Raw genomic sequence first — 129,559 nt, 5'->3', positions numbered from 1 at the left:
AAGACGCTAAATCCACAGCAATGACTTTAAACCTAATTTGTGCAGATAAGGCTCCAAAGCAAGTTGATAACTCAGTGAATACAAGCATTTCCCTTTCTATCATTCTCTCGTCATCCTCGTCTGCTCAGAGAGAAGATTAACTGAAGTCATGCCCTGGTCAGAGCCTTCCCCGGAGGGTGGCAATACCAGGTCAGTCACATCTCAGCTCATCAGTGCAGGACTCAGGGTCTGTACAGTGCAACACTATAGCACAACCCAGGGTTCGGGGGTCAATTATATTTAAATTCCAGACAACTAAAAAAGTTAACCAAACTAAAAACAATTCTAATTGAAAAGCATGGGAAAAAGTTTGAATTTTAGTGTACTTCCTGAATTGACTTGAACCCAACCCTGAGACAACCTATTAGGAACTAGAGCTCCCAGTCTCACCTCATCAGTGGACAGGCCAAAGTCATTGGCCAGGACCTGCCTGTAGCGAAACCTGCAGGGGATGTCGTCTATGATGTCCTCATAGTCCAGCTTATAGTACTCGTCCAGGTACTGCTCAAAGGACTTCTCCTCTGAAACACAAAGGATGGATGCATGAAAGAGCATTCAGTCTCAATATCTATAGTACATCAAACAGAATCGAAAAGATTATGGAAAATAACCTAAGATTCATGGTGCTGAACCTCCTGAGACTTACGGGGGTCAAACACAGGCTTGTTTTGGGTAATGACCTCAGCAAAATGAGACCTCTTTCTCTTCTTTCCCATCAGCGGGGCATCCACCTTCATCTTCTCCTTTTTCTTCTGCTTCTTGGAGGTGCTTGGCTGACTGGGATCATAGTCTGCATCCATCTGGTCAAGTAAGAGTTCAGATGAGTGAGTCACATACAATCTCAAAGGCCTGACTATCTCCATCAACAACACTTTTTATTTCTGACTAGCCTCCAATAAATGTGTTTCTGAAGGTCTGCAGGCAATGCTGAAGTGATGATCATATTAGAGGAACTCACAATAAAGTCTGGATCTTCACAGTTTGGCTGGTCATACTCTTCTCCTTCATGCTCTTCTTCCTCCCCTTCTTCACCACCATATTCATTTTCTCCACCCTCTCCTGTCCATGTGTCCCAGTTCCAGTGTTCTGCAGGACAGAGAAAGCTACCTTATTATATAATGCCACCGATTCTAAAGTATTAAATTCTACTTTAGATAATAAAATCAGCAACGAGTGACTACCACCTTCTAGCTCTTCAACTTCAAACTGGGGCTTCTCCCCCTCTTCCTCTCCATAATATTCATCACCAAAGAATTTCTGGAAGAAGAAAAGAATACAGGGAGAGACAATAAGAGGAGTGTATTTTTCTATTTGCAATCCGTCTCTCTTCTTGAGGTGTGTGAGTGGTCACCTGCATGAGCTGGTCATGCTGCTGGGGGTCAAAGTCTCCCTCCAGGTCCACCTGACTGAAGGCCAGCTGCTCGTTGCCTGTCAGCTCCTGCAGCCGCCGCAGCTTCTGCATGATCTCATTACGCTTCAGGTTCTTCAGCTGCTTCAGCTGCTCGTGCTTCTGCTCCTTCTCCTGCAGGGGCCAGAAGAGTGACAGGTCAGTTTGTTGAGAGGGTGAGAGAAATAAGGAAGTGATGGTATGATGTATCAGATTAACTAAAAGAGAGTGTCTACTGACCTTTTTCTTCCTATCCTTCACTTCCTCCCTTTTGAGCTTCCTGCGCTCGTCTTTGGAGCGGACAGAGGTGGCAATGGTACGGGGGTAAGTCTTGATCTGTAAGGAACAATAAGATACTATATGAGACCAAGGTACATACACTACACCATACAAACAGACATGTGCATGTAGAGACAGACGGGAAAGTCCACCTTCTGTGCATCAGGCTCCTCAAAGCGGAAGTTGTAGTGTCTTTCAAAGTCCTCCTGGCGCTCCAAGAACGACTCCCCATCCTCTTCTGAGTCCTCCACATCATCATTCACCACTTCGTCATAGCTGGGGATCCTGCACACAGCCATGGCAGATTAGTACACAGTCAGAGCGGTGCTGAGCACTGCTCTACGATTACAATTGAAAGCATACATGGACAAAACAAAAAAAACTGAAAAATGTATAAACACATGAAATAACTTGTGTAAATAACTGTTACCTGTCCACGTCATCTTTCTCCATGTAGCCCTTATTCAGGACAAAATCCCTAAGGAAACACTCCTTCTCATCCAGCTCGGGGTCGTTCCAATAGTCCCTCAGGTATTTCTGTCTCAACACACAGCACATATTTCAGTCACAGCAGGTCATTACATAGCTCTCTCTTGCCGTCTATTCCAACAGTCTTCCATCACTCACCATGTCCTGCACCTCTTCTGGGCCCCCCAGCTCTGCCTGGCCTTTCAGCCAGTCCACATAATCCTCTTCCTCTTTATCCTGTTGTGTAGAAAGATAACAGTTTAGAAAAATAGAATGTTTATCTCCGCAGTGCTTTATACTGTAAGATAAGACAAAGTCAGGTACTGGTTCCCACAGACCTTCTCTTCCTGTGTTTTGGTCCTCCTCTTCAGCAACTGAAAGTCCTCCTCACTGCACTCCTCATCACTGTCCTGTACGAACTTACGGAAGCTGGAGGAAGCATGATACAGTGTTTATGTTCCAAAAACAGTTATAAAAGACGAAAAACAAGGGTGTATTTACACAAATAAAAAACTGTTCTTTAGGACAAAGGACACAGTGATTATGAGAGAATTTAACCCATACCTCTCTTTCAATTCTCTCTGCTCCTGGATGTAACTTGGAGATGCAGCTCTCTGTCAAAGAAAGCAAAGGCAAACAAATAACTTCTCGTGACATACCTCCATGTAAATGTGTCATAACATACAATGTATAATAACATGCCTCTCTCCTCTTTGCAGCCTCTTCATCATCACTCTCCTCCTCATCATCCTCATATTTACTGGGAATGAGACAAATTGTTATTGTCAAACCATTTGCCGAAAATGAGATATAAAGATATGCACAGTAGGACATCTGCAGCTCACTCACCCTCCCCTTTCCAAGATAACTTTTCGCTCATAGTCTTTCAGATACATTGGCTTCTCTGTTTTATTTGAAGTTGAAGGCTGGGCATCGTCCCCAATGGATGCATCTGATTAAGAATGAACATTTGGGTGGTGAAAGACACCTCTTAAACAAACAAACACATAATCAAAGTGTCATACTGTAATCAGTTGCAGCAACAAGACACGCTGACTGATGACATACCTTCCACTGTGTAGAATGTTGCATCCATCTGATAGATCTTAGGATCTTTCTTCTTCAGCAGAGACAATGTTCTGTAGAAGTCCCTTTCAACTTTGGGGTCAAGTTCCTAAGAAGACACACATCAGTCTGCATTGAAATTAAAAATATACAGGTCAAGGACACAAAGGTAGGGCCAAAAACAATGACAAACCATAAACCCGAACACCATGGCAGTGTTTGTATTGCGAACTTGAAACGATATAGCTAGCCAAATTAGATACAGTAATAGCACTTACCACCTCGCTATCATCATCTGACTCTGAACCAGACTCACTCTCGTCAGCTTGGTCGCCATATTTGTCTTTCACTGAAATAAATCAATGATGAACATGACAAGCTATCCAATGTGGTGCACGCATTCCGCCAGGAAAACAAGTCAGAACTAAATTGCTATCTAGCTGGGCATGCTAGCTACCTAGTTATAATAACCAAAAATGTAACGATGACCAAGTTAACTTATATATACTTACACGTTCAGAAGTTAAGTATATATACGTCAAATAAGTTACAGAATAAGATTAATTTCAAATGGAATCAAAAGTTAGCAAGCAAGTTGAAAAGGATAACTTTAGCTAACATGAGCTAAAGGGCTGGCTTGCTAGCCATCTAGCTAGCTAACACGCTTGGGAAGTCACACTTACGCCTTTGTAACTCTTCTTTTTGTCTATATTTGTCATATTTCTCTGCAAACTTTGAATTAATCTTGAAATCCGATTTGCCTGACATGGTTACATGTGAACTGGATACTATTTATCGGGAAAAGAATTCAGTGAAATCTGGTCATGATGCGAACATCCACAGCAGCATGTATAGAACTACCACGTGGTGTCCCGAGGAGAGAGTCAGAGTTCCAAACTACGATCAACCAATCATAGGTTTAGAAAATATGTACGTTTTATCAACAAATATATTTGTTGCCAATATAAAAATGCTTTTTTTGTATATATAAAAAAATCACAAAATACATATTGATTTGCAAATATTTCTTAGAAATATTCATATTAAGGGTCCTAGTTTGAGAGCATTGATGGCCTTTGCCTTTTGCGTTAGTAAGAATATTCGTATCATTTATGTTGAGTAATAATCTCCAACCTAGTAGCAATGTGTTTGTCAGATACAATGCGAATATACTCTGTAGCTATCTAATGTTTTTGTGTTGTCTGTGTGTAGTATGGTGCAGTAGCCCATCACAATGTTTTTTGAATGAGACTCAGTAGCACAGCTGGAGGCGCTCTAGTACAAATTGTCAATATGTATAGGCCCTTATGTACCATGCTGGTCCATCCCTATGTTTTTTTTAAGATCATAAGGTGACCAGACAGTGAAAGTACAGGAGATAATGTCTACTGGGAGAATAGTTTACACAAGACTTATGAATGTATTTTAAAAACAGTAATTGAATTCATTATTCCAATTATCTGACTCAGAAAGAATAAGTCAAAGACACCATTTTACTCACCCTGTTTTCAATTGCAATTATTGAGACAACTATTCTTTTTTATACTTCATCAATATAATGTTCTGTTTTTGTCTAGTTGGACGATTTAGGACTATGCCCAAATTCTCTCAGTATATTCTGTTTGTCACCTCAACATTCCTGTGGGTCTGACCTCCCTGAATTGGGCTTTACTCGGATCCTTTCAAACAACAACCTTGTATATGGTCTTACATGGCATCAATTATTATTCATGTTCTCTTTGCTGTTTGCTCTTTGTACTCAGCTACTCTGAGTCAGTCTTCATCTCCCAGGGCCCCACAATAAAACATCAGTTACGTTTACATTGCAATTCTTTGCCAATCTATGTAGCTTATCACCACTGTCAAACGAGTCTGTCAAATAATAACACATCCCACCTAAAGCAAATAATAGTGCCTGAGATAAAGAGACTGTTTCTGGAATAATTCATGACTTTAAGTAGCTTCATTCACCTTGTTCCCTGTGTCATGTTTTGAATAGTCGACCAGGTATTGGAGGGCTCTAGGGAGTAAGGCTGCAGTGGAATTCAGATAGGAAGAAGGTGTTTATTTGAGGTCGGAGGTGATAGCCAAGGGACAGCAATATAACTGGGTCGTTTCACGAAATGAGTGCCTTTTGTTGTTTTAAGTAGAAATTGTGCACCTATGTTTAATTTTTAAAGCTTGTTATATTTATTGAAGTGCTCTTTAATATAGACTACATAGATAATTAAATAAATCAGTTTTTTATGTAAATGAAGACAACATTCTGTATTTTGACATGTTCCTCAGTGCACCCTCTGTGACCTTCACCATCATTGTAAAGCCCCAGTTATTTTGCTGCTTTGACAATGTCCTTTCTGAAGATCAATATATATTTAATGTGATTAGTGATTCATTTTAAGGTAAGAAAAACCCGAATTGTCCCTCATTTTAAGGTCAACACTATTACATGAACTGAACTCTCGTTTTAATATGGTGAAACTATTACTTAACATCTAATGATCAAATCATAGCGTTCAAGAAAGTGAGTTGGTTCTACTCTTTTTGGCCATTTTCTGGTGTTTTGGAAAACTGAGTGGTTCGAGCATAACATGTCAACCCTGTTACCCATGGATAAACAAGCTAGAAATGTTTTAACAATTTCATTTTTTTGCATTTAATTGCACCTCCGTGTGGCACAGAACAAGCTTCCTTTTCCCCTGTCACAAGGGGATGTATGGCTAATTTAGGATTACATCTTCAACCCTGTTACTTTGGGAGTCAGTGCCACTTACTGTAGTAATTTAGTTTTTGAACCTATTGAGTTGGGAAAACTCGTTTTTTATTAAATTGAACATGTGCTCTTTATCGCAGAATGTTAAAATGAAGTGAAATCAAACAGTTTTTCTTAACCAAGTTACACATTTCAAAAGGCACCAAATTGGTGTAATTTATGTATCCTTTTATAATAGCCAACCCCGTGGCTCAGGAGTTTTTCTCACCTGACCTGGTATAAATTGGAGTTAAAAATTAGATGAAGATTGTCTTCATCTGAAGAAAATAGATCAAGAAGGGATGAAGTGTTTAACTGGAAGCAAAACTACAAATCAATGCTTTCTGATGTGTAGAATGACACTGTATCATGCCATCATTACGCGAGAGGGCTCACCTAAAAATGTGAGTCGTGATATATAGGTAAACAATGGACAAAACATCAACAGGTTCCAGAAGGAAGCAGTGTCCTTCCCTGGCCTATTTCCACCCTCCGCCCACTGCTTCCCCTTCTGGGAAAAGTGAATACGTCCAACCTCTGCATAGAATATTGGCAGATATTCAATATACACAAAACAAACATCAGGATGGCCTCACCATTTATCTCTTCTGTAATGTTTACTTAAAATGAGAGAGTATGGTTAATATGTTTCCATATAGATAGGTTGTATTTCATGTTAACTCCACTGATGATGTAAACTGTTTATTACACCAATCTTTATGAATACCAGTATAAAGAATACTGCCCATATTGATAGTTTGTTACAGTTTTACACTCTGCTGTACCTCTAATAAACTCCAGCTCCAGTTCAGCTGTACTGAACTCATGTTGTTATGTTAATGATTAAGGACAACCCCAGGTTCTTTGCTTCAAAAACGCATCATGCCAACAAAAACAACCAGTCTAGGACACTGTGTTAGGAAATGAAGTCATGTTCCGGGGAGAAGTTATTAGTTTGGATGAATGTCACAAGTAAAGTAATCAAACAAAAGGAGGCTAAATATACTGCTGAATAAGTGTCCTAGTTACTGACAGCAAGTTAACATTATTCAGCCAGTGATCCAAACCCAACATCTACTTTATCTTTAAGTGTGTGCAGTATTGTCCTACTGTAACTTGATAACCTAGTGTCCAAGGTCAGTTACCACCCATGACAATAAGGGTGGGGACTCTCCTAATTTTCCATCTTTCACAATGGCAGCCAGAGTCACAACCTGAATGGAATGGAGATGTATGTGTGTTTGTATGTTTTTTATGTATTTACTGTATATTCATAAGTACAGACGTGACTGTGTGTGTGTGTGTGTGTGTGTGTGTGTGTGTGTGTGTGTGTGTGTGTGTGTGTGTGTGTGTGTGTGTGTGTGTGTGTGTGTGTGTGTGTGTGTGTGTGTGTGTGTGTGTGTGTGTGTGTGCGCGCGCGCGTGCGTGCGTGCGTGTGTGTGTTTTCTTGGTATGTTATCATTTATCCTCCCTTCACAGCCTTGAACTTTGTCTACAGTAGGGAGCCCGCAGCCAGGACACATAGACAGTTTGACCTGAGCGATATAGCCTGAGACCTCATTTCTTTCTTGGATGCTGTTCCTGTTATTCTTGGACACTGTTTTTTAAGGTTGCCACCACAATCTGCAAAATTGTTTCAGTTGGAGATTTGTGCTGTAAAAAAGTGTTCTCTTGAAGTGTTCTTGTGCAGTAGCTTTGACAGAAACTGGTGTCATTATGACTTTGTAGACCAGAAAGCTCGTGGCAATATGACATGAAGATGAGATATTTCAGTCTACATATAGAAAGAAAGTACCCATACACACTCCCTCCCAGCTTGAACAAAAAGTAGGCCTACGTCCCGTCAATAAATAATCAGATCTGTGCGGAAACAGAGTGCTCCTTTTTCTTTCTTTAAGACAAAAACAAGCTCACACTAAAGGTCAGTCGTCTGAGTCCATATAATTAAACACAATAAATCAACATAGTCCGGGAATATAAAACACCTGTGTGATTTGTGTATTTACAATCATACAATTTCATAAATAAATACATCATACCTCCCATGCTTCTGTCAGGAATTACAGAACGTTTGTGTTATTCAACAGGCTGTCATCCTGCTAATGTAATAGCCATTGGTAGTGCCCGTATTATCTATAAGGATAAAGAAATGTCATTCCGGAAAAATGTCATTCTCAAATTAGTGCTAAAAATCTGATGGAATTATAAAGTATAATAGATCTATGTGAAAGGTGATTATTTTGAAAACCATGAAAGCATCTCAATATTAATTAATAATGGAAAACCAAAGGCAGTAAACACAATTAACACAGTTAACTTGTAACCTGTATTTTGTGTATGTATGACACATTTACAACACAAAAAGGCTTATCAGACCAAAACTTCAGGCTTCAAGTAAAGTACCAATCAGAGTGTAATGATTCTAAAATAAATATAAACATTTATTTATGTACATCAAGTGTTTAACGGTGTACAAATTCTACACTGGGACATCATGACCAATTTTTTTAATGAATATTTACAAATACATTATGAACATAATATTTACATATTCATGATCTGCACTGTTGATGTTAGTTAACACAAATTTATTGATTTATTCCATATGGCTATTGAATTAAACAATATGTTTAGTCCCAACCCCACATAAAAAAAACACAACAGAAACATAAACAAAAACTTTCACTGACTCAACAAAAATGTCTTTGTTAGGCTTAGGCCATATATAATTGTCTGTCTAATGCCTGTAACACTGTGACATCCTCAAGGTCAAACATATTTAATTGTAAACAGTTAGACACATTAATTTCCCTCTGATCGCAGAGAAAGAGGTGTCAAACATTGTGGCCTAAAGCCACCTCAACACTATCATGAGTATTTGAATAGATCATCTGGTTAAAAGATTATCAGCATGATATATAATGCACTTGGATGGCTTCTATTCCAGTACGTAGAACTGTCATAGTCAGTTTTTACAAATAAATCTCTCTCTCCAGTAAACAATGCTGTGAAAACCATTAAAAGGCATCTTGTGTTTCTGAACCTGAATGAAGACATGATTTGCTACACTCTTAGAAAAAAGGGTTTTAAAATGGTTCAGCTGTCCCCATAGTAGAACCCTTTTTGGTTCCTGGTAGAACCCTTTTGAATTCCATGTATAATCCTCTGTGGAAAGGGTTCTACATGGAACCCAATAGGGTCCTATCTGGAACCAAAAAGGGTTCTTCAAATGGTTCTGCTATGGGGACAGCCCAATAACCCTTTTAGGTTCTAAATAGCACCCTTTTTTTCTAAAAGTGTAGTCTGTGTACTACTGTCGCATGACACATGAACAATGAACATGGTTTAAGGCTTTCTGTCATAGAAGAATTACACAATTATATACTGCTTTCACACAGTTGGGCTGAAAGAAAGGGAAGATTGAGAAGGAGTGGATGACAGAAAGTAAAACAATGGAGAAAATGAGAAAGATACATATCAGACAGACTGTCCTAAATCTACTGTCTTGGCTTGCAATTAAACACCATATTAGGGAAACTGAATGTTCCCCCAGCAATAGTGTTAGAAATACAGTATATGTGTCAGTGGGTTTAACCGTCCATTTGGATAACAACTAGTGAGGCAATGTGGACGATTGGTATAAAAAGCTATGATTTGACTTTGTCCCTGTCTGGTGATGATACAGAGGTAAAATTGGCTCATTTATAGAATTCAAGACGACATTCACTATCAAAGGGTTTCATTTCAACAAGTGGCTCAGGTGTTATCAGATATCAGATTTTGATATTAAAACAATTCAGGAACAAAGAAATGAACCTAGACATAGTAAAAGATATGATCCGCTCATTATTTCTCAACATTTTGTCAGTCTCAGAAATAAGTCAAATAAATACCTACGTTATTTACAATACCTCATTTCTGAATTCTACATAACAAGAAAGAGAGATTTTTCTCAATTCTAAGTGGTGTTAAATAAAGTTGCTGTCACCTCTTATATCAAGGGCACTTCTTCACAAACACAAAACACTCAAATATTACAATTACATTACTGTTCTTTCATAATGTGGTTCAACGTCTGAACTGTCTTGCATTTGTTAAACATTTCACAGTTCAGACAAATCATCTCTGAGAGAAATACTATGGTGTAGAATTGGCCAGTAAAACTCAAGCTTGGTGGAGATGAGTTGATGGTCTCTTATGGCTCTGGATTGTGCACAAATGGGCAAGAAAGACACATGAATGAGAAATCTTCCTCCTTTTCCTGCTTTTCTTTCTTTCTTTGTCTTTGACCACACAGTGGTTTGGTCAGCGGTATGACACTTTCTCTGCCTTCTCATGTCTTTGAGGTTGTGAGGTAAAAAAAAACAAGATAGCTTATATAAAATGTCTCTCTTACTCCTCTGCTCTCTCCTCTTAAAGCGTTTGTGTTGGCAGGGAACGGCAGCACTACGGTCAAGCCTCATCATCAAGACTCACAATCTGTCTCTGAGGGGAAGGAAACAAAGAGGAATACATTAGGTCACTGAATTATAGCTACTGTACAACATACCATAGGCTACATATGCTAATACAAAAACACAAACAAGTGACATTGAGATTGAGTGTGTATGACAGATTGGCCTCTTACCGGTGGGTAGGAGTAGCCGTCTGGACTGTGGCTCCTGCATATGTGCACCTGGTCTTCAGTGGTCTTCTGGTAGACTGGGTTTTCAAAGTGAATGGTGTTGGTGTTCTTCAGTCTATAGTTCCTCCACAGCAGCACAGCAACAAAGGCCACCAGACACACAATGGCTGAGAGAGAGAGAGGCATACAGGTCAGAGGGGTTGTGTTGATGCTAAAGTGGGGTTTTAATGTCATTGGTGTATAATAATCATGCTAACTGTGTGTCTAAGTCAGTGATGTTAAAGCATCTTACCTATAGGCAGCGCGATGTATAAAGCTGCAGGGGTTGAAGAGGCTGTGGGTATAGCAGCAAATTCATGGCGGATGTCTGAAGGGCAAAACAAGAACAATTTAGATCAATGATACACCATGTCAAAGTGTGATGTTCCAGGAAAGTTTCATCTTTCAAAATATTCAGTGCTGATAACTCCTGCATTTAATGAGAGCACACATTTAAGTCGTGCTTACCCTGAGTGGTGACGTGAGGCACTGTGGTCGTCTGGGCCTTAGGGATCCTGGGTGTATCTGGCTGGACAGGCTGGGGGTTGCGTGGCACAGGCTTGGTAATGCGGGGAGGCGCAGGCGTAACTGTGGTAGCGATGATGGGGGCCTTAGTGGTGGCGCGAGCTGGAGGTGCAGGGGAGGTGTGGGCGGGTGCCGGTGGGGGGTTGGGTGAGGGAACAATGGCCTTGACTGGAGCTGCAGATGTTGGTGCAGCTAGTCAATATACAGATGACACTTAGGTTAGATATTATACAGGAAGCAAGGGATCATATATTTCCCCTGTGTTATGCTATATAGAGAGGCTGAGGGTGCAGCTAGATATATATACCTGGTACACATTTCCTCATGTCTTTGGCCAGCAGCATGTTGTCAGGGCATGCACAGGTGTACTTGGGGGAATGTAGGCCCACCTGGGGGGCTGCCAGACACATGAACTCACAGCCTCCGTTGGCCACCTTGCACCAGTCCCTGCCTGGAGTGGAGCAGAGGGGAGGAGGGGATTAAGTCTGGGTACTGGTTTGTCTCAATAGAAAGCACATTGCTATTGCTATGCTACTGCAGCATTGTAACTTAATTGTAATAGTCTGAGGCTCCAGACACAAAAATAGCACTTTGAATAAAATGCATCCCTGAGGTGCAACCGTCACGCCAAAACATATTGGTTCCTAACTCTATGGCTACTCTTGCATAAACAAACTACTGATCTAACTAACTATGGGAAGATTAAAAATCTGAGAGACCTGATACATACCAGTTGGCTGTTTGAGGTTGTGGTACAACACAATGTCCTCTGGGGATACCAGGTGCTCTGCCACAGGCTTGATGTCCCTGCCTGTCATACGGTTGGCACTCAGAATGGCATTGTTGCTGACATCTGTCCAAAACACTCTTTCCTACACACAGAATACACAGTACTCCATTTAAACATTTCTCATCTCTGCATAAACATATGAAATATATATGGTTATTTTCAGACTTCTTTTCATAGTGCCTCATTTAAAAGTCAAAGTGTAATTTTGGCACTCACCTCAAACACAGTGATGCCTAGGGGATGGGCTAGCCTGTGTTCGTCTATAATGAGTGTCCTTCGGCCGCCACCCTGGACGTCGATACTGGAGAGGGTGTGCAGCTTGGAGTCCACCCAGTACAGCCGCTGGTTCAGCAGGTCTGACCAGGGGATAGGACAAGAGAAACTAGTCAGACCAGAGTGACCATGCAGAAACACACACAATTATGCATGGTCACCCTCACACACAAAGGTAGGAAGTTATGAAAGTGCTCACCAAGGGTGATTCCGTTGGGCCACACAATGTTGTCTGTGACCAGAGCAGCACGGTCTCCTCCGTTCAGACCTCCCTTCTCAATCTTGGCTGGAGTTCCCCAATCAGTCCAGTACATGAAACTAGGCAGTAGAACACATTTATTGAAGCATGTCATCATTCAACAGATATCCTGTGTAGGCTCAATGTTTCTGTCATTGTGCTCAATCTTGAAGCCAATGTGTGATACCTACTTGCTGTGGGGGTCGACCACAATAGCGCGGGGCTTGGCCAGGTCATTCTGGAAGAGAGTCTTGCGGCGCCTCCCGTTGGCGGTTGACACAGAGATGCTGCTGCGGATACTGTCGGTCCAGTAGATGTTGCCGTGGACCCAGTCAAAGGCGATGCCCTCCGGAGCTTCGATGTCACTGTCAATCAGAACTTTGTGCTGTGCTGTGTCTGCAGCCAAGTTCATTGAGGTGCTGGATTGTGGGAGAAGGGTGGAAAATAGAGAGAAAATATATTTATTATACTATCATCATCATTCGAATCAACATCATCAAGATATCACTAGGAGCAATAGGAATACAACAGGGCTCTATGGATAAAGGTAACATGGAAGCTTTGCTCACCTGTAGATCTTCTTCTGGGAGAGGTCAGACCAGTAAATCTCCTTGGCAACCATGTCCATGTCCAGAGCCACTGCATTCTTCAGGTGGGGGATGACACGCGTGTACTCACTCTTGTCCAGTGTCATCTTCCTCACCTCATGGCGATTGGTGAAGAACAGATAGGCTACAGTGCCTGTGTGATCAGACGAGAGAGTATCGTTCCACTAACTGCAATACATGACCCATGACATTTAAAAAATAAACTTGATCAAAACATGAGCAAAGTAAGCATTCAGTCTTTCTTAGGACCAATACTTACCGATGGCCTTGCAGGCTTTGGTCGCTGGGTCGACCTGGTAGCCATCCTCACACTCGCACTTGTAGCTGCCCATATGATTGACACAGATCTGACTGCAGATGTCTGGGTTGGCACACTCATCGATATCTGTGGGAAGAGGTACAGGACAGATATGACGTCTGTGTAACTGGCACAGTGTTGGAGAAGGTAAACGGTGGCATAGGGTCAAACAAAGGGGGTTTGACAGTAACAGCACTGTGTCATCATGGCTCCACAGGGAAGTGGTCCAGTCAGGACAGAGACCTTCTCACCCCACTAGCACCAGCTTACACTGCCATACAGGGTTGAACTAAGGCAAAGGTATCAATGGGCACATCGCCTGGCTCTAGGCCTAAAGGATGTACAGTCTGAAGTCCACATTGGCACGGACATCAGATCCAATATGGCTGCTGATTGAGCCAACTTTTTGAGCTCTGTGGACACACATGCAGCTGCAGTGGTAAGGAGTTTTACCTTCACAGCGTTTCTTGTCCGTCAGGTAGTAGCCGGTGGGGCATTGGCACTCATAGCCGAACTTCAGGTCATTGCAGATGTGTGAGCAGCCGCCATTGTTGTACAGGCACTCGTTGGAATCTGCAGGGAGGGTTAGAGGAGAGAAAAGTGACAGTTCAACACAAGTCCACAGCTCCTTCTTTCTTTCAGCAACCACAACTAGATAGCATTCCCATTGTTTCCATCCAACTCATTTTACGTGAGAAGCTAACCATAGGCAAAACAATATTCCCCCTAAGTACATGTTCCATCTTCATACTTACCACACTCTCTGAGAGGCTCATCTGACCAGTCCCTGCAGTCACGCTGCTTGTCACACACTTTCTCCATGCTGATGCACTCCCCACTACGGCACTTAAACCTGGTGGGACCCTTGCAATGGCTCACTGTGGAGGAGAGGAAAGTGTGACTATAACACAAAGGTAGTATTACCATCCCAGTAGGTCACAGTAGTAGAAGCAGAGGTAGTAGCTTTATGTGGGGCAAGAGCCTACCATTGACACAGCCCATTTCATCACTCAAGTCTCTGCAGTCGTACTGGCGGTTACATTGGCGACCGCCGTGGATACAGGTGCCATCACCGCATTGGAACTCATCGGGGCGGCAGGTGAGACGGCCTATGGAGAGAAGGAGAGATTGAGAGGTCAGTCAAAAAATCCATATGCAACTTACATATTAAAGACAGAAAATATTAAAGTGAATATAGCTAACAGAAGCAATAAAAGGGTAATAAGAGAGAGGGAATGTACTCACTACAGTTGGTCTCGTCAGAGCGATCCAGGCAGTCGAATCCTCCATCACATTTCCAGCTGCTGTGGATACACTCCCCGCTGCCACATTGGAACTCCCGAAGGGAGCAGTGCTTGGGGGCACCCTCAGGGGCTCTTGTCCCACAGTTCTGGGGCCACTCGTCGGAGCCATCCGAGCAGTCAGCGTCTCCGTCGCAGGCCCACAGGCGCGGCACACACACAGAGTTGTTGCACTGGAAGGAGGTGGAGCTACAGGTGGTGGGTGGGCAGGAAGCCTCGTCGCTCCCGTCATCACAGTCCAACTCCTCATCACACACAAAAGAGGCCGACACACACTGGCCGTTACTGCAGTGGAATTTGTTATCTGTGCAGTGCTTGGGCGCTGTGGGAGGAACAGAGACGTGTGTGTTAGAGGGGAGCCTCATTTGTCAGGCTTATATCAGTTGGGAAAGAATGGGACTGAGAAGGAAAAGAGAGAGTAGATGAGAGAAGGGGAAATGTTGGGAGGTAAGTTGGGGTGAAAGGTACCATAGAGAGTGGAGAAGACAGGACCACTCACCACAGCTCTCCTCATCAGCTCCATTCTCACAGTCTGCTTTGCCGTCACAGAGCCAGGTACCGGGAACACACTGGTTCAGACGTCCACCACAGCTGAACTCTGTGGTTCTGCATGTTCTGGCCGCTACAGGTGCAACCGAAAAGAGAGAATAACCATCAGTGACTGAAACTGAAAAAGATGTTGAACTAGAAGTGTGGTTCAATCCTCTATTGTATTCCTATTAGCTACGGTGGTATGTGTTACTCACAGCAGGTTCCGGGGAGCTCGTCAGTTCCATCTCCACAATCATCTGTGTCGTCACACACCCATCTCAGCGTAATGCACTTCCCGTTCCCACACAGAAACTGCCCGATCCCACATACTGTCTCTGTGTCTATAAGGGAAAAACACACGTACCCACACGGTCAGTCCATGACTATTCATTCTGGTGAACAACAAAATATCAAAATCAAAATGGGCTTTAAGGAGCATTTAACTGAATAACATTTACAACCCCGGATACATTGTATAATGGGACAATAAATCTCTCATGAACGAAACCAATTGCTGTTTTATTTATTTCTGGGAAGCACACAAACCAGATGCTTTCCCGAGAGGACACTGTATATAGCTGCACACTGATCTGGTACTGGTACTCCTGGCAAAGTACACAAACCAGATGCTTTCCCGAGAGGACACTGTATATAGCTGCACACTGATCTGGTACTGGTACTCCTGGCAAAGTACACAAACCAGATGCTTTCCCAAGAGGACACTGTATATAGATGCACACTAATCTGGTACTGGTACTCCTGGCAAAGTACACAAACCAGATGCTTTCCCGAGAGGACACTGTATATAGCTGCACACTGATCTGGTACTGGTACTCCTGGCAAAGTACACAAACCAGATGCTTTCCCAAGAGGACACTGTATATAGATGCACACTGATCTGGTACTGGTACTCCTGGCAAAGTACACAAATCAGACACTTTCCCGAGAGGGGTTGCGTGGCAAGCCAAGCCCATGGCACTGCAAAGCCTTAGCAGGATAGGACAACCAGTGGTATTTCTCTGCTTTATCATCTACGTACTGTCAGGTCAGTCAAGAACACAACACATTATTTCAACACCTGTATCCTGACATCATAATAAACCACAGGAAAAGGAAAAGGTGTCTGTTTTCTGTAACTCTGTGGATGTTATCTGAGGCAAATACTTGAGCAGACCATAAATCAGAATATATAGAGTTAAAACAAAAGTGCTAGAGCAGGTTGCATCTTCTGGGTCTCATTTCCCAGCTTGCAGTCATATGTGACAGTGAATGGGGGAGGGGATGGCTGTTCGGTGGGCTATGGCAGGGATGCTGGTAACACATCAACAAAGAGGCAGGGGGATGGGTGGGAGAGGCCCATTATGACCCTCTCCCTCAACATACACACATATACATGTACAGACACGTGCAAATTCCAACCTGCCTATAGAGGAGGGATGTGGAGAATCTACAACTCAAACACACTGATACATGCACACACACACACACACTAATTTTACACATGCCATTGGTAGTGGAGAATGTACATTTTTGTCAGTAATTGGGTGGTGGTGACTGAAGACAAATGAGAAGAGATCGTAGACATACAGTACTGGCTGATGTTATGTTCTCCTTAACATCTTCATTATCCTCCATGCAGTTCTGAATGCTCTTCATCCATCAAAGACCTTCTAGACCTCCTACAGCTCTCCACCCAACCCCCTATCTAAATCACCCTAGTTAGTGAACTGGAGGAACCAATTAAGACACTGTACTGTACATCAGTGCCACTGGCCACAGAGATGACTCACAGCAGTGTCCAGATGCCACTGGGAATTCCTTATCCTGCACTTAGGCCTCAAAACACTGGATGGACACCTGTTTCTGATAGGAGCCAAAGGGAGGAGCTTGACCAAAGGGAGGAGCTTGAATCACACCACTGGTAGCTGATTGGGTCAAGCGGAAGGTTTGCATGATAATAACAATAGAGACAATAGTGGGCTAGGTACTCTTTTCACTGACCACTGAGGATGGATTTTCAAAACAGGACAGTTCCTGGGTGAGGTGAATCTTTAGTTTCTCACCAACGGTTTCAGTTGCAGGAACAATAATACCTACTGAATTGCACTACCATGTTATTTCAAGAATGTAAATAAGGGAATTTGGAAAGATTTAACAATTTATGCTAATTTAAGAGAAGGCTCATGGTTTGGCCTACATTTTCTTTACTGAGATATTTTGGTCATAAACTGTGACAGTGCAGTTCTGTTGCTTTTCGTTCCGTTCTTCAACAGATGTCAACAGAAGATCTGGGAAAGTGGATGGAAATTAAATGGGGAAATCTAGTACAGATATGACTCTGTGAACAAACAGTATGAACATGAGAAGTCAATGTCCTCATTCACCATGTCTCCACAGCTGAACAGGTTACTGCCATTCCAGTTCTGGACCCAGCTGTCCCCATATAAGAGTGTACTATGGGAGGCTGTATTGGTGGGACCCTCTTCCATGTGCACTCCCTTTCTTTAAAGGTTTTATCATTAGTGACTTTAATCTTATCTTACCTGGTTGTCTTATCTATAGAGTTCCCTTGTCAGTGAACAAGACTAGCCACAAAATAAGAGCAAAACAACAAGTGAATGAATACCCACACAACTGAGAGAGAACATAAAATAATACCCAGATGTGATCACATTTCACACTGCCATACCTTGGAAAACAGTTTGTGTTCTAGTAACTCACACAATATGACCCTCTAGGGCCAGGTGAGTATATAGACTCTAATTAAAAGCTATCAACGTCTCTCTCTCTCTTTATCATGTCCACCTGTCCTCATTCTCAGAGAGAAATGATGGTCAGATGCAGGCGAATGCCCTGCCTTCAATAACATTTGGTTAGGCTTAAAGTTCAGTCCATCAAAGGCTCGGACTGACAAGGTTTACTGATTAACCTTGGGGAGAAATGTAACGTGGTATACTTGTTTGTCTGTCCTCTGATGTGTGGTGTGTTTATTGATCTTCTGTTCTCTATCAGGACAAGCTGGAGGAGAGGAAACAGCTCTGCCCACTGTTTGATGAGCTGTTGAAGCTGGCGAATAAAGTAAAAATATCTTCATATGACACTTAGAAGGCATGGACATGGTTCACAGATAGCATGATAAAGTGATTTGCACAGGCTTACAGTTAATCAGTACCACTTTCTAAATAGGTGATGGAACAGATCTTTTTTGAGATGGGGCATGTCATTCTGCAACTACTTTTATTTATTGCCCAGCACTCTCCATTTAGGCCCTCAGAAAATGTCATGGCAAAAACTGTATTCTTTCTGATTATTTGCAAATAGTTTGAATCAAGTTCCCAGTGTGAGTCTCCCATTCGATGTCACATTCTTGATATATCTGCACGTTACAGATTGCGCAATATGAGGGATGTCCGTTCCTCCTGATAAGACAATAGACAATGTGAGAATGAGCACAGACTGTTTCAGACTGCTGATGCTCTCACAACAACACAACTCTGTTGTGTCAATGGATAGGAGTGTGAGAGCCAGTTCCAACACGTTCCTGGCACTTTTTCCCAAACATTTCCATACTGGTCCCAACACTAACACTGGAAGTTATTGCATAAATGGTGTTGGCAGATGGTGTTGAACCAATACGTTGGAATGTTGCCTCAAGATAAATACTTAAAAGTCATGCTTTGTGGAGGTGGGCAAGAGGGATTCCTTTAATTCTCAGGGTGGCCCACCACAATGATGTCATAGGGCCATCAATACATCATGAAAGAGTCAAAAACACGTGTGAACACCAGAGAATCTAGATTGCAATGTGACTGGTTATTGCATCAATTGAGAACACATTTAGTCTATTGCAGCCTTGCTATGTAGCCTAATTATACAATAACTCACTTGTAATCTGCTGTACCTGAATTTGGAAGATTTTTGCACTTTAAAGCCTCTGTTTTGGTAAAAAGCTGAGGGACAGGCCTGAAGAAATGTAACCTCTCTCAAATTCATAGACACAGACAGACTATAGATGCAAGGACTGACCATCCAGGATATCAACATTATAATTTGAACCATGTTTTGAGACTATGCAGGGTTTGTTTACATTTAGCCTATATTGTTTACAAACATTGGAGGGAAATCACGCATATTGGTGTACAACAGCTGGACTAAGCTCATTGGGTATGTATAAGTGGCACAGCGGTCTAAGGCACTGCATCTGGGTGCTAGAGGCATCACTACAGTCCCTGGTTTGATTCCAGACTGCATCACAGCTGGCCATGATTGGGAGTCCCTAAATTGGACGAGCATCGTCCGGGTTTGGCCAGGGTCGGCCGTCATTGTAAATAAGAATATGTTCTTAACTTACTAGATAGATACCCATAAACTTCTAATCATTGCGCTAATACTAGTTAGCATTGGCTCGCTAAACTACCTCAAACTTCCTTCATACTGGCCAATGGTATCCACGAGTTCATCTGACTCCGACTCCGTACTATCCCTTTAATTTATAAATACTAAAATTGATGTAGCAATGAAGGATTATAGCTTTAAAATAACAATAGCCTACGAACAAAATAATTGTCTTACACAAAAAAGTATTGCACAATGCGAAAATGTAAACTGCTGCTCTTCTCAACATGCACTACAACGCAAACATAATTTAGCTTCGCAAACAAGCTTTCGGAAACGTCTTGTTGCACATTCTCAAATCTGATTGGCCACGGAATCTCATGGCCAACAACAAATCAGAGGCAGTGAACGTAGTTAAATCATACAAATGCCGGTAAAAATAGATGATGTAAATGTATCTAAAGGTACATGTGAGTGCAATAACAAAATAAATAATTGCGTTCTGATAATAATAAGAAACTATTTGTGTTGCACATTATCGCAGCTTCTTCAAGATGCAACACAAATTTGACCTACATTCTACAAATAACTAGCCCCCTCCACCGTCGAGATGCATCAGGCGATGTCCAAGAGTGGGCGAAAAAACATTTCAAATCGATTGATAACTGCCATTTACGACCGAAATAATATTTAACAAGAAGGTAGGCTATGTTTAAAAATATACTTACTTTGCGACTATGCATTAATGGAACAAATAACAAATAAGCCAAATGAATTGTGAATTATTCCCGAGGTTTACGATACACTAGAGTAGACCTATGTTAGAATAAAGATACTTACTTGTTTGGACAACACAGCAAGCCAGGAACACCAACAGCACGCACAGCAACCGTCCCATAGTCTGCAGCCAAATTGTTCAAATGATTTACACTTTACTCTGACTGTCAATGAGGTACACTGACACAGCTATAACAATGTATATGATATGGTTATTCATTTACCAAGTTAAAACGATTGTTTTATTTTAAAGTCACTGCTTCCGAGCTATTCAGTTCCTCTGCTCTTATGTTCTGGATTAAGATGCGTTTGGGACGAGAGGTTAGGCAAGGATGCTCCTGACAGTGTAATCATGTTTGGCAACATCAGAGCAATTTCAATGTGGTCCAGGAGTGGGCTGGAACGGGAGGAGCCCACTAAGCATAGGGCGGGGTTTGGAGTGGTGTGATCTCTGGAATACAGAGAGCCTCACTATCGAAAGGCGTGTCTCCAGACGCTCTATTTTACTACTGTTTAACCCTTTGTGTGTGCGTGTGTGTATGTGTGTCTTGAGTTAATTCTTAAAGCTCCATGCACGAACCGAACACACACACACACACACACACACACACACACACACACACACACACACACACACACACACACACACACACACACACACACACACACACACACACACACACACACACACACTAGAGGGGGGCCTAGACATACCAATATTTGTCTATAAGCTCATTCTGACAGGCGCTTCTAATTATTCAAAAGCAGGATCTCCCTGGTCAAAACAATAGATAAATATTGTTTGAAGTTTTGGTCAAAACATATTTGCTTGTTTTTCCGTGGAGTTGGTAATAGTGGTAACTATAAAGGTGATTCTTAATAGTGAAAGTTTTACTGTGATATGTAGAACCTATCTTGTGACATTTTGATAAAACTGTACAATTTTCATGACTCAGCTCAATCCAGACACAAACAGAAAATGACATAGGGACAACATCGAGGAACCCCAACAGCCTATGAAATACAACAGCACTGAGTTTGGGGAGAGAAGAAAAATAAATAGGATGTTTGTGAACCAAACAATAAGCACAGAACATGTGATCAGATCTATCATGATGGCCTTGAGGACTAATTCTCTTCGAGTTTGTACTTGCTCTATCTATTTTTAATATTGATCTATCCAATGTCCATCAGTGTACAATGAAGCATCATCTCTTATACAAAACACAAAAATGCCACAGCTAAACGACTGTGCTTTTCCCTCATGGTCAGAGCAGCAACGTGTGACAACACAAATAATAGCTAAACAAGAAGTCAAACTGCTCTAGTTCTCATGGGTCTGCGGCACCAACCAGTATTAGTATGACATCCTGCCATGCCTCTGTCAACCAGTAACTGACTACAGCTCCCTATCCTATTTCGGACCAAATAGAACAAGCTAAAAACTGTAATCTAATAGTGGCTTCACATCAGAGTTGAGGATCTAGCTACACGCTGTAGCTGGAAATAAGATGGCAGGAGAAGCCAAGGCTTTGATGATGACAGCAAATTATATAGCTAATACCCTCTCCTTCTGAAGCAATGGTGTTTTTATTTAGTAACAGGGAGTGGTAACACAGATGTAATCAAGATTATGTCAGACATATGGATCATACTACACTACATCAAGATGAAAGAGTAACAATTCAATTTCATGTTACAATACCTTACAAAATAATCATTGCTAATTGGTTTTTACTCCAGGATTGAGATGTATTTCCTTCACATGGATTCGGAGAAAGCTAACCTAATATTTGAGACCATTAATAGGAGTTGACAGTCACCCAACTCTCTGCCCTCTGGTGAGAGTGGGTCCTCTCAGTGACCGGCCCTTGAATAGCCCGCCATGGGGCATGAAAGCTTCTGAAACTGTGCAAAGGAGAACCACAGAAGTGCCTAATGAGACTGTCACTAATTGTGCTGCCCTCGCTGCTCCTGCTATTGGAATGCTGATTGAGCAGATATGTCTCATTGCAGGGAAAAGCATTCTTCAGATATCATCTATTCAGTTTCCTATAAACACAGTCCTTAAAGAGCAGGAACAAAGCCATTAATTCAGAGTGGAGGTAAGGTGAGCATACTGTATCACTCCATCCTATTTTCACCTGAAACCAGAAAGTGCACCATCCCCACCGCCAACGAACCCATCTCTCCGCCCCCTACAGCATCTCACCATTTGCAGTCCCTCCCACTGCAGCCTATGTAAACAACGAGGACAACAGTGGTGTAAAGTACTAAAGAAGAAATACTTTAAAGAACTTCTTAAATCCTTTTTGGGGGTATCTGTACTTTACTATTTATGTTTTTGACAACTTTTACTTCACTACATTCCTGAAGAAAATTATGTACTTTTTACTCCATACATTTTCCCTTACACACAAAATGTATTTGTTACATTTTGAATGTTTGGCAGGGAAATGGTCAAATTCACATACGTATTGTATCAAGAGAACATCCTATGATCTGGCGGACATTCCAAACAAAAATCTAAGTTAATGAATAGGACTAAATAAAATCAAACTGTAAACGCACTTTAAATAAAGTTTGATTTGATTTAGTCCTATTCTTTACCTTCAATTTTTGGTTAAGATGGAGATGTGAATCCAACATATCAATTATTCATTTGCAGACAAACTGGAAATAAAGACAAACTAAACCAGTGGCACAGATGGAGCTATACAAGAAAAATATATTTCTCCTTCAAATTTTGATATTTGAATGTTGATAACATCGCAAATGCTATATAAGCCTAAATAGCATCAATGCATCAAATTTTGTATTTAACTAGGCAAGTCAGTTGAGAACAAATTCTTATTTATAATGACGGCCTACACCAGTCACACCAATTGTGTGCCGTCCTATGGGACTCCCAATCACAGCCGGGCTGTGATACAGCCTGGATTCAAACCAGGGTGTCTGTTGTGATGTCTTTAGCACTGAGATGCAGTGCCTTAGACAGCTGCGCTACTCAGGAGAATATGAGTGATAAAGTATGGTCACATTTCATTTGCTCGGTTAAACCTACCTTTTGGAATGATTTTGTTAGCAATAGTGAATCTAGGCTGAATAAAAACATAAATGCAACATGTGAAGTGTTGGTCCCATGTTTCATGAGCTGAAATAAAAGATCCCAGATATTTTCCATTCACACAAAAAAGCGTATTTCTCTCAAATTTTGTGCACAAATTTGTTTACATCCCTGTTAGTGATCATTTCTCCTTTGCCAAGATAATCCATCCACCTGACAGTTGTAGCATACCAAGAAGCTGATTGAACAACATGATCATTACACAGGTCCACATTGTGCTGGGGACAATAAAAGGCCACTCTAAAATGTTGCATAGCCATTGAAGAGGAGTGGGACAACATTACACAGGCCATAATCAACAGCCTGATCAACTCAATGCCAATGAAATGTGTCGCGCTGCATGAGGCAAATGGTGGTCACACCAGATACTGACTGGTTTTCTGATCCACACGCCTACTTTATTTTAAGGTATCTGTGACCAACAGATGCAGATCTGTATTTCCAGTCATGTGAAATCCATAGATTAGGGCCTCATTTATTTAATTAAATTGACTGATTTACTTATATGAACTGTAACGCAGTAAAATATTTGAAATTGTTGCCATGTTGCGTTTTTATTTCTGTTCAGTGTATTTCATTTTTCAGGTGAAGATCCCTCAACAATCATTCCTATGATAGCACATTGGTAGTAGTCAGTTTTTGTTTGGAATGAAGCAGGGCTGGGCTTGGTTAAAACCCTGGATGGGAGACCAAAGGGTAACTGTAGACGGAAGGGGTTCTGTCCAGCCTGTTTTTTTTCTTCTGATAGTGGCTATAACTTTGAAAATCTGACATTGTTTTAAAGGTATTCTACATATTTCATACACATTTCATCTATGTTGGAATTTGGTTACCATGATAACATAATCCTGTACTTGAAATTTCACCCTCAAAACAACAGTTTACATTGATGACTTTTTTCAAATCCAATGTATTTTCCATGCAGATTCCACATCACAACACGTTGACAAATTACATTTGAACAACGTTGATTCAACCAGTTTGTGTCCAGTGGGTTGGCTGGGAATGAGAGTCGTTTCTCCCTCACAAGAGAGGAGACATGAGAGTCAGATCAGGTTCCTCCAATTGCAGTAGAGCCTGTTGGCCCAGTAATCCATCCTGACAGACCTGGAAAGCATATGCTGCGTAGACATCGGGTGCCTTGCACTAGATGTATTATAAAGTTAAAATGAGGAAAGCACAAGATTCTTGGCGTGTAGCCTAGTTTGATGTTTCACATGGAGGCCTTCACCTAGCAAACATCAGCCTGTAGACTACAGGGCAATCCATCACCAACCAACTGGAAGGACTGCCATTATTTATTTCCCAAGACTTAACTGTCAAACTCCAGAAAACACATGGCTTTATTATCTCAATACAAAAGCATAGTTTTATTTCTAATGGGAGGGAAGCATATCACTTTTAGAATTGTTTTACAGCGTTTTGGCTTTGGACAATTGGATAAGGCAGAGATAAGTCATACTTTGGGTGGATACTGAATATACACTGCTCAAAAAAATAAAGGGAACACTTAAACAACACAATGTAACTCCAAGTCAATCACACTTCTGTGAAATCAAACTGTCCACTTAGGAAGCAACACTGATTGACAATAAATTTCACATGCTGTTGTGCAAATGGAATAGACAACAAGTGGAAATTATAGGCATTTAGCAAGACACACCCAATAAAGGAGTGGTTCTACAGGTGGTGACCAGACCACTTCTCAATTCCTATGCTTCCTGGTTGATGTTTTGGCCACTTTTGAATGCTGGCGGTGCTTTCACTCTAGTGGTAGCATGAGACGGAGTCTACAACCCACACAAGTGGCACAGGTAGTGCAGCTCATCCAGGATGGGACATCAATGCGAGCTGTGGCAAGAAGGTTTGCTGTGTCTGTCAGCGTAGTGTCCAGAGCATGGAGGCGCTACCAGGACACAGGCCAGTACATCAGGAGACGTGGAGGAGGCCGTAGGAGGGCAACAACCCAGCAGCAGGACCGCTACCTCCGCCTTTGTGCAAGGAGGAGCAGGAGGAGCACTGATAGAGCCCTGCAAAATGACCTCCAGCAGGCCACAAATGTGCATGTGTCTGCTCAAATGGTCAGAAACAGACTCCATGAGGGTGGTATGAGGGCCCGACATCAACAGGTGGGGGTTGTGCTTACAGCCCAACACCGTGCAGGACATTTTTCATTTGCCAGAGAACACCAAGATTGGCAAATTCGCCACTGGCGCACTGTGCTCTTCACAGATGAAAGCAGATTCACACTGAGCACATGTGACAGACGTGACAGTCTGGAGATGCCGTGGAGAACGTTCTGCTGCCTGTAACATCCTCCAGCATGACCGGTTTAACGGTGGGTCAGTCATGGTGTGGGGTGGCATTTCTTTGGGGGGCCGCACAGCCCTCCATGTGCTCCCCAGAGGTAGCCTGACTGCCATTAGGTACCGAGATGAGATCCTCAGACCCTTTGTGAGACCATATGCTGGTGCGGTTGGCCCTGGGTTCCTGCTAATGCAAGACAATGCTAGACCTCATGTGGCTGGAGTGTGTCAGCAGTTCCTGCAAGAGGAAGGCATTGATGCTATGGACTGGCCCGCCCGTTCCCCAGACCTGAATCCAATTGAGCACATCTGGGACATCCTGTCTCGCTCCATCCACCAACGTCACGTTGCACCACAGACTGTCTAGGAGTTGGCGGATGCTTTAGTCCAGGTCTGGGAGGAGATCCCTCAGGAGACCATCCGCCACCTCATCAGGAGCATGCCCAGGCGTTGTAGGGATGTCATACAGGCACATGGAGGCCATACACACCACTGAGCCTCATTTTGACTTGTTTTAAGGACATTACATCAAAGTTGGATCAGCCTGTAGTGTGGTTTTCCACTAATTTTGAGTGTGACTCCAAATCCAGACCTCCATGGGTTGATAAATTTGATTTCCATTGATCATTTTTGTGTGATTTTGTTGTCAGCACATTCAACTATGTAAAGAAAAAAGGATTTAATAATATTTCATTCATTCAGATCTAGGATGTGTTATTTTAGTGTTTCCTTTATTTTTTTGAGCAGTGTATATTAAAATAACTACATTGTCCTCAAATGAGAGATTGTGTCCGACACTCAAGGTCACTTCTGTTGGAACCTTGCTATCCAGCTTCCTCTCGTATGCCACGAATCTTGGAGATATGACAATGTGAGACAACTTGCGCAGATACATGTTGAAACATATAACCACTGGTTGCAACCCCTCCGCCTTGCCCTCCACTCAACCCCTCAAGACAGCTCACATCAATGACACACCCCTTGTTCATAACAGACCTGTATCCTCTGCCTGCCTACAGAGCAGTGGTGGTGCGCCAGCTGTAAATCTTGTACACTGATCTGTTCTCCTGGTTTCAACACTCACATTCTTGTCCATCATCCATATCTCCTCAGATTTCACCTCATCTTCACCACTCCCGACCATCATCCTTCCTAGCAAATAAGCTTTCTTATTGGAATGTATTTTTGATAAATGACAAAGTAAAAAAAATAAAAAAATAAACTGGACATGTTAACCCTTAGGATAATAAGGCTAGTCAGAGGTTGATCTCAGCGCAGTCAGAATCCCTGGCATCATGTTTGTGGTGACAGTAGCTCTTCAGAGTCACTTGAAGCGAGTCGACAAACCATTTGAGGAGAGAACAGACTCTACAGCAGATCCATTCAAAAACGTTCCACTGAAAAACGACTTTCCACACACACACAAAAAAAGTATTTTCCAGCCCATGGCTGGAACTAAGCAGTGTGAGGGGGAGGGGAAAAAACAGCAGGGTCAATGAGTGACCTGAGGAAGAAGAAACTGGTGTGTATCTGAGATCAGAGGCATGGAAGCCGTGGCAGGTTCTCACACATGCCCAGAGTAATACTGTTTGAAATACAACTGTGTGAGTGCTACAGGCCTTTAAAAAGCACTCTGGCCTAAAATACTTAAACTGAATTATATAAATTATCATACCAAACTAGCATTCATTTAGTGGTCAGCATGTTTACAGTTCAGACTCTTAAACCTAAACATCAACAAAACACCTAAACCTTCAAACCATGGCTTTTCATCCAGAGTACTGGTATCTGGTTAAGGTGAGAGGGCCATCTAGTGAACATACAAGATAACTACAATTTGTCAAAGATGCCTTAATAGTTCATTCTATTCAGCACATTTAGGATACAGCAATCAATCATGTGTAGTGCATAACCTGAATAAAGACAACAGCAGAGAGAAAAGTTTAATTACGAGACGCCTTTATTGTACTTTTTGGAATCCAGTGACACAGACGTGAGACAGAGTCCCGCCCTTCCCTTCTCACTTGTAGCCGGAGGAAGGCCTAAGGGGGAACGTACCGTTTATCTCACTTGTATTCTTAAATTAAACAGAAATATAATAGAACGACACACCCAGGTGCATTTCCACAGACCAAACGACATGCATTCAAGGGACTTAGAAACCACAGCGACTCCGGTCACACAGCTCCATCTCAAAGGAAACAAAACGACAAAACAAACTCACTTAAAAAAGTCAGCACTCTCTCCCTGTGGTCCACAATCTGCTAATCTAACCCTGTCCACCTTAAATCACTTTCAGGAGAAAACAACAAGGCAAAAAGACATACAGTCCAGCTATTCATACCAGGATTGCTTAAATATGTAAGTGTTGTTTTTTTTGCTATCATTTTTTAATTTTTTTAATTGATGGTGTATTTTAATTATGGAATACATTTGTCTCACTAAAAATCAGCTCATCTAGCTAAAACTAGGCCCCTCTCCACTGGCTTGTCTCCCTGTTATAGAATCTAGGTAAAATATATAAGTTCCAGTCGAGGGTCTCAGTGGGCCGTTGGTCCTCACAGAACAGAAGTGGTTCAGTTCAGTTCTCTTCACTGCCGCTGGCTGAACCCGCCTGAAACAGAAGCCCGAAGAAAAAACACTTAATCCTTCAACCCAATAAAACATAGCTTATTGATCACCAGCCTAGTCGACTGTAGACGTTTAAGAAAACATTACTGAAAACAAAAAACGTAAGTGTTAAAGACAATTCAAATAAAATACTGCTGATTTGAGTTACACAAGTTAATCAGTGTTGCTAGACAGCCTTCAGTGCAAAGAGCTTAGAAGAGGTCAACTTCAGTCAGGACAGTAGACAGCTTCGAATGGAAGCTTAAATTGACAGTTAAGTAGTGCCTCGATGTATTGTGCATGTGTCTTACTTCCTCCTGTTCCTCCTCGCTGTCGTCGTCGCTCACTACAGGTTTGGCCCGGGAGCCACGGCCCCTCCGGCGCTGGCCCTTCCCTCTGCCCTCCTTCTCCTTCCTCCCCAGCTTAATCTTCACCTTCACTGAACGAGCTGAAAGAGGCATGGACACAAATCCATGAGCTTACAATTCTTCAAAAGTTCAACAAATGATTAAATAGTTTAAAGGGGCAATCCCTGATTGCAACATCTATTTTTGGACTTTCAAATTAATGATTTACACCCATTGATTCTTGAAGAATATAAGTTCTAAATGCCTCATGAGCTGAGTTAAATTGGCACATTCCACCAGAATCAAAAATATAAACTTGTTTTACTCCTTTGTAAACAATGTAATTGTAAACAAACACTGTACAGCCTCAAAACATGGTTAAAACTATAATTATGCATTCATAGCTCAGTCTATGAATTTGAGAGTGGTTTCAACAGCCCCACCAGTCAGCTATTTACCAGACACTGGTGGGAGGAGGGTGGAACGCGTTGTTGTTTGAGCGGCAGATTGCCCTTTTAACAATGGACTATGACACTAAGTGCATATGCTTTTAAACTGGAAGAACTTGCCCCGATTGGTGTTTTTAAATCACTGATTAAGGATTTTGAGGCTGATTCCCTGCCCGGTCAATGTTTTTAATTTGCAGTTTTATACTTGTGTGAATTCAATGGTTTTTACTGGATGTCTGTGTAATTTTTTTGTAATGACTTGGTGCTGCCTATCTTGGCCAGGGCGCTCTTGAAAAAGAGATTTTAATCTCAATGAGCCCTTCCTGGTTAAATAAAAAAACACATGTAAATACTGTAACACTCACATTCAGACTCAGAGCCTTCGTCCACCTCCTCCTCTTCTTCCTCCTCACTGTCCTCTCCCTCACTCTCCTCCTCCTTCTCCTTTTCAATCTTCTGCCTGACACTGGTGAAGACTGACTGCAGTACGATGGAGTCCTCATAGATCTGGGTGGTGAGAGATGCCACAGAGAAATATAGAAGATGTCACCAGCAGGGTAACAGGCTACTGTGACATTTCTTCAGAGTATGAGAGATTCCATTCAATTCACCATAAAGGTTGTGACAAGTCTCCTCGGATCTGTAATACATTGGGCTGAAACAGGCCCTCCATATCCAGGCACCCCCACAGCGTTGTCTTATCATGCCCAACAACGGTCAGCCCCCCCTCACTCGCTCCCTGTCGCCAGACACTCACCAGAGAGCCCTCCAGGTTGAAGGTCTGAGCGTTACTACACAGCAGCATCACATCCTTCTCCAGGTCATTCAGGCTGCGGTACTTATGGCTGCGGATCCTCTCCTGGAGAGGAACAGAGGAGAGGACATCAGAATAGTCATCAGACCAGTAGAGAACAACACAGGACTGAGAAGATCAGAACTCGACAGCTAGATGTGACTTGTCAGTCCCCTAACCTCCCATAAGGACTGTTTTACTGAATGTGATTCCCTAGCCGATTCCTGCGATGTCTAATATTAAAGAAGTCTCGAAGTATTGCTCGCCTGAGGTAGATCACCTTATGATAAGCTGTAGACCACACTATCCTCATTATTCGGAGCCGTCTATTTGCCACCACAGACAGATGCCGGCACTTAAGACCGCAATCAACCCTACTCTATAATGCCAGAAGAAAACTTAAAATCAGGTTTACCACATTTTTTCCAGCATGTCACATGTGCAACTAGAAAAAAAAAAATCTAGACCGCCTTTACTACACACACAGAGATTCATACAAAGCTCTCCCCCGCCCTCCATTTGGCAAATTCTACCATAATTCAATCCTCCCAATTCCTGCTTACAAGTGAAAACTAAAGCAGGAAGTACCAGTGACTCACGCTACAGGACTATTTCGCTAGCACAGAGTGGAATATGTTCCCGAGATTCATCCAATGGCATTGAGGAGTATACAACCTCATTCGTCGGCTTCATGAATAAGTGCATCGACGACGTCGTCCCCACAGTGACCAGAAGCCATGGATTACAGGCAACATCCGCATCGAGCTAAAGGCTAGAGCTGCCGCTTTCAAGGAGCGGGACACTAATCCGGACGCTTATAAGAAATCCTGCTATGCCCTCAGACGAACCATCAAACAAGCAAAGCGTCAATACAGGATTAAGATTGAATCCTACTACACCGGCTCTGAGGCTCGTCGGATGTGGCAGGGCTTGAAAACTATTATGGACTATAAAGGGAAATCTAGACGCGAGATGCCCAGTGACACGAGCCTACTAGACGAGCTAAATGCCTTTCATGTTTGCTTCGAGGCAAGCAATACTGAAGCATGCACGAGAGCACCAGCTGTTCTGGATGACTGTGTGATAACACTCTCGGTAGCTGATGTGAGTAAGACCTTTAAACAGGTCAACATTCACAAGCCACGGGGCCAGACGGATTACCAGGATCTGTCAAGTGTCTTCACTGACATTTTCAACATCTCCCTAACCGAGCCCGTAATACCTACGTTTCAAGCAGACCACCATAGTCCCTGTGCCCAAGGAAGCGAAGGTAACCTGCCTAAATGATTACCGCCCCGTAGCACTCACGTCGGTAGACATGAAGTGCTACCAAGCTGAACAAAGGGAACACCTATGTGAGAATGCTGTTCATTGACTACAGTTCAGTGTTCAACACCATAGAGCCCATGAAGCTCATCACTAAGCTAAGGACCCAGGGATTAAACACCTCCCTCTGCAACTGGATCCTGGACTTCCTGACGGGCCGCCTCCAGGTAGTAAGAGTAGGCAACAATACATCTGCCAGGCTGATCCTCAACACTGGGGCCCCTCCGGGGTGTGTACTTCATCCCCTCCTGTCCTCCCTGTTCACCTACGACTCCGACACCATCATTAAGTTTCCTGACGACAACAGTGGTTGGCCTGATCACCGACAACGATGAGACAGCCAACAGGGAGGTCAGAGAACTGGCAGTGTGGTGCCAGGACAACAACCTCCCCCTCAACGTGAGCAAGACAAAGGAGCTGATCGTGGACTACAGGAAAAGGCGGGCTGAACAGCCCCTCATTAACAACGACGGGGCTGTGGTGGAGCGAGTCGAGAGTTTCATGGTCCTTGGTGTCCACGTCATCAATGAACTATCATGGTCCAAACATACCAAGACAGTCGTGAAGAGACCACGACAAAACCTTGTCCCCCTCAGGAGACTGAAAAGGTTTGGCATGGGTCCCCAGATCCTCAAAAAGTAATACAGCTGCACCGTCGAGAGCATCCTGACGGGTTGTATCCCCGCCTGGTATGGCAACTGCTCGGCATCTGACTTTAAGGCGCTACAAAGGGTAGTACGTACGGCCCAGTACATCAGTGGACCAAGCTTCCTGCCATACAGGACCTATAATAGGTGGTGTCAGAGGAAAGCCCATACAATTGTCAGAGACAACAGTCACCCAAGTCATAGACTGTTTTCTCTGCTACCACATGGCAAGCGGTACCAGAGCGACAAGTTTAGGACAAAAAGGCTCCTTAACAGCTTCTACCCCAAGCCATAAGACTGCTAAACAATTCATCTAATGGCCACTGGACTATATACATCCATTTGTTTTGTACACTGCTGCTACTCACTGTTTATTATCTATGCATAGTCACTTCACCCGTACATACATGTATAAATTACCTCAACAACTAACATGTACCCCTGCATACTGACTCGGTACCCCCTGTATATAGCCTTGATTTGTCATATTTTATTCTTTTTTACTTTAGTTTAATTGGTAAATATTTTTTTAACTCTTCTTGAACTGCACTGTTGGTTAGTAAGGGCTTGTAAAGTAAGCATTTCACGGTTGTATTAGGCGCATGTGACAAAGTTTGATTTGATTTAGTCTTATAACCGATATTAAAGGGTTAGTGCCGTACCTTAATCTTCCTGAAGTCGACAGGCTTGCGGATGAGCTCGTAGTACTCAGGCAGCTCCTTGCGAGAGGGCAGCTGGATGAAGACTTCACTCAGCTGGCGCCCATTGCTGCTGTGAAATAGGAGAACAGGGAAACTCCGGGATTAGTCCACCTCAACATGCTCTGCTCTGACCATCACATGACAAATTATGTTGCGTTTGTTGTCATGTGCTGACCTTCACTGAGTTATCTAGAAGAAAAAGAAACGCACACCTATTTAGAGGAGGTGCTGGCTAGCGGAGTAGAAAACTTGAAAATCGAACGAGAGCCGCACACTCTAGGAGCTCAGATGCAAAAATGTAATTACCAACGTTTCGACAGCCAAGCTGTCTTCATCAGGGTATAATCAGGACCTTCACTGAGTTGTCATCCAGACAGGAGCTCACCAACTCACCCGTCCTTGTACTTGATGACAGTGTCCACCACCTTCTTCATCTTCTTGGTGAGGGATGGGGGGTTAGGGGACAGTTTTTCAGCCGGAGGGCGCCCGCGTTTCTTGGCCTTCTTGACCTCCTCGTCCTTGTCACGGCTGCGACCACCGCCACTGGAGCTGGGTGTGGCCGGGCCGGGCATGTCGTCGCGGTCTCGCTTGCGCTTCCGGGTCGTCTTCTTGTGACGCACCTCCTCCTCGAGGTCCTCCAGATTACCGTCCTCTATGGCCTGTTGGAGGGGGAACCACACATCAGCATTGCGGGTCACAGACCATAGATCTCAGTTATAGGATTTTCAATTATTAGCTAAAAGCTTTTTCAACTACAACAGCTGGATAGTCGACCTTGAGCCACTGCTTCTCTGTGAGTGAGTCGCTGTAGTCCACCTCCTTGCGCTGGCGAGAGCCGCGACCAAACATCTTCTCCTCCTCCTCCTCACAGGTGAGCCTCTCCACCTCGGCATCATCCTTTAGGATCCAGGTGGGCAGCTCGTCATCCTCCATCAGACGGGGCTTTCTCTTGGGGTTGCGGGCGTCCTCGCGGCGCCGGTCCAGGTCCATACGCTGGAGGGGAGAGGGGGAGGTACATTGTTAGAAAAGAGGAGGGAAAAACAGGTGAAGAATGGTATATTTCCATCTTAAGTCTATGCATGGATGTCATTTTATCAGACTTGAGGTTGTGTCAAAGCCTCCAACAGGGCAGTCTTCAGTCTAGAGGTTGACCGTGAAGCCTCCAGTTGCCTCAAGAAAGACTCAGACTACATTACTGTAAATCCTGAAGAACTATGGGACTGACCATGAACTGGTCAAACTCCTCCTCGCTCCTGGCAATCATCTGGTTGACGGTCTCATCATCAGGCACCTCATCCTCCTCCTGTAGACAATAGAAAGGGTGAACACAGGGCTGTTAGTGGTGCCTCAGTCTCTGAACTAGAATTCTTGAATGCTTATCAGTTTTGTTAGTATCATATAAAGTGCATTATAACATGTAGCACGTGATGTATTGGAGTAAATATCCTACAATAGGTGTGATGCATATGTCTACCAGGAAACCACTGCTCCTACTAACTGTATAGATAGAACAGACTTCCAGCTAGGACGGCTACTATGTTATTGAAAAAGAGCTTCATTAAATAAATAAAAAGTAAACATTTTAAGAAAACGCAGGAAGAGGAGAAGAGGGTAAACCAAACCTAAAAAAAGGAACAGCCCCTAAATCCAGAAGGTAGAGAGGAGGAGAGAAAAGTAAAGAAAGGTTAAATGGTAGGGAGGCGTGTGGGTGGTTGGGTAGTGTGGTGGACGGTCATGATCACACCCACCAACGCCCCCCCAGCGCGCCAGCCCCCCGGGGCCCCGACCTCGTCCTGTTCCTCATGCTCCAGGATGGCCTGCAGGAAGGCACGTCGCTCGTGACTCGACGACTTCTGGTCAAACATGCCGGCCTGGATGACCTTCTGGTCCACGTTCAGCTTGTACTTGGCCGCCGCCAGGATCTTCTCCTCTACACTTTGAACGGTGCAGAGACGTAACACACGCACCTCGTTCCGCTGCCCGATACGGTGGGCTCTGTCCTGGGCCTGCAGATCCTGTACAGGGGAGGGAGAGAGAAAGAGAGGGGTGAGTGATCAGAGTTAGGGGGAGGGCAGGACATGGGAGTTGGCTGTTACCTCACAAAATCACCTCAATAGCCACTAATCCTAGCTGTTTTCTAAATATATATCAATAACTCCAGTGAGATTCCTAGAGCATAATACTGCAGTAGAGGGTAATGAGCTGAACCTGATGTGGGTTCCAGTCGGAGTCAAAGATGACCACAGTGTCAGCAGACTGAAGGTTGAGGCCCAGCCCGCCGGCCCTGGTGCTGAGCAGGAACACAAAGTACTGAGAGGCGGGGTCATTGAAGGTCTTCAAAAGCATCCCACGATCCTCAGCCTTAGTGGTTCCTATGGAGACAAAGACCAATGGTGATAGTTACCAGTTTCCACAGGAAACAACAGCCGGAGGGATATGCAAATAACATGAGCTCAGCTTGTGATCGTACATCAGGCTAGCCCACACCACAATGTTGAGCTATTGTGTTCTAGTAAACTGCATACTGTAAGTACAAAACAAATCCTACACATAGTACTGTTTTTCTCATAGTACAAAATACTTCTGGAATTTGACTTGAATTAATTTTCCGAGCACAAGCCACCAGACTAAATAACTCTCCTATCCCGCCTCTCACCGTCCAGACGCAGGTACTTAAAGTTGCGCCAGCCAAAATAGTCCTCCATGATGGTCATGGTGGAAGTCATCTGACAGAAGAGCAGGACCTTGTGGTCGGTGACCATCAGCTTGGGCAGGATACGGTCTAGCAGCTCAAACTTCCCAGCGGCGCGGTACAGGTCAGGTCTGGAGGAGGCAGGGGACGAGAACAGAGGGGTGGATGAGGGAACGCGCCACACATAGTAAGATCAACCACAGCACCATGGAGCATCAACATGCAACGTCAGCAGATGCTTTGCTTACCCAGACACTACGCCTCCAGTGAATCCCAAATGCTCAGAGAAGGACTCCTGTGAACAGACGAGTCACAACTACTCGGTTAAAATGAGAAGCTTTAACCACAATCTTACACCTCAGTCAACATCTCTTCTCAATTCATGGAAGAGTTGAGGTGGGCCCTTGTACTGTACCTCGATCTGCTGGAACATGTAGGGATGGTTACAGATCTTCCTCAGCTGCATGATGGTGTTCATCAGGGTCTTGGTGCCTCCTTTACCCTGAAACACAACACTCCGCACTTAGTTATCCTGTAGTACCCATCTACACAGCCCAATATAACTGACCCCCAGTCCGTTGTTAGGGGGTGTATGGAGAGCAGTGAGGGGGTTCTCTACTCCTCCTTACCTTCTTGTCTTTCTCAGAGCCGTCGGTGAGCAGCACACCCTTAGCCTGCATGTGTCTGTACAGCACTCTCTGCAGGGCCGACATGTCACACTTGATCACATACTCCACCTGGGTAACACACACACACAGAGAACAGGTTAAACCATTGCATTGATTGGACTGATATGAGTTTAAAGTACTAAAAGAATCAATTCATTCATAATTCAAGTCATAAGGTGAATTCACCAATTTGTAAGTCGCTCTGGATAAGAGCGTCTGCCAAATGACTTAAATGTAAATGTAAAAATGTAAATTCATCTTTAGTGTCTATGGAGACTGAAAGCCAAGTGATTGACAGGAGTCAGACCTTCTCAGGCAGCTGGGACTCCACTTCCTTTTTCAGTCTGCGCAGCAGGAAGGGGCGGAGCACTTTGTGCAAACGACGGATAATCAGGATGGTCTCTTCCTCGTTCAGATCCACCTAGGGTTGAGAGAGAGGGGGGGGTAAGAGTCCAACCATGATGACCCCAATGTCTCCAAAACACCCCTCTCCACAGCCCTCTCCAGAGCCTTGACCAACTCACCTTCTCTCCGGTCATGGCGAAGGGGGCGTTGAACCACTGCTCAAAGGTAGTGCAGGACTTGAAGATGGTCGGCAGCAGGAAGTTGAGCAGGGCCCAGAGCTCCGGCAGCTTGTTCTGCAGCGGGGTGCCGGTCAGCAGCAGACGCCGCGGGGCCAGGTAGTGGGTGTTCAGAACCACAGTCAGCTTACAGTGGTGGTTTTTCATACGGTGGCCCTCGTCCACTATCATGTACTTCCATCGCAGCTGAGAGGGAAAGAGTACAGTGGCGTGAGAAGATGAAATGGAAGTTTCCATAGGTTCACCTGTCTGACTAGGGCCATTTCTAAGGCGGTGGCAGGGTGATTTGAAGAGGTGGGTCCCTACCTTAGCCAGCACTTGCTTGTCTTTGATGATGTACTCGTAGGTGGTGAGCAGTACGTTGAACTTGCCGCTGCGTAGGATGGGGAGGAACGCCCGGCGAGCTTGTGGGGAACCCTGGACAGAGACATAGTAGAACACACATCAACTTTACATCCACAGAACACTATAATCAAAGGATATTCACATGTACATGCGGACCACCTACTATGCAAGCGTTGAAAGGGGCTACTCACTTTGTAAGAGACTTTCACCACCGTTGGAGCCCACTTATCAAACTCATACACCCAGTTGGACAGAGTTCTGAAAACAAAGATGGGAGATAAAGTGTATGTTTATCAATTTCTCTGTCCACCTCAAGTCGCACTGACACAACACAAGGCACTGACGCAACACAAGGCACTGACACAACACAAAAATATCTATGACCGTGGAAAATACCCATAACAGCCCTTTCGGGCTTGTATCCGTATAATTACGGGTGAGAATCTCGATTGAAACAACAGAAATACTGCATCAGCTCCGGTCCATAAAGGAGCTGAGAACCAACTAGAGGAAAGGAGAGGGACTCACGAGAGGGGCACGATGATGAGGAAGGGGCCGTTGATACGCTTGTGCTCCATGAGGTAGGTGATGAGGCCGATGGTCTGGATGGTCTTGCCCAGACCCATCTCATCAGCCAGGATCCCATTCAGGTTGTTGTTGTACAGAGACACCAGCCACTCCAAGCCCTTGATCTTAGAGGAGAGAGGGACACAAACCACTCATTATACATGGTCATCAGGTACGCATGGCTTTGGTCATGTGTCATCTCTTCTTTTTTGAGACGTTACTTCTTGTAAGCATTGTGAAAGGTAATGAAACACTACAGCATGCATTGTGTATGGGAAATCATGTTACTGTGACGTGGGTAGACTGTGTACCTGGTAATGCTTGAGCTGCCCGTTGACCAGCAGCGTGGACTGTTTGTCCACCGTCTCAGTGACGGCGTGGGCCACAGCATAGTAAGACTGCAGGCCTCGGGCGAACGCCGCCTCGGCACTGTTATACTCGTCATCCACATCCTGCTTGGCTCCTTCGATGATGTAGCGAACGTCGACCTCGGACACGTCCTCTGTGTCGGGGTCGGGGATCTTCTTCTTCTCCTCGGTGGGAGCCTGGGAGGGCTGGGGCTCCACCTCTTCCTCCTGAGGGGTGCGGAGCAAGAGGATGGACTCAGATACAGACGCCATACAGCCTGGCTCAAACTGTCTCAGCCAAGGTCAAGTCAAAAGACGTTATCGAATCGGAATAAAATATGCTTTATGGAAACTAGAACACGGCTTGTCCCATGAACTGGTCAGGATTAAAATTCATCTGGAAAAGATCTCTGTTTCAGTAAAGATATTTACAGCACAATATGTTTTGATTTACATTAATATAAGCTTCATTGTACACAATGCAGAGAAAGGGTTACATTAGTTGGACTTGGCCATGACCTAGTTTCTGAAAGCCCAAGGAAAGAGTGGTACGCCTCTGAACAGACCCCACACCAAGGTCTCATCCACGGCGATCTGCTTACATTTATTTAAAGGCGTCCTGAGGTTTACGATATACATATATTAAAGGGGAAAGTGGGGGTTAAGGAGAGCATTGTGGTCTCCAAGGTACATACCTCCTCTTCCTCTGAGCCACTGTCCTCGCTGTCTGAACGAGGGGCCACTTCATACCTGCAGGAGAAAAGTTGAAATGATTAGTTGTGATGCCTGATGAAATTGTTTTGAGATGACAGTGTTTATGTACTTATGGCTAAGCAACCGTGTGAAGAGCATTTAGATTTGTACAATGTTCATCCTTTCCCAAGGAAAATGATATTCCATATTCCTCAGGCTCTCGTGTCACCATTATTCCCACAGTCTGGGTAAACAAGAGTTTACTGACCCAGGGTTCATCTCCAGCCAGGTGTCCAGCTGGCCAGCCCGGGGCGCCTCCAGCCCCGTCAGGATCTTCCCACTATCTACATGGATCACCTTCACAGGCAGGTCACTCATCTGACTGGTCTCATCCAGAGGCTGAGAGTGGAAGAGGGAGTGAGTGAGAAATTGACTGGAAACTGTGTGATATATTACCTGCCAATATGATCATTTCATGGTAAATTAAACAAGTATTCCTGTGGCCTTGTGAAAAACAGGGAGCCTGGAAACAATTCTACCTTCTAGTTTCTTATCAACACATCATGGGGCAAATGGCCTATTACCAGACATGAAAAGGGCCTATTACCAGACATGAAAAGGGCCTATTACCAGACATGAAAAGGGCCTATTAGTTAAAATGTTGAGTGATGGGGCTTACATTCATTCATTATATTGTTCTCACAAACTGATGGTAGAGAAGATGACTTTGTCAAAAAGCTTGGTGGGAAATTGTCTGGATTTTATCGGACCAAATCTTTCACTCGGGATCTGAAACTCACCTCTCCGTCGGGTCCCAGGGCAGGAGGCTGGCCCTCCCCACTCTCTGGCTTCTAGGGAACATGAACATCAGTTTCTCATATTGCAATGACAGGCTCAACAACGGAAACACAGGGGGCCGCATATCACAGTAAAACACAAGGTAACACAATACAACAAATGGAACTTCAGAAAGATGCACTTTCAACATTTGTCCTTGGCCTCATTCTTCACCTTCTTCTTCTTCTTTTTTTTCTTCTTCTTCTTATCCTTGAGGGCCTGATCAGCCTTGTGGGCTCTGACCAGATCGGTGAGGTTGGCCACGTACTCGTCTGTCTGCTGCAGCAGGTAGGCCAGGCGCTTGTCTTTCTTCTGGTCAATCAGCTTACGGTAGCCCTCCTCATCTTCCGCCTAGGGAAGGACACACATTGACTACGGGTGTTAGAGTAGATCTATGGCTATTTAATAGTGACTGTGTAAACGATCACGCAGCTGTATGATCACTCACCATCAGCCTCCTCATTCTCTCCTTCTCAATGCGCTCGTTCTCCTTCTTCTGCTCGCGCTCAGTGTTGGCGTGGTACGTGGCCACAGCTTTGGTGGCCTTCTGGAGCTTGGCTGTGATGGAGCGGTGGTACTCCTTGAAGTCTTTAGCATGCTGAAGGATGCTGTTAAGGTATTCCTGTACAAAAACCTCAGAATATTAGTGTCTATACAATACAACGCAAAGCACTGGAGGTCTAACAAGAATGTGAGGATCATCTGACATCCAGGTTGGGAACCTGGCGTCTCAGCCCCGACCCCTCTGTGTACCTGGCGTCTCAGCCCCGACCCCTCTGTGTACCTGGCGTCTCAGCCCCGACCCCTCTGTGTACCTGGCGTCTCAGCCCCGACCCCTCTGTGTACCTGGCGTCTCAGCCCCGGACCCCTCTGTGTACCTGGCGTCTCAGCCCCGACCCCTCTGTGTACCTGGCGTCTCAGCCCCGACCCCTCTGTGTACCTGGCGTCTCAGCCCCGACCCCCTCTGTGTACCTGGCGTCTCAGCCCCGACCCCTCTGTGTACCTGGCGTCTCAGCCCCGACCCCTCTGTGTACCTGGCGTCTCAGCCCCGACCCCTCTGTGTACCTGGCGTCTCAGCCCCGACCCCTCTGTGTACCTGCCGTTTCAGGCCCGACCCCTGTGTACCTGCCGTTTCAGTCCTGACCCCTGTGTACCTGGTGTTTCTGGCGTCGTTTGCGCTCCTGTTCAATCTTCTGTTGCTTCTCCAGTTTCTCTGTGATGCGGGCCTCACGGAGGGACTGCCGCTTGCTGCGCTTGTAGGCCTTAGCGTTGAGGGCCGTCTCCAGGGCCGTGTCACGACGCATACACACCACTACCTCCTGACGCAGCTGTCTCTGGAAATTTAGCAGCCTCAGGGCCTTTAGCTCGATGTTGGCTTTGGTGCGCAGGTCTCCGGCCAGAGACCCTGGTAGATGCTCCAGCTCCTGGATACGGTGGGTGATACGAGCCTGCAGCCTGTACTCTCTCTCCTGGAGGATCTCCACTGGGTCCAGGCCACGGGGCTTCTGGATGGGCGTGATGCGGTTCTGTTTCTGGTGCAGCACCATGGGTGGGGGCTGGGGGGGCTGCCCGGGGGACTGGGTCTGGGGGGGCATGACCGGGGAGGCAGCAGGGGGCACGGAGGGGGGAGCAGGGGAGGGTCTCCCAGTGGGCTGAGGGGGAATCAGCTTCTGGGGGGCACTGGATGGAGCAGCAGCATTCACCATGGGCCCTAGAACATATGGCATTGAAATAGTTATTAGTTCTGCCATCCCACAGAGTGCTTTGGTGCAATTATTATCTGTTCAACATGTGTGTATTACTTGTTTAATTTTTATTTAACTAGGCAAGTCATTTAAGAAGAAATTCTTATTTACAATGACGGCCTACCGTTGTGATAGGTCTGGTGAAACTATCAGCACAGGAAAGAGAAGAACATGGACTAAAAACTCTACAGACTAGTGCCCTCTCCACACAGGTGAATCACTGCCCAGGGGTCAAGCTGAGGCTCACCTTCGGGCCATTGTTTAGGGGGTCCATTGGTGGGCTGGCCCTGCATACCAGGGGGAACACCTGACGGTCCTGGAGGAGGCATGTTTGGGCCTACCATTCCTGCAAGATGACATTAGAAATGATCAGACACTGCCTGGGCATTCATGTCTACTGAAGTCTAGTTAACGTAGAAAATTGTGCCTGAACTGAGAACATGTGTTCAAGTTTCACCACCAGGGGTCCCCGTTCAGCATTCAAATTATTCATTTTATTTGTTTGAGAGAGAGAACATTTGTGTGTCATTCATAGGGTTGCAAAACTCATTGACAGCCTGTGTAGCATAACTTTGGACATTCCCCCCCTCACCATGAGGTCTGTTGTAGTTTGCTGGTGGCTGTCCAGGCCCCGCTCCAGGCCCAGAGGAAGGGGGCATGTTGGGCATCCCTGGCTGCTGCTGCATCCCTGGCATGGGCCTCTTGCCCTGCACGGCCATTTGCAGGTGGTCTGGCAGGGGCTGGCTGCGAGACAGCATCTTGTAGGCCATGATCTGGGCCCTAAGCTGGTGTAGCTGGTTTTGGTTGAAGGGGGTGGGTCCACCTGGCCCAACACCGCCTGGCCCAGAACCACCACTCGGCCCTGCAACCCCAACGCGGTTCTGCTGGCCCATGGCCTGGGGGTCACCTCCCTCCATGGGGACACCTTGGCCAGAAGGCATCATGGGGCCGGGGGGAGGGCCGTTGGCTGGCACAGGGCTGGGAGAGTGCTCAGAACCCCCCAGTGGAGAGGGGTAGCCTGGGGAGGAGAGACAACAGCACAGGTCAGAAAAGTCATCTTCCCTGGTAATGGTAGGGCATGACTGGCCCTTTAACTGAGAACAGCGGGAAACTGATTTGAATGACTAAAATAATGGCTAGATACATCGAAAATGGTGGCGAAATGGATGCTTACAGACCAGTAGAAATGTTAAACAAATCCAGACTGGTATTATGATTATGAGCTGGCCTGGCGATACAAACACTTTACAAATCAGTCTCTAACAGATATGCACACATTACAGCTGAGCCTTGCCCTCTGTCGCACCAGTCAATACAGGGTAGAAGAGTCAACAGAAAAACACCCTCTCCTGTGTTACAGTATTTCAACAGCCCCTCTGTCCCTCTTTCCTTGGTGACTGAGTAGTTTTGTAGCAGACAGCTGCCACCAGCATAGTCTGAAAGGGGAAGCCTCATGCCCCCCCCATCTGAGCGTCTGCTGCTCACGCTACCCAACAAAAGACAGAAGTGAAAGAGGAGAAACTAGCTGGTTGAGTTCACAGTACAAGTGCACATGCGTCTACACGAGTTAGCATTCTCTTCTCAGGTAATTGGCTTTAAAAACAATTGTGCTTAACTCTAAAATCATAAGCACCATATTTAGAGCATATGGAAAGCTAATAAGTTGACCTTTTGTGTAAAGCTTCTTCAATAACAGAGTCAATGTTTCCTCTATCCAATCTAATTAGTACCCCATGGTATGGTACCTTGGGAATGTTGGTCCATGGGGCTAGGAGGGGGTCCCATTCCAATGTGGCCTCCACCTGGTCTCATGCCCATGCTCTTCATCGGTCCATAGCGAGGGTCATCAGACATGCCCTTCTCATGCATGCCTTCCATAGGCTGGGAGAAGACAACACACATTAATACATTAACATAAGCATGTCCTACTTAGATAGCACATACATTTCTTATGTACAGTAAAGGAAGAATATCAAATCAAATTTTATTTGTCACATACACATGGTTAGCAGATGTTAATGCGAGTGTAGCGAAATGCTTGTGCTTCCAGTTCCGACAATGCAGTAATAACCAACAAGTAATCTAACTAACAATTCCAAAACTAATTTCTTATACACAGTGTAAGGGGATAAAGAATATGTACATAAAGATATGAATGAGTGTTGGTGCAGAGCAGCATAGGCAAGATACAGTAGATGGCATTGAGTACAGTATATACATATGAGATGAGTATGTAAACAAAGTGGCATAGTTAAAGTGGCTAGTGATACATGTATTACATAAGGATGCAGTAGATGATAGAGTACAGTATATACGTATACATATGAGATGAATAATGTAGGGTATGTAAACATTATATTAGGTAGCATTGTTTAAAGTGGCTAGTGATAGATTAATGCTAGCCTAGTATACATTTTTAAAAAGCCGTCCTAAAATGTTACCGCATACATTACATTTAAGGATATGCCCGTTTTCTGTCTTACTTTGTGCATCTGATGCATATTCTCCTGAGGATATACTGAGGGCCCCTGTTGTGGGTGGGAGTGCCCAGAGGCTGGGGGACCTGGGCTGGGTCCCATCATGCTATGAGCAGAGCCCGGGGAAGGGCTGGGGCCCATCATTGCTCCTGGAGAAGGCCCCGGTCCTGGGGAGGGGCCCGGCCGAGGCGTCCCTCCCATGGGGGGGTCTGGGGTGGACATCTCTCAGCTGAGTCTGAGAATGTGACAGCACCAAGCACCACTCTGCAGAGAGGACAAATTACAGATGATACTGACCAAATTGTAGTTGACAATCTTGCAATATTTGTTTGCGTTTGTTGGCTGAACCTGCACCAAATCTCCAGTGGTTTACCTTCATAGCTTGTTTTCCATTATCTTTTTTTGTGCAATTTAATTTCCATGACGGAACAAAAAACATGTTGTTTTCTCATGACTCTTGTCACTCTGCAGCAGACATATGGTATTATAATTTGATTTTAAGGCTCCTATAAATATCCTGCTTAATATAATATGTGTCATTATCACAAATCAACTGCATTATACTTAAATACTTCAACCAGTAAAATGGCTCTTTGGCTAGCTTTTGCCACAGCATTTATCAATGAGCGTTAGGATTCTAGCTAACAATTGATGCATCCCCCAAAAAATATTTTGCAAAGACGACAACCAAATATAATCTTAGCAACTTTCAAGCAAGAATCAAAACATAATTGTAAGTGTATGAGAACCCTAAAAAGTTACTTTGGTTCAAAAGTAAATCTTGGCTATGTTGAATGGGCGCAGATGGCAACAGATTTTTACTGCAGCCAAGAGTCACGCGCATCTTTGTGTAACGCTAGTATTTCATGTACTGTAAACGGTTCTATAGAATCATGAGAATCACAATAAATATTTTATCGCACCTAAGTATTGTGATATCATATCGTGAGGTCCCTGGCAATTCCAAGCCCTAGTGCGTACCAGATCTCTATGTAGCCATCATCCACAAATGGACTTTGTGTTCTCTGAGCTGTGGGTTCTCAGATGTGCCCAACTGACCCAAAATACACCAGTTGCTCTGAATAACAAGAACCAATTCTCAAAATAGCCTCTTTGTAGTCATTTGAGTATGTTTTGTGTTAATATGCACGGCTGGCACAAATATACACAAGTAGGATTAGAAAATAAGACACTAGACTGGTAGAACCTGAAAGCACAGCTCACACATCTCCTGAGTTAGCTTATTTGAAAGCCAGTTTCTGCTTCAGTCACAAGGTGGCCAATTATGTCAAGATATTAGCCCAAGCAATCTCAACTTAAGACAAAAGTAGGAGTGTAGGCAAAAACACATCAACCACACCGACTCTCGAAATGGGGCCACCCCAGGGGTGCGTGCTTAGTCCCCTCCTGCACTCCCGGTTCAGTCACGACTGCATGGCTGTGCACAACTCCATTAAAGAATGAACATGGTCCACACACACACCAACACAGTCCTGAAGAAGGCACGACAATGCCTCATTCCCCACAGGAGGCTGAAAAGATTTGGCAAGGTCCCTCAGATCCTCAATAAGCTATACTGCTGCACCATTGAGAGCATCTTGACAGGCTGCATCATCGCTTGGCATCCAAATGCAAGGCACTACATAGGGTAGTGCGTGAGGCACAGTACATCACTGGGGCCGACCTCCCTGAATTCCATGACCTCTTTACCAGACGGGGTCAGAGGAAAAACACTAGAAATTGTCAGACTCCAGTCGCCCATGTCATAGACTGTTCTTTCTGCTACTGCACGGGAAGCGGTACCAACGCTGGAACCAACAGGACCCTTAACAGTGTCTACCCCCAAGCCAAAAGACTGCTAAATAGTTAACCAAATAGCTACACAGACTTTCTGCATCGACCCCCTTAAGCACTAACCCTGACTCATCATATACACTGCTGCTACTACTTATTATCTATCCTGTTGCCTAGTCACTTTACCCCTACCTATATGTATAGCTATCTACCTCAATTCCCTCGTACCTCTGCACATCGACTCGGTATGGGTACCTCTGTGTATAGCCAAGTTATCGTTACTCATTGTGCATTTTGGCTATTCCTCATGTTATTTTTATATTTTCCCCTGCATTGCTGGCAAGTTAGTCTACACCTGTTCGTTGTGAAACATTTGATTTGTTGAATGAAACCAATGTTCTGTTGATCTTCAGTTTGCACAGGCCCACCTAAAGACCTCTAGATGATTACATAGAGTGCCTGCCTTTGATAATACAACCCATATCACAAATAAATTATAAAATTGTATACTTTTACTAATAATTGCACAGATAGTTGGAGAGAAATATGCTTTAATGACTAAATATTTTTTCCCAGCGTGTGGCGATTGACAGAATGAGGAGAGTTCTTGTTTGGAAACCTTACACTCAGACGAGGTGATTCAGATGATGCTGCCCAGCAGCAGCTGCATGCATAAAAAGAACCCCCATACACTCCCGACAGCATAAACAACATAAAAGGTAAACAGCAACCATGATGTGTGGTTAAAGTTGTCGACATCATGACATTCATGTTAGTGAGACGAGTAACATTATAGCTAGCTATTTAAACAATTGAGAGTGGAATCTATTGTCGTTCCTCCTCACTAGATATTGTTATGTTAAGTTATGTCCAAGGAGTGATGCATTCTCTTTGGTGAGACAGTAGTAGCTTGATACTGTAAACCCTGCTACCGGCGACTTGACTTAAGCTAACCAGCTTTAGTAAAACACGGATATTTAGCTAGCTAGTGAGCAATAGTTGCCGGTTGCAGTTGGTAATCGTAGAAATTGAATTACGGTAGCTAACTGGGCAAAGACTTCGTTCGTTAACTACTTGCTAAATATTTAGTTATAGACGCTAACTAACCAACGTAAAAAAAAAACAGTTAATGGATGCTAAGCTAATGTGGTGTAGTTAGCTAGCTTTCTAGCCAAGCTATGCTATGTATAGTAACTCAGTTCCGTTTACAACACAGGTCAGAAACCATTCAGTCATGTGATGTGCTAACAAACATTGTTTTCTAGCTACATAATGTGTATAAAATGAAAACTAAAAACAAAGAAACACTGCCAGACAGTTAGCTAACGTTAGCTGGTATAGGATCTACTAACCGAACATGCTGTCGTTACAAAATGTATGGTGAGAATTGGGTTATTTTTCTGACTTTGGAGATGCAGCAAGAGAGTAAAAGTTAAACAATCCTTTCAGTTGATTGATCCAACCTGCATCCCGTACCCCCGCTCTAGCTAGACAGATACATTTACCAAAAACACAATTCATTCATTTCACTCTGACGCCAGTCTGCACTGCAGACAAGACTAATAAATGTCGGTCTTGATGCTAACGTTCCTTCCAACCCAACGATAAGCAAAGGGTATTAGAAACTGAAATTACGTCTCAATAAACCAAATAAGGATAACATCGACGAAGTATTAAAAATACAACGGTTGAATCTGACTTACATTGAAATCACCCTTCGCCGATAGGTCCCTTCGATTTCCAACGCTAGCCAGAAACAAAGAGCGACCTAGCCTGTTAGCTTTTTTTTCTCTCACCACCCCCACTTCTTGTCTGATTGTATCGCCAAGGAACGGCCTTCACTACAGCAACCGTGATACAAGAGCGCCCCCCCCTACACGTTCATCCCCCATGAACGACTAGAAAATCAACGCATGCCCAGTCTAGGCCCCATTGCAGAGAAGAATGTGGGCGAAGTATGTCGACGTGGGGGATGGGTGTACAAGTTATTATAGAACAGCATTATTACACGTAGTAAAATAAGATAATGAGGGATCCTTGTTGATAGTAGTCATTGACAGTAACAATGAAATCAATTGAACTTCGTTTACATACATTTTTCTGCCTGAATAAAATGTGCAATGTCAAAAAAGCATTTGCCAATGTCAACACAAGCTTTTTTCTTTTTTTCCCTAGGCAAGTCAATTAAGAACAAATTCTTATTTACAATGACGGCCAAACCCGGACGACACCCTATGGGACCCCCAATCACAGCTGGATTCGAACTGTCGTGACGCCTCAAGCACTGAGATGTAGTGCCTTACTACACCGAACCCAAACCGGCTGCGCGCGTGCGCTATCGTGCATAAATGTATCCTGTCCCCCTACACCAAACGCGATCACGACACGCAGGTTAAAATATAAAAACAACCTCTGAACTAATTAGTGTTGGTTCAGAGTTTGTTTTGATATTTTAACCTGCGTGTCGTGCTCGCGTTTGGTGTAGGGGGACGAAATAAATTTATGCACGATGGCGCACGCGCGCAGCCGGTTTGGGTTCCGTGTTTGACCGCTGCGCCGCTCAGGCTCGCCACTTAGTAGGTGGCGTAGTATAGGCTTGGGCCTTCCGCAAATGACTTGTGTGGGAATGATACTATAAAGACACAGAAGAGCCTTGTCTAGAATAACTCCTGAGCTGCAAAATAGAAAGTAAACATGATTTAGGCTAGGCCTATTCCACGATCTAAATATGTGTGTTATTTAATGGACATATAATTGCATAATGTATATTTATAGCCATGTGGAGCTACTGTAGTGAGCATGTAACCTAATGAATCACACTTTTTCCAGTATTTGGGAGCGCAAACTTATATTAGGTATTATATTATCCATAACATATAACAGACAAAACAAAATATTGATTAAGTGTTGGCTATAACCTGTCTTGAGCGAAATAGTCTTGACTATTTGGGACTCATTGGCTATCCATAGCCTATTCTTAGTGCCAGATCTGTTTTTCCCTCAGCCACTGCATATGCTTCAACTGTTTTGTTTCAAATGTATTTAGAGGCTATATTTAGAGGCCTGTGAGCTAGGGTCTTTTTTAAGGGGAGGCCTATAATAAAAACAGTTATAAAACACAAATAGAATTCTACAATTATTCCACAATACACCAGTACCCAAAATGATAGCCTACATTGCAATGCTTCAAGTTGATGGCCCATTGTTTTATTTGGATAGGCCTAAATTAAACATTGAATAATTAAAATGATAGGCTACTTGAGAATTTAGATACCTTTGAATACACACATGGATTTCAATAAACAAACATAAGACTGTTCTATTCTCTTTGATTTAGTTCCTATTGGAACTCAGACCATAAACAGAATGGATGACATACTGACTGACTAAACTGAATGAGGAATTAAATGTTGAAATATGTTAGGATGATGAGTTGCATGCATTGTGCATGCTCTGTACTTTATTTGGCTAGTAGGCAAATAGGCCTACATTAGGGTATAATGACTATGGCTGCATGCCCCCAGAAGGGCATCTTCTGAGGCTGAGGGGTGCTTTTCCGAAGGCGCATAGTGCTGTGGTGCTGCATGGAGATCACAAGCTCTTCAACTGGGCAGCTGTCACACAATGGAGGGAATAGCCTACATGGAGTCTACTTAAGACCACTGCAACAGTTATTGTAACGTGTGGGAATAAGATCATGCTAGACTTGGCCTACGTTTAACCTCTCCCTTGTTCATTTTTAAGGCCATATGTCCATGACCCGATTCATATAAATCATGTCAAATTATTTGAAATTCATATTAACCCCTCCTACAGAATATGCTTTGGCAAGATTGAGTGATTAAATGTCAAAATATTCTATAAAAAATATTTTGAGTGGCAGTCTCCAGTGGTCATACATAATTCATAGATTCACCAAACATCTGTTTCATTATTTCTGGTATATACTACTGGTTATGATTGCAGACAGAGAATGGGATGGTGCAGTACTAATTAGTCATATTTTGATTAAGTGCATGCATAGGGATGTCCACATAACCCAGAGATATGCCCATACTGTAGAGATACACCTAGCTGACTGAAACTTCACTGTTGTAGGCATAATACAGCTAGTGCTATCTATACCTGCAAGGGCAAAGAAATCCATTACATTAGCTACCTAAATGTGAAGTAAACTCAACTTGGGAGTAATAGAGAATGGAGACTTTTTACTAGAAAACGTGCAGGATAACTTTCCGGTTTCCATTTGTTCTTATTTTCTACATTGTGTTATGGTTGTTCGTGTAGCACTCCACACAAGGCCGTTTGGTGTACGTTTTTTTTTGTTGGTGAGACGAAACTGACAAAACTCTGAAAGCTATTATTGTACGTCAGAATTGCAACACAAGATTTGTTCAAGCCTAAAATGTTAGTCCGTAACCATAACGTGGTGTTTGTATGTTCACAGATTCAATTTCACATTTACATTTTTGTTTCACACATGGCTTTTCTTACGATCCTAACAATTTACGTATGCATTTTCTTACGATCTTACCGATATGTACGTTCAACCTTTTGTCAGCTATCTGGCTCCATAGAAAAACTACGACATTTACCTGGATTTCACTCTGCAAGTAGCACTGCTGGTGATTTGAAAAGTCAGTCAATCAATCAATAATATAATACTCTTAGAAAAATTGTTTATATTTAATTTACAATCTGTAGAAAATATGACAATAGAAAGGTTCCAAACTTTTGTGAAACATCACATCAAAACTGAATGGTGTTCAGAGATGGATGGGAGGGGTTGAGAGGAGCTGAAGGGTGGTACCAAAAAATAACAAAAAACAAGATAACTAAAGTAAAATGTACTGTGCCCATAAAATGTACAGTATGTATAAGCTGGAAGTAGAAGCCTAAGTGTTGTTGCCCATTAGTTTAATCCGAAAAAGGGAAGGGGTGGCAGTGTTATAAGAAAATAAAACAGACATACATACATACATATATATATATATAAATAAATCTGTCAAAGTTTGGGGACACACCTAGTCATTCAAGGGTTTTTCTTTATTTGTACTATTCTATACATTGTAGAATAATAGTGAAGACATCAAAACTATGAAATAACACATGAAATCATGCAGTAACCAAAAATAAGTGTTAAGCAAATCAAAATATGTTATATTTTTCAAAGTTGCCACCCTTTGCCTTGATGACAGCTTTACACAATCTTGGCATTCTCCTTGGCATTCTCTCAACCAGCTTCATGAGTTAGTCACCTGGAATACTTTTCCAACAGTCTTGAAGGAGTTCCCACATATGCTGAACTCTTGTTGGCTGCTTTTCTTCACTCTGTGGTCCAACAAATCCCAAACCATCTCAATTAGTTTGAGGTCGGGTGATTGTGGAGGCCAGGTCATCTGATGCAGCACTCCATCACTCTCCTTCTTAGTCAAATAGGCCTTACACAGCCTGAAGGTGTGTTGATTCATTGTCCTGTTGAAAAACAAATGATAGTCCCACTAAGCGGAAACCAGATGGGATGGCATATCGCTGAAGAATGCTGTCGTAGCCATGCTAGTTAAGTGTGCCTTGAATTCTAAATAAATCACAGTGTCAACAGCAAAGCACCCCCACACCATCACACTTCCTCCCCCATGCTTCACGGTGGGAACCACACATGCAGAGATCATCTGTTCACCTACTCTGCGTCTCACAAAGACACGGCAGTTGGAGCCAAAAATGTCAAATTTGGACTCATCAGACCAAAGGACAGATGTCCAAGGTCTAATGTTCATTGCTTGTGTTTCTTGGCCCAAGCTGGTGTCCTTTTGTAGTGGTTTCTTTGCAGCAGTTTGACCATGAATGCCTGATTCACGCAGTCTCCTCTGAACAGTTGATGTTGAGATGTCTGTTACTTAAACTCTGTGAAGTATTTATTTGGGCTACAATCTGAGGTGCAGTTAATTGCCGATTTTTGAAGCTGGTAACTGTAATGAACTTATCTTCTGCAGCAGAGGTAACTCTGGGTCTTCCATTCCTGTGGGGGTCCTCATGAGAGCCAGTTTCATCATAGCGCTTGATGGTTTTTGCGACTGCACTTAAAGAAACGTTTAAAGTTCTTGACATTTTCCAGATTGACTGACCTTTGTGTCTTAAAGTTAATATGGTCTATTTTTTCTCTTTGTTTCTCTTTGCTTATTTGAGCTGTTCTTACCATAATATGGACTTGGTATTTTACTCAGGTATCTTCTGTATACCAGCCCGACCTTGTCACAACACAACTGATTGGCTCAAGCGCATTAAGGAAATAAATTCCACAAATTAACTTTATCAATGCACACCTGTTAATTGAAATGCATTTCAGGTGACTTCCTTATGAAGCTGGTTGAAAGAATGCCAAGAGTGTGAAAAGCTGTCATCAAGGCAACGGGTGGCTACTTTTGATGAACCTCAAATATAAAATATATTTTGATTTGTTTAACACTATTTTGGTTACGACATGATTCCATGTGTGTCATTTCATAGTTTTGAAGTCTATACTATTATTCTACAATGTAAAAAATAGTAAAAATAAAGAAACTCTGGAATGAGTAGGTGTGTCTAAACCTTTGACTGGTACTGTAAATAAACAGCCCAAAAATATATGTGGGATTGGAAATTATGCAGATATTTACACTGATAGAAGCCACAATCAATTTGCAACATTTGAGCTTATCTAACACCCCCTGCACATAAAAATAGTGTACACTACAAGTATGTGGACATGTATGGGGACACTGCTTTTTGAACATAATATTCTAAAATTCATGGACATTAATGTGGAGTTGGTCCCCCCTTTGCTGCTATAACAGCCTCTACTCTTCTGGGAAGGCTTTCCACTAGATGTTGGAACATTGCTGCGGGGACTTGCTTCCATTCAGCCATAAGAGCATTAGTTAGATCGGGCACTGATGTTGGGCGATTAGGCCTGGCTCGCAGTCTGCGTTCCAATTCATCCCAAAGGTGTTCGATGGGATTGAGGTCAGGGCTCTGTGCAGGCCAGTCAAGTTCTTCCACACCGATTTCGGTAAACCATTTCTGTATGGACCTCACTTTGTGCATTGGGCTATTGTCATGCTGAAACAGGAAAGGGCCTTCCCCAAACTGTTGCCACAAAGTTGGGAGCACAGAATCGTCTAGAATGTCATTGTACGCTGTAGCGTTAAGATTTCCCTTCACTGGAACTAAGGGGCCTAACCCGAACCATGAAAAACATCCCCAGACCATTATTCCTCCTCCACCAAACTTTACAGTTGGCACTATGCAGTCGGTCAGGAAGCTTTCCCCTGGCATCCGCCAAACCCAGATTCGTCCATCGGACTGCCAGATAGTGAAGCGTGATTCATCACTCCAGAGAACGCGTTTCCATTGCTCCAGAGTCCAATGGCGGCGAGCTTTACACCACTCCAGTCGACGCTTGGCATTGCGCATGGTGATCTTAGGCTTGTGTGCATCTGCTCGGCCATGGAAACCCATTTCATGAAGCTCCCGACGAACAGTTCTTGTGCTGACGTTGCTTCCAGAGGCAGTTTTAAACTCGGTAGTGAGTGTTGCAACGGAGGACAGACGATTTTTACTCGCTACGCTCCTCAGCACTCGAGCCTGCAGCCTGTACTCTCTTTCCTGGAAGATCTCCACTGGGTCCAGGCCACGGGGCTTCTGGATGGGCGTGATGCGGTTCTGTTTCTGGTGTAGCACCATGGGTGGGGGCTGCCCTGGGGACTGAGTCTGGGGGGGCATGACCGGGAAGGCAGCAGGGGGCACGGAGGAGGGAGCAGGGGAGGGTCTCCCAGTGGGCTGAGGGGGAATCAGCTTCTGGGGGGCACTGGATGGAGCAGCAGCATTCACCATGGGCCCTAGAACATATGGCATTGAAATAATTATTAGTTATACCATTGATTCTACAGTGTTTTGGTGCAATTATTATCTGTTTAATATGTGCGTATTCCTTGTTTAATTTTTATTTAACTAGACAAGTCAGTTTACAATGACGGCCTACCGTTGTGATAGGTCTAGTGAAACTATCAGCACAGGAAAGAGAAGAACATGGACTAAAAACCCTACAGACTAGTGCCCTCTCCACACAGGTGAATCACTGCCCGGGGGTCAAGCTGAGGCTCACCTTCGGGCCATTGTTTAGGGGGTCCATTGGTGGGCTGGCCCTGCATACCAGGGGGAACACCTGAGGGTCCTGAAGGAGGCATTTTTGGGCCTACCATTCCTGCAAGATGACATTAGAAATGACAGACACTGCCGGGGCATTCATGCCTACTGAAGTCTAGTTAACGTAGAAAATGGTGCCTGAACCAGTTTCACCACCAAGGGTTCGTGTTAAGCATTTAAATTATTTATTTTCTTTGTTTGAGATGAGCAGCATGTGCGAGTTTGACTGTAATTATGCGCATTTGTGTGTCATTCATAGGTTTGCAAAACTCATTGACAGGCTGTGTAGCATAAACTTGCATGTGCCCACCCCACTCACCATGAGGTCTGTTGTAGTTTGCTGGTGGCTGTCCAGGCCCCGCTCCAGGCCCAGAGGAAGGGGGCATGTTGGGCATCCCTGGCTGCTGCTGCATCCCTGGCATGGGCCTCTTGCCCTGCACGGCCATCTGCAGGTGGTCTGGCAGGGGCTGGCTGCAGTCCAGCATCTTGTAGGCCATGATCTGGGCACTGAGCTGGTGCAGCTGGTTTTGGTTGAAGGGGGTGGGTCCACCTGGCCCAACCCCACCTGGCACAGAACCACCATTCAGGACACCACCGAGGTTCTGCTGGCCCATGGCCTGGGGGTCACCTCCCTCCATGGGGACACCTGGGCCAGAGGGCATCATGGGGCCGGGGGGAGGGCCGTTGGCTGGCACGGGGCTGGGAGAGTGCTCAGAACCCCCCAGTGGAGAGGGGTAGCCTGGGGAGGAGAGACAACAGCACAGGTGAGAAAAGTCATCTTCCCTGGGAATGGTAGGGCATGACTGTCCCTTTAACTGAGAACAGTGGGAAACTGATTTGAATGACTAAAATAATGGCAAGATACATCGAAAATGGTGGTGAAATGGATGCTAACAGACCAGGAGGAATGTTAAACAAATCCAGACTGGTATTATGATTATGAGCTGGACTGGCGATACAAACACTTTACAAATCAGTCTCTAACAGACATGCACACATTACAGCTGAGCCTCGCGCTCTGCACATATTACCTGAGTTACCTCAACACCCCCGCACATTGACTCTGTACCGGTACCCACTGTACATAACCCTGCTATTGTTATTTACTGCTGCTCTTTATTATTTGTTCATCTTATCTCTTACTTTTTTAAAGGTATTTTCCTAAAACTGCATGGTTGGTTAAGGGCATGTAAGTAAGCATTTCACTGTAAGGTCTACACCTGTTGTATTCGGCACATGTGACAAATACAATCTGATTTGATTTGTCACCAGTCAATACAGGGTAGAAGAGTCAACAGAAAAACACCCTCTCCTGTGTTACAGTATTTCAACAGCCCCTCTGTCCCTTTCTCCTTGGTGACTGAGTAATTTTATAGCAGACAGCTGCCACCAGCATTGTCTGAAAGGGGAAGCCTCATGCCCCCCCCCCCCCATCTGAGCGTCTGCTGCTCACGCTACCCAACAAAAGACAGAAGTGAAAGAGGAGAAACTAGCTGGTTGAGTTCACAGTACAAGTGCACATGCGTCTACACGAGTTAGCATTCTCTTCTCAGGTAATTGGCTTTAAAAACAATTGTGCTTAACTCTAAAATCATAAGCACCATATTTAGAGCATATGGAAAGCTAATAAGTTGACCTTTTGTGTAAAGCTTCTTCAATAACAGAGTCAATGTTTCCTCTATCCAATCTAATTAGTACCCCATGGTATGGTACCTTGGGAATGTTGGTCCATGGGGCTAGGAGGGGGTCCCATTCCAATGTGGCCTCCTCCTGGTCTCATGCCCATGCTCTTCATCGGTCCATAGCGAGGGTCATCAGACATGCCCTTCTCATGCATGCCTTCCATAGGCTGGGAGAAGACAACACACATTAATACATTAACATAAGCATGTCCTACTTAGATAGCACATACATTTCTTATGTACAGTAAAGGAAGAATAGATTAATGCAAAAACAGTATCATAAAATGGTACCACAGACCATAGCAGACATTTGACATACATTACAGTTATGGATATGACCATATTCTGTCTTACTTTGTGCATCTGATGCATATTCTCCTGAGGATATACTGAGGGCCCCTGTTGTGGGTGGGAGTGCCCAGAGGCTGGGGGACCTGGGCTGGGTCCTATCATGGCTCCTGGAGAAGGCCCCGGTCCAGGAGAGGGGCCCGGCCGAGGTGTCCCTCCCATGGGGAGGTCCGGGGTGGACATTTCTCAGGTGAGTCCGAGAATGTGACAGCACCAGGATCCACTCTGTAGAGGACAAATTACAGATAAATACTGACCACCATTTACAACAAACCAACCCAGCAGTGGGGAGTACAATTTACTGTGTACTAGTGATGGGGGAATTGATACCGTTACAAATCGGGATATTGTTGAAGATATTGTCAAAACGATACAATATATCACATTAGTTGGCTGTATCTAGGGTTGCAAAGGGCTGGGGACTTTCGTTAAATGGGAAGTTAATTAAGGCCTGGAATTTGGGGAATTTTGCTTAAAACAGTGAACCTTTTATTTTTTTATGTTACCTTATTTAACTAGGCAAGTCTGTTAAGAACAAATTCTTATTTTCAATGACGGCCTAGGAACAGTGGGTTAACTGTCTGTTCAGGGACACATGGCAATTCTAGGTCTTGTGGCATATTTTGGTTAAACTATCCCCAATTAAATGGAATTGCAACCCTCTGCATGCACAGTGCATTATTCCATCACATCTACAGCTGATTCTCAAGATCTTGCACAATAATGAGATGCTATTCAGCCCACACGACTACACTGTCTGAGCCCAAAACTACATGCTTTCTGGTAAGTTTTGATTACAATATTGGGTGGGGTTAATATTTTTTTGGTTAACTAGTAAATAGTAGCCAACAGTAAAGTGTGTTTAAATCATTTCTAACTTGTTAACAATTTCTGCTAGTTAGTTTTTGCTACCATGTGGGATTTAGCTTGCTTGAGCCTGCTAACTGAGGAGTGCTAATTCACCTGTTTCCATACATGTTTCATTTTAAAACATTTATCTTACAAAAGGAGTTGTTTAATCTAATTGCTTAACTATTTATCTGTACATGGAATTGTATTTGGGGTTTTTTACTCATTTTTTTCTGATCTTTACAGGAAAATGTCACGGGCATTATCTGATGTGTGGAGACATTTCACTGCAGCTAACGTAGAAGGAAAAGCTGTGTACATTTGCAAATACTGTGCCAAATCATATGTGAAAAATGCAAAAAAGATATAGAATCATCTGGCCAAGTGCATAAAGTTACCTCAACGCTCACAACAAGCAACCTCTGACAAAAGTCCCTCTACTTCTATTTGAGGTGAAACTTATGAATCAGACACCTTATCGATAGCAACAGCTCATGGTCCTCCTGGAATCAGAAGTTTGACTCAATGGAGGAACATAGTCAGAGAAATGCTGATGAATGTTTTGCTCGAGCTGTGTATGCAACTGGTTCACCTCTGATGTTCAAAGGCAATGTGTATTGGAAAAGATTTCTGAATGTTCTTCGCCCAGCATACACCCCTCCAACCAGACATGCTTTATCTACTAATTTGCTGGATGCAGAGTTCAACAGAGTTCAAGTCAAGATCAAGCAAAGCAAAGCATAGAAAAAGCAGAGTGCATTGCAATCATCTCCTGATGGGTGGTTGAATGTTCGTGGCCAAGGAATAATTAACTACATCATCTCCACCCCTCAACCAGTATTCTACAAGAGCACAGACACAAAGGACAACAGACACACCAGTCTCGACATTGCAGATTAGCTGTCATCAATGACCTTGGACCACAGAAGGTATTTGCACTGGTGACAGACAATGCTGCGAACACGAAGGCTGCTTGGTCTAAAGTGGAGGAGTCCTAGCCTCACATCACACCCATTAGCTGTGCTGCTCATGCATTGAATTTGCTCCTCAAGGACATCATGGCACTGAAAACAATGGATAAACTCTACAAGAGAGCCAAGGAAATGGTTAGATATGTGAAGGGTCATCAAGTTAAAGCAGCAATCTATCTCACCAAGCAAAGTGAGAAGAAAATGAGCACCACATTGAAGCTGCCCAGCAACACCCGTTGGGGTGGTGTTGTCATCATGTTTGACAGTCTCCTGGAGGGGAAGGAGTCTCTCCAAGAAATGGCCATATCACAGTCTGCCGATATGGACAGCCCCATCAAGAGGATCCTCCTGGATTATGTATTTTGGGAGAGTGGTAAGCAGCCTGAAACTCCTGAAACATATAGCATGATTGAGGGTGACAATGCCATCCTGTCTGATGTTCACACTCTGCTTGCAGATGTAAGAGAATAAATCCATACTACCCTGCCAACTTCACTGTTGCTCCAAGCAGAGGAAACTGCAGTTCTGAAATACATCAAAAAGCATAAAAACTTCTACCTGAAGCCCATACACGCCGCAGTGTACATGTTGGACCCCAAGTATGCTGCCAAGAGCATTCTGTCTGGTGCAAAGATCAACAAGGCCTATGGTGTCATCACTACCGTGTCTCACAACCATGACCTGGATGAGGGCAATGTTATTAACAGTCTGGTGAAGTACACTTCCAAGCAAGGGCTTTGGGATGGAGATGCAATCGTTCCAACATATGGCAACCGTGCCAACATATCTCATCAGCTACCTGGTGGAAGGGACTTTGTGGATCTGAGGCTGTTTCCCCTGTTGCCTCCATTATCCTCCAAATCCCACCAACAGCCGCCGCCTCAGAGCGCAACTGGTCCTTGTTTGTGAACACACACACCAAAGCAAGCAACAGGCTGACCAATACATGGGTTGACAAATTGGTAGCCATCCAGGCAAATTTGAGGCTTTTTGAGCCAACCTCAACAAGGTGGGAAAGTGACCGCGAAGATGAGGCCTCAGGTCTGATGATCAAGAGGTGGACATTGAGGCGGCCCAGGAAGAAGACATGGAAGCCTGAGAGGAAGACAACCAAAGCTTTAGTTTCATTTTAAAGATGTATGTTGAAAATGTTTTTGGGAGATGCGATGGATCATTGGGGATCATTCCCTTTATTTTGTTGTTCATCCGAGTCAACTCATTTAATGAAAGTTCAATGCATAACATGTTTTATTATTATTATTATTCTATTGAAAGGATTTTAACATTTTAAATTATGTTTACTTATGATAAAGTAAAAGGTTTAGGTTTCTGTCTCCATATGATATGATAAATATATCCAATGCAAAAAACATCTACATTTAAAATGGTATTAATTTGGCATATTCCCGTTCCCGTTAATTCCCACGGAAAGTATCCACCTCTGAATATTCCCCAAAATGTGAGATTCTTCAAAGTAACCACCCTTTGCCTTGACAGCTTTGCACACTTGGCATTCTCTCAACCAAAATTCACCAACGCTACACATACCTTTGTCTCATGCCCTTCTGCACACCTAGGAACCTCCCTCCTATACTGCTGTCACATGTCCATTAGCATGACACACCTGTAACGTTAACATCGTAATGTATTCGGTACAAAAGCTCGTACAGGGAGGGATAAACGATATAACATCACTTTGCCCGGCTAAGACTCAACATTTAAAAAAACTCGACTTTCACCCCTACCCCGATTAACTACCCCACTCATTTTAATGGCGCCCTATACTTGAGAGCAAAACAATTCACATATCCTGACCCCAGACGTTTGACGCGAAGCGCCAGCTTCATCTGACCCAACACAGAAACACAAACAATCACTAGACCACTTCGGGTTACCTTCACCGATTCCACACCACCTAACTACATTTTCACCCTCCCTGAAACCACAGATGGATCAGCCAAAGGGCAAGGGTCCGCTTTTTCCGTAATTTCACTCCTACGGTCACAGACTAATCTTTATCCTAACCCTCCGTGTAATCCTCGGACTCTTGAGAACTTCACCACGATACTTCGCCCTCATTCACTTTCATTTCTCCGGTCTTCGATCCAGGGTACAGATCACACTTTCTACCATTCTTCAACAAACCATATCCCTTTTCCTCCACTGTTGGCCAATTCAAGCTCACCTTCCTCTATTTTTCCTTCCATTCGTCCTCCGTAATCCAAGTATATGTATCCTGATAAATCTAGGACGCCATTCCCCGCTCGCTAACCCTCCGCATCGAGCTGCGACACAGACACTTCAAGTTTGATCACGCCAAACATTTCCCCCACCAAAGATAATGGTAACTCCTTATCGGTCATAACACTTTCAAAACTCGCAGAGATCTACAGCATTGCAGAGCGCGAGGCACCTAATGTGGTGCATAGCTTGACTAGAAAGCTGGCTAGCAGCAAAACAACCTCCGTTCGCTCCGTTTACAACATGGTAGCACGCTATATTTGTTTGAGGTCAGAAACCATTCACCATGTGATGGGCTACATTTCAAACATTGTTTCCTACATAATAAATGCGAATAAACTGTTACACTGCCAGACAGTTGGCCAAAGTTAGCTAATGGTATGGTCTCTGCTAGCCGAATATGCTGTTTTAACAAAATGTATGGTGTGAATGACATTGTTTTGCTGACTTTAGAGATGCGGCAAGAGTAAAAGAACATATATATATTTCAGATGATTGATCCAACCCGCATCCCGTACCCCGGCTCTAGTTAACTAGATACATTTTCCAGAAACGTATTCATTTCAGTCTACAGAGAGACAGACGAATCATGTCGGTCCTGACTACCGTTCCTTCCCAACCAAACGACGAAGTATTATAAATAAAACACCTGAATCTGACTTACATTGAAATTCACCCTTCGCGAGTAGGTCCTTTCGAAGTATGTCGACGTGGGGGATGGGTGTACAAATTATTATAGAACAGCATTATTACATGTAGTAAAATAAGATCATGGGGCGTCATTGTTGATAGTAGTCATTGACAATAATAATGAAAGCAGTTGAGCTCTGTTTACATGCATTTTTTCTATCTAAATAAAATGTGCACGTCAAAAAATATTTGACCGTTATCAACACTAACTATATTGCCTCGTTTAATAACCACAACCAAAGGCGCTGTTTTGAAGATTGGAATATGTACCAGTCCGCATTACTGTAAACAAAAAATATGATAATACAGGTTATTGAAATTAAATGCACAGGGACTAGATAGAACCACGGAGAGAACTGGGTAGTGGTGGATAGTCGACTCCAAAATAATCGATTCGTTGACTCCTTGCCTGTCGACTCCCTTTTCAGGGTGTCAAGATTCGACTCCTAAGATTCAGTATTTTTGCAATGGAGGAAACTATTTTCCGTAGAACACAAACTCTCACATCTTTCACCGCAAAGAAAGAGCGAGGGAGAGATGGGAGGGGCACAGCCAGGCATGTCCGCCACCAGGCAGAATTGTGCATCGGTTATCAAAATATGTAGGCTATAGCAATGCTGTATTTCACAATTTCTTGTCTTGTAATGTCTCGTGCAAATTCACTAAAGTAAGGTCTATCAATGAGTAGGCTGAGCTATTCTACACGCACACACTAGCATTTTTCAAAGCGAAGGGAAAGAGGAGCAGTCGAGGGAGAGAGAAGATAGGGTCAGGCAGAAAGACTGTTAGAACCATGCGCATAGGCTGTATTTTGGTAATCTGTATCTAGCTATGCCTCGTAAATTACCAAAAGTATATTAAAGTATATATTAGGCAGTCAGTGAGTATGGCTAAACTGATCTTCATAGTGCCAGTGAATTGAAGTTAAACATTTCCAAAGGCATCTGTTAAATTAGGCGGAAAGGTGCAATAAAATGATTGCCTATAGCTTATTTAATGAAACTCTGTCTGGCTTTTGATGACCTAGGTCAGGGCTCCCCAACCCTGTTCATGGAGAGTTCCTGTAGGTTTTTGTTCCAGACCCAGTTGTAGCCTAACTAACTTGATTTCAATTTATCAAGCAGCTAATTTTTGAATAAAATGCGCTAGATTAGGGTTGGAGAGCCATGTCCTAGTCAATAGTTCCCAAAGCAGGATCCCCGCTGAACTTTTTGTAAATGGCAAGTTCACTTTCTCATCCATATACACAATCAAATGTGCATATACCGTTCAGCAGCTGAAATCAGCAGGATGTGGGGCATTGTTATTAGGAAGGACGTCTACCATGAATGAATCGCAACGATAATGGTTATCAAATCTAATTTTATTTCAAATTTAATCAAATGTATTTATATAGCCCCTCGTACATCAGCTGATATCTCAAAGTGCTATACAGAAACCCAGCCTAAAACCCCAAACAGAAAGCAATGCAGGTGTAGAAGCACGGTGGCTAGGAAAAACTCCCTAGAAAGGCCAAAACCTAGGAAGAAACCAGAGGAACCAGGCTATGAGGGGTGGCCAGTCCTCTTCTGGCTGTGCCGGGTGGAGATTATAACAGAACATGGCCAAAGTGTTCATAAATGACTAGCATGGTCAAATAATAATAATCACAGGCAGAACAGTTGAAACTGGAGCAGCAGCATGGCCAGGTGGACTGGGGACAGCAAGGAGTCATCATGCCAGGTAGTCCTGAGGCATGGTCCTAGGGCTCAGGTCCTCCGAGAGAGAGAAAGAAAGAGAGAATTAGAGAGAGCATACTTAAATTCACACAGGACATGGATAAGACAGGAGAAGTAGTCCAGATATAACAAAATTACCCTAGCCCCCCGACACATAAACTACTGCAGCATAAATACTAGAGGCTGAGACAGGAGGGGTCAGGAGACACTGTGGCCCCATCCGATGATACACCCGGACAGGGCCAAACAGGAAGGATATAACCCCACCCACTTTGCCAAGGCATAGCCCCCACACCACTAGAGGGATATCTTCAACCACCAACTTACCATCCTGAGACAAGGCCGAGTATAGCCCACAAAGATCTCTGCCACGGCCCAACCCAGACAGGAAGATCACATCCGTGACTCAACCCACTCAAGTGACGCACCCTTCCTAGGGATGGCATGAAAGACTACCAGTAAGACAGTGACTCAGCCCCTGTAATAGGGTTAGAGGCAGAGAATCCCAGTGGAAAGAGGGGAACCGGCCAGGCAGAGACAGCAAGGGCAGTTCGTTGCTCCAGAGCCTTTCCGTTCACCTTCACACTTCTGGGCCAGACTACACTCAATCATATGACCCACTGTAAGCAAGCCCATGCAATGCTTTGTAGGTTAGCAGTAAAACCTTGAAATCAGCCCTTGCCTTGACAGGAAGCCAGTGTAGGGAGGCTAGCACTGGAGTAATATGATGACATTTTTTGGTTCTAGTCAGGATTCTAGCAGCCATATTTAGCATTAACTGAAGTTTATTTAGTGCTTTATCCGGGTAGCCGGAAAGTAGAGCATTTCAGTAGTCTAACCTAGAAGTAACAAAAGCATGGATTCATTTTTCAGCAACATAGATGGAAAAACAACTGTCCTTGACACAGTCTTGATATGTTCTTCAAAAGAGAGATCGGGGTCCAGAGTAACGCCGAGGTCCTTCACAGTTTTATTTGAGACGACTGTACAACCATTAAGATTAATTGTCAGATTCAACAGAAGATCTCTTTGTTTCTCGGGACCTAGAACAAGCATCTCTGTTTCGTCCGAGTTTAAAAGTAGAACGTTTGCAGCCATCCACTTCCTTATGTCTGAAACACAGGCTTCTAGCGAGGGCAATTTTGGGGCTTCACCATGTTTCATTGCAATGTACAGCTGTATGTCATTCGCATAGCAGTGAAAGTTAACATTATGTTTTCGAATGACATCCCCAAGAGGTCAAATATATAGTGAAAACAATAGTGGTCCTAAAATGGAACCTTGAGGAACACCGAAAATTACATTTGATTTGTCAGAGGACAAACCATTCACAGAGACAAACTGATATCTTTCCGACAGATAAGATCTAAACCAGGCCATAACTTGTCCATGTAGACCAATTTGGGTTTCCAATCTCTCCAAAAGAATGTGGTGATCGATGGTATCAAAAGCAGCACTAAGATCTAGGAGCACGAGGACAGATGCAAAGCCTCAGTCTGATGCCATTAAAAGGTCATTTACCACCTTCACAAGTGCAGTCTCAGTGCCATGATCGGGTCTAAAACCAGACTGAAGCATTTCGTATACATTGTTTGTCTTCAGGAAGGCAGTGAGTTGCTGCACAACAGCCTTTTCTAACATTTTTGAGAGGAATGGAAGATTCGATATAGGCCGATAGTTTTTTGTATTTTCTGGGTCAAGGTTTGGCTTTTTCAAGAGAGGTTTTATTACTGCCACTTTTAGTGAGTTTGGTACACATCCGGTCGATAGAGAGCCGTTTATTATGTTTAACATAGGAGTGCCAAGCACAGGAAGCAGCTCTTTCAGTAGTTTAGTTGGAATAGGGTCCAGTATGCAGCTTGAATGTTATGACCACACCTCATCAATATAAATATTATGGGGAGACCTATATTTTTGTCAACGCACATACTTGGATAATAATGACAAAACCAAAGTCTCTAGTAATACCCGTCCGAATAGGGCTATAACATGTAAAAGAATAGGCTTATCAGCATCGAGTGCGCAGTATCATCGCATGGGATCTGTGGAGGCTGCACACAGCAGAAATATCACGGAAATATTATAGATGTTACTTCTTACATCACCTTCTATATTCAAACAAAATAGTCCTTTAATATGCAATTGGGGGGCTCTTGCCAGTCCTCTGAAACGCAAATATAACCTTCCTGGTAGGACACAATAATGAGGTGGCGCGTATGTGTGTGCGCATCCCATTCAGCGTGTTTTTGGAGTTGAGCAAGATTCGACTCCAATCACAGGAGTCGGAGTCGACTCCAAAAATCCTGAAGTCACGCACCACTGGAACTGCGTTCATCAGGACAATTTTTTTTTAAAGTTGTATTTTATTTAACCTTTATTTAACTAGGCAAGTCAGTTAAGAACAAATTCTTATTTACAATGACGGCCTACCAAAAGGTAAAGGCCTCCTGCGGGGCCCTGGGATTAAAAATACAAAATAAATACAATATACATATAGGACAAAACACACATCACAACAACAGAGACAACACAACACTACATAAAGGGAGACCTAAGATAACAAAATAGCAAGGCAGCAACACATGACAACACAACATGGTAGCAGCACAAAACATGGTACAAACATTATTGGGCACAGACAACAGCACAAAGGGCAGAGACTACAATACATCATACAAAGCAGCTACAACTGTCAGTAAGAGTGTCCATGATTGAGTTTTTGAATGAAGAGATTGAGATAAAACTGTTCAGTTTGAGTGTTTGTTGTAGCTTGTTCCAGTCAAAATTTTGGCCAATGTTCAGATAGAAATGTATTATACAGAACAAACACAGCTATCTCTTTAGGTGGTTTTACTGTTCTTTGTGTTGGGGAATTTTCTGTTCTTATTTTCATTGTATCTAATTTATTGTATTTATTTATTTTCCTTAATGTCCTTGTCTCTCATCCAATTTAGCTTTTAGTATTTGGCATCCCTAACATACAAAACCAGTGATTGCTGCTCTTATCATGTGAATAAGGACTTTGGCCTTGTCATATTGCAGTTGCATCTTATGACTGTTTACAGCAGCAAAGCTTGAGAATAGACAGTCTCACATCTTATATTAGCCAAAAACTCAATCACAACTTCTTGGCTGGAGAGTTGCTTGCTGCGTGACGTCTTGCTGAGCCAGCTTAGAGGGTGAGGTCAGTTCTCAGTTTCTTTAAGCTCCGGAACCCAGTCTCACCTTCAAAGTCCCAGAGTCTATTTACCATGCGAGGAGGGAAGAAGGTTCCAGAGGAAAGTGTTTCGGGTGGGCCACAGAAAGGAGATGACCCTCCGCTGGTTGTCCACCCAACTTTGGAGACACCGTGTGATGGGTCTCCTGATGGCTTTGTGTGTCACCTTGTTACTCATGCTCCTGGCTACTCAGTCATTGCAGCATCCAAGGTAAGGGACAGTCTGTCTCTCTCTTTCTCCCCACACCATTATGCACTGTCTGTAGCTGTAGGTGGTGGTAAAACTAATAGATTTAGCTCAGTGGTTATTGTAAAATGTACCAGAGAAATTCTACATATACTTGTGTAAATGCGTGACGGATTAAAAAAGCTTTTACCTACAGAATTGATTACCGAGGAGTTTTTTGTCATGGCATACAGCTAAGCTGCATAAGTCCTGTTGAGACTTTGTTTACCTAGACGTCTGATGAAATCCCCTGTCTCTTTCCTTTTTCAAAAGCCACTATGCTGGGCACAAGGGCCATAAGGTGGAGGAGAGGGGAGCACTTTCCGACAATGCTCTTCCAAACACCCCTGTCCCATCCCACACTGCCCCTAACAGGAGGAAGGTGGTTCAGACACCCAATCTGCAGCATCAAAGTGACCCCAATGGGTACACCTTTATGAGGACAAAGAGGAGCCCTCCACCTGTAGCTTTCCTCAAAACACACAAGACTGGAAGCAGCACTGTTCAGAATCTGATGTTCCGCCTTGGGGAGAAGGAGAACCTCACTTTCGCCTTCCCCTATTACGCATACCAGTTCAGCTACCCAGATAGGTATGGGCACGACTACTATCTCCTGTAAAATATGGTTACCTCTATTCATCTGATGAGTAGATATATTCTATTGCAATGTTCAGATTATCAAATTTACTGTCAGGTCTCTGGTACATTTGGAGCCCCTCCATTTGGTGGATATTAACTGCAGATAACCTTCACTGCTTTAACGTGCTTAACCTTCCTTATGGCTCCAGGTTCCGAGCAGACTTTGTAGATGAGCTGCCACCTGGTTCCTCTCAGTTCGACATGCTCTGCAGCCACATGCGGCTGGACCTGGGACAGCTGAAACAGGTGATGCCCAGGAACACCATCTATATCACCCTGCTGCGTGATCCTCTACAGACCTTTGAGTCAGTTTTCAGCTACTACACTTCCACTGTACCCGCCTTCACTCTAGCCAAAAAGGCAGCTGACACAGCTAACAGGAAGTCCGCCCTCTCGGTCTTCTTGGAGGCCCCAGAGTCCTACTGGGACCCTACAGAACCTGGGAATGGCCTAGCCAGGAACCCTATGAGCTTTGACCTGGGCCTCAGCAGCCAAGAGTGGAACGCATCCTGGCCCATGGAGCTGACTCAGCTGGAGGAGGCCTTCCAGCTGGTGATGATTGCTGAGCACTTTGATGAGTCTCTGGTTCTCCTGGGGGCTCTGCTGCAGCTGGAGCCTGAGGAGCTGGCCTATGTGCACCTGAACGTCCGCGCCCCATCGGACATCACCCCGCTGGAGGACGACACCAAGGCCAGGCTCAGTGCCTGGAACAGTCTGGACGTGCTGCTCTACAACTTATTTCTGCAGGTGTTCTGGGAGAAAGCTGAGCAGTATGGCCTGGGGAGACTGAAAAGGGAGGTGGCCCTACTGAGGGCCTCCACACAGAGGCTCAGACAGAAGTGTGTGGCCAGAGAAGGAGTCCCCCCTGGTGAACTGGAGGACCTGGTCAGGCCCTGGCAGACCGACACAGTCACCATCCTGGGATACAAGGTACGAGGGAACCTGACTCTGCAGGAAGAGGGGCTCTGTGTGCGACTAGTGCTGCCTGAGCTACAGTACCACTCTCACCTGTATTTCCAGCAGTATGGCCATGACATGAGGTCCATACCTACAGACTAATGTGCAGCACTTTCCCTTTTAGATACTACACCACTCAGAATTTCTGCTTTTAATGTACTTTTCCAATAAACCAAAAATACTAACATTGTTAGGTCTCTTTCCAAATGTATTTTTATTTTTTAAACGTGGACCTTCTTGTTAAAATACTATAACGACCTTAATTCAACTCCTAGCGACCTAATCAAGAGATGTTAGCCTCTTGGGAAGCTAAAAGAGGCATAGTTACGCCACTTCCTGTCGGATTATGGCTGATCTTTTTACTAGAAGATCAAGGACATTATTTTAGCTATAATCGTAAAAATTCAGTAAAATTTGGGGATTTTTTTGGGTGGGGAGAAACCCCTCTTCAGTTATCAAACAAATGTATTTATAAAGCCCTTTTTACATCAGCAGGTCACAAAGTGCTATACAGAAACCCTACCTAAAACCCCAAATAACAAGCAATGTAGTAGCACTGTAGGGTATCCTTTAAACATATAATTCAAATGTGTATGGCCTAAATTAAAATCAGTCTGTTGAAGTTGAGTGATTTTATTTATTTTTACTGAGCTTTTATTGAATGCATTGTGCCACTCATATTCCATGTAAAAAAAATATTCATTCCAAAAACAGGGCAAAAGCAACCCCATATTGCCCAGAATGTGCCTCTTAATTGACTGATAGCAATTTAAAAATTATTTTATACTCTCCCCACTCAACCACAAAGCCAACATCTCTAAGACAAATTGATTCCTTCACCGCTTCCATGTGCACATCACAAGGTCTAAGGAATCCAATTTCCTAATCCATTCACAGAGCAGACATCCTGTCACATGACGTCAAACAGCAGCTCAGAGTCTAATGCTGGACAAAGTAGTTCAACAAAAGGTTGTAGTGGAGAGGACTATGGGATGAGCAGCCTATCTACACAATGATGAAATGGGGCCAGTTAGTGTCTTTCAGCCAGGCATAGAGTCACCCATGACTTTATGTAGAATAGTAAACAACCAAGTTGAAGGCAGGTTATTTAACGTAAGAACCTCAAAACCATGCTAATATCAAAACCTTAAATTAAAAACAATTATACAAAAACCTTCATTTAAAAACATAGTTACATTCATAAACACGTCCTCTTAAAACAAATAATTAGCCCAAACAAATAAATACACAAGAATAGTGTCATTGGCCTGTTCTATTCAGCAACACCTCACCAGGCCTGGTTATTGCCTGTGGAGGTTGGGGATAAAGGCGAATGCTGGAGCATGTGCCCCGTCAGTAGCTGCCACTGATAAAGCTCAGTTCAGTAACCGTGTGTATGAGTTGGTATGTGAATTATGTTCCCTGCTGGCCACATTCAGTCAGTCTGTTCACAGCACCCTTAGCAGAGTTGCCAACAACCGGATGTTCCGGTTTTCAGGGATACAGCTAATTCAACCTAGCTTAGAACTTTTATACCTGCTACGTTAATTCACAATAACACAAACTCATCCATGCTGTTGCGGTTATTGGTCCTTCTCAGCCTCGCCTTGTCCTTGGTCAGGATGTGGGTGATACAGTTTGGGGGTGCATCGCTCTCATCCTCCTGCCCCCCATCCTGTCCCTGACCCTCTGCAATGGTGAAGATGGGGTACTTTTCTGTTGATGATGAGAGAGCCTGGGGAAGAGAAAGAGATGAACGAGAGAACCAACTCTAGGAGCTCTTATATTTCCCGTCATCTCGATTGAACCATTAACCAATGACTGTATTACAACACATTGTAAAAGCAATAATGTACTTGGCTCCTTGCAACTAAAACATCTGCATCAGTTATACAGCACACTCTTCATATATGTATATTTGATCTCAAGAGTAAACAACAGCATCTTGGCCAGGGTACAAATCCATAGCCAGCCTATTCCCCTGACATGGACACCACAAATAAAATCAAGTTGGTCACATTCACAGGATACAGGGTATAAACGGTACAGTGAAATGCTTACTTGCAAGCTTTCCTCAACAGTGCAATATCCATTTATAAAATAAACAATAAGTAATACAAAGTAGTAACATAAAAATTCCAAACATTAAAATGGTTATGTTTGGAAATATATACACAAAAATAATATACAGTACAACTTAGATAAATAATAAATAGTAGCAGCAATAGTGCCTGTGTGTGTGTGCCCCACATACCGTGCTAACAGCTGAGCACAGTAACTCAAATTCCTTCTGGCTCTTGGCATAGAAGCCTATAGTGCAGCTGGGATCCATACGACTGAAGGAGATCTTCCTGGGACACTTACAGTGAAACGACTGCAGGGGGAGTGAAGAGGAGAAGGCCCCATTAAGGCGAGAGATGGTGGCGTCAGGGTAGCCCAGTTTCTAGACTGAGTTTTTATCACAAACGCGTGGCCAACAGGCACAGATAGGTTGGTAAGTGGCTTAGTGTTACACTGCTCGACCGAGATGCAATCTTGGCCTAGGACCTGGTCTAGAGTCATGGATATAGAATAATGTGTAGGGTTTGCAAACAACACAAACAGCCAAAACAGGAAGAGAGCGCCTTCCATTACCTCTAAGGGGAAGTTATCTTGTGTAATATCCACTGTGGACTGGCTGTAGTGGGGGTCCAAGCACAACAGCTGTTCGTCTAGCACAGGAGACATGAGCATGGTCAGAGTGAGGGTACAAGGACTGTAAAATTACAGAATGACAACAGGAAGACCATACACCTACCTTGGTACCCAACGAAGAACAGAGAGTGCTTGGGTTTGCCACCAATGATTCCAATGCAGCATTCTAACCTCAGGAGATTCTATGGAAAGAAAAACACAATAATGGTTTACCAATCTCTCACTGTGTTCTGTGGTTGTCAGTGTCTGTGTGCATGTCTCTAGCATGTTACTCTGACTTGACACATACTTTGACACATTTGATGTAGGTGGGGTTGAGGACTTCTCCTCCCAGGCGCACAGGGACCAGGATGATGACAGACTTCCAGGCTGGACTGGGTCCTGTGGAGCCCTTAGATAGAGGTCTCTCACACAGCCTCACCACATCATCTATGTACACTATACAGGGACCACATAATGATACAACCTATTACTATGGTCTGATGGGCACCCTGCCAAATAGTGAGAATGAGATAACAAGGGAACACTCACCAGTGCAGTCCTGTGCTACATACACTGTCAGATTGGACACCTCTGCTGATGCTGCGTCCACAGCCTTACTAAAACAAACAGACAGCCCACATCACTAAGGAAATATGTATTGTATGGAAGGCAGATGGCTGGGGGGGGCAGGTTTAGCTTCTAAGTTCTCACCGAAGTATGTGTGCTACGATGGAGGGGCCATACCAGTCCCCTGCCTTCTTCCCTGAGCTTGTGCCCTGTTCCACCAGCTGATGCAGCCCGAACGGGGCGATGGGATGGTCCCCAAACCAGGACACCACCCGTCTGTGAGTAACTTCAGTCCGGCTCTCCAGGAAGGACACTATGCTCTTCCTCCTTCCCTTCTTAGTCACCTCTGGACCCAAGGAGCGAGACTCCTGTACCTCCATGTCATCTTTAGACACATGGTTGGCAGAGAGCCAGGTCCAGCCTAGCAACAATAGAGAGACAAGGGACAAGGCTAAGTAGTGATAAACTGTAGTAGTGTGTTACTCAGGAGATACTTTGAGATGCTGCTGTGTGTATGTATGTATGTATGTACCTGTATGTATGTATGTACCTGTATGTATGTACCTGTATGTATGTACCTGTATGTATGTACCTGTATGTATGTCCCACGTGCACGTTTTTTCTTTTACCTGGCGGCAGCAGGTGTAGCAGCAGCCCCTGTGCGAGGAGCATCTGTCCACTGCGCAGCATGCAGCCCCACCCACTGTCTGTGGTCAGAGAGGAACCATCCAGCTGTGGGAAGCCCCGCCTGTACGTCAGCCACAGCAGAGTGGCAAAGGCCCGGCGAAAGCACTCCCTCTCCACTGACAAAACAAAGGACAGACACTGTCCTTGAATATATACAATGTTCTCAAATCCAGTTACATACCAGTTAGGTGTGGGTCTTTAATTGAAGGTCCCCAAGAACACATTATTAAATGGAAGAAGTTTGGAACAACCAAGACTCTTCCTAGAGCTGGCCTCCCGGCAAACTGAGCAGTTACCCAACCAACAGAACATCTCTCACCTCCATGACTGAGCAGATAAGACTGTCCAAGCATGGTCAGAGGAGAGGTCTTGCTGAAGCGGGCCTTTGACTTGAACGACCAGCCTGGATGGGCAAAGGAAAGCAAACTATAAAATGACAAACAATAACTTGCCCAAGCCTCCCCCATTTCTCCTTCACCCAAATCCAGATAGCTGATGTTCTGAAAGAGCTGCAAAATCTGGACCCCTACAAACCAGCCGGGATAGACGATCTGGACCCTCTACGATTATCTGCTGAAATTGTTGCAACCCCTATTACTAGCCTGTTCAACCTCTCTTTCGTATAGTCTGAGATTTCCATAGATTGGAAAGCTGCCATGGTCATCCCCCTCTACAAAGGGGGATACACTCTAGACCCAAATTGCTACAGACCTATATCTATCCTAACATGCCTTTCTAAGGTCTTTGAAAGCCAAGTTAACAGGTTACCGACCATTTCTAATCCCACTTTACCTTCTCCACTATGCAATCTGGTTTCAGAGCTGGTCATGGGTGCAACTCAGCCACACTCAAGGTCCTAAACAACATCATAACCACCATCGATAAGAGACATTACTGTACAGCCGTATTCATCGACCTGGCTAAGGCTTTCGACTCTGTCAATCACAACATTCTTATTGGCAGACTCAACAGCCTTGGTTTCTCAAATTATTGTCTTGCCTGGTTCACCAACTACTTCTCTGATAAGAGTTCAGTGTGCCAAATCAGAGGGCCTGTTGTCCGGACCTCTGGCAGTCACTATGGGGGTGCCACAGGGTTCAATTCTCGGGCCGACTCTTTTCTCTGTATACATCAATGATGTTGCTCTTTCTGCTGTTGATTCTTTGATCCACCTCTTACGCAGACGACACCATTCTGTATACCTCTGGCCCTACTTTGGACACTGTGTTAACTAACTTCCAGACAAGCTTCAATGCCATACAACTCTCCTTCCGTGACCTCCAACTGCTCTTAAATGCATGCACTTCAAACGATTGCTGCCCGCACCCGCCCACCTGTCCATCACCACTACTCTGGACAGTTCTGACTTAGAATATGTGGAAACTACAAATACCTAGATGTCTGGTTAAACTGTACACTCTCCTTCCAGACTCACATTAAACCAAATCCAATCCAATCTAAATCTAGAATCAGCTTCCTATTTCGCAACAAAGAATCCTTCACTCATGCTGCCAAACATACCCTCGTAAAACTGACCATCCTACCGATCCTCGATATATACAAAATAGCCTCCAACACTCTACTCCACAAATTGGATGCAGTCTATCACAGTGCCATCCATTTTGTCACCAAAGCCCCATATAGTACCTACCACTGCGACCTGTACGCTCTCGTTGGCTGGCCCTCGCTTCATACACATCGCCAAACCCACTGGCTCCAGGTCATCTACAAGTCTCTGCTAGGTAAAGCCCTGCCTTATCTCAGCTCACTGGTTACCATAGCAGCACCCGCTCCAGCAGGTATCTCTCACTGGTCACCCACAAAGCCAATTCTTCCTTTGGCCGCCTCTCCTTCCAGTTCTCTGCTGCCAATGACTGAAACGAACTGCAAAAATCACTAAAGCTGGAGACTCATATCTCCCTCACTAGCTTTAAGCACCAGCTGTCAGAGCAGCTCACATATCACTGCACTTGTATATAGCCCATTTGTAAATAGCCCATCCAACTACCTCAGCCCCATACTGTATTTATTTATTTTAGAGGTCGACCGATTAATCGGAATGGCCGGTAATTTTGGACGCCAATTTTTTTTTTCTACCCCTCTATTTAACTAGGCAAGTCAGTTAAGACATTCTTATTTTCAATGACGGCCTAGGAACAGTGGGTTAACTGCCTTGTTCAGGGGCAGAACGACAGATTTTGTCAGCTCAGGGATTCAATCTTGCAACCTTACAGTTAACTAGTCCAACGCTCTAACCACCTGCCTCACAAGGAGCCCGTCTGTTACCCAAATGCAGTAAGAAGCCAAGGTAAGTTGCTAGCTAGCATTAAACTTAATCATAATCACTAGTTATAACTACACATGGTTGATGATATTAGTTTATCTAGCGTGTCCTGCATTGCATATAATCGATGCAGTGACTGTCATTGCTCCAACGTGTACCTAACCATAAAAACCAATGCCTTTCATAAAATCAATACACAGATGTATATATTTTTAAACCTGCATATTTAGCTAAAAGAAATCCAGGTTAGCAGGCAATATTAACCAGGTGAAATTGTGTCACTTCTCTTGCGTTCATTGCACGCAGAGTCAGGGTATATGCAACAGTTTGGGCCGCCTGGCTCATTCCGAACTAATTTGCCAGAATTTCACGTATTTATGACATAACGTTGAAGGTTGTGCAATGTAACAGGAATATTTAGACTGATGGATGCCACCCATTAGATCAAATATGGAACGGTTCCGTATTTCACTGAAAGAATAAACGTCTTGTTTTCGAGTTGATAATTTCCGGATTTGTTCATATTAATGAATGAATGAATTAATTAATTTGTGTTTTATTATGTTATAATTAAGTCTATGATTTGATAGAGCAGACTGACTGAGCGATAGGCACCAGCAGACTCATAAGCATGCATTCAAACAGCACTTTCGTGCATTTTGCCAGCAGCTCTGCTGTTTATGACTTCAAGCCTATCAACTCCTGAGATTAGGCTGGTGTAACGATGTGATGTGAAATGGCTAGCTAGTTAGCGGGGTGCGCGCTAATAGCGTTTCAAACGTCACTCGCTCTGTGCCTTGGAGTAGTTGTTTTGTGGAGCAATGGGTAACGCTGCTACGAGGGTGGTTGTTGTCGTTGTGTTCCTGGTTCGAGCCCAGGTAAGAGCGAGGAGAGGTACGGAAGCTATACTGTTACACTGGCATACTAAAAAGTGCCTAAAAGAACATCCAATAGTCAAAGGTATATGAAATACAAATGGTAGAGAGAGAAATATTCCTATAATAACTACAACCTAAAACTTCTTACCTGGGAATATTGAAGACTAGAACCACCAGCTTTCATATGTTCTCATTTTCTGAGCAAGGAACTTAAACGTTAGCTTTCTTACATGGCACATATTGCACTTTTACTTTCTTCTCCAACACTTTGTTTTTGCATTATTTAAACCAAATTGAACATGTTTCATTATTTATTTGAGGCTAAATTGATTTTATTGATGTACACTGCTCAAAAAAATAAAGGGAACACTTAAACAACACAATGTAACTCCAAGGCCCGACGTCCACAGGTGGGGGTTGGGCTTACAGCCCAACACTGTGCAGGACGTTTGGCATTCGCCAGGGAACACCAAGATTGGCAAATTCGCCACTGGCGCCCTGTGCTCATCACAGATGAAAGCAGGTTCACACTGAGCACATGTGACAGACGTGACAGAGTCTGGAGACGCCGTGGAGAACGTTCTGCTGCATGCAACATCCTCCAGCATGACGGGTTTGGCGGTGGGTCAGTCATGGTGTGGGGTGGCATTTCTTTGGGGGGGCCGCACAGCCCTCCATGTGCTCACCAGAGGTAGCCTGACTGCCATTAGGTACCGAGATGAGATCCTCAGACCCCTTGTGAGACCATATGCTGGTGCGGTTGGCCTTGGGTTCCTCCTAATGCAAGACAATGCTAGACCTCATGTGGCTGGAGTGTGTCAGCAGTTCCTGCAAGAAGAAGGCATTGATGCTATGGACTGGCCCGCCCGTTCCCCAGACCTGAATCCAATTGAGCACATCTGGGACATCATGTCTCGCTCCATCCACCAACGCCACGTTGCACCAAATCAAATCAAATTTTATTTGTCACATACACATGGTTAGCAGATGTTAATGCGAGTGTAGCGAAATGCTTGTGCTTCTAGTTCCAACAATGCAGTAATAACCAACAAGTAATCTAACTAACAATTCCTAATCTACTGTCTTATACACAGTGTAAGGGGATAAAGAATATGTACATAAGGATATATGAATGAGTGATGATACAGAGCAGCATAGGCAAGATACAGTAGATGGTATCGAGTACAGTATATACATGTGAGATGAGTATGTAAACAAAGTGGCATAGTTAAAGTGGCTAGTGATATGTATTACATAAGGATGCAGTCGATGATATAGAGTACAGTATATACGTATGCATATGAGATGAATAATGTAGGGTAAGTAACATTATATAAGGTAGCATTGTTTAAAGTGGGTAGTGATATATTTACAACATTTCCCATCAATTCCCATTATTAAAGTGGCTGGAGTTGAGTCAGTGTCAGTGTGTAGGCAGCAGCCACTCAATGTTAGTGGTGGCTGTTTAACAGTCTGATGGCCTTGAGATAGAAGCTGTTTTTCAGTCTCTCGGTCCCAGCTTTGATGCACCTGTACTGACCTCGCCTTCTGGATGATAGCGGGGTGAACAGGCAGTGGCTCGGGTGGTAGATGTCCTTGATGATCTTTATGGCCTTCCTGTAACATCGGGTGGTGTAGGTGTCCTGGAGGGCAGGTAGTTTGCCCCCGATGATGCGTTGTGCAGACCTCACTACCCTCTGGAGAGCCTTACGGTTGAGGGCGGAGCAGTTGCCGTACCAGGCGGTGATACAGCCCGCCAGGATGCTCTCGATTGTGCCTCTGTAGAAGTTTGTGAGTGCTTCTGGTGACAAGACGAATTTCTTCAGCCTCCTGAGGTTGAAGAGGCGCTGCTGCGCCTTCTTCACGATGCTGTCTGTGTGAGTGGACCAATTCAGTTTGTCTGTGATGTGTATGCCGAGGAACTTAAAACTTGCTACTCTCTCCACTACTGTTCCATCGATGTGGATAGGGGGGTGTTCCCTCTGCTGTTTCCTGAAGTCCACAATCATCTCCTTAGTTTTGTTGACGTTGAGTGTGAGGTTATTTTCCTGACACCACACTCCGAGGGCCCTCACCTCCTCCCTGTAGGCCGTCTCGTCGTTGTTGGTAATCAAGCCTACCACTGTTGTGTCGTCCGCAAACTTGATGATTGAGTTGGAGGCGTGCGTGGCCACGCAGTCGTGGGTGAACAGGGAGTACAGGAGAGGGCTCAGAACGCACCCTTGTGGGGCCCCAGTGTTGAGGATCAGCGGGGAGGAGATGTTTGTACCTACCCTCACCACCTGGGGGCGGCCCGTCAGGAAGTCCAGTACCCAGTTGCACAGGGCGGGGTCGAGACCCAGGGTCTCGAGCTTGATGACGAGCTTGGAGGGTATTATGGTGTTGAATGCCGAGCTGTAGTCGATGAACAGCATTCTCACATAGGTATTCCTCTTGTCCAGATGGGTTAGTGTGCAGTGTGGTTGAGATTGCATCGTCTGTGGACCTATTTGAGCGGTAAGCAAATTGGAGTGGGTCTAGGGAGTCAGGTAGGGTGGAGGTGATATGGTCCTTGACTAGTCTCTCAAAGCACTTCATGATGACGGAAGTGAGTGCTACGGGGCGGTAGTCGTTTAGCTCAGTTACCTTAACTTTCTTGGGAACAGGAAAGATGGTGGCCCTCTTGAAGCATGTGGGAACAGCAGACTGGTATAGGGATTGATTGAATATGTCCGTAAACACACCAGCCAGCCTGCGCATGCTCTGAGGGCGCGGCTGGGGATGCCGTCTGGGCCTGCAGCCTTGCGAGGGTTAACACGTTTAAATGTTTTACTCACCTCGGCTGCAGTGAAGGAGAGACCGCATTTTTCCGTTGCAGGCAGTGTCAGTGGCACTGTATTGTCCTCAAAGCGGGCAAAAAAGTTATTTAGTCTGCCTGGGAGCAAGACATCCTGGTCCGTGACTGGGCTGGATTTCTTCCTGTAGTCTGTGATTGACTGTAGACCCTGCCACATGCCTCTTGTGTCTGAGCCGTTGAATTGGGATTCTACTTTGTCTCTGTACTGACGCTTAGCTTGTTTGATAGCCTTACGGAGGGAATAGCTGCATTGTTTGTATTCAGTCATGTTACCAGACACCTTGCCCTGATTGAAAGCAGTGGTTCGCGCTTTCAGTTTCACACGAATGCTGCCATCAATCCAAGGTTTCTGGTTAGGGAATGTTTTAATCGTTGCTATGGGAACGACATCTCCAACGCACGTTCTAATGAACTCGCACACCGAATCAGCGTATTCGTCAATGTTGTTATTTGACGCAATACGAAACATGTCCCAGTCCACGTGATGGAAGCAGTCTTGGAGTGTGGAGTCAGCTTGGTCGGACCAGCGTTGGACAGACCTCAGCGTGGGAGCTTCTTTTTTAGCTTTTGTCTGTAGGCAGGTATCAGCAAAATGGAGTTGTGGTCAGCTTTTCCGAAAGGGGGCGGGGCAGGGCCTTATATGCGTCGCGGAAGTTAGAGTAACAGTGATCCAAGGTTTTTCCGCCCCTGGTTGCGCAATCGATATGCTGATAAAATTTAGGGAGTCTTGTTTTCAGATTAGCCTTGTTAAAATCCCCAACAACGATGAATGCAGCCTCCGGATAAATGGTTTCCAGCTTGCAAAGAGTTAAATAAAGTTCGTTCAGAGCCATCGATGTGTCTGCTTGGGGGGGGGATATATACGGCTGTGATTATAATCGAAGAGAATTCTCTTGGTAGGTAATGCGGTCTATATTTGATTGTGAGGAATTCTAAATCAGGTGAACAGAAGGATTTGATTTCCTGTATGTTTCTTTCATCGCACCATGCCTCGTTAGCCATAAGGCATACACCCCCACCCCTCTTCCTACCAGAAAGGTGTTTGTTTCTGTCGGCGCGATGCGTGGAGAAACCCGTTGGCTGCACCGCATCGGATAGTGTCTCTCCAGTGAGCCATGTTTCCGTGAAGCACAGAACGTTACAGTCTCTGATGTCCCTCTGGAATGCTACCCTTGCTCGGATTTCATCAACCTTGTTGTCAAGAGACTGGACATTGGCAAGAAGAATGCTAGGAAGTGGGGCACGATGTGCCCGTCTCCGTAGTCTGACCAGAAGACCGCTCCGTTTCCCTCTTTTTCGGAGTCGTTTTTTGGGGTCGCTGCATGCGATCCATTCCGTTGTCCTGTTTGTAAGGCAGAACACAGGATCCGCGTCGCGAAAAACATATTCTTGGTCGTACTGATGGTGAGTTGACGCTGATCTTATATACAGTAGTTCTTCTCGGCTGTATGTAATGAAACCTAAGATGACCTGAGGTACTAATGTAAGAAATAACACGTAAAAAAACAAAAAACTGCATAGTTTCCTAGGAACGCGAAGCGAGGCGGCCATCTCTGTCAGCGCCGGAAGTAACTGCGGATGGCAGACTGTCCAGGAGTTGGCGGATGCTTTAGTCCAGGTCTGGGAGGAGATCCCTCAGGAGACCATCCACCACCTGATCAGGAGCATGCCCAGGTGTTGTAGGGAGGTCATACAGGCACGTGGAGGCCACACACACCACTGAGCCTAATTTTGACTTGTTTTAAGGACATTACATCAAAGTTGGATCAGCCTGTAGTGTGGTTTTCCACTTTAATTTTGAGTGTGACTCCAAATCCAGATCTCCATGGGTTGATACATTTGATTTCCATTGATCATTTTTGTGTGATTTTGTTGTCAGCACATTCAACTATGTAAAGAAAAAAGTATTTAATAAGAATATTCCATTAATTCAGATCGAGGATGTGTTATTTTAGTGTTCCCTTTATTTTTTTGAACTGTGTATTATATTAAGTTAAAATAAGTGTTCATTCAGTATTGTTGTAATTGTCATTATTACAATATTTTTTTTTTTTAATAAATCAGCCTAATAAATCGGTATCGGCATTGAAAAATCATAATCGGTCGAACTCTAATTTATTTATCTTGTCTCCTTTGCACCCCCAGTATCTCTACTTGCACATTCATCTTCTGCAAATTCTACCATTCCAGTGTTTAATTGCTATATTGTAATTACTTTGCCACCATGGCCTATTTATTGCCTTACCTCCCTTATCCTTCCTCATTTGTACATGCTGTATATATACTTTTTCTACTGTATTATTGATTGTTTGTTTATTCATGTGTAACTGTGTTGTTGTATGTGTCTAACTGCTTTGCTTTATCTTGGCCAGGTCGCAGTTGCAAATGAGAACTTGTTCTCAACTGGCCTACCTGGTAAAATAAAAAATTCACCTTTAAAGTGACTGGTCACTTCGGTCAAAACGGTTTTAGGCACACATACCATATTTGACATTGTTCCATGCTGACACCAGCTTGGACTTGAGTCTGCCTCTCTCCTCAGGTTCCTCTGGGTCATCCTGGCTTCCATCAGAGCCCTGAGTTCCCAGAGACATGGTGGAAAGGTGGAACCAATCGTCTGGACTGTCACCCTCAGGGCTCTGGCCCTCACAGGGAGAACTGGGGTTCATAACTACTGGGCTTGTCCAACTGTCTGGAGGTCGTTTCCTTATCGCCATATCAACCTGAGAGTGGACACAGCATTGAGTATTCAGCCAAGAAGAAACCTTGATTACCATCAGGGGCAAAGCTCAGAAGTAAGCTGAGAGATATTAACTGCACAGATCATAGTAGTAGCTTATACTAAGTCTTCTCTCCAGGAAGTAGCTACAAACATAAGTTAAAGTGCATGACATGTTAATAATTCCCCTCAGTGAGTTAGACTGAGGGCATGTGACAAGCGTGTGATGACAGTAAGAATTTCAGACGTGTATGGGTTTCTTTCAAATAGATAGACTATAATAAATGTTGCTAGAAGATACCAACCCTACCGTTAGGCTTGTTTACAACACTGAGCTCCACTGGGGTCGAAACACAATCATGATTAAATTAAGACAGCGTGAGCCAGCGTGAGATATGGGTCGGAATATAAATCTCAATGTAGGGATGGGATATGTATTGTTACTAACGTATGCTTTCTAGCAGTAACCACCTTAGCCATTTTCTAATGGCAGTGTCAGCCAATCAGCTCCTTTGTTGTTCAACGGACTTGCCATTCCATAACGGCTGCTGTGGTTATAATCCTGATTGCGTTCCGACCCCAGTGCAGCTCAGTTTAAACAATCGTTATGGTAGGGTCAGTATCTTCTGGAAAATAATTGTGGAGCAGCACTTTCTTTTCAGCAGACACTGAAAATGCAGTTACTCACACAGTAGAGCTCCATCTGCCTTCGCATGTAACAAGTATCCAACTGTTTAATATACATTGAAAGATTTTATAGCTGGCTAGTCTACAGTGCATTCGAAAATTATTCAGACTTTTTCCACATTGTTACGTTACAGCCTTATTCAAAACTGAATTAAATAGTCCCCCCCCCCCCCCTCAAACTAAACACAATACCCCATAACGACAAACCAAAAACAGGTTTAGACATTTTGGCAAATGTATATATACAGTGGGGCAAAAAAGTATTTAGTCAGCCACCAATTGTGCAAGTTCTCCCACTTAAAAAGATGAGAGAGGCCTGTAATTTTCATCATAGGTACACTTCAACTATGACAGACAAAATCCGTCATAGACAAAAATCCAGAAAATCACATTGAAGGATTTTTAATGAATTTATTTGCAAATTATGGTGGAAGATAAGTATTGCCCGGGCAATACACGTTGTGCTATAAGTCAGCACCTGAATTGTTTAACATAAGTAATACAATTCGTGTTGACAACCAGCTAACATTACAGTGACACGACTAGGGTTGAGGTAACTACATGTCTCAACATTACAGATGAATCGTAAACATTTTTTCCAACACAATGCCAATGGCAAGCACGTAGGCATTACTTTGTCACTGACGAGCTTCTTGCTGGCTGAATGTGTTCTAGCGTTGCATTGTAAAAATATAGCTAACAAAAATATTGTATATTGCGTTCAAATCTTAATAAGCTAACTCAATGAAACTTGCTAGTGAGTGAGCTAATAGCTAATTGACAACGGGTTAACGATATCTAGCTAGCCAACGACGTCCATGTCTTTATTATATTCTGTAAACAAGCTAACATTAGCTGTTCTTCTCTCCTGAGCTCTTTATAGTTGGTTATAATTTGTCCTCTTACCTTTATTTACATATGTCATCTTGTATGTTTCACTTACAAACTACTGTCAACGAAATAATCGTCTGAATTGGAGATGACTTTCAAGAACAAGTTATCCCATCATTAGCTAGCGGCCTGACTTCCTGTTTGTCTACTTGGCAATCGGTATCGTGATTGGTCAATAAATGACCAACATTTCATTTACACCCAGTGATTTACTCCCTCCACAGAGGCGTGTTCAGCATGACGCAACGTTTTGGAACGTTCATGTATATGCTACTTAAAACAAACATGCCTCTCTGATGTATAGAATAAGGATTTATGTATTGCTCTACTCCTGAAATGTCTGTCTGCATGTTTGGACAAAGTTTTGCTGAACGTGGTCCTGTTGATATCCATTTAGAAGTTGTCTGTCAAAGTTATGTCTCACAACAAGAACACAAACAGGCACATGGTAATTTATGGATTATCTTGAAGGATTTTATTACTCTATAGGCTTTTTTTGCATTGGTTTCATAACAGTGCCTAGGGAATAAAATGACATGGACAACAATAAACTGAGAGAAGTGTCATAAAAAAGTCAAAACTCACAAATAAGTCAACATGGACAGAAGCCATGGTGTATTGCAACTCTCTTATGGAATGACAGAAGTATAACTGCACAAAATATGACAACCACACAGATTTGGTAAATTCTCTCATTTGTAGACTTACAATTTAGAGATATAAATAACAATTCAAAGAACAATGAATAAAGTGTAATAAATAGATAAATAAATACATTTGACTCAAAATAAAGTGCAATTTCCACGCACACCCCCACATACACAAACACAAGCGTTTAACTAGCATTCATCTAAATATGAGCTGTTTGTCGTTTCCTAGGAGCACTGTATCTGTATCATACATCTATCTCTCTTTATCGTTCATAATACAAACAACAAAAGTTTTTTCAAATTGTATTTAGACAAACAAACAAGTTTCTAGTAGCTATATGAATGGAACAGTGGTTACAATAGAAAATCATGAAGATATGAGGGTAATATCTCGGATAAAATCTAATCTTGTGTCATTCAATTGTGAAGTGATTATGTGTAAATTACATTTTTACCTCAAATACTATGTTCAGGACAGTCGTGTGATGACCACAAGATGGCAGTCTGATACAGGTATGGGCATGAACATATGAACAAGTTACGTCCCTGATGAAAGAGCTGCCTAGGTCTACGGTGGGCTCTCAGATCTCACTAGGAATTCTACATAGAACTTGCATATCATTACTCATCACTGTAAACAACATATCCCTCAAATAAACTGGCACTTTTATTCGCACATTACATTATACAATGCTAATTTTGCATACATTGAAAAGGGAGAGTTCTAGCCTACGTTGCCAGAGTACGAGTAAGTCTCAAACAAGACTCCCATTCTATAGTATCAATTTCATCACCTGACCACACTTAATTCACACAGAGACATATGGGTTCCTCTTCTTTAGTTCAATTCATTAGCACTGTATTAATTTCAGAACCTAAATAAATGCACATTTCACAATGCCCACTGGGCACAGATGTCAATTCAATGTCTATTCCATGTTGGTCCAACGTAAATTCCTTGAAATTACGTGGAAACAACATTGACTACAACCAGTGTGTGCCCAGTGGGTTGAGTCAATGCAGACAATTCGTAGAACAATATATCTGCTTGCTTAGCTTATTGCAAACCTTTACCTCTCTAACATCCGTTCATGGGTACATTGTAGGGGACACACAGGAAAATACTTAAAAAGCCCATTGCATAGTGTCCCTGTGCAAGTTCAGATAGTCCACCTAAATCCAACCAGGACTCAGCCCTTAAAACACTCAAACAAATTCATTCAGCTCTCCTTTACACAATACAATTCCAAGTTCCACATTTAGCAAGCAGGTCATCTTCTTTGTCCAGTTAGAAACAGATCTCAATGTGTTACACCAATGCATGTTACACCAATACAACAATTCTTCTCTCAATCTATTTTCCAGGTACTGTGTGAGAAAAAGAACAAGGTGCTATCTTTAGGTATTTTAACTGAGTGAAAAGATGGCACCGGAGTTGACGGACATGGGTAATGTTCTTCGTGTTGACAGACTGTGACAGAAGCCTGCCTATAGACATGCTGTTTACATTGGGAACATGTGGGGGCTGTTGACATGATGTTCACAGTGTTCACTACCATCAGGTCTGTTAGATTTTTTTCCCTCATCTCTTTAAATATTCTCTTTCATCTCTCATGTACAATTTGGAACATGCAAGAAGACACGCTTTTACTATATACATTACACATACAGTACATACACACACACACATTTGAGAACAGCATTAAAGCACATTCCTCAACATATTCTTGTTTTATCTACAGGTCTGTATTTTCTTGCTATTTGGTGTGTTTCTGTTTCTTTAGGCGTACATGTTTTTGTCCCTTTTTTGAGGGTGCCCTGTCCGTGCCTGATATGGTGGCATGATATTCTGGTCCAAAAGGCATTTTCCGGGAGATCCCAGGTTTGTCCCTCACTTGCAGATCAGGAGTGGTGCTTACCTGAATTCCTTGTGTTTGCCTTTTCAGGCTGAGCTGAGCCGGTAGGACTTGGAGATGTCCCCTGAGCGCCCCGTCGACAACCTCCAGACGGAGCCTCAGACTTTCCTGCTGAACTTCCCCGTTTCTCCTCACCGCCCTTGGGCCCTTCCTGGGATCCCATCTTCATAGGCCCCAGCACGTTTTTGGCCACACTGGTCAGCTGAGTCACAAAGCTTGGCTTGTCACCAGGGGAGACGGGGCGTGACTTGCTGGAGCAGGGGGAGGCAGCAGTGGAGGAGGGGGACATAGGGTTCTCCTCCACCACCTCCAGGTGACTCCTCTCCTCCTTGGCCCCTCGGTAGCTGCTCAACGGGACAGAAACCTTGTCTGCTCTGGATTTTGTTGAAGCAGGAACTGGGCCTATGGTAAGAGGGGATAGGGCCGGGGTCTGGGCTGGTGCTTGGGTTGGGACTGAAGGAGCAGGTCCTTTAACCTTGGTCTCAGTGGCTTTGTCAATGCCACCCATCCCTCCTTTCAAAGCGCTCTCTCCCATCTGTGTGTCTTTATTTGCCTTGGCCAACTCTGTAGCTCCCGCCCTCTGTGTGGTGACTTTGTCTGGACCCCCACTCCCTTTCTCCTCACTCTTCTCCTGGCTTCTGCTTTCTGGGGTGGTGTCTGTCTGGACAACCTGGTGCTTACGCTCCTGGGAGAGCGGACTCTGGGATGTAGCCTGGACTGGGGCCCTGTAAGTGGGATTAGGGCCACCACTGGCTGTATCAGAGCTTGGAGCACTAGAGCTTAGAGGTTTGTCTGCTGGGCTGGACTTGGCCCCTGGAGTGGAGGGGGTTGAGGCTGGGCTAGGCTGGGCCTCACCTGGTACTGGTGAAGCTTTTCTCTTCAGAGCCTCACAAGGGGTTAATGTCTTAGCTGTCTCACTAGCGCTGGTCTTGGGCTCTACTTTAACAGGTGTGCTGTCAGTGTGTGGGTCAGATGCTGTAGTCTGGGCAGCTCGCTCCCTCCCTGTCAGCAGTGTGTCCCGGCTCAGGGGCGACTCCTGTCTCCCCAGCCTCCTCGCAAGCTTCAGGCACCCTGTCTCTCCAACTGTGGGGGGAGAAGGAGAGGAGGAAGATGAGGGAGAGGGGGGAACGGGCCCGTTCTCTCCCTCCATCTCCAGCAGACTCTGCAGGCTGTGCTCGCAGTGGAAAGACTCCCTCCTGTAGTCCCCATGTGACACCTCCAGGCTGTGCTTACGCATTGACACCCCCCCTGCAAGGGGTGAGGAAGCTGTAGACGAAGATGAAAAGGAGGGTAGAAGGGTTGCACCCAGTTTCTCTGACGACTGAACCCGCTGTAGCAAAGGTGAGCGGGGGGGCTCTGCGCTTTTGGGCCTGGGACGGGCCACAGGGGGAGAGGAGTGGAGCTTTGCTGGGAAGGCCTGAGTGGTGTTGGAGCTACCCACTGTGTGGCCAGACAGGGGTGGGGGAGAGGAGGTGGTGGGGGAGGGTGTGTGGGCCAGGGGGGACAGAGGGATGTTGCCAGCTGACTTGCAGCGGGCTGAGCGATACTGGCGGTGCAGTTTGGGGGAGAGGCCGTGCAGGGAGCTGGGTCTCATGTGCTGGGAGGCAGCCGGAGAGTTAGGGGTGCTGGAGACTGGAGAACTGCTCTGAGAAGTGTTGCCTGCGGAGTGAAGAGGAGACATATAGCAATCATTCAAACTATTATTTTGTTATGTGAGGGTGAAGATGCTAAGAGGAGTGCTGTACAGTAATGTATTGCCCTTCATACTGACCCAGGTAGGTGGAGTCGGGGGTGGAGCGGTAGCTCTGTGTGGGGGAGCGGGCAGAGAGGTTGTGGGTGGGGGAGCCTGGGAGGCTGTCCCCTGATGACAGAGAGCGGTTCAGAGAGGACAGGCTGCGGCTGGTGTGGAGCAGGTTCGACTGCTTAGTGATTTTCCTGAACAACGAGCTGCGCTTCTTACTGCGAGTGAGAAGTGAAAAGAGAGAGGTGGGAGGATGAAAGGAGAGAGAGAGAGTTAGAAAAACAGAGTCAGTGACATTGATTTTCTAGAGCGCTCATCTGAAATCATAGTGTAGCATCTGCTGTGCAGAGAAACCCACTTGTACCTTTCTTGTCCCTCCTTAGCCCCTGTCTTCTTGTTGCGCCGTGCCATCTTGGACTTGTAGCTGGACTTGCGGGCAGGACCAATCTTGATGGAGGTGTTTTCAAAGGGAGTGGTGGTCACCATCACATTGTTTCCACTCTGGAGAAACAACGGAAACAAAAAACGTACAGTATGCACTGCTTGCAGAATTATTAGGCAAATTGTATTCCTCAGGATTAATTTTGTTGTTGAACAAACACAATGCTCTTAGTCAATCCAAAATGTTATTGAATCTCAAACCTGAATATTTAACAAAGGAATAGTGAGTTTTGTCTTTCTCATGGGAATATGTGTGCACAATTATTAGGCAACTACATTACAAAAATCATTTCTCCCAACTCACTTTTTACTCTCAATTTGTAGAGTAAGTGTAACAAATAAGTAACACAAAATTACAATTAAATAACATTTTTGGCCTTTCAAAAATATTCAGTGACCAATACAGCCACCCTTCTTTTCAATAACTGCCTTGAGCCTTCCATCCATGGAGTCTGTCAGTTTCTTGATCTGTTCTCGATCAACTTTCCCTGAAGCAGCAACCACAGCCTCCCAAATGCTGTTCAAAGAGGTGTATTGTCTTCCCTCACTGTAAATCTCACGTTTGGGAAGGACCCATAAGTTCTCAATAGGATTTAAGTCAGGTGAGGAAGGGGGCAAGGTCACTATTTGGGCACCGTTGAGGCCTTTGCTGGCTAGCCAAGCAGTGGAGTACTTGGATGCATGTGATGGAGCATTGTCCTGCATAAAGATCCTGGCCTTATTGAATGCTGAGGACTCCTTCCTGTACCACTGCTTGAAGAAAGTATCTTCCAGTTTCAGTCCATCTTCAACCCGAAAAGGTCCAACTACCTCATCCTTAATGATAGCAGCCTATACCAGTACCCCTCCTTCACCTTGCCTGACTCGAAGGGGTGCCCTGTGTCCATTATTGATCCAGCCATGGGCCCATCCTTCTGGTCCATCAAGAGTCACTCTCATTTCATCTGTCCATAAAACCTTAGAAAAATCTGTCTTCAGGTATTTCTTTGCCCAATCTTGATGCTTCAACTGTTTAATCTTATTCAGTGGTGGTCGGGTTTCAGCTTTCTTGACCTTGGCCATGTCTCTGAGCACTTGACACCTTGTAGATCTGAACACTCCAGGTAGGTTGCAGTTCTGGTTTATGGTGGCACTGGAGGATAATGGGTTCTTGGTAGCTTGACATTTAATTATTCTCCAGTCTTTTGCAGTTAATTTGCACCTTTTCTTCTCCATGTGTTTTATGCGCCCCAGTTGACTGTTCGCAACAAAACGTTTGATTGTCCGGTGAAGCTGCCTGGTAATTATGCACACCTTGACATAAGGTGTTATTCACTTTCCCACACCCTCCCTCATTACACAAATACATATCACCTGAAAATGGTTCAATCCAATAAGTATTCAAGTTTATATGGTTTGGAGTTGGAAAATGTGCATAGAAATAATGATAAGATCAGAATACTCACTTGCCTAATAATTGTGCACACAGTGTATGATAGGTTTCACCTGTATTCTATACTGTAGAAAAAAAACACCTGTTGTTTCTTTCCTTTCCTCTCACCTTCAGAATGAGCTCCACCACCTCAGTGTGCACCAGCCCGTGGACAGACTCCCCGTTCACATGAGCGATGAGGTCACCAGCGCAGAGTCCCGCCTCCTGGGCAGGGCCTCCGTCCTCCACATGCTGTGATTGAAGCAGATCAACATCAATCAAACAAGTCATCATGCTATTGGACAAGTCTGTTTTTCCACTACAAATTGTAGCGATGCTTTGTTATGATACAGAACTTCTCAAAAGAGTGATGTCTACTCAACACTACTTTGTCCATGGAAATGAATACAGAACATATCATCTCTATCGCCGTCTCACCCAGACCACGTGGTGTACGCTATAGACATCACTGTCTCCCATGTAGACTCGAATGGCTCGGAGGGTGAAACCGTACTTCTTCCCAGAGCGGTGGATAGTGATGGGAGAACGCAGCACGTTGACCGCGGGCGAGTAGTCTCGGCTGGGGGAGGAGTCACGAGACGACAGGTCGGAGGAGATGGATCGAGGAGACATGGGGCTGGCCAGGGGGGACGTACCATGCTGCTCCACTGAGGAGGGGGGAGGGAATCACAGGAATAAAGTGTGAGAAAAACCATCTGAATAAGTCAATTGAAGGTCAAAGCAATTGATAGTTTTTAAGAAATGTACAATTTTCCATAACAAGCCCAGTTAACCGTTTTACTGTTTAACATTAATATAGTCATTAGCAACAGACAGCCCCGTTCCTCTCACACTCCCTTGCCTTCCAGCTCCTCACCTGTAGGTATGATGACAGACAGGGCTGTGGTGGAGGCAGACTTGATGACCTTGGTCACGGGTCGCGAGTTGCGCTTCTCTCCCTCAGCTGAGAGCTGGCTGTGGCGGACCCTCCTCAGGACCAGCTCGTTGGTGGCCCGGGACCCCTGAGGCTCTGTTGCCCCAGCAGTCACAGTACTGTTGGGGCTGGGGATGACTCCCATTGGTACATCAGCTGGCCTCAGCAGCTTGTCTGGAGCAGAGCAGAAAGATGGATTAATAATATCATGTAGGTATCAAAGTGTATGTCAAGCCAGGATTCATCCATTATCTAATGCCAAATGCCCTCACCTCCAGCAGTCAACCCATTGCTCTCCCTTTCCTTCCTAAAATCCCCCTGGCTGGATGTGGTGCCCACGGATGTGGTGCCCATGGCCCCCTCCAGAGAGGTGCCCCTGGCCTTGACTGGGGGCTGCCTGGTGGGCACTGGCAGCTCAGGATCGGCCTCTAGTGGGGAGGCGAAGCGGTGAGTGTCCATGAGGGCAGAAAAGCGTCGCCGGGCCCCAGATGGAGGACTGGAGTCACTCTCAGTGAAGGATGACTCTGAGCATGACAGTCGCTTCCTACACACAACAACACAGCACAGAATAGATTTATTGTATTTATGAAAACAAACAATGAGTAATGATAATGAGAGCCTTGATAATGAGGACCAACAATGTCACATTTCCAACTTGTTATGTAAGGTAAGAGGGTACTAGTACTAGTCAGAGTACAGTAGTGGTCATACTCACATCTCAGGTGATCCTGTCCTCCAGCTCTTGTCTCTCAAGGTCAGGCTGCCCAGGCTCTCTCTCTTGGCCGCCCGGTCCTCCCTGGGGCCCTTGTGCTCCCGCCGGGTCACCGTCGGGGGCTTGTGCTCCAGCTGGGACAGGTGCTCCATGCTGCTGTACACCTGTAGTTCCCAACAGAGAGAGGACCAATAAGCTTTCAGAACCCACAGAGGGAAAAATTTCCCATGATACATTTTCCCATGATTCTTTCTTTTACAATAGGTTCAGGGGCACAATTAGCTTTCACAGATTAGTCAAGAAGGGGAGATCTGAGCAGAAAGAGACATACGCCTGAGGCATGTGTGTCAATAAAATCCAAGGTTACAAAAGAGGTTCCTTCATGACTTAGTCTACCATGTGTGATAGTCACATTAAGTCACTTGGCTACGACATTCTTATTGACACACATGCCTCAGGCGTATGTCTCTTTCTGCTCAGATCTCCCCTTCTTGACTAATCTGTGAAAGCTAATTGTGCCACTGAACCTATACAATGAGGGGTATCAAGTTAATCTCGATCAGCAAGGAGTTTTGGAGAAGGGAGGTGAGATAGAAGAACTAATTAGGCCAAAATATAGGTTTTACGTAAACATCAATTAATAGCCCAGGCATTTATTTGCTTGAATCACTAAACACAACATGTGCTTATTAGACACTGGCTTCTATTTGAGTCAGGTGTCTATTTGCTTACAGCACACAGAGTTTGCTCACTTGCATAGTTAATTGTTTAATTCCTGAATTCACTTCCAGTATTTTAATTAATATCTTAATTTCCTGCACTAATGTGCTATCATTTACACACTGTGCCACGTTTATTTTGTCTTAGTATGCCTCTAATAAAAATGTATAAAAACCCCCACCCTTGACAGAATAATTGTTCTCGTTGAATCTGCATTTTTTTCTGCAGTTCTTACTTTCGTCACTAGAGCGAACAGCTGCTTTCTGGGGGAGGGGGGGGGGGGTCTGTATTCCTGAGGTTTGCCAGTTAGCTAGCAGTTCTCATCTGTTAGCAGCCAATGGCTAGCAGTTCTCATCTGTTAGCAGCCAATGGCTAGCAGTTTCTTACTGGCGATAAAAACTGATGATTGCCATCACTTTTTTGAGTCATTACTGAATTATTTAATGTAACAAATTAAACATTAAACCTTGTAAATAATTCATGGTAATTCATGGAAACGTTGTAAACAATTCATTTAGACCCAGTGTTTATTTCAATCAGGCGTTTATTTGCTGAAATGTGTAGTGTGGGCCGGCTATTAAAATGGACAGGTCGGCTATTTGAGACTGTGTTTAACTGATGTTTAAAGATGAGTAAGTGTAGAATTTGACCTTGCTGAAGCGAGGGGAGCAGGACGAGAAACGACGGATCTCGACAGGTTCATCATCATTGGTGTCGTCCTCATCATAAGAGTGGACGTGGTGGTAGCGGTCTGAGCGGGCTGGGGACGGAGGAGGACATGACACACACACACACACACACACACACACACACACACACACACACACACACACACACACACACACACACACACACACACACACACACACACACACACACACACACACACACACACACACACACACACACATACAGACACACAGACAAATAGCATGGACAAGTGCCTCAAAGCTCCAAACACAGCTAGTTCATATCTCTATCCCATATGCCAGTGGTATTCAAAGTTGGGGTTGCGACCAAACTGCAGTTACTTTTTTAGGAACAGAGTAAAGGTTATTGTATAGGACAATATGCAAACCTTTTTGAGAAATACAATTTTATTAAGTAAATGTATTTATTGGTTTCTTTGATAAGAGATTCAAATGTTATTGAAGGTTATTTGTTGATGTAAAAATCAACATTTTTGTCAATAGATTAGGGGTGGGGTGGGCTTGGGTAACGAGAAATTGTTACAAAAAAATGGGTTCCCCAGAAATTCTGGAGAAGAGAACGGGGTCCCCGTTGAAAAAGTTTGAATACCACTGCCTTATGATGATTCTATACATTAAGAATGCAACGAGTCAGCACAGTTCTCCTCCATGTGACCAGGGGGCAGTGCAGTTAGAGAGACTCACTGTCGAAGTAGCTGGTGTCCTCCTCTGACTCTAGGTGAGGGATGAACTCAGCCTTCTGTCTCAGCAGACTGTTCCAGTCCAGTTCAGTGAAGAACGAGTGCTGCTTCACCTCAAATGCACCGCCTGGGGCAGCGAAAGAGAAAGAGAGAGAGAGAGAGAGAGAGAGAGAGAGAGAATGAATGAAAGGGAGAGTGAGAATGAAAGGGCGAGCGGGAGAGGGGGAGAGAGAGGGAGAGAGAGATAAGATGTGTGTTGTTGAGTGAATCTATATTTTCACTATGAATAGGCAGTTTAGTCCATTTCTGCGACAGCACACGTTTGATGTTAAGCATTTTGTCAACATGCACGTGTATGCTGACCTGTGCCCAGTCGGACCAGTGGGTTGGTCTGAAGCAGAGTAGAGATCAGATGCTGGGCATCGGCAGGAAGAGCGTCCTCATCTTCTGGCCACACTATGTCATCTACAAGAGACAGACAGAGATACGTTGCATTGGACAATGTAGATGTGAGAAAGATGGCTTCAAAATGGCTGTAAGATGCTGCTCACTGAACCAACTAACCCCGGACCTCTCACCTGTGATGACCTGTCCAAAGAGCTCCTCAGGCGTGGCTCCAAAGAACGGCACACAACCCACCAGGAACTCATAGAGGATGATGCCCATAGCCCACCAGTCTACTGGCTTCCCATAGCCCTGTCTCAGGATCACCTCTGGGGCGATGTACTCTGGCGTGCCACACACCTGATGGAGGGCAGAACCACAGCGCTCCTATGAGAGGTTCTATAGTCATATCTATGGATAAAACCCTACTGGTGAGATGCTAAGGCCAGTCTCTCTCAAAACGTGAGTGAGAGACATGTGTGGCCAATGCACGTGTTTTCCAAGCTGATGGGATGAATGCGAGAATGCCAGGATGAAACATGAAAGCTTTGGACGTTGTGTTTTCATGTGCAGATGGGTATTCATCAAATGCTAACAGATCTGTGGCTGTGAGAAAGCCGAGCCAATAAATAATTGGGGATTTAATTGAAGCAGCACCATTCAAAGGGTGGGAAAAACAAAACATCTGAAAAGACAGTTGATTATAATAACTGAGGCATATTTGGTTATCATTTTGTTTGATGTCGATCATTTCATTTCTTCACGCTTTGACAACTATATGCACACATTTATAAACTCAGCATTTATTTATTACATTTGTCTCGAAATAAAATAAAAAATGTATTAGGTATAGTTTTTGGTCTGAGTGGTTATGGAAAATGTAGAAATCTAAATATATTACTGCAAATTCATTTTGAACGCCTGCCAAGGTTGTGTATACATACTGTGGTGGGTTTCTCTGCTCTATATACAATGCACACCTGTTTGTCCAGGAACTCTCTGGTGTCCTTCTCAATGTGTCCCTCGTACAGGTTAGTGGTGAGGCTCATCAGACCCATCTTAGACAGGCCGAAGTCAGTCAGCTTGATGTGCCCCATGGAAGTGATCAGAAGACTGGGGACAGACAGGTCAAAGGTTTCCTGAAACATTCTTCGTGTTTGTAATATAATCAAATTTTGAATTCACTCCAATGAGTCCCATATGATAATTGTTCAATGCCAACCCAAGTGAAGTCTTACTTGTCTGGTTTGAGGTCGCGGTGCACGATGCCATAGTTGTGGATGTACTCCAGTGCCAGGACGGTCTCGGCAAAGTACATGCGCGTCATCTCCACGGGCAATGCCCCAATGTTTTTCAGCAGGGTGGCACAGTCTCCCCCTGGCAACAGATAACACGGGATCAGGCTGACTGCTAACATTCCCATCACCAGCAATGTCCTAAATGCTGCTCTTGTCCTAAACAGACAAGAAGTGGTGCCCAGTGTATTATTGTGTTAACTTACCCTCCACATACTCCATAACCATACAGAGGTGCCTGCGGGTCTCAAAGGAGCAGAACATGGAGACCACGAATGGGTTCTCAGCGAAGGTCAGGATGTCTCTCTCTACGAAGGCCTGCTGTATCTGGTTCCTCAGGATCAGGTTCTGCTTGTTGATCTTCTTCATGGCGAAACGCTGACGGGTCTCCAGGTGACGAACCAGGTAAACAGCTCTGGAGACACACACGCATACACACATTTAGTAATCTGATTTTTTACACATTTTACTGAGTAAATCCAGTGTTTTCTCCTAAAACCATTTAATGGACATCAACAAGATGGCTCAGAGACATGTACTATTGTAACATTCATATGCGTGAACACACCCACACCAAGACCCACACTCACACCCACACTCACACTCACCCATAGGCTCCATTGCTGATCAGCTTTATGGTCTGGAAGTCAGCCTCTTCGGGCGTCTTCATAGCTCTCATCTTGCCCTGAGGGAGAGAGCATAACAGCAGGGTAAGATGAGACTGGACGTGGCCAGACCTCCAACACCAGGCCCACAGGAGTGACGTCGTGGCTTTTTCCCCCAGTGCTACCCTTGTCTTCCTGACTTCTTGTCCAGTTAGCTGAATTTTGGCACCTGTCCTGATGGTTGAATGAGAGCTGATTGCAGGTCTACAAGGCACTAGAGGATATCCTGCTTTGACTTCAGACTCTAATCAAAGCAAATGGACTCAATTACGTAGAGTATTGTCCACTGTGCCAAGTAATTAGTAGAGGAAGCAGTCATATTCATTAGTCAGCAGGGCCTTGGACTACAGTTTGACTTAACTCAAAGGGACAGAGGGAGAGGGGGGTTGATGGTGGGTGGGCTGGGAAGAGGTGGAGTAGGGACAAGGTTCTCACCTCTGTTGAGTCATCTGTTTCTGGGGTGAGAGGTCCCTCACTGTCGTAGCTGTCCAGGTTCACCATTTCTGGGGACATACAGAGGGAGTACCTATGAGCTGCCTTTCCGCAATACATAGAGTGAGAGAGCAACAGTAGTCAACACAAGTCAAGGTTTCCTCCTTCTCTCTCTCTCTCGGACTCATTCTCTCGCTCACCCTCTATAGAGTCTCGTGTCAGTCCCAGCTGGCTGATAATGTAGCGAGGGATGTCGGTCTTCATCAGGTGTCCCTCCTTGGCGTGGTCCTCTGCTGCCTCCAGCAGGTGGTAGAACTCCTCTGGATTAAACTCCTGAGGGACAGGAACAGGGTGACCACATTCAGTGTGACACAGGTATAACACTGCTTGAATCAAGATATAACTCATTTTATTGCACGCACTACAGACGCTATATCGGTACGCTAATACAGGACAAGTAAAGGCCTAGTACACTATTATGAAGCCATTTTTTTCAAATAATTATTCTGATTTTTCAAGGGGGCCCTCAGCACCCTCAGCACCCTTACTTCCAGCGTCTATGCATGTACCAAATAAAAAATACAAGTTAAATGGGTTTCCATCACATTTTCAACTCTACTGATGATTTTGTCACAATTCTTTTGTTGTTGTATATAGCGAATGTGCTCACTCTGGTATTGGCACAGTACTGTATCTGCGCCCTGCGCGCTGTTGACTAGAGCACAGCCTACATCATGGGTATTACACTCTTAACCTACAAGGTCGGAACCTGCTGGTTTTCTGTTTTACCAGATAATTAATTGCACTCACCTGGTGTCCCAGGTCTAAATCAGTCTCTGATTAGAGGGGAACAATGAAAGAAATGCAGTAGACCTGGCTTCGAGGTCCAGAATTGAGTTGATGAGATTATTGTGGACAAAAGAGCGACATCATTTTTATTTGTCAAACAGCACCCAATCATCGATGATGATGTCACCAGAATAAGACCCTGGATAAATATTGGAAAGGAGCATCAAGCTCACCTTGCACTTTCACCACCCTGTGAAGTTCATCATAAATGATTTAATCTGTAGCCTAATAAACTGCATGCTTCCCTAACGAGTTGTAGTGGGAGGACCATACAACATGTCATTGCAAGACACTAATTTAACTTCCATTTGATGGGTTGTTATCTCAATATTTGAGCATAAAAGAGTCAGAGTGCAGTATAACTACAGTATGCTGCAAATACTGCGTCCAGTTCCCATCAGGCCTGTCATGACATTTCTTTATCCAACATGTCCTTTACGCACATAAAAAGGTTGGATGGAAGCCAAGTCATGAGGCCTGCTGGCTGCGGTCACCCAGAGGACAGGACTACTGCTCTGCCAGAGACCCTGAGTCAGTCTGGGCTACACACACAGGCTCAAACTTTAAATGACAGTCACGGTCTGTGAGACTCAGACAGCACTTCAGGGGGCAGCTGCTATTTGCAATACTGTAGCGAGGCAAATGAAATTTTAATCTAAATGCAAATGGAATGGCTAGCCAGTCAGATTGGGCCTTTTATCAAGGTGCTTAGTTGGAGCTCAGTATTTTTGCCCTAATGTGTAATAAACCCCCTGTTTAAATGTTCATAATGACTGTTTGTGCTCATATTTATTTAAGGAAATGAATTTGTCTTTGGTCCAGGCCAGGGATATGGTCTGTTAAATAATTAGTGGGGCCATGGACCGTGAATATGACTGTGAACACTCTCATGACCATTACCATGACTGTGATTGTGTTTAGAGTTCTGTGTTCTGTTCTCACCAAGCACTCCAGCAGCCTTGCTGGGCGAGAGATGATGATGAGGAGTTTCTTCACCAGCTCTGTGACGAAGGCCACCTCTGAGCTCTCTGATCGCTCATACGCCTGAGAGAGAGAGAAATAGTTGGAGGAAGAGAGAGAGAAACGTTGAGGGAGAGAGAGAAGTAGAGAGAGGGAGAGACAAACAGCGACAGACAGAACAGGACAAAATAAATCAAAGCTTTGCAGCAACGTGGGATGTGAGAACAGTTATATTCCAGGCAAAACTAATCCAATCAAACAGAATACTGGCAACCCAGAATAATCAGAATGATTTAATCAACCCGTCAAACAAAGGGTGCAGATTAAGTTCCTTGATAGCTTCTATCCACTCAGACAAATCACACACACAATTAGCCTTATTTTACTCCTTTACTCGTTCTTATCCTTCTGAAAGGCGTAGTGCTGTCATTTGAAATGAGATGATAGGAACCAACTGTGCCTCTCAGAAGCCTGCAGCTAAGCCACCCAGACCTGAGAGAGCCTGATATTGAGACAATGTGGCTCCCATTCAACAATTCCACTCAGGGCTATTCTGATGTTATACACTGCAACATAAGAGTGGCTTATGGGCAGCTCTATAACCCCAGAATGGACCTGTCCTGGCACCTAATCACGACATCTTAGCCTATAGTTGCAGTGCTTCTGTGACTCACGTCATTGAGCAGCTTCTCCAGGTTCTCCTGCAGCTCAAAGAAGTAGACAGTAGTGATGAGGCCCTTGCGAGCTTTGGACAGACAGTCCCTGGACAGCTCTGCTATCTGATGATGGATGAAGCTGATGACCCCGTCGGCCAGCGGCAGCACGCTCTCAGGGTAGAAGGCATTGATGAACTCTGCAAGATGCTCCTCCATCTGAGCCGTGGCCTGGGAGAGGGAGATACAGGAAACAGAGTTAGGAGAGTTTTATCTATTTCATATTTTACATTCAAAGCTGAAATAGTTCTGTTTTGCTCCACTGAGCCAGTGGTATTTCCATCATTCTCACTTCCACCTGTTTAAAAGTAGACATAACTCCTGACATACAAATCAGAGAGGAGACAGCCTCGTTTCCCCTCAACTTCCATAGAAGAGAGTTTCTCTGACATACAGTACCACACTGAGCAAACGCCATAACCTGCTTCCTTTTGATACCAGTCTGCTCTAATCAATCCTTACTTGCACTTGAAAGTGTGAGAGAAAATTATGTTTTGTGTGTGTGTGTGGATGTGCGTCTGTGTGTGTGTGTGTGTGGATGTGCGTCTGTGTGTGTGTCATGTCATACTTTGGGGAAGCGCTCCTTGTACACATGGTTCATCATGACAATCTCATTGTCATAGCAGGAGGGGGAGCGTCCAGGACTGAGGCTGCGGGAGCGCGGTCGCATTTGTGGTGAGCAGCGGCCCCCATCATCGTCGGTGATGCTCTCCGTGCTGCCAAAGTGCTTGGACAGGAAGTGCAACTCGTCCATGGTGGGCTGGAAGGGCAGCTGGTGCAGCCGCTCCTGAGACGAGCTGGAGGACTGGAGGGGGAGGAAGAGAGGGAGAAGGAGGGGAAAGAGAAGGGAGGAAGAGTGGAGGTGTTGGACAGGAGACAAAAGAGGATGAAAATTGATGTTCTCTCATACATGAAATCCAGTTTTTGTATTGGCCAGAACCATAGCTAATCATGTATTCTGGTGGCTCTGGCTATACTGGGAAGTGGGGACAGTTAACCTCATCCATCTGTCTCACCTCTGAGAGACAGAGAGAGACACTAATGAAGTGAGCACAGCACCAGGGTCTGCTACATTAATCTGTCCCTTTCAGATACAGACTCATTTACCTGCTGAGTCAAAGCAATGGGACTTGACATTCACCACTAACCACAGGCTCAATCCCAAATCAATCCCAATTGGCATCCCTGCTTAAAACAATCAGGACAAGGTTGGATGGAAGGACGGGAAGATTATCTCTGTCACTGCATTTCGTGGTTATAAATGTTCTGTTATTTATCGATGCTGCTTTCTCAATATGTCTGCCAGGGTATTGAAAAAGCACAGTTTTCACTCCCAAATGGATCTGTCTCCACCAAAGCCATGATCAGACTCAGTCCAGGGGAGAGGAGTATATAGCCTGGTTATTGTTATTCTATTGTGTTACTTTTTCCACTTAGTTGGTAAATATTTTCTTAACTCTTTCTTAAACTCCACTGTTGGTTAAGGGCTTGTAAGTGAGCATTTCCCAGTAAGGTTGTATTCGGCGCAGGTGACAAATAATATTTGATTTGATTAGAAGCCACCCTGCCAGCTCCATACTAAGTTCCATGTCTGGGCTCATTCAGATATATATGTGTTGTTTGTTGACGTATTATTTCCAGTGGGGGTATTTAGCTAAATAGAGCCTGTGGTGAATTGGGCACCGAACAGCGTGTACTATCTATTTTCTCCTCTTTTCTACTCTCCTCTCTCATCCCACTGGTCTGGTTCTTATCTAGCTACCCTCTGTTCCTCCCTCTCTCACTGGCCAGACGAGAGCAGTCCCCAGGCCTCTGATGTTGTGTTACATAAGTGAGAAAAACAGAGAGAGAGAGAGAGAGAGAGAGAGAGAGAGAGAGAGAGAGAGAGAATCCTGAGGGAGGAGAATCAAAGACAGAGAAAATGTGGGTCGAGATGATGTGTGTGCCGGTATTTGTGTGTGTCTATGAGTGTGTGAATGAGAGAGAGAAACTGAAGAAGTCCCCGAGGCAATGACAAAGACAATAAGTGTACTATAGTGTTAGAAAGAGAAATGAGACAGAGACAGTAATAGTGTACCATGGTGTTAGAAAAAGAAAGGAGACAGAGACAGTAAGGGTGTACCATGGTGTTAGAAAGAGAAAGGAGACAGAGACAGTAAGAGTGTACCATGGTGTTAGAAAGAGAAAGGAGACAGAGACAGTAAGAGTGTACCATGGTGTTAGAAAGAGAAAGGAGACAGAGACAGTAAGAGTGTACCATGGTGTTAGAAAGAGAAAGGAGACAGAGAAAGTAAGAGTGTACCATGGTGTTAGAAAGAGAAAGGAGACAGAGACAGTAAGAGTGTACCATGGTGTTAGAAAGAGAAAGGAGACAGAGACAGTAAGAGTGTACCATGGTGTTAGAAAGAGAAAGGAGACAGAGACAGTAAGAGTGTACCATGGTGTTAGAAAGAGAAAGGAGACAGAGACAGTAAGAGTGTACCATGGTGTTAGAAAGAGAAAGGAGACAGAGACAGTAAGAATGTACCATAGTTTTAGAAAGAGAAAGGAGACAGAGACAGTAAGAGTGTACCATGGTGTTAGAAAGAGAAAGGAGACAGAGACAGTAAGAGTGTACCATGGTGTTAGAAAGAGAAAGGAGACAGAGAAAGTGAAGTAAGTCAGACAAAGGAAAAAGAGAAGTGGAAGAAAGCGAGTTTTAAAGAAAATACTAAGAGCTTTTTAGGAAAAGGCCATTGATGCATGAGATGAGACAAAGCAGGGTAAATCTGTAAAAACCGTGGAGCTGGGCGTGTTGGTGCCATATCCAGAGGAGGGCAGAGATGCCAGGGACCATCGTCGACCATCCGCCCTTCAGAGGAGAAAAACAATGTACAATATTAAACCTGAGAGCATCAGACTTCTGCCCAACATCCTCAGGGCATCCACCAATGGAACTAATATGGAAATATGCGAAGGAGGCGACGCCCACATCCTGTATAACACAACTGATCCACCGTATTGTGTTAGTCATACGATCCATCCGAAGGGAGAGGGAATAGAGTGGAGTGGCCTGGCCATTGTGTTTCTATGGGGCTGCAGCATGCTGCAGTGACAGACTGGCAGAAGGATTTGATAAATGAGAGCCGTGAGTACAGGAAGCTATTACTGCTCCTGCCTCTGGTCCTCTAACTCTGACTGACTGACTGACTGGGAAGAGATGGGATGACCTCCTGGCTAGGCTCTTTGGCTTCCTCTCACCACTGATTCTGAGAGGTGTGATCATTCTCACTGGGAGGTGCTAGACCTGCATCTAACAGGTATTCACCTCTCCCTCCCTCTCTCACACATACATACACACGCATGCATACACACAGTGTCAGGGAGCTGTTACCTTCTGGAGGAGGCAAATGAGAAGTGTGCCGGGGTGCTGGAAGAGAAGTTGCGTGGGCTGTCCAGAGGGCTACTTCCTGGAAACATAAAGGAATGGAAATAGAGAAACAGACAGAGCATGAAAGAGGGGAGAGGTACTGTACACTGTGTTTACAGTAGGATGTTTGCAGTCCGAGATGGCTGTAGTACGTACCGAGGTGTCCAGGGAGGGGCAGAGGAGAGTGTGGGCGGTGGGGCAGAGTGGGAGAGGTGGTGGACAGGATCAGACTCTTCCTGTTACTGGTACGACAACTGGAAACACAGAGAAAGAGAACAATGATGTATTAGCAGGAGACCTGTGAAGGTTTAGTGTGGTACATAAAAGAGAGAGTGTGTTACTGCAAGTGTGTGTGTGTGTATTTTTTTCAAATCTGTGTGTGTGTGTGTTCGTGTGTGTGTGTATGTGTGTGTGTGGACATGTGCGTATGCAGGGCTCACTGCAGGAGGACCAAGGCGATAAAGAAAATTCTATTTGCCATCAATCCCCAGCCGTCTCCTCTCATGCAAGATAAGGGTGAAGAGTAGGAAGGAGGGAGAGATACAGAGATACAGAGAGGGAGAGAGAGAGAGAGAGAGAGAGAGAGAGAGAGAGAGAGAATGGGAAGACAACAGGATCCTCTCAAATGTCTTCCGGTTCCGGTTCCGGTTGGAGCGAGCGGCCGCATCTACACTTCGGTCCGCAGGTAGTATAACTTTTTATAACTTTTCATTACATTTCGTTATAGTACAACGGTTTGATTTGTCTAATCTTAGCAATTTCTTCTTAGCCAGCTACATAGCCGTCCTTGTATCAACGACAATTGCATAATTATCGTATTTCGTCGTCCTAACGTATCTGCCCAGCAGCTAGCTAAGCAGCTAAGCAGCTAGCTAACATCCACTGTCCACTAGCACTGTAGTAACTATTACACTCAACTGAACGACTCGATTAGCGTAGTGTCAGCTAGCTACATAGTTGTCTTCGTATCCAAGATAATTGTGCAGTTTAGAGTGTGTAGACTTAGAGTGATTATCTTAATTTACCGAGGTTAGCTAGCCAGCTATTTGTCGTCCTTAACGTAGGAAATGCTGCTAGCTAGCTAGCCAACAGCTAGCCAACCTCTACCGAATTGAACTCCAACTACCCGGTCAACCCGGTCAACATTCCGCGTCGTTCCACAGGTAGTATCACATTTTCATTTCACTTCATTACAGTACAACGGTTTGATTTGTTTGATCGTAGCTAGCCAGCTACATAGCCGTCTTTGTATCTAAGACAATTGTGTAGTCTAGAGCGATTTTCTAGGTTAGCTTTCTAGGTTAGCTGGCCAGCTATTGTCGTTCTTCTACTGTTTGAATAGCAGCACCGTAGCAGCACCGTAGTAACTATTACAGTACAACGGTTTGTTTTGTTTGATCGTAGCTAGCTAGATACATAGCCGTCTTTGTATCTAAGACAATTGTGTAGCCTAGAGCGATTTTCTAGGCTAGCCAGCCAGCTATTGTCGTTCTTTTAAGTAACGGAACGCAATCAACCTTGCTAGCTAGCCAGCTAGCCCCCGAATAGCAGCACTGTAGAAACTATTACACTCGACGGAACGACTTGATTAGTGTAGTGTCAACATCGCAGCCACTACCAGCTAGCCTACTCCAGCAGTACTGTTTCATTTCAATCATTTTAGTCAATAAGATTCTTGCTACGTAAGCTTAACTTTCTGAACATTCGAGACGTGTAGTCCACTTGTCATTCCAATCTCCTTTGCATTAGCGTAGCCTCTTCTGTACCCTGTTAACTATGTGTCTATCTATCCCTGTTCTCTCCTCTCTGCACAGACCATACAAACGCTCCACACCGCGCGGCCGCGGCCACCCTAATCTGGTGGTCCCAGCGCGCACGACCCACGTGGAGTTCCTGGTCTCCGGTAGCCTCTGGAACTGCCGATCTGCGGCCAACAAGGCAGAGCTCATCTCAGCCTATGCCTCCCTCCAGTCCCTCGACTTCCTGGCACTGACGGAAACATGGATCACCACAGATAACACTGCTACTCCTACTGCTCTCTCTTCGTCCACCCACGTGTTCTCGCACACCCCGAGAGCTTCTGGTCAGCGGGGTGGTGGCACCGGGATCCTCATCTCTCCCAAGTGGTCATTCTCTCTCTCTCCCCTTACCCATCTATCTATCGCCTCCTTTGAATTCCATGCTGTCACAGTTACCAGCCCTTTCAAGCTTAACATTCTTATCATTTATCGCCCTCCAGGTTCCCTCGGAGAGTTCATCAATGAGCTTGATGCCTTGATAAGCTCCTTTCCTGAGGACGGCTCACCTCTCACAGTCCTGGGCGACTTTAACCTCCCCACGTCTACCTTTGACTCATTCCTCTCTGCCTCCTTCTTTCCACTCCTCTCCTCTTTTGACCTCACCCTCTCACCTTCCCCCTACTCACAAGGCAGGCAATACGCTCGACCTCATCTTTACTAGATGCTGTTCTTCCACTAACCTCACTGCAACTCCCCTCCAAGTCTCCGACCACTACCTTGTATCCTTTTCCCTCTCGCTCTCATCCAACACTTCCCACACTGCCCCTACTCGGATGGTATCGCGCCGTCCCAACCTTCGCTCTCTCTCCCCCGCTACTCTTTCCTCTTCCATCCTTTCATCTCTTCCCTCTGCTCATACCTTCTCCAACCTTTCTCCTGACTCTGCCTCCTCAACCCTCCTCTCTTCCCTTTCTGCATCCTTTGACTCTCTATGTCCCCTATCCTCCAGGCCGGCTCGGTCCTCCCCTCCCGCTCCGTGGCTCGATGACTCATTGCGAGCTCACAGAACAGAGCTCCGGGCAGCCGAGCGGAAATGGAGGAAAACCCGCCTCCCTGCGGACCTGGCATCCTTTCACTCCCTCCTCTCTACATTTTCCTCCTCTGTCTCTGCTGCTAAAGCCACTTTCTACCACTCTAAATTCCAAGCATCTGCCTCTAACCCTAGGAAGCTCTTTGCCACCTTCTCCTCCCTTCTGAATCCTCCTCCCCTCCCCCCTCCTCCCTCTCTGCAGATGACTTCGTCAACCATTTTGAAAAGAAGGTCGACGACATCCGATCCTCGTTTGCTAAGTCAAACGACACCGCTGGTTCTGCTCACACTGCCCTACCCTGTGCTCTGACCTCTTTCTCCCCTCTCTCTCCAGATGAAATCTCGCTTCTTGTGACGGCCGGCCGCCCAACAACCTGCCCGCTCGACCCTATCCCCTCCTCTCTCCTCCAGACCATTTCCGGGGACCTTCTCCCTTACCTCACCTCGCTCATCAACTCATCCCTGACCGCTGGCTACGTCCCTTCCGTCTTCAAGAGAGCGAGAGTTGCACCCCTTCTGAAGAAACCTACACTCGATCCCTCCGATGTCAACAACTACAGACCAGTATCCCTTCTTTCTTTTCTCTCCAAAACTCTTGAACGTGCCGTCCTTGGCCAGCTCTCCCTCTATCTCTCTCAGAATGACCTTCTTGATCCAAATCAGTCAGGTTTCAAGACTAGTCATTCAACTGAGACTGCTCTTCTCTGCATCACGGAGGCGCTCCGCACTGCTAAAGCTAACTCTCTCTCCTCTGCTCTCATCCTTCTAGACCTATCGGCTGCCTTCGATACTGTGAACCATCAGATCCTCCTCTCCACCCTCTCCGAGTTGGGCATCTCCGGCGCGGCCCACGCTTGGATTGCGTCCTACCTGACAGGTCGCTCCTACCAGGTGGCGTGGCGAGAATCTGTCTCCTCGCCACGCGCTCTCACCACTGGTGTCCCCCAGGGCTCTGTTCTAGGCCCTCTCCTATTCTCGCTATACACCAAGTCACTTGGCTCTGTCATAACCTCACATGGTCTCTCCTATCATTGCTATGCAGACGACACACAATTAATCTTCTCCTTTCCCCCTTCTGATGACCAGGTGGCGAATCGCATCTCTGCATGTCTGGCAGACATATCAGTGTGGATGACGGATCACCACCTCAAGCTGAACCTCGGCAAGACGGCGCTGCTCTTCCTCCCGGGGAAGGACTGCCCGTTCCATGATCTCGCCATCACGGTTGACAACTCCATTGTGTCCTCCTCCCAGAGCGCTAAGAACCTTGGCGTGATCCTGGACAACACCCTGTCGTTCTCAACCAACATCATGGCGGTGGCCCGTTCCTGTAGGTTCATGCTCTACAACATCCGCAGAGTACGACCCTGCCTCACCCAGGAAGCGGCGCAGGTCCTAATCCAGGCACTTGTCATCTCCCGTCTGGATTACTGCAACTCGCTGTTGGCTGGGCTCCCTGCCTGTGCCATTAAACCCCTACAACTCATCCAGAACGCCGCAGCCCGTCTGGTGTTCAACCTTCCCAAGTTCTCTCACGTCACCCCGCTCCTCCGCTCTCTCCACTGGCTTCCAGTTGAAGCTCGCATCCGCTACAAGACCATGGTGCTTGCCTACGGAGCTGTGAGGGGAACGGCACCGCAGTACCTCCAGGCTCTGATCAGGCCCTACACCCAAGCAAGGGCACTGCGTTCATCCTCCTCTGGCCTGCTCGCCTCCCTACCATTGAGGAAGTACAGTTCCCGCTCAGCCCAGTCAAAACTGTTCGCTGCTCTGGCCCCCAATGGTGGAACAAACTCCCTCACGACGCCAGGACAGCGGAGTCAATCACCACCTTCCGGAGACACCTGAAACCCCACCTCTTCAAGGAATACCTAGGATAGGATAAGTAATCCTTCTCACCCCCCCCCCCCCCCCTTAATGACTTAGATGCACTATTGTAAAGTGGCTGTTCCACTGGATGTCAGAAGGTGAATTCACCAATTTGTAAGTCGCTCTGGATAAGAGCGTCTGCTAAATGACTTAAATGTAAATGATGTAATGTAAATCCATGGGAGAATCTCAATCCTAATTGGAACCTCCACTCCACACACTCTCATCCATGTCGTACTACACATGATGACTCTGAGTCACACACAGGCGTTCTCAGTAATGGCACAAGGTATCTTTAATGACACTAATAGCCCACAGCTCAGATCCATTTGAAACACACTCAGATAGCTCCATCACCAGCACTATGACATATTGCCCCATCCACTCCTCTTTAATACTGTATGCACTACTAGTCAGTCAGTGTAGCTTGGCTTTACCGTCAAGGAAAGGAGGAGAGACACTGCGTTCATATGCTGGTTGGAAATAGGAAACTCGAAAATGTCCGACTTGCTGATTTGTGGAATGCGGCAAGTCTATAACTACAACCAGTTAGCAAGATATTCCTAGTTCCATATAGCATATTAATGCGGGAAGAGTCCTGCTGTTTTTCCTCATCCTACCTCTGTCACACAGGGGAGAGGTTATACAGACATGCTTGTTGCCACAGCCGCAGGAAGTAGGAGTGTTGAGGGTGCTGAAGCACCCCCTAAGAAAACTGAATTTTAAAAATATATAAATAACAACAAAAAAATAGACATTGTTTTTTCTCCACAAAAGTGGCGCACTGGGCCTTTACTAGTACTTTATTAGCCCTCCGTAGCCCGGAAACATTTTTTCCCCAAAAAGTGTCTCAAGCTTGAACAATACAACATTTAACTGATTGAAAGTAAGAGGAAATCAGTGAACAAATTCCATGGTCAAGGCTACGACGGCGCCAGAGCAATGAATGAAGCTTACTCAGGTGTTCAAAAGCGCATATCAGACCGGGAGCCTAATGGTTCTTAGGCAGGCCTAGCTCTTCATGTGTTTAAGTTTAGAAAACTATCTCTCTGCAGAAGCGACAGTTACAGGGTTGGTAAAAACAGCTTGATTGCTTTAGCAACATCCGAGAAACTGGGCAGAAGGGAATGGTACTTCAAATACAGCAATTGAACATCTTTAATTGAGCCTCTCATTCTCCTTCAACATGTTATTGAAAGAGATTAATTGCATCGAAAAGTTATTTCACAATCTGCAATGTTTGAATTTCCAACTTCAATTACTGAACAAGTAATTACATTATTGCCGCCAGCAAGTAGTCTAAAGATGGCAGCATTGCGACACCATGTATAGTGTTGTGAAATGTTAACACCATGTATAGTGTTGTGAAATGTTAACACCATGTATAGTGTTGTGAAACGTTAACATGAGGAAAGGATGACCGAATAGCAGAGGCGGGACCAAGTCATTGTTTTACAAGTCACAAGTAAGTCTCAAGTCTTAGCACTCAAGTCACAAGTCAAGTCCCAAATCAAGACAAGAAAGTCCGAGTCAAGTCCCAAGTCAAGACAAGAAAGTCCGAGTCAAGTCTCAAGTCAAGACCAACAAGTCTCAAGTCAAGTCTCAAGTCCTAAACTTTTGAGTTTCGAGTCCTAAACAAGTCATAATGTGCTCTTCACCAAATGTAATACCATTTCATATTTTTAACAAGAGTAATAGTTAGTATATTACATTTACGCAAATCATGAATGCTTTTAAAAATATATATATTTATTACTTTCCAAATAAATTTTATATTTCTATGGAGACTTCCGGCGAAGACAGAGATGGCCGCCTCGCTTTGCGTTCCTAGGTAACTATGCAGTATTTTGTTTTTTTACGTGTTATGTCTTACATTGTTACCCCAGGTAATCTTAGGTTTCATTACATACAGTGGGGAGGAACTACTGAATATAAGAGCAATGTCAACTCACCATCATTACGACCAGGAATACGACTTTCCCGAAGCGGATCCTGTGTTCTGCCCACCACCCAGGACAATGGATCGGATCCCAGCCGGCGAACCTAAACAACGTCGCCGTAAAAGGGGCAAATTAAGTGGTCTTCTGGTCAGGCACTGGAGATGGGCACATCGCGCACCACTCCCTAGCATAGTACTCGCCAATGTCCAGTCTCTTGACAACAAGGTTGATGAAGCCTCCCGGGTGGCACAGTGGTTAAGGGCGCTGTACTGCAGTGCCAGCTGTGCCATCACAGCTGTACTGCAGCTGTGCCATCAGAGACTCTGTGCGCCCAGGCTCTGTCGTAACCGGCCGCGACCGGGAGGTCCGTGGGGCGACGCACAATTGGCGTAGCGTCGTCCGGGTTAGGGAGGGCTTGGTCGGTAGGGATGTCCTTGTCTCATCGCGCACCAGCGACTCCTGTGGCGGGACGGGCGCAGTGCGCGCTAACCAAGGTTGCCAGGTACACAGTGTTTCCTCCGGCACATTGGTGCGGCTGGCTTCCGGGTTGGATGTGCGCTGTGTTAAGAAGCAGTGTGGCTGGTTGGGTTGTGTATCGGAGGACGCATGACTTTCAACCTTCGTCTATCCCGAGCCCGTACGGGAGTTGTAGCGATGAGACAAGATAGTAGATACTACAACAATTGGATATCACGAAAAAAAAAAAAATGTAAAACAAGGTTGATGAAATCCGAGCAAGGGTAGCCTTCCAGAGAGACATCAGAGATTGTAACGTTCCTTGCTTCACGGAAACATGGCTCACACGAGACACGCTATCGGAGTCGATGCAGCCAGCTGGTTTCTTCACACATCGCGCCGACAGAAACAAGCATATTTCTGTAAGAAGAGGGGCGGGTGGGTATGCCTTATGATTAACGAGACGTGGTGTGATCATAACAACATACAGGAACTCAAGTCCTTCTGTTCACCTGACTTAGAATTCCTCACAATCAAATGTCGACCGCATTATCTACCAAGAGAATTCTCTTCAATTATAATCACAGCCGTATATATTCCCCCCCAAGCAGACACATCGACGGCCCTGAACAAACTTTATTTGACTCTATGTAAACTGGAAACCACATATCCTGAGGCTGTATTCATTGTAGCTGGGGATTTTAACAAGGCTAATCTGAAAACAAGACTCCCTAAATTCTATTAGCATATCGATTGTGCAACCAGGGCTGGTAAAACCCTGGATCATTGTTATTCTAACTTCCACGACGCATATAAGGCCCTCCCCCGCCCTCCTTTCGGAAAAGCTGACCACGACTCCATTTTGTTGCTTCCAACCTTAGGACAGAAACTAAAACAGGAAGCTCCAGCGCTCAGGTCTGTTCAACGCTGGTCCGACCAATCTGATTCCACGCTTCAAGACTGCTTCGATCACGTGGATTGGGATATGTTCCGCATTGCGTCCAACAACAACATTGACGAATACGCTGATTCGGTGAGCGAGTTCATTAGAAAGTGCATCGGTGATGGTGTGCCTACAGCAACTACTAAAACATTCCCAAACCAGAAACCGTGGATTGATGGCAGTATTCGCTGGAAACTGAAAGCGCGAACCACTGCTTTTAACCAGAGCAAGGTGACCGGAAACATGACCGAATACAAACAGTGTAGCTATTCCCTCCGCAAGGCAATCAAACAAGCTAAGTGTCAGTATAGAGACAAAGTAGAGTCGCAATTCAACGGCTCAGACATAACAGGTATGTGGCAGGGTCTACAGTCAATCAGAGATTACAAAAAGAAAACCAGCCCCGTCACGGACCAGTATGTCTTGCTCCCAGACAGACTAAATTACTTATTTGCTCGCTTTGAGGACAATACAGTGCCACTGACACGGCCCGCTACCAAAACCTGCGGATGCTCCTTCACTGCAGCCGACGTGAGTAAAACATTTAAACGTGTTAACCCTCGCAAGGCTGCAGGCCCAGATGGCATCCCCAGCTGCGTCCTCAGAGCATGCGCAGACCAGCTGGCTGGTGTGTTTACGGACATATTCAATCAATCCTTATCCCAGTCTGCTGTCCCCACATGCTTCAAGAGGGCCACCATTGTTCTTGTTCCCAAGAAAGCTAAGGTAACTGAGCTAAAAGACTACCTCCCCGTAGCACTCACTTCCGTCATCTTGAAGTGCTTTGAGAGACTAGTCAAGGACCATATCACCTCCACCCTACCTGACACCCTAGACCCACTCCAATTTGCTTACCGCCCCAATAGGTCCACAGATGACGCAATCTCAACCACACAGCACACTGCCCTAACCCATCTGGACAAGAGGAATGCCTATGTGAGAATGCTGTTCATCGACTATAGCTCAGCATTTAACACCATAGTACGCTCCAAACTCGTCATCAAGCTCGAGACCCTGGGTCTCGACCCCGCCCTGTGCGACTGGGTACTGGACTTCCTGACGGGCAGACCCCAGGTGGTGAGGGTAGGTAACAACATCTCCACCCCGCTGATCCACAACACGGGGGCCCCACGAGGGTGCGTTCTGAGCCCTCTCCTGTACTCCCTGTTCGCCAACGACTGCGTGGCCATGCACGCCTCCAACTCAATCATCAAGTTTGCGGAAGACACTACAGTGGTAGGCTTGATTACCAACAATGACGAGACGGCCTACAGGAAGGAGGTGAGGGCCCTCGGAGTGTGGTGTCAGGAAAATAACTTCACACTCAACGTCAACAAAACAAAGGAGAAGATCTGGGACTTCAGGAAACAGCAGAGGGAGCACCCCCCTATCCACATCGACGGGACAGTAGTGGAGAGGATAGTAAGTTTTAAGTTCCTCGGCGTACACATCACGGACAAACAGAATTGGTTGTGAAGAAGGCGCAGAAACGCCTCTTCAACCTCAGGAGGCTGAAAAAGTTTGGCTTGTCACCAAAAGCACTCACAAACTTTTACAGATGCACAATCGAGAGCATCCTGTCGGGCTGTATCCCCGCCTGGTACGGCAACTGCACCGCCCACAACCGTAAGGCTCTCCAGAGGGTAGTGAGGTCTGCACAACGCATCACCGGGGGCAAACTACCTGCCCTCCAGGACACCTACACCACCTGATATCACAGGAAGGGCATAAAGATTATCAAGGACAACAACCACCCGAGCCACTGCCTGTTCACCCTGCTATCATCCAGTTCACCCCGCTGTCATCCGCTATCATCCAGAAGGCGAGGTCAGTACAGGGACCGAGAGACTGAAAAATAGCTTCTATCTCAAGGCCATCAGACTGTTAAACATCCACCACTAACATTGAGTGGCTGCTGCCAACATACTGACTCAACTCCAGCCACTTCAGTAATGGAAATTGATGTAAAAAATGTATCAATAGCCACTTTAAACAATGCCACTATATAATGTTTACATACCCTACATTACTCATCTCATATGTATATACTGTACTCTATACCATCTACTACATCTTGCCATCTTTATGTAATACATGTATCACTAGCCACTTTAAACTATGCCACTTTTATGTTTACATACCCTACATTACTCATCTCATATGTATATACTGTACTCGATACCATCTCCTGCATCTTGCATATGCCGTTCTGTACCATCACTCATTCATATATCTTTATGTACATATTCTTTATCCCTTTACACTTGTGTGTATAAGGTAGTAGTTGTGGAATTGTTAGGTTAGATTACTCGTTGGTTATTACTGCATTGTCGGAACTAGAAGCACAAGCATTTCGCTACACTCGCATTAACATCTGCTAACCATGTGTTTGTGACAAATAACATTTGATTTGATTTGATTTGAAATACATGGGTAGCCATGAGAAATATGACAATATTCAGATTACAAAGTTATCATTTCCTAAAATAACTTTTCAGATATTTTATCTGATCAATTAGTCTTCGAATTCATGAATTATTTACTTTACCTCACATTAGTCTCATTCCAAACGTCGTAAATTATTGGTTATCTGCACGAACCCAGTATCATACTCATTCATTCATCCTATACAACAATTAGATGTAAACCCCATATCTGAGGTGATTATATAAACAGTGTTATAGCAATGTGTCCACACCATCTCCCATGAGCCTCCCCAAGTTGTAACAAACGGACCAGTTCGTAGCTGGATTCTTCACCGATCTTTTATACTTTCTCCGGAACATAAAATTTGTTCGTACCTCAAGTTCTGTGAGGTGGAAGGAATTCCTTTGTTTTCTATGAAAATGTACTCTCTCTATTCTGTGTGTCCATGAGGAGATCCTCAGGAATTTACGACGTCTCTCTGGCCACAGCAGCCTAGTTGAAGGATGAAAGGGGGAGGCAGGGAGAGGGGGATAGGGCTCGTCACACCCAAAGAGGCAACGTCATGAAAATACACTAGTAAAGTAATCAAATGTATAGCTGTCGGCTATATTAGCCACGACTTACCATTCTTTGTGCATCTTCAAATGTCGAACAAAGTTGGAAGTTGTTGCGCCTCTGTCTGTAGTTTTCTTCCCGCATGTTTTGCAAGTTGCAATCCGTTTTTTGTTGATACAGCGTTGTCTTTATATCCGAAAATAATAATTTTGTTTATCATCTTTCCAAGGGCTCCATCTGAATTCACCCGCCGACATTCCTCTACACTGCCACGAACAATTTTTTCTCAGCTGGCACAATTTGATTGGCTGCTGTCTGATCCAAACTGTAATCTGTTAAATGAAGAGTTGATGCGCTGCACACTTTTTTAATAGCATCATTTTTAATATCTGAGCTTGGGGAGGGTATCAAGTAAGGTTGAGTCAAAAGGCTCAAGTCCAAGTTAATAAGTCACAAGTCATTGGTGTTAAAGTCAAATTCGAGTTGCATGTCATCATATTTGTGACTCAAGTCTGACTCGAGTCCAAGTCATGTGACTCGAGTCCACACCTCTGCCAAATAGGCCTACCAATAAACATTTATCCATTAGCTAAAGCTCTAGGCTACATGCCTTGGCACCACAGAAAGCCTATCATCGAATAGATTAATTTGTGCTTCGCTTAAAAATTAAAGTCCCCAATTAATACTGACCAAAACAGATACAGAGTGGAATAATGCCATATTTGGACTAGATATTAATGCTAAACAAGGTTGGAATGTTGTTGTATAACTTAACAATAAATGCAATCATATATTAATTGGACAATGAACAGTAAAAGAAACCATGAATTGGTGGTATACATACATGCACATGCACAGCCTATAGAGTGTGTACCCATAAAATGGGGTATCAGACTATTCAGTGATACCTACAGATTACAGTTCCAAAGAGTTTACACAAATATTAGAGTCTTAGCTCTTAGCTCTTAGCTCTGCAGGACTTTGACTGTGTGAAATCACCTCCCCAGTCAACCTACTACTTTTAGTGGACATTCATATTGGACTGTACAGCCTTACCTATAGAGTGTGCACCCATGAAATGGGGTATTAGCCTACTCAGTGACACCCACAGAACACAGCTATGTCTCGGGTCAGATCTTGGGTATTCGGGTTATGAGTGGACCAGAGAAAGAATTCTAATCCCCACCCAACTGTTGCTGAACAACATGTCATCAATTATTTTAGGGCACGCGAGAGGAACTCTCCTTGACCACACATATACCCCCCCCCCCCACTATCACCACACCCCACCACCACACACACAGTTTCTTTGACGTTGTGTCAGAGGAGTGTTTTTCAGTCTGAATAAATGCAGAGTCACTGGGACTAATAGGCTAATTGCTGAGTCATGACGTGAGCTGACTGTAGGATCACCCAGTCGGACAGACACAGAGGCAGTTGCAGAGACAACCTCCTTTATTCCATTGGGAGACAGTGACAGAGTGCTGCTAGCAACCAATCACAGACAGTCTAGTCAGGCTGCAGGTAATGCTAATGATTAGCATGACTCTGCAACAAATCAGTTCAATCAACCCCTGTGTTTGCTCTATCTGTTTGTTTCAGTTGCGAAGATTATACTCCTGTGCTTGTGGTTATTACTGAGAATGTTGATAAAGAGTTGATCACAAAAACAGCTGTTAGCCTAAACCCAAATATCATCAACCACTATCCAGAGTGAGGAGTTAATTCATTTTTGTTTTCATTCCCTATCCTATAAAATATGATCCGTCATCAAGCTTATAGTTATGGTAATTTACGGGCTCGACTCTTTAGCCTTTGCTACTGATGGATGCCTCTGTAATCCGAATTTGTGGCCCTCATCCCCAGCACTGGGCCTCTCCAGATTCAGTCCTAATTCAACGTGAGGGAGAGGCTTTGGAGACGTATTAATTAAAGTTTCATTTCACTGCAGATGATGGTGGGAGCAGAAAGCGACGGCGAGCACATTAAACACTGTTTCACTTGGCTTTCATCACGTTCGTGGTTAATTGTTTCTTCAGCGACTGGGGCTATTTAAAGAAGTGCAGGGCGCTCAGAGGCATCAGTGAGAAACCCAGAGTACAAAGAGCCTCACTGGCTGAGATTCTACTTCTGTGGTTCTCAAACTAAATGCACTCTCAATGCTGTGGGAAATAAATAGGGCTAAGTGTTCACACAAATATGTACACACGCACACAAAGGCACGCACGCAAACGTACACACATGCAATTTAAGATGCACTACATGGCCAAAAAGATGTGGACACCCCTTCAAATTAGTAGATTTGCCTATTTCAGCCACATCCGTTGCTGCTGACAGGTGTATAAAATCTAGCACACAACCATGCAATCTCCATAGACATTCGGAAGAGCTCAGTGACTTTCAATGTGGCACCGTCATAGGATGCCACCTTTCCAACAAGTCAGTTCGTAAAATTTCTGCCCTGCTAGAGCTTCCCTGGTCAAGTGCTATTATTGTGAAATGGAAATGTCTAGGAGCAACAACGGCTCAGCCGCGAAGTGGTAGGCCATACAAGTGCGCAGAATGGGACCGCCTAGTGCTGAAGAGTGTTGCGCGTAAAAATCATATGTCCAACACTCACTAATGAGTTCCAAACTTCCTCTGGAAACAACGTCAGCACAAGAACTGTTTGTCGGGACCTTCAAGAAATGGGTTTCCATGGCCGAGCAGCCGCACATCACCATGTGCAATGCCATGTGACGACTGGAGTGGTGTAAAGCTCACCGCCATTGGACTCTGGAGCAGTGGAATCACGTTCTCTGGAGTGATGAGTCACGCTTCACTATCTGGCAGTCCAACGGATGAATCTGGGTTTTGCGGATTCCAGGAGAACGCTACCTGCACCATAGTGCGAATTTTAAAGTTTGGTGGAGGAGGAATAATGGTCTCTGTCTGTTTTTCATGGTGAAGGGAACTCTTAACACTACAGCATACAATGACATTTTAGATTTACATTTTTATTTAACTAGGCAAGTCAGTTAAGAACAACTTCTTATTTACAATGACGGCCTATCGGGGAACAGATTGTCAGCTCGGGGATTCGATCCAGCAACCTTTCGGTTAGTGTCCCAACGCTCTAACCACAAGGCTATCTGCCACCCTGAATGATGATTCTGTGTTTCCAACTTTGTGGCAACAGTTTGTCGAAGGCCCTTTCCTGTTTCAGCATGACAATATCCCCCTGCACAAAGCATACAGAAATAGTTTGTCGAGATCAGTGTGGAAGAACTTTATTGACCTGCACAGAGCCCTGACCTCAACCCCATCGAAGTCCTTCAGTACACCCCCTTACTCATTATTTTAAAGGACAATTAGTGTTGGTGTAATGGCTTTATAATTTAGGACCAGTCCCCCATGGCCCCTGGGGCCCAGGCCCATTCTCTGGTTGCTCATTCAGGGTCACAGCCGGACAGGACAGTGGGGAGATGTGGCTGTTTGTTTCAGCCATAGTGCCTAAGGCTGGACAGAACCGGCTGACTCCACACAAACTCCCAGCTGACAGGCTTCTCCCTGCCTGGGGCTTCTCACTGAAGAGGAGGGAGGGAGATTGAGAGGAGGGAATAAATTAGGAGGGATGAAAAGGAAGGGAGAGATGGAGAAAGAAATATAGGTGGGGAGAAGACATGGAAAAGAACAAGGACAAGGGAAGAAAGGTATGGATAGAGAAAATAAAATCAAGTGGAAGAGAAAAAAGGAGGGAGGAAAGAGAGAGAGACAAAGAGAAATGAGGTAGGGAAAGGGAGGATGTTCTCCCAGTGGTGCTCATCATCCTTGCAGGTGTAACCTGTGTGAAATAGCTTGCTAGTTAGCGGAGCGCGCTAGTAGCGTTTCAATCGGTGACGTCACTCACTCTGAGACCTTGAAGTAGTTGTTTACCTGGTTGTTGATGTGTTCAGAGGGTCCCTGGTTCAAGTCCAGGTTAGGACGAGGAGAGGGATGACAGCAACACTGTTACACAGATGTCATGACCTTGGCCTGGGGGTAGGTTTATGACAGTCATAAATACCTCTTCCCCCCTTTTTCCTCTCTCTACCCTACTGATGTAACATTTGAAAACCCCTTGGCTAACATAGAGATTCTGGGAACATCAGAAGGTGGGGGGAAATGAACTATATTCTGATAATCCGACCAATTGAACATATGCGGTGGTACTTAATGAATATGATGTCAGTTTGGTTGTCATCTGAGACATTCTCATTAATGATAAGATGACATAAACTCTACAGTGGAAAGTCTACACATCAGAGTTATCGGATTCACATGGAATTGTTGTTCAATTTAAATGTTTGAATATGAAATAATTTGTGATGGGATGAAATGTGATTTTAGCTTCTAAAATGTGAGAATTTGGTTTCATAAGGTTAGGGCTCTGTCCAATCAGTGGCCCGCCCCTGTGAAGAGTCATGGGTTATAAAACTTTTCAGACACACCCTTCTCGCGCCACTATATAAAGCCTTGACGGAAATGTAACCTCCTGTTCCGAGGATATGAGGACGACGGTCCGATGTCAGAATAGTTCAGATAATAACTACAAAACGAAGCCAACATCAGCGTGAGATTTGGTTGCGAATGGTATGAACTTTGAACTCTTATTCACGACAGAAGTTGAGTTAGCAACAGCGGCTGCAAACGAGGGTTGGGAAGGAACAGACAGAGTATCCCGTCTATCACACAACGACGTTACTACAACGTATCCAATTGTCCACCAGAGACATTCTTAAAAGGACAAAGCACTCGGTTTGGCAACACGGCCTTTGATCTACCACCAACCTACCGAAGCGCAGCTCAGAGTAAATATTTATTGCATTTTCCTTTTCCAAATGGGCGGTAATTTAGAATGCATAAAATGCTGTATTTACGACAGCACAGCTTCTCCCTGTGTCCCACAGTCTTCCCACTCTTTCACTCAAACCCAGCCCCTTTTCTTTTGTGTAACCAGCTGCCATATCTGTTCCCACCGCTAGGGACGTTTTCCTTTATGACGTCATTTGTAATCAAGTTATGATTAATTATGTGTATGTGTAATTCTGTGTGATTCGTTAGGTATTTAGTAAATAAATAATTAAACCCAATTTTGTATTGCTGATTCAACTTGTTAGCCAGGGTTCTTGAAGATAACCAAGAATTTACAACTTTCAGATGAGACTGAATTAAGGTGACGATTAATATTGACTGCTATTGATGTAAAATATTATTGGGTCTTTAAGAGTTTATTCGGAAGATAACAGCTCTATAAATATAATTTTTTGGTGCCCCGACTCTCTAGTTAATTACATTTACATGATTAGCTCAATCAGGTAATATTAATAGCATGTCATATCACTTAATCCGGCATAGCCAAAGACACGACACAGGTGTAAGGTAAACATGACCCAGTTATTTCACGGTGCTGTACACACACACACTATAATGTAAACACATGGAAACATAGCGAACACACACATTCACAAAAAAACATAGGCCCTTCTGCTTGAACAAAATGCCTGACAAATAGGAGCCCTGATCACCTTATTTATGCTTATCCTCTGCTTTTTCATCTATTCCCCCTCTCTCTTCCTCCATTCACAGCAGAGGGAACATACCTCATTAATACTGAGCAAACCAAACCATGTCTCCCTCTATGCTAACAAACAGGCAGGTGCAACATTACATTTTTATGGATGTGATGACAAATTTGAAACTGATTATATTCTGAAGGACAAAGAGAATGTGAGAATGTGAAAGAGAGCAAGAAAGAGAGACACAGAGCTGCGATGGAGGGAGGAAAAGAGAGAGAGAGCAAGAAAGAAAGAGAGAAGCTGAGGTTGAGATGAGGTACAGCAGGTGTTTACATCTGGCACTGGAGAGATGGATAGAGGAGGGGAAAGAGATGGGTGGAGAAGAGCTGACACTGGTAGAGGAAAGGAGGGGAAAGATGGATAGAGGAGGGGGAAAGAGATGGGTGGAGAAGAGCTGAGACTGGTAGAGGAAAGGAGGGGAGAGATGGATAGAGGAGGGGAAAGAGATGGGTGGAGAAGAGCTGACACTGGTAGAGGAAAGGAGGGGAGAGATGGATAGAGGAGGGGAAAGAGATGGGTGGAGAAGAGCTGACACTGGTAGAGGAAAGGAGGGGAAAGACGGATACAAGGTAGCGTGAGCGATGGGTGGAGAAGAGCTGAGACTGGTAGAGGAAAGGAGGGGAAAGATGGATAGAGGGTAGTGTGAGCGATGGGTGGAGAACGGGAGATATTAGTAGAGGAAAGGAGGGGAGAGAGATATAGGTAGAATAGGAGACTACTGGGTACAGGAGAGGTGGGAAGGAGGCAGAGGAGAGAGTTAGTGGAGAGGAGAGAGCACTGAGCGGTGGGCTCAGATCACATGTTGGCTTGTTGCTACGCAATGTGCAGCAGGGGAGACACAGATAAGAGCTGAGAGAGGGTGACCAGTGAGACGAGGAGAGGAGACAGAGGAGAGAGACACCCGACTCCATAGTTATTCAAGTTCACAGACCATGTGAGATGAAAAGAAAATGACAAAGGAGAAGCAATAATGTGAAAGAGTGAAATAACAAAATATGGTGAATGTATGATGTGGGTGCAATAAGATTTTTAGAAAATGTTGTAAACAATGGCTACAATAGTACCAAAAAGTACTATTTTTGTAACAACCCAAGCTAGGCCACAGCCTTTCATTTCCATTGTGAGCAAATTAAGCATAGTGGACAGAACAAGCATTGAGGTGGGCAGAGCCAATCACGAGCTAGCGAAATCCTATTGGCGTGGTCTAGTATGTATTAGCATATTTCCGTTAAGGAACACCTACTCTGCGAAGTGCGTGTGTGCAATAACTCAATTCGCCCCTGCACTCATTCTAAGGGACTGTACGTTATTTATAATGAGGGATATCTGAAGATAATTGGACCACTCTGAAATGAAAATGGATGGCCCTCCCTTCAGTAAAATATATTTTTACCCAACCCTACTTGAACTTTTGAAAAAAAAAACAAGTGACCCTCCCTATGCCCAAAATAATAATTAAAACATGAAGTGGATAGCAGAGGACATGCCTACCATTTACCCTCACTCAGAGCAGAGACCTGAGCCTTTAGATATGCAGTTTCAGAAACTGTCCTTCATTTTGTAAGCATTAGCCTACATGGCAAAGTATCCAGAAGGTTGTGGATTCACATTACACCGTGGACAAGGGTAGGTGTGAAAAGATCTCCATTATAATAAAAACACTGCATGAATGTATCTGAGAAAACATTTTCCCTGACACCCAAAAGTACTCGTTACATTTTGGATTCTTAGCAGGACAGGAAAAAGGTCCATTCATGCACTTATTAAAAGAACATCCCTGGTCATCCCTAGTGCCTCTGATCTGGTGGACTCACTAAACACACATGCTTTGTTTCTAAATTATGTCCTAGTGATGTTGTGTGCCCATGGCTATCTGTAAAATCAAATAAAAAAAAACGGAAAATGGTGCTGTCTGGTTTGCTAAACATAAGGAATTTAAAATGATTAATACTTTTACTTTTGATACTTAAGTATATTTTAGCAATTACATTTACTTTTGATACCTAAGTATATTTAAAACCAAATACTTTAAGACTTTTACTCAAGTACTATTTTACAGTGTGACTTTCACTTTTATTTGAGTCATTTTCTATTTAGGTATCTTTACTTTGACAGAAGTATGACAATTAGGTACTTTTTCCACCACTGGTATGTTGTTTAATAGCCTGTTGAAATGTTGATTAGTGACAGAATGTTAATGAGTGACAGAATCACACATTACTTCCCAAACAAAGATATTCCTTTAGCATCAGTCATGCCTTTCCCCTGCATTTTAGAACTTGCTTCTAGCATAAAGCTCTGCAGACTAAAGCGTTGATATAGATTGCATTACATCAATGTCATTATCAATATCATCATTATCATTTCATTGTGTTATATCAATCAGGCCTTTTAAAAACATTTATCCAAAGCTAACAAGGGGTAGGCCCAGTAGGCCCAGTGGCCATTTTAGCCTGTAAATCCTGGTGGGGCTAACTCCCCACCTCCAAAATTAATTGCACTATAACGGTGACAAACGGTGCCCAGAAACTGTTAGGGCCTACATAAAGCTGTAACAACAGCAGAGCTTTCCTTTTCCTCAGCACCATGGAGCACCATGGAGTGAATCTTCACCATTACTACACCTGTCTGGCAACCAAGTTCATTCAGCTTCATTTACTGCCTTTAAAAGGATATAACTATTTGTTCAGCACTTTTGAAATGTACAGCCACAGAATTCAGAACATAGGCCGTTCTTACAGTATTCTCCCTGTTCACCAAGACAGAACCGTAGGACAAATAAAGTGGGCATATGAGCCTACAATGAAAGGTCTTACAATATTTGATGATGACATTTCACTAAACCAGGCTATAGGCTACATGTACACCACCAAGTCAGGAACAAATGGCTAAATTATGAGGGGAAAAGGGGCCAAATTAAGGAACATAGGCTAATAACAGCTTACTATTTTATTTATTTTTAATTTTTATTTCACCTTTATTTAACCAGGTAGGCTAGTTGCGAACAAGTTCTCATTTACAACTGCGACCTGGCCAAGATAAAGCATAGCAGTGTGAACAGACAGCAACACAGAGTTACACATGGAGTAAGCAATAAACAAGTCAATAACACAGTAGTATTTTTTTTAAAGAGTCTATATACATTGTGTGCAAAAGGCATGAGGAGGTAGGCGAATAATTACAATTTAGCAGAATAACACTGGAGTGATAAATTATCAGATGGTCATGTGCAGGTAGAGATACTGGTGTGCAAAAGAGCAGAAAAGTAAATAAATAAAAACAGTATGGGGATGAGTTAGGTAAATTGGGTGGGCTATTTACCGATGGACTATGCACAGCTGCAGCGATCGGTTAGCTGCTCAGATAGCAGATGTTTAAAGTTGGTGAGGGAGATAAAAGTCTCCAACTTCAGCGATATTTGCAATTCGTCCCAGTCACAGGTAGCAGAGAACTGGAAGGAAAGGCGGCCAAATGAGGTGTTGGCTTTAGGGATGATCAGTGAGATACACCTGCTGGAGCGCGTGCTACGGGTGGGTGTTGCCATCGTGACCAGTGAACTGAGATAAGGCGGAGCTTTACCTAGCATGGACTTGTAGATGACCTGGAGCCAGTGGGTCTGGCGACGAATATATAGCGAGGGCCAGCCAACTAGAGCATACAGGTCGCAGTGGTGGGTGGTATACGGTGCTTTATTAACAAAGCGGATGGCACTGTGATAAACTGCATCCAGTTTGCTGAGTAGAGTACTGGAAGCCATTTTGTAGATGACATCGCCGAAGTCGAGGATCGGTAGGATAGTCAGTTTTACTAGGGTAAGTTTGGCGTCGTGAGTGAAGGAGGCTTTGTTGCGAAATAGAAAGACGATTCTAGATTTGATTTTGGATTGGAGATGTTTGATATGAGTCTGGAAGGAGAGTTTACAGTCTAGCCAGACACCTAGGTACTTATAGATGTCCACATATTCTAGGTCGGAACTATCCAGGGTGGTGATGCTAGTCGGGCGTGCGGGTGCAGGCAGCGAACGGTTGAAAAGCATGCATTTGGTTTTACTAGCGTTTAAGTGCAGTTGGAGGCCACGGAAGGAGTGTTGTATGGCATTAAAGCTCGTTTGGAGGTTAGATAGCACAGTGTCCAAGGAAGGGCCAGAAGTATACAGAATGGTGTCGTCTGCGTAGAGGTGGATCAGGGAATCGCCCGCAGCAAGAGCAACATCATTGATATATACAGAGAAAAGAGTCGGCCCGATAATTGAACCCTGTGGCACCCCCATAGAGACTGCCAGAGGACCGGACAACATGCCCTCCGATTTGACACACTGAACTCTGTCTGCAAAGTAGTTGGAGAACCAGGCAAGGCAGTCATTAGAAAAACCAAGGCTACTGAGTCTGCCGATAAGAATATGGTGATTGACAGAGTCGAAAGCCTTGGCCAGGTCGATGAAGATGGCTGCACAGTACTGTCTTTTATCGATGGCGGTTATGATATCGTTTAGTACCTTGAGCGTGGCCGAGGTGCACCCGTGACCGGCTCGGAAACCAGATTGCACAGGGGAGAAGGTACGGTGGGATTCGAGATGGTCAGTGATCTGTTTGTTGACTTGGCTTTCGAAGACCTTAGATAGGCAGGGCAGGATGGATATAGGTCTGTAACAGTTTGGATCCAGGATGTCTCCCCCTTTGAAGAGGGGGTGACCGCGGCAGCTTTCCAATCCTTGGGGATCTCAGACGATATGAAAGAGAGGTTGAACAGGCTGGTATAGGGGTTGCGACAATGGCAGCGGATAGTTTCAGAAATAGAGGGTCCAGATTTTTAAGCCCAGCTGATTTGTACTGGTCCAGGCTTTGCAGCTCTTTCAGAACATCTGCTATTCTGGATTTGGGTAAAGGAGAAGCTGGGGAGGCTTGGGCGAGTAGCTGCGAGGGGGGGGAGTGGGGGGGTGGAGGTGTTGGCCGAGGTTGGAGTAGCCAGGAGGAAGGCATGGCCAGCCGTTGAGAAATGCTTGTTGAAGTTTTTGATTATCATGGATTTATCGGTGGTGACCGTGTTACCTAGCCTCAGTGCAGTGGGCAGCTGGGAAGAGGTGCTCTTGTTCTCCATGGACTTTATAGTGTCCCAGAACTTTTTCGAGTTGATCACAGTGGGGATTGGTGCAGTTTGTAGGGGTGAGGGGCCAGGGTGCCTGTGGGTTCCGTGTGAAGTACGGTACCTGGTGTAACCCTATTGGAAGAAAGACCTCATTCTGAAAAGTGTCTGTGTGACTGTCTAAGAGACCCTCAGAAGTGGTGAATTCCAATTATTTTAATTAAATGTGCTAGCCAGGTATGCCCTGGGTTTGGTAATTTAGCGTTAATTATCTAGAATGTGTGTGAATTAGTTTTGGTCATTTAATGTTAAAACATTTGGAATCTGTGTGAACTAGTTAAGACCATTTATGATACAGTATAAGATAGTAAGGTGAACCTGTAATTGTTTTAGACCTGTACTTGTTTTAAACCGGTAATTGTTTTAAACCTGTAACTCATTTTAGAAGTATTGAAAGATGCAAATGTATGAGTTGCATTATCCTAGGAACTAATCATGAGATAGAAATGAGAAAATATTCCTGCAGGTTAAAATATTGTTGAAAACAACTAATTGATTGGGTATGTTTGAGAATAGCATTGTGTGACTGTGATATGAGAGTTGTGTGAATATGGAAATGAGTCTTAATCTGAATTTTGGATAGTAACATATAGAAATATGCTTTGATTATTGAAATTTGGATAATAAGTTTTGATATAACGTTATCTTGGGGTTCTGTTCCTTCACTGCCCATCATAGAAGATCACAGGGTGGTACTGAGAACGGGATAATATTTTAGAAAGAAGCAGAAGGTCTTGAGGATCCCATGGTCATTGTCCGGGAAACTAAAGTACATTTTTTGGTTCTGCTGGGAGTATGTTTGGAGAGCTGATTCGTAGCTATGGAGAGTCCTTGAAAAAGCAAATGGAATGGTTGTCGTGAGTACCTAAGAATTTATTACGTTTTATATGGATTCTGTGAATATATGAAATTATGATAAATTGTATGTGTGTAAAATCGATTACTAGAGATTTGATAAAGTAATACTGGGAATATAATTAGATACAATTTAAACCACCCATTCATAGACGTACGTAGGTTTTGAGTTGGTATCTTTAATGGATAATTTGATAAAGATGAAGTTTAAGCATTATTAAACTGTCTACAAAATCTGGGCAATTGTCTTAGAAACTGAGTGTGTCCACTTTTGGTTAACTTACCCTAATGATGTAACTATAAAACGCTTATTGGATTTTCTCCTTCTGGGTACTATATTTGAAATAAAACTGCCCTTAAGGCCTGAAAATGTGTTTTTTTAGAGTATCATAGATTTGAAATACATTTTTGTTAACTCTGTAGTCAAACAATTTCATATGTTTTGGAAATTAGCTAGGTTGAATTTGGTTATTTGAGTTACCTTTTTCATTTGCCTTTTAAAAGAGGTTGGAATCAAGTATGGTGCCGTGGTTCTTAAAATCGGATACCACCTGGAGCTTCTCCCCTGACACATGTCTATGTGTCAGGGGTAAAATAATAAAGGTAAAATAGGTATAGGTAAAATAAATAGACATCTGGCTTAGTGGCATCAGTTGTCCTCTTTGTGAGGAACATGCAGACTGTGTGTTTTTTCATTTAGATGCAAATATGAGTCCCTGAGCAACTTTGTCATCTGGACCATTACAGTAGTGAGTTCTTCTGTAGCTTGTTGTTTGCTATTTGCATGCATATATCACTGTATCATCTGCATACATTGGAACTTCAGACCCAGTACAGACAGAAGGAAGATCATTAATGTAAGAGCTGAACCTTTAGGACATGCCCACATTGTAGCTATGAGTGGAAAAAAGTTCATTTTGACTATTATGCTGATGAGACAGCACCAACTTTTTAAAGGTTTTAGATTTGTTAAACAGGTTTGTTTTTACTAACTTTATGCAACAGGTTGAAATGATTAGATTACTGGAAATAGGTTATGGGTTTGTTTATTGTTTCTTTTAGGTGTAATTTTCACTTAATTAAACACTGTATTATCTGATGTGTTTTGAGTAGGATTCTTTCTTCCGGGATGGATGGAAGTCACGTAAAGTGTGTATGTTACAGGAGTCATAGGTGATCACGTCTCAAAAACAAATGTTTATTTAATGCCTGGGATTAAATATCACAAATTCCTTATTCTGAGAAATGTACAACATTTGCGACAGAAACATTTTTACATTTAGAGGGGTAACAGGAACAATCTAAGGAGAAACATCTATCACATATTTGTTGGACATTGGTCTAGTAACGATACCAGGATAATTTTATCTAAGGGTAGCGAATGCTAAATTAAGCATACATAAACATTGAGGTAGATTAAAACTGATGATTAATGATTTGAGGGAGTACTGAGGACTTAGCATTATTATCAGGTTTTGTTTGTAGTTAAAACTTTCGGCTTGCTGAATCGGTGTAGTATAAGTAATGCTACCGAAGTGTTTTTTCTGGGAAAATTAAGATTTCATTGTCTCTCTTTGAAATGTTTCCTGGGGCTATAATCTTGGGGAGAGTGAGTGAGATTGAGGCCGTAAATTACCAAATTAAATAAAGCCTGACATTTTTTGTTTGATTTTACCTTAAGGTTTGCAAATACACACACACACAACACATTTGTTACGACTATTTGTTGGTGTTTTTAAAATACTATGTTTGATTTGTGTGTCCTTTGGGTTTTGTGAGTTTTCCATTTGTCTTAGTGCCAAGGTATTTTAAAGGGGCAAGCACACACATGGATTTAAAAATACGTTTTTATTTTTTTAATTTGAATTAAACACGTGAATTCTTTTGATAAAGGATGTACTGGAAACCTGGCATGCAACAAGTATGAAATTTTTGTCTGATTTTCATTACTTTGTCTAATATAGTAAGAAACACTTCTTTGAAGGGTTTGTATGACCTCTGATCTCTGTCATGACTTTCCATTGTGGTTTGATCACCCTCATTGGAAAGCCCTTTGGATAATGAATTTAAGATCATTTGTAATACTGATTTCAGGGTAATTTATAATGATAATTATGATGACGTTTCTGGTTCTTAGCCATATTTGTGATTTGGACCAATGTGAAGGAGAGTGCGTTGCCTTTGACTGAGGGTAGGCTGCCTTAAGTCTATTTTCCTATGACCATATGGGTACGACTATTTTTCTTTATGGAGTTCTGATGAGTAGTGATTTTAATTCGATTTTGTTATTTGAAATTTATTTTTATTTTTTGACCAGTAGTAGTGTTTTTTTGTTTGTTTTTGTTTTTTGTTGTTGTTTTTTTTACAAATGCCTGACATGGAGAGTTATGTGTTAAAAATGTCCTTTGAGTTTTTGTATTGAAGTTTACACACTTTGAGTGATGTGTAGGAGTGTATGGAATTATATGTGAAGGAGTGTATTGTTGTGTTGTTTGTTCTGCTCTATTCCCGATGAGTTATAGGTCTAACTTCTTGATCCTGTGGCTCTGCAATAAAGTTGACAGTGTGATGGGAGTATAAACCCATTTGAAAGAATAGTTTCAATAGAATGTGTTGTTATTCTTTTGACATATATTTAGAAATTTGTATTAGGAATAATTGGTAAAAGTAATAATGTATCATATAGTTAATGAACTGAACTAAACTGTTGTTCTGATCTGTCCTCTTGAGGTTATAATGAAAGTGACATCAGACGGTATCTTAATGCATGGAAGAGATAATTGGACCGAACAGTGTGTGTACCTCAAACCCCCCTCGAACAGTGTGTGTACTTCAAACCCCCCTCGAACAGTGTGTGTACCTCAAACCCCCCTCGAACAGTGTGTGTGTAAATCAAACCCCACTGAAGAATAGTGACAAAGGTGTTCAATACAGCCCTGTCTGCACCACTTCTACCAAGAGAAATTAGTCCGAGCCAGCAACCAGTGTACAGCATCCAATCTAAGCTATCAACTGCTTTTCTATCATGTTTTTCTCGGCAGGAGTGTGAGAGGAGTCCACGTGGAGTGAGCATGGGGAGAGATCTGTTCTAAACTGCTCTTATGTTACTGGTATACTGGTTGATGAATGGACTAGACATAATCGGTGGTGAAGGCGATGGCTGCTCAGGTGAGACATTGAAATTTGGACATTATCATGGCCATCCACTTTTAACTGTAAAGCTATGAAGAAGACGACAAGGACACCAGAAGAATCAGTGCCTGAAGGAGGGGGTTGGTCAACTGTGCCCAAAATTGATTTAGACTTCTGGGGTATCAGGTTGATTGTAGAGGTCTGCACTACATAACATGATTGTAATTTAGATTAAGAATGCATTGAGATACTGAACTGTATTATAATTGAGATTTTAAAAAGTTAATAGTAGAATTATGGCTTAATTATACTGGATGCTAATATAAATGTACATTCTACCAATGTTGATGTGTGTTAAATTATTTATTTTTTACTTTGAGAGATAGGACCAATTTGAATCACTGAGCAATGTCATTCTAAATTTTGGTTGGATAATTCATTGGGTTTTTAATTATGATTTGGAAACTTAATGATTTTTAAAACTGAAGGATTGATTTGAGTTTAGTATGTTAATAATTATATGTGTGAGGCCATTAATGTATTAGGGATTTATTGTTTTGATTGTTGTTATGAACTAAAGATGTTGAAACTATTCTCATCATGCCATGGTGAATGAAGAGGGTGAGCTCTGATCTGGAGAGTGAAACTGATCCTAATCTATTTGATCTATAGGCATTGCCATATAAATAGTGGAATAATGATGCTTGTCTTGGGTCATGTTCATTAGGCACCAATGGAATAAAATGTACTTTAACTAAGAGTCACAACCTGGATTTGTCCAACAAGATATGCTAATTTTAGTTTCTGGGATGGAAATAGTCATTTGCACCCCACAATACCATGCTGATCCATTGGAGTGTGATGGATAATTAAATATTATTTTTATTAAACTCCATTGTTGCATGCACTGCATTATGCATTAAATATGTGATTTTCACTGTCTATGAAGATATAGCTTTGAATCTCAAACTGTATGCATTTTTTGTTTTTCTTCATGGGAGTCGTGCAGGTGACTGTGTATCATAACCTTCCCAGACAAATTGCTAGAGTGCTTAGAAAATGTGTTGGAGGTTGAAATGGGAAACAGTGCTGAGTTTCTTGAAAGGAGGCTGAGCCAGTGCTATAGCAGCCAGTCACGTGTGTAACGGTATTCGTCGTCTGAAGAAGAGGAATCATCGGACCAAAGCGCAGCGTGGTAAGTGTTCATGCTTTCTTTATTAAAACTCAACACTATAACAAAAAATAACAAAGAGAATAACTGAAACAGTCCTGAAAGGTGCAAAACACTAAACAGAAATTAACTTCCCACAAAAACCACGTGGGAAAAATCTACCTAAGTATGGTTCCCAATCAGAGACAACGATAGACAGCTGTCCCTGATTGAGAACCGTACCCGGCCAAAAACAAAGCAATACAAAAACATAGAAAAAGGAACATAGAATACCCACCCAAATCACACCCGGACCAAACCAAAATAGAGACATAAAAAGCTCTAAGGTCAGGGCGTGACAACGTGCAGGAACCCCATGCAATGAGTTCTTGTTTTTGTGCATCTTGGTTTATGTAGAATATATGCATTTTCTACATGTGAATGTTCTTAAATCTTGACATTTTCTTTGAAGTTGAGAGGATTCTCAAAATGGGGGATTATGGTGGCAAAATTGCAAGACTACGTTATAATACTTGTATTGCATCGTGATTGTTTTATTCAACAGAATAGAATAACTATTGTGTGCGTGTGTTCTACTGAGGATGGGCCTCTGGGAGATAACACTGACAGGAGATTTACGATGTCTTTTGGATGATAAAACCGAAAGAGCATTCCAGAGCATGACTTAATGTTTCTGTTCTATACTATACAAGGGAGATGTAACGAATCTCCTCTTCGTCTGATCGGACCAACATGCAGCGTGGTTAGTGTCCATGTTAATATTTTAATATAACAGAACACGAAACAAAAATAACAACGAGAATGTAAGAAACTAAACAGTCCTGTCAGGTGAAACAACACAAAACAGGAAACAACTACCCACAAACACATGTGGGAACAGGCTACCTAAGTATGGTTCTCAATCAGAGACAACGATTGACAGCTGCCTCTGATTGGGAACCATACCAGGCCAAACACATAGAAGTACAAAACATAGAACAAAACATAGAATGCCCACCCCAACTCACGCCCTGACCAAACCAAAATAGAGACATAAAAAAGGAACTAAGGTCAGGAAGTGACAGGAGAGATGGTTCCAGTTTCGAGTCGGAGGGCCAGACACTGGTCTATACAATGAAAACTGTTGACACAGCAGATACTGTCTGCTATGTATTATAGCTATCTTTCATACAGATCTTAACCTTGACCCATTCTATATATCTGTTGTTTGCCATGTAGGTTGAAAGGGGTGTATCTTGGCTATAAAAGACCTTTGTACTTTTGTCTCGGCGCCCTCAACGGATCATCAGAGATGGTGATTCGTCGACCAGCCATTGCTATTGCAAAGTTCTCACTATCAAAGATTTAGTTTAAGTATAACTCTGACTTGTGTGATACGTTTGTACTATCAAATGAGGAGAGAAAGAAATGAACCACCACACCAGTCGGAGCTCATTTTTTCAGTTGTCTTGAACGCACTTAAGTCTGAGATTTCCCAGTTCCGAGTTTCCATTTGTTTTGAACAAGGCAGAAGTCATGCTGGATTGACAGCATGACCAATGTATTCAACCTTTTCTGGCCCATCGTGTTAAATGTTTATCCTTTTAATCTTGGAAAAGAGACGCTTAAACCGAGACCACACCCCCACTCCACTGAATTTATTAATCTAAACCCAGACCTTTTTGTGCCAGCATTGCGCCGATCATTTTTGGCTGTGAAAAGGGCAAACATATTTCTGGCACACCCCCGAATCTAAAGGTCTACCGCCAGCACTTAGATTTACTATTGCAATAGGTTTGGTTCTGTTTTTAACTAGGCAAGTCAGTTAAGAACAATAATCTTTACTCGTATTTACAATGATGGCCTACCCCTCCCATAACCCGGATGACGCTGGGTCAATTGTACACTGCCCTATGGCCAATCACGGCCTGTTGTGATACAGCCCGCGATCAAACCCGAGTCTGTAGTGACGCCTCTAGCACTGTGATGCAGTGCCTTAGACCACTGCGCCACTTAGGATCCCTGTTAATTGATTACAAATTAGATGGCCCTCCTCTGGACAAAATAGAAAAGTTTTCCACCAGGTAACAATTGTGTACATTTCGACAACTCCCTAAACAATCAATTTTTTTCTAAACTTTGGCAAAGGGTAAAGTCTACAAAACTTAGTCCAGTTTTCATCAATGAGAAAATGTGCAGAATGTCAGCCAAAACCTATCTTGCTACATCTTCTCCCACTGCCGGCCACTAGGCTTCCTCGCGTCACCATATTTGGTGGTGAATGGAAATTCCAACCGTATGCTTCAGATTTATACATCCGGTGAAACATCTAGCTCATTATATATCTGTGATAGTACTGTATAGGCTACACTATGTGACCACAATCGATGACATACCAAGCAAAGAAAACCAGGGCAGAGAGAAGAATATTACAGTGAAAAAGAGAGTGCCTTGTCTTGTCCTCTATCCTGACACTCCTTCCATTTCCCAGCATCCTCTCCTCCCCCTGACCGCCATGGGCCGGGACAAAGTCGCCAGCGTCAGCACCTCACAGCAACCCAATCTAGACAGACATCCGAGGAGAGGCGATGCCACCCCAGCTTGGAAGATGATGAATGTGGCTTTATTGTCCCTGAAAGTTTAAACACTGACAAATGTTGAAATGGACATGCCAGCTCTCAAGCAGAGCTCTGACTAACACAGCTTTGTCACAG

General features: G+C 44.2%; 7 protein-coding genes and 1 non-coding gene across 18 annotated transcripts in view; 1 reads left to right on the top strand and 7 right to left on the bottom strand.

Annotated features, from left to right (window-relative positions):
• LOC135554315 (protein KRI1 homolog) overlaps positions 1 to 4,101 on the bottom strand; it is an 8,659-nt gene extending 4,558 nt beyond the window's left edge. Inside the window, exons 1-16 of the mRNA XM_064986551.1 lie at positions 3,922 to 4,101; positions 3,517 to 3,587; positions 3,242 to 3,347; positions 3,023 to 3,125; positions 2,876 to 2,933; positions 2,738 to 2,787; positions 2,512 to 2,602; positions 2,333 to 2,410; positions 2,136 to 2,242; positions 1,858 to 1,990; positions 1,667 to 1,762; positions 1,391 to 1,561; positions 1,224 to 1,296; positions 998 to 1,125; positions 686 to 839; positions 430 to 560 (exon numbers count right to left, since the gene is read on the bottom strand). Coding sequence (XP_064842623.1) covers positions 430 to 560; positions 686 to 839; positions 998 to 1,125; positions 1,224 to 1,296; positions 1,391 to 1,561; positions 1,667 to 1,762; positions 1,858 to 1,990; positions 2,136 to 2,242; positions 2,333 to 2,410; positions 2,512 to 2,602; positions 2,738 to 2,787; positions 2,876 to 2,933; positions 3,023 to 3,125; positions 3,242 to 3,347; positions 3,517 to 3,587; positions 3,922 to 4,006 — 1,635 coding nt within the window. The 5' untranslated portion in view covers positions 4,007 to 4,101. The remainder of the gene's footprint in view (positions 1 to 429; positions 561 to 685; positions 840 to 997; positions 1,126 to 1,223; positions 1,297 to 1,390; positions 1,562 to 1,666; positions 1,763 to 1,857; positions 1,991 to 2,135; positions 2,243 to 2,332; positions 2,411 to 2,511; positions 2,603 to 2,737; positions 2,788 to 2,875; positions 2,934 to 3,022; positions 3,126 to 3,241; positions 3,348 to 3,516; positions 3,588 to 3,921) is intronic.
• On the bottom strand, positions 121 to 218 carry LOC135554898 (Z30 small nucleolar RNA). The gene has a single exon (XR_010457767.1). It is a non-coding gene; the product is annotated as a Z30 small nucleolar RNA (small nucleolar RNA).
• Positions 4,102 to 8,482: 4,381 nt separating the features above from the next.
• LOC135554314 (low-density lipoprotein receptor-like) lies at positions 8,483 to 20,684 on the bottom strand. Of its 2 annotated transcripts, XM_064986549.1 has the most exons (19): positions 20,554 to 20,684; positions 20,393 to 20,453; positions 15,433 to 15,558; positions 15,186 to 15,308; positions 14,631 to 15,008; positions 14,372 to 14,494; positions 14,141 to 14,263; positions 13,839 to 13,958; positions 13,347 to 13,472; positions 13,049 to 13,220; positions 12,671 to 12,898; positions 12,441 to 12,559; positions 12,185 to 12,324; positions 11,909 to 12,050; positions 11,486 to 11,629; positions 11,122 to 11,370; positions 10,907 to 10,981; positions 10,618 to 10,781; positions 8,483 to 10,475 (listed from the first exon to the last, which is right to left on the bottom strand). In XM_064986549.1, the coding sequence occupies exons 2-19, from the start codon at positions 20,448 to 20,450 to the stop codon at positions 10,443 to 10,445; spliced, it is 2,643 nt and encodes an 880-aa protein (XP_064842621.1). In that variant the 5' UTR covers positions 20,451 to 20,453; positions 20,554 to 20,684; the 3' UTR covers positions 8,483 to 10,442. The 2 variants fall into 2 exon arrangements, with proteins under 2 accessions (XP_064842621.1, XP_064842622.1); XM_064986550.1 differs by having other exon boundaries at positions 11,122 to 11,352; positions 20,393 to 20,674.
• A 7,020-nt stretch (positions 20,685 to 27,704) lies between these two features.
• On the bottom strand, positions 27,705 to 47,238 carry LOC135554312 (transcription activator BRG1-like). Of its 4 annotated transcripts, none has more exons than XM_064986548.1 (31): positions 47,085 to 47,238; positions 43,594 to 43,851; positions 42,856 to 42,991; positions 41,703 to 42,128; positions 41,358 to 41,456; positions 40,520 to 41,076; positions 39,814 to 39,987; positions 39,540 to 39,716; positions 39,329 to 39,376; positions 38,797 to 38,927; positions 38,531 to 38,585; positions 37,800 to 38,063; positions 37,450 to 37,613; positions 37,113 to 37,179; positions 36,883 to 36,993; positions 36,520 to 36,762; positions 36,303 to 36,416; positions 35,957 to 36,064; positions 35,743 to 35,829; positions 35,576 to 35,622; positions 35,292 to 35,458; positions 34,844 to 35,007; positions 34,384 to 34,650; positions 33,861 to 33,938; positions 33,410 to 33,628; positions 33,029 to 33,294; positions 32,597 to 32,702; positions 29,926 to 30,027; positions 29,534 to 29,675; positions 28,684 to 28,820; positions 27,705 to 28,376 (listed from the first exon to the last, which is right to left on the bottom strand). In XM_064986548.1, exons 2-31 carry the CDS (start codon positions 43,807 to 43,809, stop codon positions 28,344 to 28,346), a joined length of 4,905 nt encoding a protein of 1,634 aa, XP_064842620.1. In that variant the 5' UTR covers positions 43,810 to 43,851; positions 47,085 to 47,238; the 3' UTR covers positions 27,705 to 28,343. The 4 variants fall into 4 exon arrangements, with proteins under 4 accessions (XP_064842620.1, XP_064842618.1, XP_064842619.1 ...); XM_064986546.1 differs by having other exon boundaries at positions 39,329 to 39,379; positions 47,085 to 47,237; XM_064986547.1 differs by having other exon boundaries at positions 32,597 to 32,705; positions 47,085 to 47,237.
• A 2,805-nt stretch (positions 47,239 to 50,043) lies between these two features.
• On the bottom strand, positions 50,044 to 60,839 carry LOC135554311 (transcription activator BRG1-like). 7 transcript variants are annotated; one of them, XM_064986540.1, is made up of 8 exons: positions 58,964 to 60,311; positions 57,898 to 58,510; positions 57,598 to 57,806; positions 55,602 to 55,820; positions 55,279 to 55,414; positions 53,885 to 54,304; positions 53,525 to 53,623; positions 50,044 to 53,258 (listed from the first exon to the last, which is right to left on the bottom strand). In XM_064986540.1, the coding sequence occupies exons 4-8, from the start codon at positions 55,776 to 55,778 to the stop codon at positions 52,177 to 52,179; spliced, it is 1,914 nt and encodes a 637-aa protein (XP_064842612.1). In that variant the 5' UTR covers positions 55,779 to 55,820; positions 57,598 to 57,806; positions 57,898 to 58,510; positions 58,964 to 60,311; the 3' UTR covers positions 50,044 to 52,176. The 7 variants fall into 7 exon arrangements, with proteins under 7 accessions (XP_064842612.1, XP_064842610.1, XP_064842614.1 ...); XM_064986538.1 differs by having other exon boundaries at positions 57,598 to 58,510; positions 58,964 to 59,039; positions 59,601 to 60,311; XM_064986542.1 differs by lacking the exon at positions 58,964 to 60,311 and adding an exon at positions 60,321 to 60,839 and having other exon boundaries at positions 57,598 to 58,510.
• Positions 60,840 to 65,149: 4,310 nt separating this feature from the next.
• LOC135554310 (galactose-3-O-sulfotransferase 2-like) lies at positions 65,150 to 67,275 on the top strand. Its single transcript, XM_064986536.1, has 3 exons — positions 65,150 to 65,492; positions 65,781 to 66,098; positions 66,296 to 67,275. Exons 1-3 carry the CDS (start codon positions 65,374 to 65,376, stop codon positions 67,203 to 67,205), a joined length of 1,347 nt encoding a protein of 448 aa, XP_064842608.1. The 5' UTR covers positions 65,150 to 65,373; the 3' UTR covers positions 67,206 to 67,275.
• Positions 67,276 to 67,720: 445 nt separating this feature from the next.
• LOC135554309 (cysteine protease atg4da-like) lies at positions 67,721 to 81,485 on the bottom strand. Its single transcript, XM_064986535.1, has 11 exons — positions 81,344 to 81,485; positions 79,514 to 79,754; positions 71,353 to 71,436; positions 70,976 to 71,149; positions 70,491 to 70,767; positions 70,329 to 70,396; positions 70,087 to 70,235; positions 69,901 to 69,979; positions 69,738 to 69,814; positions 69,358 to 69,477; positions 67,721 to 68,838 (listed from the first exon to the last, which is right to left on the bottom strand). The coding sequence occupies exons 2-11, from the start codon at positions 79,746 to 79,748 to the stop codon at positions 68,653 to 68,655; spliced, it is 1,449 nt and encodes a 482-aa protein (XP_064842607.1). The 5' UTR covers positions 79,749 to 79,754; positions 81,344 to 81,485; the 3' UTR covers positions 67,721 to 68,652.
• A 301-nt stretch (positions 81,486 to 81,786) lies between these two features.
• Positions 81,787 to 100,236, bottom strand: LOC135553801 (microtubule-associated serine/threonine-protein kinase 1-like; the record flags this gene model as incomplete). Its single annotated transcript, XM_064985744.1, has 24 exons — positions 81,787 to 85,553; positions 85,666 to 85,853; positions 86,000 to 86,136; positions 87,617 to 87,739; positions 87,926 to 88,155; positions 88,365 to 88,595; positions 88,694 to 88,965; positions 89,137 to 89,297; positions 90,504 to 90,613; positions 91,248 to 91,370; positions 91,607 to 91,708; positions 91,822 to 91,987; positions 92,608 to 92,740; positions 92,866 to 93,004; positions 93,129 to 93,337; positions 93,531 to 93,607; positions 94,023 to 94,090; positions 94,220 to 94,352; positions 95,811 to 95,912; positions 96,503 to 96,712; positions 97,110 to 97,346; positions 99,320 to 99,392; positions 99,915 to 99,990; positions 100,107 to 100,236. Coding segments are annotated over 24 exons (5,103 nt in total), but the record flags the coding sequence as incomplete, so codon positions are not given.
• Positions 100,237 to 129,559: the final 29,323 nt, after the last annotated feature.

The sequence above is a fragment of the Oncorhynchus masou genome, chromosome 14 (genome assembly GCF_036934945.1).
Source record: "Oncorhynchus masou masou isolate Uvic2021 chromosome 14, UVic_Omas_1.1, whole genome shotgun sequence".
Classification (NCBI taxonomy): Eukaryota; Metazoa; Chordata; class Actinopteri; order Salmoniformes; family Salmonidae; genus Oncorhynchus; species Oncorhynchus masou.
Note: the sequence above shows the minus strand (reverse complement) of the source record. Positions and strands in the feature narration are given on the sequence as shown.

Bases quoted from the DNA above. Each gene is read 5' to 3' on its own strand.
- LOC135554314 (XM_064986549.1), bottom strand. From the start codon at position 20,450: ATGGGACGGTTGCTGTGCGTGCTGTTGGTGTTCCTGGCTTGCTGTGTT. The intron at 13,959-14,140 runs GTAAGTATGAAG...CCCTCCCTGCAG, and splicing joins TGAGCCTCTCAGAGAGTGTG to ATTCCAACGAGTGCCTGTAC. The intron at 10,782-10,906 runs GTAAGATGCTTT...TCTCTCTCTCAG, and splicing joins ATACATCGCGCTGCCTATAG to CCATTGTGTGTCTGGTGGCC.
- LOC135554312 (XM_064986545.1), bottom strand. From the start codon at position 43,809: ATGTCCACCCCAGACCCCCCCATGGGAGGGACGCCTCGGCCGGGCCCC. The intron at 39,717-39,813 runs GTGAGTGATCAT...GTCCTTCCCTAG, and splicing joins AGAGAATGAGGAGGCTGATG to GCGGAAGATGAGGAGGGCTA. The intron at 28,821-29,533 runs GTGAGTGTTACA...TGCCTCTTTCAG, and splicing joins CGAAGGCTCTGAGTCTGAAT to CTCGTTCAGTGAAGGTGAAG.
- LOC135554311 (XM_064986542.1), bottom strand. From the start codon at position 55,778: ATGTCCACCCCGGACCTCCCCATGGGAGGGACACCTCGGCCGGGCCCC. The intron at 54,305-55,278 runs GTACCATACCAT...TCTCCTCCCCAG, and splicing joins CATGGACCAACATTCCCAAG to GCTACCCCTCTCCACTGGGG. The intron at 53,259-53,524 runs GTGAGCCTCAGC...CATATGTTCTAG, and splicing joins CCCTAAACAATGGCCCGAAG to GGCCCATGGTGAATGCTGCT.
- LOC135554310 (XM_064986536.1), top strand. From the start codon at position 65,374: ATGACCCTCCGCTGGTTGTCCACCCAACTTTGGAGACACCGTGTGATG. The intron at 65,493-65,780 runs GTAAGGGACAGT...CTTTTTCAAAAG, and splicing joins CAGTCATTGCAGCATCCAAG to CCACTATGCTGGGCACAAGG. The intron at 66,099-66,295 runs GTATGGGCACGA...TTATGGCTCCAG, and splicing joins CAGTTCAGCTACCCAGATAG to GTTCCGAGCAGACTTTGTAG.
- LOC135554309 (XM_064986535.1), bottom strand. From the start codon at position 79,748: ATGGCGATAAGGAAACGACCTCCAGACAGTTGGACAAGCCCAGTAGTT. The intron at 70,236-70,328 runs GTGAGTGTTCCC...GTCCCTGTATAG, and splicing joins TGTAGCACAGGACTGCACTG to TGTACATAGATGATGTGGTG. The intron at 69,980-70,086 runs GTATGTGTCAAG...TTCTTTCCATAG, and splicing joins CCTACATCAAATGTGTCAAA to AATCTCCTGAGGTTAGAATG.